The 138,025-nt window shown below is 40.6% G+C and overlaps 4 protein-coding genes and 1 long non-coding RNA gene across 9 annotated transcripts; 1 reads left to right on the forward strand and 4 right to left on the reverse strand.

The window, feature by feature from the left end:
• Nucleotides 1-2,295: 2,295 nt before the first annotated feature.
• gatc (glutamyl-tRNA amidotransferase subunit C) lies at nt 2,296-8,034 on the reverse strand. Its single transcript, XM_012823603.3, has 6 exons — nt 7,770-8,034; nt 5,895-5,945; nt 4,684-4,853; nt 3,866-3,969; nt 3,000-3,062; nt 2,296-2,652 (listed from the first exon to the last, which is right to left on the reverse strand). Exons 1-5 carry the CDS (start codon nt 7,941-7,943, stop codon nt 3,004-3,006), a joined length of 558 nt encoding a protein of 185 aa, XP_012679057.2. The 5' UTR covers nt 7,944-8,034; the 3' UTR covers nt 2,296-2,652; nt 3,000-3,003.
• Nucleotides 8,035-9,251: 1,217 nt separating this feature from the next.
• On the reverse strand, nt 9,252-31,624 carry tctn2 (tectonic family member 2). Of its 2 annotated transcripts, none has more exons than XM_031570036.2 (15): nt 31,429-31,624; nt 26,778-26,878; nt 25,377-25,576; nt 25,149-25,269; nt 23,251-23,389; nt 23,035-23,130; nt 22,804-22,929; nt 17,951-18,025; nt 17,767-17,856; nt 16,603-16,720; nt 14,763-14,866; nt 13,431-13,563; nt 12,863-13,000; nt 11,639-11,727; nt 9,252-10,582 (listed from the first exon to the last, which is right to left on the reverse strand). In XM_031570036.2, the coding sequence occupies exons 1-15, from the start codon at nt 31,517-31,519 to the stop codon at nt 10,461-10,463; spliced, it is 1,743 nt and encodes a 580-aa protein (XP_031425896.1). In that variant the 5' UTR covers nt 31,520-31,624; the 3' UTR covers nt 9,252-10,460. The 2 variants fall into 2 exon arrangements, with proteins under 2 accessions (XP_031425896.1, XP_012679054.2); XM_012823600.3 differs by having other exon boundaries at nt 22,804-22,932.
• LOC116221047 lies at nt 19,206-22,462 on the reverse strand. The gene is made up of 2 exons (XR_004163982.2): nt 21,691-22,462; nt 19,206-20,378 (listed from the first exon to the last, which is right to left on the reverse strand). It is a non-coding gene; the product is annotated as an uncharacterized LOC116221047 (long non-coding RNA).
• Nucleotides 31,625-34,356: 2,732 nt separating the features above from the next.
• On the forward strand, nt 34,357-72,543 carry si:ch211-225b11.4 (thyroid adenoma-associated protein homolog). 3 transcript variants are annotated; one of them, XM_031570037.1, is made up of 31 exons: nt 34,357-34,575; nt 35,947-36,121; nt 38,005-38,091; nt 38,182-38,209; nt 38,318-38,466; nt 38,651-38,773; nt 38,859-38,979; nt 40,270-40,412; nt 41,610-41,691; nt 41,791-41,927; nt 42,110-42,307; nt 45,485-46,196; nt 46,298-46,450; nt 46,891-47,000; nt 47,280-47,437; nt 48,025-48,182; nt 48,769-48,927; nt 49,581-49,726; nt 51,639-51,779; nt 52,047-52,151; nt 53,357-53,557; nt 54,072-54,222; nt 55,442-55,691; nt 57,393-57,632; nt 58,028-58,232; nt 58,325-58,513; nt 62,597-62,820; nt 69,924-70,094; nt 70,396-70,668; nt 70,774-70,976; nt 71,652-72,543. In XM_031570037.1, exons 1-31 carry the CDS (start codon nt 34,472-34,474, stop codon nt 71,915-71,917), a joined length of 5,562 nt encoding a protein of 1,853 aa, XP_031425897.1. In that variant the 5' UTR covers nt 34,357-34,471; the 3' UTR covers nt 71,918-72,543. The 3 variants fall into 3 exon arrangements, with proteins under 3 accessions (XP_031425897.1, XP_031425898.1, XP_031425899.1); XM_031570038.1 differs by having other exon boundaries at nt 48,028-48,182; XM_031570039.2 differs by lacking the exons at nt 70,774-70,976; nt 71,652-72,543 and having other exon boundaries at nt 70,475-70,648.
• Nucleotides 72,544-77,054: 4,511 nt separating this feature from the next.
• On the reverse strand, nt 77,055-117,796 carry atp6v0a2b (ATPase H+ transporting V0 subunit a2b). 2 transcript variants are annotated; one of them, XM_031570042.2, is made up of 21 exons: nt 116,779-117,796; nt 116,461-116,539; nt 114,917-115,014; nt 110,041-110,178; nt 104,160-104,257; nt 103,853-103,979; nt 103,617-103,699; nt 103,428-103,521; nt 102,579-102,791; nt 102,166-102,316; nt 99,405-99,544; nt 98,916-99,073; nt 97,902-97,992; nt 97,617-97,735; nt 94,084-94,294; nt 92,894-93,013; nt 92,615-92,734; nt 81,533-81,650; nt 80,208-80,379; nt 78,121-78,230; nt 77,055-78,060 (listed from the first exon to the last, which is right to left on the reverse strand). In XM_031570042.2, exons 1-20 carry the CDS (start codon nt 116,890-116,892, stop codon nt 78,128-78,130), a joined length of 2,547 nt encoding a protein of 848 aa, XP_031425902.1. In that variant the 5' UTR covers nt 116,893-117,796; the 3' UTR covers nt 77,055-78,060; nt 78,121-78,127. The 2 variants fall into 2 exon arrangements, with proteins under 2 accessions (XP_031425902.1, XP_031425900.1); XM_031570040.2 differs by having other exon boundaries at nt 77,055-78,230.
• Nucleotides 117,797-138,025: the final 20,229 nt, after the last annotated feature.

Genomic DNA, 138,025 nt, shown 5'->3' on the forward strand with positions numbered 1-138,025 from the left:
AAGTACATTTTCACATACAAGGAATTTGTTCTGGGTTTGGTTGCTCTCAATGTACTTAAACTGAAAATATGCAGTATAACACAACCCATGGGCGTCGCCACAATATAACTGGGGGGGGTCACGTCCCCCTCACTTTTAAAAAAAAAGTCGTTTGGACCCCCCCACATTTGCCATCAAAATATTAGTGCATGACTGGTCTACTAGTCCAGCGTTCTTTCCATTGATTCACAATCAAATCCGTTCCACTTTATCAGTAGGGGGAATACCCATAGCAATAGAAATCCACTCCGCGTTTTCCTGGTTCCCTACACATCACGCACCAGATTCAACTCCTATACTCTTTGATTGAAGCGTTGCGCTAACTGTTCCAGAGACGAGATTAAAAGAGGTTTTTTTCGAGGAAGAGGAAAGTATGAGACATTCTCTGGCTATAATAGCACACACAAAGATCCTTCTGCAAACATTATGATTATAGCTAGATAAGCAAGCTATTTACCTACAACTAGCACTAGGCAATACCATACTTTATTTACCCATTACAAGTGGAACAGCATTTGTTGATTTCTTATTCTGGGACTGAAATATGTTGTGCTTTTGGCCGTGTTCAGACCTAGGCGTCTGTTTCAGGCAGAAAACGATGACCAGGATGTTTTTTTCAAGTAGCTACACAAAAAAAATGAAGGTGGTTTATTTTTTAACAACCGTGAGCTAATCTGGAGTTAACGTTAGCTAACATGCTAGTTTTCTAACGACTTTTTAAATCCTCCTTTTAAATATTTTGTTCTCATTAAATGGAGAATAAAGTGCCAAAGTTGTCAGTGTCAACATTATCCTGGCTATCACCAGACCAAGCTTAATCTTATTTAAGATTGCAGATCGGGCTGGGTTTACCCAGTCTACCAGAACATAATAGTAGACAGTAATTGCAGACCATGCCGACTCCAAGGAAAAACAATGAAAGAGAAAGATCAATTTTTATCTAAAAACATGGTAAATGCACCAGAATGCGGGGAATTGCATCTACATCTTTCAAAATGTTCAGGGGGAGAACCCCCAGACCCCCCGCCAAAATGTGTCCCCCCCACTCTCAAAATGCTGCTGACACAACCGTTTAGGATACAATAAATAAATATAATAATAAAATTTAATAATTTGTCAACTGTTCATTTGAGTGACGGCAAGGGGGAAAAAACTGTTCCTGTGTCTGGTGGTTTTGGTGTACAGAGATCTGTAGCGCCTGCCAGAGGGGAGGAGTTGGAACAGATTATGTCCAGGGTGTGAGGGGTCTGCAATGATTTTCCCTGCCCGTTTCCTGGCTCTGGAGGTGTACAGGTCCTGGATGGTGGGCAGGTCGGCACCAATAATCCTTTCTGCAGACCTGACTGTCCGTTGGAGTCTGTTCCTGTCCAGTTTAGTGGCCGATCCAATATGTGGCAGTGAAATGAAATCCTTATGAAAACTTTAAGGAAATATATAGATATTGACGCTTAAATCTCCTTTGTAGGCAACAAAGTTATCTGCTTTTGATTTTTTGTGACACAACACCCAGAGGATTAGTCTGCTACCCTCCACAGCCAATGAGGACAATGAGGGGCCTGAGCAACACACCTGCTTCCCTCAGATGCCACACAACGTCTGCACTAAGCATGATCACCATTGTGCCAGCAGTACATTGGCACAGGTTGGCAAAACAGTCAGATGAAAAATGGTCAGTGCATAATAATAATTGTGTTTTTTTTTTTTTTAATGGCACACACGACACACTGGAACACACACGTGAATGTATGTAGGCAACACAGGACATACACACACGCAGGCCTGAGGTCGCGGCAAATTTATTCTCTGCCTTTTCCCATCCTGGAACGTCCCTCCTCCAGGACCCCCCAGGAGCAGTGGGCAGCTTGAAGCGCCCGGGGACCAAGTGAAGTGAACTGTCCATCATTGGAAGGATGTATGCTGCTCTGTTCAGAGTACCGAGTTCACTTCATGGAGCTAGCAAACGTATCCAATGCTTGCAAGAACAAAACTGCACCGGGGGGGGGGGGGGACGGGACGGGACAAGGCCATGCAGAGAGACTCCCTACATGTCTCAGGGGCAGTCGTCCAATTCCAAGTGCTCGCTGAAGAGAATCTTTTCTGACACAGAGAAACCGTAACAAACTGACTGGGTTGGTAAACATGCCAGATACCCAAATCAATGTGTAGAAGCACAAAAAAAAAGGTGATATTTTCATATGTCCCCTTTAATGTCAGTTCTCTTACAAAAGGTCAAATGGCCTTCAAAGCCCACACAAATTCCCAAACATATTTTATTGGTTATTTCACACTATACAAAGAAACCGCCTACAGAGCCATCAACAACCTTTATGGAAATCTTAGGACCTAGGTGGCCATCTAAAACAAATTGCACAAATTTGCAATCATTACATATTACATCACACATTTGATTGTTAATGTTTATGCAGTTTCTATAGATTTGACCTGTGATTTAAGGCTTGAGATAAAGTATTCATAAATAATATCTTTGACTCTTATATTCTACATCATAGTAAATGCATTAGCATCTTGAGTGTGTATTTGAGTGTATATACACCAGCCGGGTCATGATGCAGTGCCACACTCCTCTCAGTTGATCTTCCCAGGACTGACACCCTAAGGGAAAGAAAATGGAGATTAATCCCACAGGCTATGAAAATAAGCTCTAATCACTACCACATTAACATAAACAGAAATGTCTTCAGTGATACACATTCATTGATAATACATTTAATTACAACGTGCCTTAACAGCTTCCAACACCACTGGGTCATAGTCTTACCAGTTTACCCCTTCACTTCTCCTGCTCCAGTGGGTCATAGTCTTAGCAGTTTACCCCTCACTTCTCCTGCTCCAGTGGGTCATAGTCTTAGCAGTTTACCCCTCACTTCTCCTGCTCCAGTGGGTCATAGTCTTAGCAGTTTACCCCTCACTTCTCCTCCTCCAGTGGGTCATAGTCTTACCCCTTCACTTCTCCTGCTCCAGTGGGGTTGCTCGCTCGTCATGTTTTGCAAGTGGGATGTTACCTGGATAGAATTAAATGAAATATGGCAACTTCACTTATTATACATAATGGATGTGTGTGATTGGATGTGTGTGTTCATTAAGCATGGGATGTGTGTGATTGGATGTGTGTGATTGGATGTGTGTGTTCATTAAGCATGGGATGTGTGTGATTGGATGTGTGTGATTGGATGTGTGTGATTGGATGTGTGTGATTGGATGTGTGTGTTCATTAACCATGGGAGGTGATTGGATGGGAGGTGATTGGATGTGTGTGATTGGATGTGTGTGATTGGATGTGTGTGATTGGATGTGTGTGTGTTCATTAACTATGGGAGGTGCGGGGTGTTGAGGCCAACCGTCCCAAGGAAGCAGAGCGATGGCTTATTTGACACTGGTTCTATTGTGTAGCTATGGTCTCTGTTCCCAGCATTGAGAAGTTATTGGCCAGCACATTAAGGTTGCTTCTGAGCAACTATTGTGTTGAGTTTAAACTGGAAAGCAAAACTATCTTCTAAATCCCTTCTGAAAAGACAATCCACCTTTCTGCCTTTGAACCAAATTAGCTAGTTTCCGATTGCACTTACAGTACCAGTCAAAAGTTTGGACACACCTTTAATTTTTTTGAGAAGTGTTCTCTTTACTTTTATTATTTTCTACATTGTAGATTTATACTGAAGACATTTAAACTACGAAAGAACACATATGGAATGATGTACTAAACAAAAAAAGTTTTATCTACCATGTAGAAAATAATAAAATCAAAGAAAAGTCCAAACTTTTGACTGGTACTGTATGACATAACAGATGTCACACTTTTGCCCACCTGTTGGAGCCACAAAGTACTCATCAATGACATGACTAGACAGATGGAGCAGCTCCTCAGCACACTCTCCCTCATGAATGGTGTCCTTCCGCAGGTATATAGATCTGTAAGGAAACCACACATACTTTAGATTAGGAAGCTAGCAAGCTGATTCTTTAGCTGATGCCTTTTTAACTAAATGATTCATTCTTATCTATTCAATTCTGTGCAGTTTTTTTCTCAGGTGTTTATGCCTTCATAACACAAAATCAACTAGTTGACCATTTATATTCTGAAAAGAGGTCCTAGAGATTGGACCTAAAATAACCTGAATGTTTCAAATCAAACGCAAGCCCTGAGGAAGAACAAGGGAAAACATGACACTAAATGACCCTTTCTATTTTCAAATCACGACTAAAGACATTCCTCTTTAGTGCCTCCAATAGTCATGAATAATTTGTAAAAAAAAACCTTGGTCTACACGTACCCATCCCCACCATACTGTAATACACTTATTCTACCCCATACTCTATGCTAACATTTCCGTGCAATGTAAATCATTGCCACCAACGACATGTTTTTCTGTTCCTACTCTACTTACCCTTGTAATAGTAACCCTATGAGCACACTGTATACCCACTAAGCCGTTTTGTATGCATCATGTATATACCATATGATGTTTGTATGTATTATGTGCATTTACCACTTGTATGATTTTTTCTGCTATGTTCCTAATTGCCCCCCCCCCCCCCTATCTCTACCCGGCTGGCCTCCAGCAGACACAAATATGAACCAATACAAGAGTATGGTGTGTGACATCCACACAGTTCTAAGCTCACCGGTCATATAAAACAGAGTCCATTGGCTCCACAGCCGCTGAATTGACATTGCGAAGTTGATCAGCAAATTGGATGGCTTTCTCCAAACACTCTATACCCTCTTGATTACGGAAGTCCACCAGGGCCAGTCTCTCCAGTTTGTCTACTACTTCACTAGGGACTTCCGTTGCCTGAAGGGAAAAAGAGTTCATTTTTGTTCAGTAATTAGTTCAGTGATATTAAAATTGGTGGTTAGATGGGGTGTTTTGTTTTTACATGGATACATAATCACCTCAAATGTATAATAATCCTGAAGGTCATAATAAAGAAGTTGCAAGGCAACACAATAGGCAAGGCAATAATATTTTCAAGACTTGAATTGGTATATAAACCTAGACACAATAAAACCAATTAAAATGTGTCAATGGGCAAGGATGTAAGTGAAACACAGCAAAGGTCAAGTGCTTCTATCAGTGAGGGGAAACTAATGGAAGAGAGGTTTTATTGTAAAATGATTCCTTCTATTGTAGAAAAACCTGTGAGGAGTTTAGGCAGGTGGTACAATTCTACATTGAGTGACCCGAGAACAGGTTTCAGAGCTTAGATAATTCATTGCTAAAGCAATCAGAACTATTGATAAGACCTTCTTGCCTGGTGAACTGAAATAGTTTGGACATACATATAAAGGACTACAATAACTCGTTTACCTCTTCTTGTTCGCTTGCACTCAACCTCTTTGTTGTGGGTGTGGAACATAAGCAACCCCCATCCCACCAAATGTGATTGGTTGTTTGCATGTCACTCGTGTGTAATGTGCCTTGTGGTTGTCCATGAAACTGAACTCCCCTACTTATGCTACAGAGGATATAATGCAGTCCAAATGAAAAGAATTTTCAGACAAATTAAGTTTAAGTTCATGAAGGACTTTCAGAAGCATTTTCCATACTGTCGTACTGTCAAATTTGATTTTTCACAAGACACATATGACCACTGTTCTGTCAGGCCCAGCCTGTGATTCCACTCGGCACACTGGTACCTCAGGTTGGACACCAGTGGAGTGACAACATGATCAACATGAGCAGTAGGTGGATGCTCAGACATGCATATCCAAAAAGGTCTCAGAACTATGGTAACATGTAACCAATGTTTTCCAAAGTGTTATTTTTCATTAAGTAATCCTTATTTGGGGCTTTTAGCATCTCATTTGATAAAAGTAATAGAAAATCAGTCACCGAGGAAGGTTCAGTCTTCATAGCTGGCTGCCATTTAGGCGCCCGTGGTACCTGAAAGAATAAAAGATGCATCTGTAGTTTAAGCTCTGCTGTTAATATTCATCAACTTCTCATGAATTATTAGCATGGAATTGAGTGACAGCTAACTGCTGTTGCTCTCTTTCAACACTTTAGCTTAGCTAGCAGCAAATGCATTCGAGCAAAACATTTGGAGGATAATTTTTGGGTAATAATAATAATAATAATCATTATAGAGCACATTTCAAGCACCTTGTACAAACAGACAACATTGTACCTCATTCTCGAACGCAGTTAAGAAAAAGTTAAGAAGAAATGTCTTCTTAACTCCACTTACGAAGTTCCCTGGACAATTCTGGCATTCATGAGATGCGTACAGCATGTGTAAAGGACATTGAAAACATATCATGTTAATTTTGTGTTTACCCATTAAATTAGGAAAAGTAATTAAATATTAAACAATAATATGAGGACATTGAATGGGGTCAAATTGACCCCAAAGATAATAGGAGGGTTAGGAAGACACTTAAGAAAATGTTCGAGAATGAGGTCCATTGTGAATAACATAATAATATGAATAACTAGCTTTGCATTTCCCAAAGGTAATACCACGAAAGCAAAACAATTCAAATTTTTAAATAAATACAAAGTAAAATATTAGAATATTTAATTCAATGCATGCAAAGACAGACAAACAATGGAGAAGGGAGGCATAAAGGAAGATTGGAGAGGGGCGTGTAAAGACTGATAGATAAAAAGATAGCGAGAACAGAGAACTGGCAAGGTGTTAAGGACATAAAGATAGATACTTACTGAAAAAAGAAAGATTGGAAGAGGGGTTGCAAGAGCTTCACATGGTAGTCAGTGTGGCTGACATGGTTATTATCAACCAAGACCTCTTACTCGACTCAAACATAAAACAGATCTCAGACATATTTTTTTCCATCTACACAATATTGCCAAAATCTGAAATGTATCTGATACGTAGCGAATAGAATATTGCAATGTTCTTCTGTCCAGAAGCGGCAACAACTCCACAAAGAGCCTCCAACTAATACAGAACGCTGATGCGTATCTTACTCCTGTTTGCCTCTCTGTACCGGCTCCCTGTCATAAAGTAGAATTGATTACAAAGTACTCCATCTATCATACAAAGTCCTAAACGTGTTAGCTCCAAATTGCCTCAAGGTATTAGTTGTCCCCTATTGCCCACCAAGATCACTTCGTTCGTTCCCAGAGTGCAGGTCTCCTTGTAATTCCAAGGATATCAAAAATAGGAGGCAGAGCTTTTAAAAACCTTCTTCACCCCTTCTTGCTGCCCATGTTGTTGTGTGTAGCAAGAGTGGGCTACAGACAGCACATGTTGTGCTGTGTAGGAGGGCCTTTACGGATCCCGGGTACAGCATATGTTACACTATTTCTACACGCTACGACACGCCCACTCAAATTAAAGCGAGCATTTCGATCCACCTGAAATGTAACAAACCGAAATAGCAGGCTAGTTAGCAAGATATCCAGCTAGTACGCTGTCCGGTCACTGTTTTTAATCTTAGAACTGTTCTGATATAGCTTTTCTTTTTAGCAAATTAAACGACCGAGCGACGCCACAATCCTGCAATTTGTGGATTACGCGACTAGTTTTCGACTAAAACTTCTTGAAATTTCAAGTGGGATATATCCGAGTTCTGAGTTGTTCTAAATGCACCACTACTTCTCGTTTTCCTGTGGATGTCAGTGATAAAAAGTTGGATTAAAAGAAACAAACACGTTGGTGTAGTAGACAGTCAGTGAGTAACGTTATCGCCATAGTAAAGAGCCAGTGGGAACAGTTATACTTGCTTCGAGAGAGGCTCTTACCTTTGAATTGTGAACATAATTCTCGTCACTGAAGTAAGGAGTTAAAACTGTTAAGAAGGAACACTGCGCCAATCGACCTGGTCCAGAAGTCACCAGTGCATTGTGCTGATGATTGGTTAACCTTAGATTAAATGCAGCATGTCGCAAATTTCGCCTAATTGTTTGCGAAAACATTGCACTGAAAACATTAGAAATGTTAGCGAAACTAGCCTAAGTAGTGCAGGTCGCTTCCGGTCTCGATTTCTGGATGGGAGACGGTAAAAATTCAAAGTAAAAGCCCAACAATACTGCAGTATAACAGCACGAACAAAACACATCGCGCCAATGTACCAATGTTCTTAGCCTAGGTTTTATTTCTATGCTTTAGTGTGGTATATCAAACTACACCGATTTTGCAATTGTTCAGAGAAAGGTCTCACCTTAAAATAAAAAAAACATAGCCTTTCATATAGCAATTGTCACGAACAATGAAGTAAAAATAAATACTCACTACATCGCCGGTATTTTCACTCCTAATAGCATAAAATAATAATAATTCAAACTATAGCGGTGAATGGACCATACGCCTGAAAGGCTGCATAATCTGTCTGAGACTGTCAAAGAAACATCAAGAATGCATTCCATGTCCAGATGCTTTGCCAGCAGTTCTGTGCAGCATGAGAGTAACCAGTAACAAAGGAACAGGTCTGAGGTCTGAGTCCTTTTGAAGTCATCACTGGAAGGCCCATATTGTTGGCGGGAACCACTGATTTTGAGAAAAGCCAATGTACATTTGATGCTTTGTGGTCTTATTGTATCCAACTGACTGAGGCCAGGAGCAGGTCAGAGGCCCTGAGCAGGTCAGAGAAGCATAGCAAGACCCCGCGGAGGGTGGGCTCTCGTTGGTGCCAGAGCAGCGGGTCATGATTCACAAACCCTAGAAGCAAAGGCGGAGGGTCCATATAAAATACTTCTAGTCACTGACTCTGTTGTTCAAAGTCCATAATTCATCGATTCATGCTAGTTCCTGCAAATTAGCCGAAGCTCCTGAAATTTAGGCCTAACATAACATCAGGTATGGGCAAAGCACTAATCCTATCTATTCATTCGGTTTATTCTTTTTTGCTACGGTGTAAGGCAAGGTTGAGGGAGGATATTCATGGATGACTTTAATTTTGCCTGTGTAGCTGTTGGTTGTTTTCACGGGGAAGAAGGCCAATGAATGGCCAGAACCAATATTTCATGTCTCTAATCGAATATGCCAAAAGGGAAAGGGAAGAGTGGAGAATAATAGTTATTTGCATGTATGCTGTGAAGACAAGCCACTTGCCATTTGTTTGAAGTCAGTCAGACATCAGTGCATGTTGCAAAACTGTTAAATTGTCATTGTGAAATGATTAACTATGTTGGGTTGAATTGATACAAGCCCAGCACAGTTAAAACCACCCCGTGTTATCATTGCTGTGGTTTTCACATTATTTAACATTATTTCAGTAGCCCGTGTTAGCAACAAAACATATTTAATGAACAGTGAAAACAAAATTAATCTTTTACAGAACAATCTCTTTTGTAGACAGAGAAACCGCTGCCCTTCTCACTTAAGGCCCATCTTAATTGCCACTATACTGGAGACATTATTTTAGAACTATAAACGGGAGAACGAAAGTGCTCTGAACAGAGAGTACTTTGCTGTAAAATAAATAAATAAATAAATAAAAAACCTTTCAATCTCACTTAAGGTCCTGATGAATGACAGGCTACTAGATTGGGGATTTTTTTTACTTACAGGGAGTTTTCCCCTGCCCCTGTTGCCATTGCGCTTGCTCTAAGGGGGTCCAGGCTCTGGGCTCTGTAAAGCGCCTTGAGACAATTTTACTGTTTTGGCGCTATATAAATAAAACTGAATTGAATTGAATTGAATAGATTACTTTATTTACTGTCTCTGTAGTTACATAGCCTATGTAGTCATTTGGTAACAGGCAGTTATCGAACAAGCAAGATCGAACATTGCAACTGACCAGCATTTCAGCTAGTTGCAAACCTGAAAGAAAAGTTTTCTTTAAAGTAAGAAAATCGAAAAATAGCTAAATTAGACTTAATGAATCAGAAGGGTTTAGGTTCATGACCAAAATGTATTTACCTGACCACACAGGGAAAGGAGGGTAGTATTTCATATTTCATATTTCCATAGACATAAACAGAGTAGTGGTTTCCTCTGGTCTGCATAAAGGGGGTGTTATTTTTAAGAAGTTGATAACACTTTTCTGATTCTAACTTTCCAAACAGATTGGTATTGACACCATTGTCCAATTACATTCCACATTCCACAAACTATCCGTTTTACCATCTGAGGGGTAATGAACCTTATTGCACAAGATAGCTGTTTCTATAGTCTCTTTAAAATGCATGCAGATTCTGGACATCCTACTGCTTTTATTCTTGCAGAACAGAAATTATAAACCAATTTTTACACAGAAATCCATTGTTCACCAACAAATGGAAAAGACCTTGAAACATATGTTCTATTACATTGTTGGATCCTGTACACATAATTATACATACATATACGTACATACAGTACAGTGAAAACCAAAATAACATTGTCTTTACCAAAAACAAACAGGACTAGTTTTATAGAAAATGTACGTACAAAAAACAATGTACCAGTGGCCCCTCTCTAAAATGTCCTATTGTGAATATCTATTTATTAGTTTAAAATGCTGTATTGCTCCATGCCTGCCTGATCTGCCTCCATGGAGATCCCAGCAGAGAAGCAATGATGAAGAGGAATACTAAAGTGATGCTCTTAACCAAGGCCTGTGAAAAAGGCTCACCTGAAAAAAAGAAGGAATTCAGATGAATGGGTTTTAGACGGCATATGACTTAAGATGACAGATGCCTTGTTGCCCTTTCAAATGAGAGCCCAGTGGAGGCAAAATAAGTTATTTGTCTGCAAACGTTAAAGATAAATACATTAAGACCTAATATGATACTTGCAAGTATTCACGCCCCTGTGCTTTTGAGTTCCAGATTCAGACAGATGGCAAATTAGTCACAGATGAGGAAAAGACGGCAAGAAAATGTTTAAATGTCCAGTTGAGCACTATTAGAGCTTTTTGGCCAATCTTCAAAGCACTACATGTGATGTTAATACACCATCCCTATAGTGAAATATGGGGCAGTGGTAACATGATGCTGTGGGGATATGTCTCATCTGCAGAAACAGGGAAACTAATTCTACACAATATCACAAGAAAACCTGTTGCAAATTGTTGAAAAACTAAGTCTTGGGAGAGGGTTTACCTACCAGTAGGGCAATTACCCAAGGCACAAGGCTAAAGCAACATTGGAGTGGCTCAAAGTAAAGTGAATATTCTACAGGGGCTCAGGTCAAAACCCTGATCAAAATCCTGATCAATATATGGCACTATAGTCCAGGAGCATCGTCCCTCCAACCTAGATGATCTATAGCAATTCTGCCTAGACGTGTAGAACACACTGAAGACCAATGTGCAAAGCTGGCACTTTGTCACTTCAAAAGACTTCAGGCTGCTATAGCAGCAGGGGTTCTCTAGCATGCAGTAATGTATAGGGGTTGAATACTTATGCAAGCAGAATATTTAAGTTATTTAGTTCTTTTCAATTTTAGGAGACAAATAACGTATTTAGCCTTTAGAAATATACCACATAAGTGTTCACAGTGAAAATACTGATTAGGAAAATATGTGTAAGTATCTTTTGTAAACCAGAAAACGGTGATGACTTTTGATGATGACGGATTGAATACGTTTGCAAGACACTGTATGTAAAAAACAAAAAAAGTCCCCTTACACAAATACAATGCAAATCTCTTTTTGTAAGCAAATCATAAGTGCTGAATCCTGTCTCACCTGTGTAGTATTTAGTGAAAGGAAATAGCAGTTCTGGCCAACAGACATCATTCCTGGCACAATCAAATTCTGTAAAGGTAATCTGAAACCTGTGGAATAAAACAGATTTAGATAGAACTGCTGCATGAGAGAACAGTATTGTTCTCATTGGGTAAGGAGAATGAGAATAGTACTGTGACAATAGTACTAACATTACATGTAGTTCACTACTCCCCAACAATGGACCTTATTCTGGAACATTTTCTTCTGACGAACTTCGTAAGACCAACCCTAAGAAAGATCCCCGCTGGATTCATGAACGTGTGGAAATGTGTTCTTAAACGCCAAAGTGTTCTCGACTGTTCTCTCCCCCGAATGAGGAATGCTGATTCCTAAATTGAACGCGCGTTCACGTACACCTGAATTTGCATAGATAAACGCCCCGCCAGCTCCTTATAAGGGCATGCAACCACAGGACAGTGTGCACACCGAATCCACAGGAAACGCGAAAGCAACTTGAGACTGATCAAAATCATGTCAGCACGGAAAGCGAACGGTGGTGCACCGGCCAGTAAACGCAGACCTAACTTCACTGGTACAGAGGTGGAGGTACTGTTGCAAGGAGTAGAACATAAGTGTGACATCTTATAACAGTAGTGTCAATACGGGGTACAAGGCCTCCCCAAAAAGAGAGGCATGGGACGAGATAACAGGTGAGGTCACCGTGGTGTCAGGAGAGGGGCGCACCGCGGCTGAAGTGAAAATAAAATGGGCTGATGTGAAGTTGAGCAAAACTGACCGTGGTGGGTTTTGTAATGCCCTTGTGATAATCTACATGAACTACAAGAACTTGCACCTAAAAACAGCTGCACATTACAGAATGTTGAAAAGAGAACGCAGTCAAACATGTTTAGATTATTTTTTCATAGTTGTACATGAGTAGGCTACTTGTGGATCTTGACAGGCCCTATCTATATTATGTAGGCCCAAACTCCCAGGGGTTAATGCTGCAAGAGGGAGTGAATCTAGCCCCAAACTCCCAGGGGTTAATGCAGCCAACCTCTATCAATGAGAACCCCAAAGACCTTCAACCTGTACTTGCTATTGTTGTGGTAACTGTTACTGTAAATACTATTATTATCTCCAAATTGAAAATCCAAACTTAGGCTGAGTAAGGGACTGAGTTGCGGTGAAAGGGTCACAGTGCTATCGAACACAAGCGTACTGATGACAGGCCCTAATCACCTTGTTTTGGGAGGAACACTGGGCACCCTTTCTTCACTGAAGGTGACAGAGGAGGTGAGAGGAAAAGACTGAGTTGTATTCAGACTCTGGCAGTGAGTTCCAACTTCACACTGTAACCTCCATGTTGTTGTTTTTTGACTGTAAAGAAAAGACACGTATGCATGTAAATCTGACACATAGACATATGGAGATACAATACAGAATTTAAATTATAATTTGTATTAGTCCAATTCATTCAATTCAGTCAATTAGTTCAGTCAGCATCACACCACATTAATGTTTTATAACTATGCTGGTCAAACCTGAACGTGAAGTTTTGGCTGGCATTTAACATAAAGTATCATTTGAAATTTGGTATTATAAAATTGACAACAACAATGGCAATATTGTTGTATATAGTAGCAATGACATTTGTAAATGGAAAGGAAGTTGAAATATGAGGGTTGAATTAGGAAGAACACTGAGTGGCACAGGCTCATAATGTCAACAGTTAATGAGGTGGTACATCACAAGCTACATGCAGAAAAATGGTTCCTAATTAGTTATTGTCATGTGTCATGAGACGTACTGGATTTCTACAGCTGTTATCTCTGTCTGTGGTCCAGCACTGCAGTGGATGATAATGTGGAGTTGCGAGGGCACACCCTCACACAGACCAGGGTAGCCAGGGTTTAAAGATGTGCTGTAATTCTGTACAACACCTAATGGAAAAGACAGGGGAGTGATTAGAATGACAGTAAAATACTTTTATTCAACAATGTTCCAGTAAATACATTTACATATACAGCCAAGATAAAACTAATGTTGCAGATGGCTATTAATGATAGAAACTACTGGAACCAGTTTATTTCCTCTAAGCTCATCTTTATATATTCATTTAAATACTAGTGGTCCTAAAAATCACCTTTACATTTGTTTGTAAATTGCTTATAAGCACATGTAAACCCTTTACCTAAAGTTCATTCAGGTGAGCTCTTTCGTTAAGTTGCAAGGTACTGGTATTAATTGAGTTCAATTATTTTTTTTATTCAAAAGAAAATGTTCTTTGCTCACGGATATCCAAACTTTTGCATTCAACTTCTGTATACTATACATCTGATCTGACGTTAATTTCTTAAAAAAAAAAAAAAAATGTCATTACAAACGAAAATAAACATTTAGAGGCACATATTAATAACACAAGCACCTTATGTCCCAATCGTACTACTTGTACCCCAGTAATGAGAAATACTCCTTTCTGATTGGCTGACAGGTGACTGCATAATGGGACACCTATGCAGTAGATCCAGTCAAAACATTTAATCCCCGTCCTATATCAATGCTCTGTTCAATACTTTAAACTTGGTAACTATAACAACCATTGATTGAAAAGTTGACTGAAAAGCCATCGAAAGAGGCTACTACAGTGAGTGTGTAGTCAGGCAAGCAAATGAATGAACAAAATAAATGTGTTCTCTCATTTTGCCGAGTAGTGTAAACACGATGAATTCCGAGGTTAAATAACATGTTATCTGTCACTAGCAAGCTGGCAAACTTGCAAGTATAGAATCAGAAACAACTAGCAAGCTAAATTATTCGGGTTTAGCAACAATGCAATGAATTGTAACCTAGCAAAGTATCCAGCGTTATCCATGTCTGTGACAAAAAAAAGTAGTACTACAAACTAAACACTTTTTGTACTGAACCAAAAATAGGCTATAAATGCATGCCTAAATACATGTGTGACAACCTGCGGGGTAACGGCCTTGGAGGTGTATGTAAATATTGGACTTGGCGGAGAGTTCTTTACCTCCACCTTGTCCAATATTTTCATATAATGGGACACCTTGAAGGCCGTTATCCATTACATACATTATACTTTACATCTGTTTTGACATCCACTGTATTTGACGTTACTCACTGGTAACATTCACCCAGTCAGCCAGGCTGTAGAAGTTAGGATTTCCATTCCTGGCAATGAGCGTAGATGTCACTAATGATGTTAAAATGGTTTGGACAGCATCTCTACGAAAAAAGTAAACACAAAAATAAATTAATATATTGACAAACGAACAAGAAAATCTGGTTCAACGGTCTTGGCGATGGCATATGGCCATCTTTCTGGGATTAAACAATTGATTGGTGCTTTGTGAAGAAAACCTTATCTCACACACAGTTTTAACTAAATGTTATGGTTATGGTTACAGTATTTAGCAGATACTTTTGTCCAAAGTGACTTACAAAACATTAAAAAGACATTAGAAAACATATCAAATAAAAAAAGGCAGGAATAGAAATAAGCCTAATGAAAAATTATTTAAGAATCAATATTAGGGTACCAATTATTACTATTATTATTGTTATTAATATTATTATTAATAATAATAACAATAACAACAATGCCAAATACCTAACTATGACTATAGAGTAGACCTCAAGCAAATTAACTAATTAGACAGATGACTAAATAGGTGAGTTTTGACTGTGATCTCTTGCTGCGGAGAGACGGCGAAGACACCAAACGGTCATCAGAGGAGCGAAGGGGTCTTCAGGGGAAATAGAGCTGAATCATAGCATTTCAACAGGCAGGTGCCAATCCAGCGGCTATCCTATAGGCCAGAGTGAGGGATTTAAATTCAGTTCTAACAGCTACAAGGAGCCAGTGAAGGGTAACCAGCAGAGGAGTTTGCATGTGTCCTCTTTGGTTGATCAAAGACCAATCATCTGCAACAAAATTGCATTGCAATAGTCTAGTTTAGACATACGTAACCAGGGCCTGCACAATAAGTGTTTAACAATTGTGTAGCATATTGTGTGAGATAGGGTCTGAGTGTGAACTGACAAGACCATGAGACAAGATAGTCATCAAATACAATTCCCATGTTTCATGCATATTTAGTTGGGGTCAATGAAGATGAACCAAGCTGGATGTTAATATTTTGTGGAAAAGCCGGGTTGACTGGGGATCGAGAACTCAGTTTTCAAAAGATGGTGAAGATCCATTGTCCAAGCTGAAATATCAATGATGCATGCAGAAATGTGAGCCGATATTGTGGAGTCATCCTGGGGGAAAGACAGGTTGAGTGTCGTCCACAGTGATAGGAGATCCCATGGGAATACATGTAAATAGAACAAAGGGAGGGGCCCAAGTACCAATCCCTGAAGTACACCAGTGGAGAGTTAGTGAAATTTTGATGGTTATCCCAGCCATGACGCACTGAATAAACGTCAACTGAGGTACGATTCAATCCAACTGAGTATTTTCCCTGAAATTCCCAGATTAGAGAGAACTGATGTCTGATGACTGGGCAAAAGCTACTCTCAATGCTTCAGTCACAAATAAAAGAGCAGTTTAAGTAGAATGACCACTCTTAAAACCAGACTGCTTAGGTTCTAGAAAATTATTCTGAGAGAGGAAATCAGACACTTGCTTGAAGACAATCTTTTCGAGAATCTTTGACAAAAAAGGAAGAAGGGAGACAGGTCTTTAATTCTTCATCCCAGAAGGGTTAAATGAAACTTTCTTAAGCAAAGGATTAACCCGAGCCTGTTAGAATGACGTAGGAAAGTTTACTATGTTTTCACTTGTTTCTTTTTCTGGTTAGAGTGAAACTTGCCCCTTTGATTATTGGATTTAGCCCAGAGGTACAGTGAACCAACCGAACTACCCATGTAACTACCCGTGTAACTACCCGTGTAACTACCCGTGTAACTACCCGTGTAAATGAATCTTGCATTGTTTGGTGTTAAGGCTAACCTACCTCAGCCTTCTACATTCAGTGAAGTTCTCCAGGCTAACAGGTAACATGCAGCCAGAGGTAGAGTTGAGCCCAAACATCACAGGCCTCAGGTCAGCAGACTCACAGAGCCCATCTTCACCTGAGGAGAGACCAAAAAAAGAAGCGGATTTTTGTGGGTTTGTCAAATCTGGGTCAGTTCACCTAATAATCTCCATCACAATGGACACTGCTCTGATACAAAAATCTTATTTTCCACATCAATAATAGAAACGTTGCAACATCTTCATGAGCTTATCTACAGTATATTCAGGAATTGGCAATATGAAGGGGATACAAACATCAATGGGATAAAAGTGCGGTCTCACATTGAATGCTGTAGATCTCCTTATGCTGTTTCTTGAATCGATGTCTACTAACAAAAAGGTTCTCTCTCCCTTACAGCATGATCCAATTGCTGATGGATGTGGAAACATTGCTCCTCACCACCACTATTCCTCATCTACGCATATGGCCAGCCAAACTCTACCCACTCACTCCGTCTCTCTTTCTCTCCAAGTCTAGACTATCTTCGCTATGGGATCGGCCCACATGCACACTTACTCTACCCCATGCCCCATGCTAGCATTTATATGCAATATATATTATTGCCACCACCGACATGTTTTTCTGTTCCTACTCTCCTTACCCCTGTAACAGTAACCCTATGAGCACACTGTATACCCACAAAGCTGTTTTTGTATGCATCATGTATATATCAAATGATGTTTGTATATATATTATGTACATCTACCAAATGCATGCTGTGTACAACACTTGTTGTTTCCTTTCCCCTCCTGCCACACAACCCTCCCCCATCCCCCCTTCCTATCTCTTCCCGGCCGACCTCAAGCAGATGGGTCCCCCCTTATGTGCCGTGGCTCTGCATAAGGTTCCTTCCTGATTAACAGGGAGTTTTTCCTTGCCCCTGTTGCCATTGTGCTTGCTCTAAGGGGGTCCAGGCTCTGGGCTCTGTAAAGCGCCTTGAGACAATTACATTGTTCTGGCGCTATATAAATAAAATTGAATTGAATTAAATTCTATTATACATATACCAATGTTTCTTTCAGTTTATTTATTTTGGTTTAATTGTATCTATAGTTATTTCCTGTACTTAAACCTCATATGAAATGGTCAAACCCAAACTACCTGAATGCCATGACTTCAAGGTGGCTCTCTGTATGACCATGGGTGGTGACATCACAACACCACCAATGACAGGTCTTCCCACTAGATAACCTAAAAAGTCAAAGACATTTAGAAGAACTTTGTGTTTGAATGTACTGGACTAATAGGTTACATTACATGTTAGAGCCACCACAAGACAACTAACCTGTCATTCCAGAGTGAGGTTGAGCTGCAATATCTCCATTCACAAATGTTGCAGAGATCTTGGTGATCAATGACACTAAATATAATAGAACATTAATAGAAAAACATATGTGTGGCAGTTAATGCAAAATCATGATGTTGAAGACAATAGACAAACAGTCACAATATAGACGACAATTTTTCAAGATATTCAACAATAGATGTAATGTTGTTGTGAATGAGCGAAGTTTCCTTCACTGTTTATGTAGAGGAAGAGTTCCAGACTCTCTCTTGTTTTGTGATATTTTGGACATTCTGCTCAGACCTGTTCTTGTACTGTGCCATGGAAATGTGCTGTTTCTATGGCATTTGACAAATCAATGTTAAACTGAAGTAAGATATAACCTGGTGTTCACATGTTCAGAATCACACAGAAATCATCATGTGAACAGCAAGTGAAACCATTGTTGCCATTGTGCTTGCACTAAGGGGGTTCAGGCTCTGGGCTCTGTAAAGCGCCTAGAGACAATTGTATTGTTATGGCGCTAATATACAATTTAATTGAATTGAATTAGACGGGGTACAACTTGCCAAACTCATAAATAAGCACTTTGCAAGCTGTTGCAAAAGTTAAACCCCCATAACCATGGAGCGCCGTCATCACTGTCAATTTGTACCTATAAATGATCAGTACTTTGCAGGGGGACTGCAAATGGAAACTAGCCTTTTGGCTATAATTGGGTGCATTTACATTTTAATGTTCATGAATGTACACTGTCCCTCTTGATCAAATAAACAAATTGATTGATTGAATGATTGATACTTGAAAATATCAGAACATAACAATGCCTGGAAGAGAAGATAGGAGTCATTCTACTAATCCATTTAAAGGACCCATCGTATGCCCATTTTACCACAAGTTGATATGGTTCCTTGGGGTCTTAATGAAATGTCTGTAACATAGTTTGGTCAAAATACCACAAGGATCATTATAAACTGTGCTCTTTTACCCTGCTTAATACAACCCTTCTCTCAAACAAGCTGTTTTGAGCTCCTATGCTAATGAGCCAGCTAACCCCTCCCCCCTCCCCCTCCCCCCTCCTCCGTGGTTTTGGGCTACTCTTTGAAATGTTTGAAACGAAAAATATGGCCACTGGAAACGAGATTGAGACGTAGATTGTTCAGACCCTGAACAAGAAGAGGCTCCCAAACAAGTTCAAGAATTTAGGGTACAACAGGACGTTTCTGAATGGTAAGTAAATTTTGTCAATTCTACATTTGTTTTTTTATTTTTTACTTTGGCTAAGGAAATATGGTCTGTTGTCGGTGTCGAGAGCATCGCAATGCTAGTAAATAGTGTGTGCATGTACGAGTATGTAACAAATACAGTGTGTTTATGGAAGTTACTGTTTGTGAAAAGTGTTTATATAAATGCAGGTAATGGGGACGCCATTATGCCTGCTACACGAGCAACAGCCAAACAAATACACCCTTCTCTTCAGTGTTCTGTCAGAATACAATTTTTCAATAATTCAACCAGATGGCTTGCAGGATCTACCATGTGGGACTTAGCTTGCTTTTGATGGCTGGACTGTTTGAATTTTTATGTATCCTGTTTAATAATTTTTCTCAAGTGGTGCATAGCAAAATACACAAGTTAAGCTCCAGCTGTAAAGTAAAGTATTATCTGAAAACATTAATGGACCAAGCAGGTGTAGAACATAACGTATTTACCTCATTCAAACCTTGTTTTCTCATTATATTGTTGTATTTGTCGACTTATGTCTGTAACTGTAACACAACATTCAAATACACTTTACCTGCAATGTTGTCACTTTTTAAAACTCTTCTATCTATACAGGTGTATTTGTGCCAAGTGTGAGCAAATGCCTACAGAGCCTGAGAATGTATGCTGCAGGAAGATCCCACAAGTAGAATTCTTTGTGAATGGCATTGTAATTATGCAGTCATCTTCTGTTTTATATTCCATGATACTTACACTTTCAATATTCAAGGTAACAAGAAGACTACTGCAGCTTCCAAACCAACTAACATGCATGCATGGTTAATCATCCGGGCCTTGTACCTGTTGACATGTTACATACCAAAACTGTGTCTATAGACTTTTTAAGCATAGTTATTAAATGTACTGGCTAGTACATGGGTAATAATTAAAAAAAAAACATTGGTTGTGCCATCAGTAGCCATACTGTTTACAAAGGAAGATTCAACAGATGTGTGTCACCATTTATTCTCTCAATACAATGTAAACTTTGCTCAGACGTTACAGGTCTTTGGCGTACAAAATCTTTGTTAGCTGGTTTTGGGGCTTTCTGGGACGAAAAATCCGAGTGGTCCTGCCCTTCTTCTGGTGCTCCAGATATGCATCTTTGGAGGATCTGTCTGACAGGCCACATGCTGTAGCCTAGGACAATGTCCAGATGTTCTTCCTAAAGAACAAAAGCAATGTTATGCATGTTTTTTTCCTGAATGTAGTAAAAGGAAAATACTCCATACTGTAAATAAAAGCTAAACAAATTAAAATGTCATCTCACTGACCATTATCCTTGCACTGCCATGCATACAACATGAACTAAAAGCAAATACATCACTAGCATTTGAAGAAATGTTGTATTCCATTACACCTAATATCAGTTTCACAACACAGAAGAGTAGGTACAATAACATTGGCATACTACCAACCCGGCATTTTTCTCATGAATCATTATGAAATAATCATACAGTGAAGAGTATTTTTAACTTGTGCTGTATTATACACAAAACCCTCAAATGCCCCACAGTGACAAACTGTTTTGGTAACTGCAGGTGAGTCTAAGCTGCTTATCAAGTCGTTTATGAATGACGCCCATCATTGTAAAAATCCTTAGGGATTGCTATACACAAGCTGGCTCAGAGGTCTCACACACTAGCTGCATACAAACACACCGCAAAAAAAAGTGTCTCTTAGCAAAATTACATTCAAACTAACTGCTGTTCATGTAAGCATGGAACAGCCGTGTTCACGCCTGACTTCTTTTTAATTAGAAAAAAGCGCTGTCTTCAGCGCTTTTTTAGTGCGAGAATTCTCTAACCTTATCAACGGAAATCATACATTTTAGCGATACATTATTATCCGTTGGTTATCAACTACTATTATTAGCTAGTTACTATGGTGAATAAAATGCATTTACTTGCTTTAGCTTAGGCGTTTGAGAAGGAGGAGGATGTTCGTGAACAGCCCAGGCGCCGTTAATGGCTGCATGAAATCCTCAATTCATGGATTATCTTAGCTATGATACTCTCTTGAGCAATCTACAGTGCTAATAGCTAGCAAGCTGTTTACGGCCACAACCCACAGAAAGTTCAAAATGCCCGGGATATGTTGTGCTGTTGGATATGACAACAGACGCCAAAGAAACCTAGATGTACAATTGATACAATCGTGAATAATCGCGGTGTCTTCTCTGCTAAACTCTCCTGAGCAAGCTAGTGTGCTAATAGCTAGCGAGCTGTATAGCTCCTTTATATGGGTTTTAGCTACAACTTGTTAGCCCATATTGGCACTCTTGCTTGCTCAGGAGATTAGTTTTGATAAGACACAGCACTTATTCACGATTGTATCAATTAACCACCACTAAAATAACACGGTTGATAAATCGCTGTTTGAATCAGTCCCCCTACAACATGCTAACGTCGCTAACCACCACACAACATGTCTAAAAGAAGCAAATACCAGAATTATTTAAAAACAAAAATACTTACATTTCCCTCGTCTTCAGTCCTGCGACGGATAGATGGCACCGACCCCCCTTTCAATATCAACCTTCCAGCGAGTCCAGCGTTATATTGGCCCAGGTTGACAAAACACAATTCAAAGTGGTTAGCGCACAGATATTTGCCAACTCTTGCAGGAAGATTGCTTTCATATATGAAATCAATCCATAATATATAAATCAATATAATATATTATATTATATTATTGATCCGTATAATAATAAATAATAATAAACTGCAAGAGCTATATACAGTTCCCCAAGTAGGCTACACATTTCCCCAAAACGCAACAATGCTATCTAACATCCCCCAAGCCCTCTAACATTGGCAACGTCTTTAACCGCCCACACTATTGTCTAAACGGTCAAAATATTTTTTTTGAAAGATACTTACAATTCCCTCGTCTGTACTGCGACAAATAGATGGTACCGATCCTGCTTGCAAGGTCAATCTTGTTGCCAGTCCAGCGTTATATTGGCCCAGATTGGTAAAACAGTCCAATTCAAAATGGCTTGCGCACACCAACAGACTTTTGCCAATTCTTTCCGGAACATTACCATTAAATATGAATTCAATCCATTTCACTCTTGTCTCTTCTGAGGCTCGGACATTATGTACAGATCTGTGCTGATTTGTGCAGCCGACCACAGGGCATCTTGAGGGCTTAATTTGCTCCATGCTGATAGCTAGCTTTCCCAAGTGTATCCAAAGTTTTCAAAAATGAAGTGAAATGCTTTGGCAAATATCCTAAGTGAGTGTAGGGGGGGCGGGGGGATGAGATGGGGGGGGCGGGCCAAGGCCATGTAAGAGAGACGCCCATATCATTGTGACGAGAGACTGTTAAGGAAGCTCATTGGCAGTCACTCAAGCATGACGTTTCTGACGTACAAGAACCATAACAAATCACGGGAGTTGTTTTTTTCCAGAGTTTTTGGGTCGGTAGACACGCCAGATACCCAAATTAACGTGTAGAAGCACTAAAAAAGTGGAATTTTCATAATATGTCCCCTTTAAGTACCCAGCTACCAGACTGTGTGCTCTACTTACATAGCTGTGTGGTACACAAGCCCAATGAGCAATGGTGTTACATGTAGGACTTACAGTGGGGGTCCAAATGGACATGGCCAATGGTGCGCTTCAGAGTGATGCCAGAAAGGCCTGCTCTTCTCCAATAAAAAGTGTAATTCAAGGCCAAGGTCACATTCTCACACAAAACCTGATGGGATTCTGCTGAGCAACACACAAATGACAACAAAATCACTCAGGAGAACAACTCATTAAATATACTGTACTTTAGATGTCCACAAAATGTCATAAAAATCCTTTACTGACCAGATCCAGTATTCACATTTTGGGGATTTGGGGCCCATGACACAAAGGGAGTCAGATCAGCTACCAACTTGTCAGTTATAATGATAGGTACTACCCCTAAGCAAAAGAAGCAGACATGAAATATTTTTTTCTTGGAATGAAATCAGGTCTGACTCAGCACTGGTTAGCCGTTATATGATCACCATCCATGACTGTTGTACTGAATTGAAAAATTACCTCCGTGGCCGTCTCTTATATCCACTGCCAGATCAGTTGGGAAGGGTGGGCAGGAGAGGGGGAAGCTGATGCATTCAGTCTGGACATTTTCCAGGAAAACCACAGGTGCATTTTCCATACAGTGGCCAAGCAAGGACCTCTACACATGGGAGAGACTGCAGGTCAGCAGATGGGAATAAACGTCTACGTCTATGACTACATATGCTAGAAATGCTACAAGTCAATATTGTGATGTGTGTGTGTGTGTGTGTGGCTCATTGCCAGGAACACTCATATTTTTAAGCTTCTAAAAGGCAATTTCACAAAATTACATAATTTGTTGCTTTCCAACAACTCTGCCAATCACTTACAACATGTTGGGCAATGACATTGAAGAGGAAAACATAAAAATGAGGAGACTGTAACTAAATAAATGTAATCTAGTTTGCAATTGTTGGTTGTGTGGGTTTGGATTCACCAAAGGAAACTGCACCAAAAGAGAGATCAGACTTGCATTTCACAGAGACATGGTTGAACTACTTTTACAGTCATTCAGTAGTTATTCAGAGATGGTCTGTGAGCATATGTGACGTTTGATTGAGAGTTTGATTCAGTAGTTATTCAGAGATGGTCTGTGAGCATTTGTGACGTTTGATGTGACGGAGTACAAATAATATAGTCATGTTACATGAAATTATTCTCCTGTTTTCCAGGTGTAGTTCATCTTCAACCAAATAACACCTCAGACTTCAATTAATATCTCTTTTGAGGTGGGCAATCTATATTTTGATATATATATCAAATAATTATATATTACTATTAGAATTATATACATTTTCATTATACATTTATATTTATACATTGTACATAATACATTGAATTTGAAAAGTGGAATCTTTGATACTGGTTTTGATAACCATCAACTGAGCTTAAAGTATTATCTATTGTTTGAAGAAAATGAAGATTTCTCTCTCTCTCTGTAAAATAACTTCTCTTCAAGTTAAAGTTCAAGCCACCTTTTTGGGCTTGATCAGTTCATGACCTAATTTGGGGCATCATTTTATTAACTTCTACTTTTGTTTCAATAAATGTTTATTTGTTTCAATGAAAGTGTATTTATTGTACAAGGAGTACAATACAAAATAATTTAAGTCTTGTTCTTTACATTTAAAATACAAAATAAAAAAAGTCTGAGGTGAGTGTTTAATACTAGAATAGGCTAATGAATTCAGCATGCTCTGATTTGACATTTAAATACATTTAAACATCGTACAGACACACAGCTTTGCTTATGCTTCCTTGCTAGCACAGAAACATATAGGCGTAATGTGCCAAGGGAAGTGTATTTGTCATATAGATAAATCACGCCCTGCCTGCCACGCCTCTATCCAAAATCCACAGCAGAATTTTTGTATTTATCCGTCCCAGAAGCCGGAATTAAATGTTTTTTGTTTCAAAAGGTACACCCACACAAATAGTCATCTTTACAGCTCAAAAAACATTTCATTTTTTTTTAAATGTTTCAATGTATTAATGAAGCATGATTTCAACCTGTTATTTATCATTTCCTTCAGTCCAGAATAAAACACATGCAAAAAAAGTATATGTAGAACCCTTACCAAAACTACACACACACACACACACACACACACACACACACACACACACACATGCACAAACACAGATTCTGGAGTATACAGCACACAACCCCTACCAAAACTACACACACACACACACACATGCACAAACACAGATTCTGGAGTATACAGCACACAACCCCTACCAAAACTACACACACACACACACATGCACACACACACAGATTCTGGAGTATACAGCACACAACCCCTACCAAAACTACACACACATGCACACACACACAGATTCTGGAGTATACAGCACACAATACCAATTCTAACCTGAGGAATGGTCAAATATTTGTCTGTGGCAGTGAAGATGGGGTGTCCTTGTCTATAACTGGCCACAGAAAGGGGAAGTGTCCACTTTGGACTTTGAAATGATGAAGAACCCTTGGGAGCTCTATTGGAACAAACCAAAAAGCATTTAAACACCCAACACTATTTAACATTTACAAGCAGAAATTATTCTGAAAATAGGGTGACACAGTACACCCACTGAATGCTTACTCTGTTTTCCCACTATAATAGAGTCCCAGCAGTGGATTGTTTTCTGCTGGCGAGGTGACACACAGAAAGTGAAACCAGCCTGGTGTGTTTTCAGAAGTTTGATCAGAGCACTGGTAGTCCGGGACAAGACTGACATGTCCACCCAAGGGACCCGGCAGACAATGGGACTCAAACAACTGGTTGGCAAGAGAGGAACAGTCCTGAGGGGACACGGAGAGAGTAGGCAGAGAAAAACATGTTATCTTCAGTCTCAAGAAATTCATATTGAAAGAGAATGAAGTAATAGTTAAAAATGCAGTGTCATAAGGTACTGACTAAAATACTGTTGCATGCTCTGTATTCACTGTATGACATTGCCTATGTTAATCGTGTGAGACACAATGTCTATTTTATGGTCTGTATTCACTGTATGACATTGCCTATGTTAATCGTGTGAGGCACAATGTCTATTTTATGGATACGGTTATGGATTTTATCCAAAACAACTTACAAAATATATTTGAAAAATTAGAATATTAACAACAACAACCAGAAAAAAAGCATAATTCATTACAATTTGATTTGACTAATCAAGTAAAACATTTTGATATGTTTGACAACAATGCTCATCTAAACAGTGTTACTGTTGTGAATGCTACTGTTACTGTTTACAGTGTCTGCACATGTGTCCTTGGCATTTACATATACTAAAATACATCTGATGTAACTTTAAGTGGTCAGATTTTGACATGGCATCAAAGTCTCTTAGCAGAGAGCAACAGTATGACCACTGGCAGTGCGTTCTGAGTGGTCTGGGCATCAAAATACAGTTGAAGTCAAGGCAGCTTCATGGTAATGAATAATGATGCAGATCATCCGCAGCAACAAATTCAAGGGTCAATATCAGAAATGTACCACCTTCTCTGTGTTACGTGTGTGTGCCAGAGTTTGGGTAGAATGGAGGTATTTAGGCATGTGTGTTTGGGAACTTCATTTTCATTACTTCATCAAAATAATATGGAAAGTGATGTAATAGCTCTTAACCTACTTTTGAATGAGATCTACACTTAGTCAGAGCCTACACTGTAAAATTACATTTCTTGTTTTAAGTAATGACATCACATGGATGTACTCTTCTGTTTGTGGGCATCAGACCAAAAAGAGCAATGCAGACAATACATTATTACTATTTTTTTTAAGGTTGTATAGCCTTTTTCACTCTGGCAGGGGGACTGCCAATGGAAACTAGCCTTTTGGCTATAATTGGGTGCATTTACATTTTAATGTTCATGAATGTACACTTTCCCTCTTGATCAAATAAACAAATTAATTGATTGATTGATTGATTAATGAATTAATTAATGAATGAATGAATGAATGAATGAATGAATGAATGAATGAATGAATTAAGTGTCACATTACCATATCACAGCAGCAACGCAGATCACAAATGTCTGCAATGAGATCACACGGACAGGAACCCAGAGGCTGGTAAACTGGATGAGGAATCAATGTTTTATTGTCTGTCAAAAAGGCAAGGATGACAAAAGAAATTAAGGGGGAAAACAGTTAATGTATGCATTTTAATAAAACATTTACATATAGATTTATGTGCAGAATAAATTCCTAGTTCCCCAAAAAAGGTTGGGTTGGAACACATTTAAGAGAACGTCTTCCTCCTGGTTATGTTAAGTTGCTTAACCTGCTATATTATCGGAGGTGACACTACCAGCTAAATACAATGTAACTTCCAAATAAACTCTTAGAACCTCTGCGGAAAATGTTCTAAGGATCAAATAAATCGGTTGGCGGAATTTCCACATCAGTCAGCTCTTGCAGTACAAGCGGAGTAAGCAGAGGAAATACAGCCCTATGGTCCTTAGTTGTTGCTGTTCCATCATATTTAGCCACCTGCATCCCATGTTGGTAAATTGTAATGACATTTACATTTACATTTAGTCATTTAGCAGACGCTTTTATCCAAAGCAACTTACAAGGATGTATACACATTTTACATTTACACTGCACATCAGGAGCAATTAAGGGTTCAGTGTCTTGCTCAAGGACGCTTCGACAGGGAATCGAACTAGCAACCCTTCTAATAGCAACCGACTTCTCTACCTCCTGTACCACTGTCGCCCCAGCGTGAGTGATACTCCCAATATGAAGCTAACTACAGCAAATCACTAGCAGTGTTGAAGTTCAGATAAAATATCTATATTGATATCTACAGCAAAGACTAGAGTTGAGTTTCTCTTCTGTTACCAACATTTAGACTATTCCTCTTCCCAAATAGTAGCTAGCTAGCTGTCTAGCTACATGTGACAGAATTGAGTGTGTTTCCCTGAATGTCCCAACTAGAGTTGCGCTTCCCTTTTTTAGTTTGTGCGATTCCTGTGTGTGCATTTTGACGTTGTCATGATTGAGTAGGAAGCAGGGGGTATGGCGTGGGTGAAGTAAGGGTCTGTTCCCGTGCAAAAAGGACTTCAATTGGGGATGTTATTCGTCCCTCTGTCTCTTTTGCTGAATGTGAAGTGTGGAAGAGCGAGTAGTCAAAGCAGCGAGACCCAGGCTAGTTGTGGTGTCACGTTATTTCAACACCACACAACAAGTGACAAGTGGCGCTCGACAAAAAAGTGCTGTAGGCTTTCATAGTCCTGTCAGCGTCAAAACGTCGGTAGTTTCTTGCATAACAACGTAGCTAATGTTTGCTTACATTTTCTAACATTACAGTACATCTCATCCCAAAACCGATAATATGTCAGCGGCGCAAAGTGCATATGAGAGATTTAGAGGAGGGGGAGGAAGTATTCGAGTTAATGCTATAAGCTGCACACTGTGACCATGGCAACACTCCAGAACGTAGAACCTTGAGTTGCTATCCAGGGTCCGCAACCTTTACATTTTTTTTTAAATCTGCAACACCCTAGCAGACACAAATTCTGTCTCTTTTACCTTTTTTTTGTTGAGCGACACTTGTCGCCTGGACTATGAATTGGGGTTAAGAGACCCTTGGTTTTTAGGGTCCTTGCTAGAACACCCGGGTCCCATGCCCAAGGTTGCGAGTTCAAGTCTGGTGCCGGACTGTGCTCGTCTAGACAACACAGTTTACACTTGTGCCGTAGACCCAGAATGGAAATGAGGCTTAGGAGGGTGAGTGTCACAGTGGCCAACCTGCTGGCCAACAAGGGTGAAAGTTAAGTTATATTAAACAGTGTCGCCAACATATGGTCGCTCAGGCTGCTGCATTTATGCTTCAGTGAACAGTCGCCTCCGCTCAACGGTCACGTGAGCCAAGTGACACAATGTAGTCTGCTTCAGCATATTGGTAGCAACATCTTTATTTTTATAAGACAAGACCAACAATTTGTTACAACAGACCGACTGATAATTATATTTGAACTCACCAAACGGTTTGCTTAGGTTTTCTACTGGCATTGTTTCGCTTACACATTATTATCACAGATTTCACGAAAACTCATTTTTCCATAGGGATTTTTATCACTTCGTAACAGCAATAACAATCCTTCCATGTCTCCTTCTCCGTTTTCTTCAGTTGTCTGTAGCAGCGTTACAGCGCCACCAACAGGCCTGGCAGATATACTACAGTGTTTTCAGCCGCTTCAGCGTTCCATGTGTACGCAGACATTTCTTGACACGGAGCCGTGTTTAAGAGATAAAAAAAAGTACCGTTTTGATTGGTTGGTTGAAACTTTCGATTTGTGTAAACAGGGCCTTAACCCGGGCCACTGAATTGCTAAACCAGTGTGTATCCTGCTGAGCAAATATAGGACCGAAGTGCAGATAGGTAAGGAAAATTCCTGAAGATCATAGTTCTCAAGCAGGAAATGTATCTAGGTGAGGCTGCGCACTGACATTGCATAGGTTAAACCAGCGTTTCTTAAAGATGTGACAGGTGGGGCGTGAATGGACGCGATGAAGGAGATTTTCCTGTTGCAATGCCTTCCTTTATAGACAATAGCGATCATACACTCCCATCGCACTAAACAACCACACTCAAACAAAGAAATCTTATATTAAGTATTGTATTGTTATGATTAGCCTGTTGTTAAACTTTCCTGGTGTTTGTAGTGGAAGATTACAGGGGATACTTATGTTTACCGTAATTTCCGGACTATAAGCCGCTACTTTTTTCCCACGCTTTGAACCTCGCGGCTTAAACAATGACGCGGCTAATTTATGGATTATGATACCTGTGACTGTGGACTGTGGCTTTCTGAGGCAAGAGTCAAAGGCAGACTGAAGACTAAACCTAGTCTCTTAAAGGGGCAGTACAAGTTCACGTACCCAGTGGCTTTAAATAACAAGATAAACAAGATAGAAAAGATAGGTATAAACAAATCAGAAAATGGTGAAATTTCATGAAATAAATGCAAACAAAATAATACATTTTTGACTCCGAAGGCAAATATGTTCATATTTCTGCAAAAGAATTGCTGAAGTTTGAAGCTGTAGTGTGTGTACAGAGTGTGTGTGTGTTTTGTATTTATTTATATTTATTTAAGTATACTGTAAACTGTTGTTAACAGTTAACATATTGTTCATAGTTTCTGTATTTATTTATATTTATAGTATACTTTAAACAGTTAATATATTGTTCAATTTGAAGAAAAAAATTCGCCTTGGCAATAAAAAAGCCTTTCTTTTATGTCGTCAATCATCGTTTTGTGCTAAAGTATCGGTTCAGGCACCGTTTAGGCACCGGTATTGTTTTAAAAATATCGTTTTAGCACCGGTATCGGAAAAAACCCAAAACGATACCCATCCCTAATCTCAAATGGAAAGTATAATGCCATTGCACAAATACACTATCAAAGGTTGTTTGTTTGTTTGTTTTTTCTTAGAATGGGTGCTTAAATTTGTTTGACTTTCAAATTTACTTTCAACATAAAGAAATTATTCTTTCATAGCTTAGAGGTGTGATTGTCACACTGGAGCTACTCTAGGGAGAAATCTAGGTTTGTTTTTGTATGGCCAAGGTGATTCTTCCTCAGGTTGAAATTCGGGATGTTTATCCATAATTACATTGTTGCTGTGTGAGCACTGAGCAACACCCGCTCTTTAGCACTACACAAAGGTCAAGTGTGTGGTGGTAGCTGCCTGACCAATGGATTTTAAAAAAAAACTCAATTTCCTTTTTTTTAACTACACATAAAATGGCAAAAAGTAATGTAACAGTTCAAATTGAATTGAATGCGAATATGAATGTACTTGAACTACCATCTTTCAGGTGTGCTAGTGTATTCTGAAATTGCTATGGCTTAGGCTATGCATTAAAGTAACACTTTGCAACATTTTTTAATAAGGTTTTGTAAGCAACTAGTTTTGGTACCATCCTCAAATTAATTTTGATAGCATATGGTCATGTGAAGGAGAGATAAACACCTGTGTCTTTCTCACTAGCCATCCAGGATATGCCCTATCTAGTTCTGTATACCAGGCTGGAATACCCTGCAAAAATGGAAGAAAAGCTGCCATTGCCAGCTATACTACAGTTAGTGTGTTGGCAAGCTTCTATCAGTGTCAACTGTGCTGTTTGTGGTGTTTGCAAGGTTTTTGCATGCCTTTTAGGTATCTTGCTAGTTTTGGAACAGAACTCCTTGTTGCTACTTTAATGCTTTCCCCTCAAGACGGGGCAAAATGTCGCCGTAGACTTTTACACGGGCTTTTTAACAAAGATTTCTCAAAACTGCGACAGCTTGTTCATTCTTTGTGAAAACATCTTTCAGGTGAGGTAGCTAGTATATTTTACAAATGCAATGGTGTCATGCATCCCATTCGAGATTGGGAATAAAATGTTAGCGTGTATGGGCTTTAGACTGGGTCGGAGTTGTATATGAAGATTTCTCGGACACCACTGTTGAGCCTTCTGGGGTGTCATGGGCTTGAGACACCGCCGTAGAAATTTGCCCAGTTGACTACCTCAGTGAAAAGAACACGAGGGCGTCTCTTTGTTGTTCTGAAGTATTGTTAAGTCATCAGTATTGTGGATACGGTGCACCCTGGCGTGTTATAGGCTAATACACACAAAACGTTAAGCTAAGTTACTTACCAGTGCTGCTGTTTGCTCCTTTGGAAAGAATAGCGAGAATAAATACATAAGCATATTGCAGCCAACCCCAGAAGTTCAATTGCATAGCCATAGTGGGGGGAAAAACCTTAACAGCTACCTAGTCCTCGATAGGTTTAAGGACGCCATATTTGTTTTGCTACCGAACCCATGGCAACCAGCGTCTATGTCTATGGTCGACGATAGCAGACATCGTCAAAATAAAAGACCATGTCGGTAGACGATGGAAGGGTAGACGATCAGTATACCCGAAAGCAATACTAATTAATGATTGGTTAGGACCAATCACCTGACTGGAACGGAGAAACGATCATGTGCTTCATCTCTGAGCCATCCTTTCCAAAGTAGCCTACCAACAATACTATGAAGCAGCGTGAAGCCAGCGACAACAAGGACAATTTGGTCGCCATTCGTAACGTTTTTAAAATAAAAGTCGAATGTTATTTATTAGTTGTAAATTACACAATGACGAAAAAATGAAGAATGGTAATTTATCAAACTGTATGTGCTACCAAAGGTACGATAAACTTCAAGGTGGGAAAATACAAACCAAATTTAAAAAAAAGCTTAACATTTTTCAAAATACAAATAGCTTACTAATGTTAAAACTTTTAAACAAGGCTGACTGCTGTCAGTTTTTTATTGCACAAACGACTCACTGCAACACACACGTGTTATATATGTAGGCGACACAGGACACACACACACACACACACGCAGGCCTGAGGTCGCCGTGAATTCAACTTCTGCCTTTAACCCATCCCGGATCGTCCCTCCTCCAGGATCCTCCAGAAGCAGTGGGCAGCTCCTCAGCGCCCGGGGACCAAGTGAACCGTCCGTCTCGGTCAAGGACGGACAGGAGCGTTCTGTTCTTTTTGCATGTTTTTCTGTTGGGGTTCTTAGTGGAGGAAACCCCTTGTGAATCAGAATCAGAATCAGAATCAGAATAGTATTTATTGCCAAGTAGGTTTACACCTACCTGGAATTTGTTCTGATGTATAGGTGCATACAGTAAACATAAAAACATACAAACACAGTAAGTACTACACATAACATAAAACATAAAAACACAGTAAGTACTACACAAACACAATAAGTACTACAATTCAATACAAAAAGCAGGGCAGGAGTGCAAAAGTGGATGTGCAATGTGCAGTGTGCAATGTAGTGTGTGTTAACATAACACAGGCTTGAGGTGTGGGGGCGGGAGGAGAGTCCACGTCAGGTGAGAACATGCAAACTCCACACAGAAAGGCCCGGGAGATAGCCCCCCTGAGCACTGAAGGCCCGGGAGATAGCCCACCTGAGCACTGAAGGCCCGGGAGATAGCCCACCTGAGCACTGAAGGCCCGGGAGATAGCCCACCTGAGCACTGAAGGTCTGTTGTTCAGCTGATTTATTTCTCCAAACAAATTCTGGGAAACGACAAATCCAAAAATGTATGTATGTATGAACATGAGAAGGTCTCATACACTAGGTCTATAGAAATGTATTTTTGTTAGAAAATATATAGACATTGAGGACTGAATTGAGCCTAACAAAGACGCTCAGCAGAGTATGAACTTCCTGAGGCTGCTGAAGATGTTCAACCTGCCAAAGGCCATGATGGTGCACTTTTACACGGCCATCATTGAGTCCATCTTTACCTGCTCCATAACAGTCCATCATCACATCCTCCATCTGCACTGCCATAACAGTCCATCATCACATTTAAGATGAACTTAGATGACTGTGCTGTGTGTGTGAACTGTGTCCATGCTCTAAAAATTGGTGGCCTTCAAGGCAGCTTTCCTGCATTACGGGTGAGTGTTTCAACTGTCCCATATTGTTCTTCCAACTGTAACTTTCTTGATATGGGTACAGTGGAACAAAAGCTAATTATGGAGAATATTAACTAGATATTATTTATCATCACTTTTTTAGTAGACAAGCAAAAGAAATATGAAAAGTCACGTTTTCAGTCACTTTCTGTGGGGTAATGCAAATGGGAAGAACCATGTACTTGGTCTACCCTACTAGCGAGATAGCCTATAGTTACATATGAATGTAAAAATGTTGCTTACCTCTTCAGTCCAACTGTCTGGTTGTCCCTCTGTGGTGGTGCTGAAATGGGTACACTCCCTGTCTCTGTACGCTTCGTACTTTTGGGTACAGGGACAGAAGGATCTGACTTTCTGAGGGTCTATGAAGCATTGCGATACTGCTCACGCACAACAGGCCGTGTAGTTGTCGGTTGGAGTGTTTGTCGTCAGACTGTTGTCAGTAGGCTGTCACAGACTGGTTTAGATCTGTTAATATTGAAAGAAATGACCAAATTTGCCCTTTTTGATTTTCCAATTGAAGGGACTGTCGAAATGTGCAAGTTGTCTTGGGTATAAGGGGAAACTGATTTGGAAGACCCTTTCCAAACGTATAAATTGAACTGGCCAAAGGGGCGGACATCAATACCTTGTCAGGTGCGGATACTATCAGTGAGTGGTAATGCCACTGTCCATGGGCCGGAGATGCAGCCTAGATCCAAAAGCAGACAATAAACAGGTTGAATTGAAAGGAGGAATGGTTTTAATGAGTCTTCTTTTCACTCATAGTCTTTGTGGTAAAACTGTGGCAAAAAAAAAATAGGAAACAACAATTCATTCACAAAAATGAAGGAAGAAAGTAGTTGGAGGCAGAGCAAGGTATGGCAGGGCTGGGTTTAAAGTCTATGCCTGATGACACAGGGCTGTAGAGCTCAGGCATGACGCAGGATGGAGTTGCTGGGAGCATGGAGCACGCAATTCAATTCAATTAGATATTTAAAAACTGTTGAGAAAGTTAATACTTTTATTTTGAAAACTTGACCCAAGGCGGTGCATTATAGACGCTGGAAGACAGGACTTGTATTTTGACGAGATATATGCCTCCCATACATGGGAAGTCTACTAGCATGCTTACTACAAGCATTCAGCTCATTTGACGAATTTGTTCAAACTTCTTAACCTCCCAGGGGCCTGACATATTTTTTATAAAGTCATCCCATATTGAAATGGATACACGTTTTGTTACCACTGTACTAAGAGATGATATCTCACCTCCTGATCTTACGGATGACCTGAAGCTCCTTTTCGGCAAACTGACAGAATGCAGGAGGTAAGTTAACATTAAAGTCTCATGAGCGAAGTCAGCCAAGTAGCACAGGTACATGAAGAGCATGCGTTCTAGCATGACGTATGATATGACCAGCGACGTGCGATGAGGTTAGCTGTCGGCATTCACACATTTAAACTAGATTCATTTTCACAAGAAATCGTACGTGCTACGTCCAGAAAAGCACAGGGTCGCTAACATGACAGCAAGTCAGCCATGAGAATGAAAGCAGTACACAAACATGACATAACTATATCTACAAGAGACATTTTCATTATCATTGCATTGGCATACTGATGCAGTCTCGTAACATCAGTCAGCATCCTCCTCTTTATGTATAGGGATGCCAATGTATCACATTCTCTGTAGCTCTAAAGCACGTTAGCCTTCGTAAGTCTGAGGGTACTCTGTTGTGGATGCTGTAAGACCATCAGTAATTATACAGAGCGATTTTGCTCAAATCATGCTCTCCTAAATGTGTATTTTTGTACTCGCGGACGTATAACGGCACTTCCATCGGTGCGTGTAATGTAGCTCTTAAGTCAATGGAACACCTGGAAAAGTTTCCACTACGCATCACTAATTGCCCACATCACTGCTAGCGACAGGATGATAAGATAAGCCATTGAATCAGCGTTAGACCATTAGACACCTGTTTTTGTAAGTACTAGTAAGTCGTTTGTAAGTACTAGTAGTTAGCTAGCAAAGGTACAATGTTTGTTTCTTCGAAGTATGTATGGAACTAGGTTAAAAAGCATAATGTAGCACTTTAAAACATATTCAGATTCTTACTACATAAATTTGGACGGCTGAATTTTCTGCCGGTGGTTGATTGGCTCAGCGCGCTCATAGCCTATTACGTTTATAGACTTATAAGATAACATATTATTATATAGACTAATATATCACTGTATAGTTGTAAATTGAATGAGATTTTGATGAATTTAAAATGTTTTATGAAGTTGTTATATAGGTCAGTTATCTGGATTAGCCGACATTATATATAAAAAAAAGCATTTGGATCCTCCTGATCTGAGTTGATAATTTGTATACTTGCTTTCTGTGATATAGATGCTTAGTTGAGTGTTTTATTTCTGTTGTCTATTTGATTTTATATTTTAATGTGAACTAATTGTGTAGCACTTTGGTCAACGTGAGTTGTTTTTAAATGTGCTTTATTAATACATTTGACTCTAACTACATTATCACAGGATAGGCCCCTGCCTTCCCTGACCGCACGGCATTTGACATATAAGGTGGAACATGTCATAATGTGCAAGAATGCTCTCACGGTTTTTGAAAATATTAAGAATTTAGAAGAAAATTGCACATTACTCATATTTAACTTTAACTTCACCTATTGGTTATGTTTAGGAGTTGCCTAAAGCGCTGCAAAGAGCGTTCCCTAGAGGAAGCTTTCAAGATTCTCAAAGAAAGAATTCAGCTGCAGTCTTTGGAGAGGTCACAGCTTCTCTCACTCGTCAAGCTGCTTGTTGCTATGCAGATGGATGCTATGGACGTTTCAGTTCTATGTCGAAAACTTGACCAGGTGTGTGTTTGTTTGTTTGTTTTTGGCCATGGTAAATTTGGTATGCTTATACTTGGCCTCAATTTTTGGATGCATGCCAATTTTTGTTACACTTTATCCATAGGGGGCTCTGCAACTGACACATTTAATTATCTCGGGAACTGCTTAAGCAAAAAATGTTGGCTTGCTCAACAAAATGGCTACTTATGGTCAATTTACATTACATTTAGTCATTTAGCAGACGCTTTTGTCCAAAGCGACGTACAAGGGAGAGAATATTCAAGCTACGAGCAATAGAACCTGGTGTAACAATAAATAAATACTACTTTACATAAGAAATATAACAAAATGAAATAAAAAAAGAAAGAAAGAAGTGCAGAAATGTAACTGCTGTAATTGCAAGTTACGCACTAGTCGAAGTGCCAGTTAGGACAGGAAGTGCTCTCTGAAGAGTTGGGTCTTCAAGAGCTTCTTAAAGGTAGAGAGGGACGCCCCTGCTCTGGTAGTGCTGGGTAGTTCATTCCACCAACGTGGAACTACAAATGAGAATAGTCTGGACTGCCGTACTTGCACAGACGGCACTGCCAAACGACGCTCACTAGAAGAGCGCAGCATCCTGGGTGTAACATTTGCCCTTACAAGAGCATTTAGGTAGGTGGGAGCAGAACCATCAAGCACTCTGTAGGCAAGCATAAGTGACTTGAACTTAATGCGAGCAGCTACAGGCAGCCAGTGGAGGTCAATAAGAAGCGGGGTGACGTGTGTCATAATCATAATTAAGCAACCAATTAAGCATCTAATACATGTTTGTGTGAAAGGCCAATCTTAATGGAATTTAGTAAACACATTAACAATGGCATACAGCATACAGTCATGGCCAAAGGTTTTTTTTTAATGTACAATTTGCAAACTTTGCCGCTTCAGTATTTTTAGATATTTTTTAGATATACTTGTTATTGTTTTATGTCAATGAAGCTCTTTGCAAATAATTAAAATGCATCCGATCACTCTGCACAATAATCTAGAAACAATATGAATCACCACCACGAAAACTGAAGCAGCAAAGTTTGTGAAACACAACATTTGTGTCACTAGTGAAACTTTTGGCCATGACTTATTACCCAATTTCAAACAAACCATCCATAAGATGTTGCTACAACAAGTACAACAACAACAGCCATGTTTTCCTCTGTTCCTCTGACATGGTTTGGCCTGTCTTCAAAATTCATTTTCACTTAAGGAACATTTCATTTTCACTTACGGAACATTTCATTTTCACTTACAGAACATTTCATTTTCACTTAAGGAACATTTCATTCTCACTTACAGAACATACAAAAGCATTCTAACTTTTGCTACTTGGGGCAGTTTAGATAGATAGATAGATGGATACTTTATTAATCCCGAGGGAAATTTAGGAAATTAGGAAATACACATTTTGCGTGGAGCCGATGATTATTGCTTGTGGCTATTTTTTATTTATGTATTTATGTATGCGATATATATAACTGACCTTCGTGTGCACAGGTGGTCAAATAGTGTATATTTTGTTGCTTCACACACTTTTAGTGTACAGCCGACACAATCCTAAAGTATAGTTCCTTTAAAGTAACACTATGGGGTTTCTGGAGCCGCCAGGTAGGGGGCTACTTTCTGCTGGACTATTCAGTAACTTATTTGCTGTCTTGCTTTGTCTTGTGTTGCACTCATTATTCTCACTTTATTCTCATAATATTATGTGTTTTCCCATGTAGAATTACAACCTATTTTTCTCTCAAAGTATTTTTTTCATCATGGCCCTGTTACTCTGTTTTGTGTGTGTGTGTGTGTGGGTGCATGAATAAATCTTGGCTGTTGTGGAATGCAAATTTCCCATGATTTCTCCCCTTTTTGGCTTGCTGTAGATGGTCCAGTTTGTTGGTGAAATGAATTCAGATATTGTTTTTGAAGAAGTTCAGCGACACACTAATACCATAATGCACAGCGACCAGGTAAGATGTCAGGATGATGTCAGAATGAATCAAATGCAGCAACAACAATCATAATCAAGACAGTAAAACATTTTATCTTCTTTTTTCCAGATTATGTCAATCAGGGATCTCCAGTTAGGTGTGTCAGATAAGCATAGTACATGGGCGTTATATAAATACAGCATTTTCCATTTAAGCAACATTTCAAATGTATTGAATTTAATGTTTTAATATGTCTGCCTTACAGTGTCCATGTTCCTGGAGAGCAGCACTCTTGGCCAGGGAATGTTTCGACAAGAGTGCCATTCTCTACTCGCCAAAATCGCTGAAGTGTTTGTGTCTTCCCAAGGAGGGGATGATTTTAGAGATGAAGCTTTATGTTACCAGGCTGTTAAGGTTTGAAATTTGAGAGTCTGATATTTCTTTTATTATATGTCCACCTACTGTTTTCCGTTTGGTCCTGGGGACATCTAAGAGAGCTTTAGACAAGCTTTTATTATGCTAGAAAAACCATATTCATAATTGCAACAAGAATATGCAATAAAAACAATTTCCATCCACATGTGATATTTTCTTTCAGGTTTGTCTACAGATTTTTCAGTTATTGCCCAAAGAAGTGTCCCCTATGGTGTTTGGGACAGAAGAAACCAACCCTGTTATGAGCCGCATTCTGGGGTTTCTCATGGACATCCTTCTAGGATGGGTAGGTGTTTTAGGCCAGCTGTCTGTCAACCATACAGATTCACATGATTATCAGTTTCACACAACTTCCCTCTCTTTATGAACAGAGCACCAACAAAGACACAAGACTTTTGGCAGGCACGGCAGTGGCCATGCTGGTTAACACGGCTCCGAATGAGAACGCTGCAAGGATGGCTGCATTGTCTCTCCTTCACCTCACTAGAACAGGTGACCCACATTTTGGTCATTATCACAAGTTTATTCAATTGTATTTATATAGCCCCAGAACCATAAATTGTCTCAAGGCGCTTTACAGAGCCCAGAGCTTGGACCCCCTTAGTGCAAGCACAATGGCAACAGTTTATCAGTTGACTAAGGTTAATACTTGATGAAGGATGATTCAAATAATTGGTAGGACTCAGCCTTTCTTATGGCTGTGTGTCTGTGCGATGAGTTGTGTGTTTAGTGAGTATGCTGTGTGTTTGTGCGATGAGTTGTGTGTTTACTGAGAGTGCTGTGTGTCTGTGCGATGAGTTGTGTGTTTACTGAGAGTGCTGTGTGTCTGTGCGATGATTTGTGTGTGTACTGAGTATGCTGTGTGTCTGTGCGATGAGTTGTGTGTTTACTCAGTATGCTGTGTGTCTGTGCGATGTGTTTGTGTTTAGTGAGTATGCTGTGTGTCTGTGCGATGAGTTGTGTGTCTGTGCGATGAGTTGTGTGTCTGTGCGATGGGTTGTGTGTTTACTGAGTATGCTGTGTGTCTGTGCGAGGAGTTGTGTGATTACTGTGATTTTGTGATAAAAAAAATTTCAGCATTTTCCCTGATACACACCTGACATCATACTCATTAAAAAATATGTATTTGCTTTTTCATAGCAATAATTCCAAAGGAATTTATCAGAAGTCAAATGACTTTCTCAGATGACCATCGCACAAGTGCTCTGTGCATACTGTGAATATGGCTAATGGCTTTTTGTCTTTGAAATCGTTGGAGATGTTAAAGCACAGGTTGGCTGAGAAAATATGAACAGTTTCCCAGACGAAATATTGTAATGAAAATCAGGATCACTGGGACCCGAGAAGCATGGTCTCTGCCATTTAGACTACTCAGTGTGGGCCTTTTCAAATCGATTTGAACTACTTTAGGGTTAAACCTTGCCCACTTCTAGTATCCATCCGAATGCAGATAGATCATTTTATATCAAATAGATGCAGATAATAACATCTGTAGTATCTCTCTGATAAATAAAGTTCATCAAGTTCTAAGTAGTTTTTCTGTACCTGCATTCCCCAGTTTGTGAATTTGGTACTATGCCCACTTATTTAGCTGCTTTCACTCTGCTGTTATAAACTATCCTACTCTTGACAATTGGTCAGCGATAGAACTGCCAGCCTGCTAACTGTTGTTGCATGGCCTGTAGTCACAAGTGCCATTTGTAGGATCTGCTGATGTAGGGCAGTTGAGATTGCCTTTGTGTTGTTTGTATGTGCATCATGAGGAGTCTCTTTGCCTGTTAGAACCGAGGCAGCTGACTCTGGGAGGACTTCAGGTGCAGTGTCATTGCAGAGCAGAGGACGGATTGCAGAGACTGGCTTTGAGCCGAGGTTTACTGACTGCCTGCAGGAAGGACATCCTTGCCTATGGCCTTGATCCCAGGGAGGTAGGTTTATCAGTGTATGAGGTGGGGGGTTTAATGTCAATTAATGTCATTTTTCACATGACCGCCTGATTTGAACAGGTCAGCGAATGTATATCATTTATCCAAATTACACTGTATGCCCAGTTTGCAAAGCATGGTTGTAAATATCAGATGTATGCATGTGGTTTGACACTCAATATTGACCTAATTTACATCACTGCACCCACCACACGTGCTGATGAAAATAAAGCAGTGAAGTGTACATCACACACCTTACATATATCCCCTCACATCAGCGAAGATAAAAAAACCTGATTATGACTATGAATAGAGCTCTAAATCATTTTAGGACATCCATTGCCTGCTGTAAGAACTCACTGTGACTAGATGTCAATCGTTTCAACTTCAGCATTAGCTACAATAAGCAAGTTAGCTAAATAGTGGATATCTCTAAGCAACCAAATTATTTAGCTTTTTTAGAGTTATGTTTTTGAATAATAAATTAAACACGGGATTGACAAACATGCACATTATATTACATGTATATGACAACTCAGGCTTTTTATTTGAATGGCAGGAATATATAACAAATCTCTGTAAATAAGCTATGTCTTCATACTGTTTAGTTAGCTATGCTAGTTACTTGGAGTTTGCTAATAGCTAACATTCCCTATACTAGGTAGTCTCCTTGATTTCAATCTTTACAACAACCCCAAAGTATAAGTAACCCCAACCCCTCTTTATTTAATTATGCTGAGGTCAATTATGTTTTCCATTCTATGTAACCTTTAAGTCGCATAAACTACAATATGGTCAAACTAATAAAGCACTAAGAAAGCTTAAAATTCACCTCAGTCAGGAATCAGTCAGAATGACGGTTACATGTTTTATGTTGTTGAGGTTGATAAGATGATTTCATAGAATTATACTATTATGTTGTTTTTTTGGGTTTGTATGTTGTTGGGGCGACAGTGGTACAGGAGGTAAATAAGTCGGTTAGTAATCAGAAGGTTGCTAGTTCGATTCCCTGTCGAAGTGTCCTTGAGCAAGACACTGAACCTCTAATTGCTCCTGATGTGCAGTGTGCCATCAGTGTAAAATGTAAAATGTGTATACATTGTAAGTCGCACATATGTAAGTCGCTTTGGATAAAAGCGTCTGCTAAATGTAAATGTAAATGTAAATGTATGTATGCATGACCATGTTTTTCTATCTTAGACTTGCCTTCTCCTGGATATATTCCCTGTTGTTGCTGCTCTGTGTGAAGATTCATTAGACGATCACTACTATGCATTCCAAGGTAGTTGTGTGCAAAAGTTAATTTGTCCAGTACAAACATTCTCCAGTAAGAACATTGCACATTGTGTTGACCCATGCGCTTCCTGTTTTGTTAATTTAGTGTTTACCCTTTGGCTAAAATGCCTGAAGGCGTGTCTGCCATCTATATGGAAGATGAGCAGTGTCCCACTGATGGGACAAGACTCAAGTCTTCAATGCCAAGTCATTGAGGTCATTTGGAACAACGCCGAGAGCCCAGTGAGTATGGCTTTATACCCAGTGAGTATGGCTTTAAATCCGGGGATTCCCAGTGAGTATGGCTTTAAATCCGGCGATTCCCAGGTGTTGAGAACCCCTGCTTTACTGTATTACTGAATACTCAACTTTTCAGTTAACCCTCTGAATGGTTAACATGAGATGTTTTTCTTCTGTATTTTCAGATTGAGGGGATCACGGAATCTGTTCGCAGTGCCCTGTGTCTATTTATGGAAATCTACGAATGTGACTGTCGGCACCATGACGATGCAGAGAGGGTACTCTACCGGGAACTGCTGCATCGCACTATTGAGTTGCCCTGGGAGACCAAAGCCAAGTACTTGTTCCTCTGTGCTCTTCTGCCATACTTGGGCTCTGGAAAGGTATGAACAAATCATATCTATTTCTATACATATTTATATACTGCTGTTCACTGCGACCACTGAAATCCTTGTTATATTAAAACCACATTAATTTGATCAGAAATATACCGTAGTGTAGATATCAAGTCTTTTAATGCTGGGAGAGAGCATTCAAGATGTAGCATTCATGTAGAACAGCTTAGTGGGTATACAGTGTGCTCGTAACGGAACTATTACAAGGTTAAGTATAGCAATTATGAAACAGAAAACAATTTCGATGGTGGCAATTATTTACATTGCAGGTAAATGCTAGAACAGAGTATGGGTTAGCATCAGTACCTGACAGTGTGGAGGGGGTGGGTAGGTGTAGGCTGAGGGTTTCTGCAAGTAGATTGGGTGGAGAGACTACAGCAGCATCTCACAGCGGAGATTGTCTCTTTCTTCCCCTCCTAGTGTAGAATAAGTGAGTGGGTAGAGTTTGGCTGCTTAATATGCGTATATGTACTTAATGGTTATGGTGATGAGGAACAATGTTCCCACAGCCATATGCATTTGTGAGCAACTGTCACACCATGAGAGAGATACAATTTGGTTAGTAAACATCAATTTGATAAACAGATAAATTAAGGTGAACAATGAACAGCAGGTAATTGGCCACTTTATCAGTATCAGCATTAGCATAATGTGATATAGAAGTTGAAGGAGAGGCTGCCTGGCAAGGTGTATGGGAATTTTGTTTATGTTTTGATGAGTTATGTTGGCTGACTTGGTGCTTGGGGATTTTTAGTTAAACAACGTTATACAAGCATAGTAAGGGTGGCAGGATACAACAACAGTGCACAACTGGTTGGCGACAGCCACAACACGTGCCGCCTGCTTTACCCAGGATCTGTAAGAGCACTCCTTCACTGTACAACATGCGCTGTCTGTAGCCCACTCGTGCTAAACACAACAACATGGCTGAAAAGAACTATGATATGTTTACCCATATATCACAAGGCCTCACCTTCAACACAACGCTCGTTTTCTTAGTGATTATTTTATAAGCTTTTTAAAATAATTCTTGAGTAATATCTATTGCATCAAACAAGGACTGAACAGAATCAAATGTCTGAGATGTATCCATCAAGACTTTCCATACGTTTTTTCAGGATTTTCTGTTTCTTCCTTTTCATGCGTTGGGCATTTTGCTGGTTTGAATCACTGGCATCATTTTGATCAGTTTCATCTTTTTCACTTCTTTATTGTGCCAAACATTTAGTTGACATCTGCTTGTTCTTTGGAAAGTTTGCTTGTGGTGATGAAATTTGTGCTACTTGGTGGATGTTGGAAATTGAAACGACAGATTGTCTTTTTGCACGTATTTGAATGCTTTCGACTATGCATTTCCTCCATGACTTGACAACAATCTGCCAGGATACATTTCCATATGTTTCACCACTGCAAGTCAAATTTTTCTCTGGTTCATTTCTCTTCCTCTTGCTATGAAAAAACAATTGCAATCTCCTGCAATACCTTTCATTTCACATGATACATCAGCATTTTGACATGAAACTGGTACAATATTTAGTCTTAGACATCTTCTCCTCTGCTGTACTGTTAAAGGGAAAATGTAGAATTGCTCTGACCCCCTATTGACCAAAACATCGCATTCATCACTAGTATTGTTTGGACAATGTGGAGTGTCTACTAGACATTCCTCAACGGGGATATGTTAGTGCAAATCACATACTGAATCATCCTTGATCTTAGTGCAAATCACATACTGAATCATCCTTGATCTTAGTGCAAATCACATACTGAATCATCCTTGATCTTAGTGCAAATCACATACTGAATCATCCTTGATCTTAGTGCAAATCACATTTTTCATTTCACATGTTTATTTCCTTGAACCAAAACATCCTCTAGATTCACTCCTGACTAAACAAGCACATTTGCAAATGATCCCTTAACAACAGCGGCTAAAGATATTGGACAACATTGTTTACCAGCACTGACTCTAGATCGTCTATTGCCTTGATGGAAAGGTCCATAAACAACAGACGTGCAGGCATTTCTGAGGTGTTGTGGAGAAAGTTCATTGAGAAAGTTCTTTGAGCAAGTTTTTTTGAGCTAATAGTATATTCAGCAGTTTGGCTTAGAGATATCGTTGAAAGATTTATTCAAAGATTCATTCAGAGAAGTGTCACAAACGTTCAAAGTTTCATCATGAACAGCTTCTTGAGAAGGCACTGCCTTCTCATGGGCATGAAAATGCCTTTTGGCTGCCGTGGATCTTCTATGCTTTAAGCGTGGTTTCTAAAGGGTCGGAAAAAACATGAAGAAACGTTTAGATGGGAAGGCCACCAGGGGGATATTCACAGTACATGATAGTGATAAACCAAGAGAAGTACATGATGTTGTGATAAACCAGGAGAAGTACATGATGTAGGACAAGGAGAAGTTAACTCTGAGTAAGTGGTAAACCTCCTGATAGAAGAACCCTATGGCTTCATTCTCCTAGCAAAACAAAGCCATAGGGATCGACTATTTAGAACTTAGAAGGACAGTAGATGTCTTGTGTCTCGACAATGTGTGTCATTTTCACGACACTTCACGACACTTCACACCTGCGATCCTTGACATTCTGTGGATGAACCCCAGGTTTTAAACAAATACACCACTAGTTTCCTACAATGCACTTTTATCAAGATGCATAATATATTTGACTTTTTACATTTTAATATTCCTGCATTTTCACAGTGTCCGAAAAACGTACTTTCGTCAACGTATCGATGTATAGTTAATACTCTGTCCATCATCATCACGCTCAAACTCGATAGCTCAGTAGTAAGTCATTCATCTGTCAATCCGAATGGTCAAGGTTCAAACTCTGCTTCTGTTGAGGTGCGTCTCGTCTCAAATCAACTCAAAGTTCTGATGCTGGGACAAACTCTCTCCACTACGGCTAACAGTCCCAAATACCACAATTTATGAATTATGCAACCATGATTCCTAATGTTCACATGCTGCTTGTACCCTGTTATTGCTGCCTGCGGCTATATTTAGGGGTCCAGAGGTGCTGTGTCTCCGGTGTTCACAGGGCCCTAATGTTTCCATATGGATTGTTATTAGGGCTTGAGTATCGGAGGTCCTACAGTGTATGTGACGGCTTCCTTAAGTACACCAGTCAAGATTGCTTTTTTATTTCAACAGGTTTTAGAGAATTATGCTGAGTTTCCTGCTCATCTCTTGAAATGCCTCTCCATCAATCATCTTTCTCCATGGGCCTGTGAGTTTTATAAATCATTCATTCAAGAGCAGCGACGAGAGTTGTGCAAAATGCAGCCATCACCACCTTCAGAATTCGAACTAGCCTCTAAGTGGAGTCAATATTGGCAAGCAACTCTCCTGGAGGCACTAACCTCCGATGTGAAACTCTTGCAGACCAATGCAGTCAGCCACCTTCTGCCTTGGACTCTGCGTACTTTTCCATCTGCTTCTATGATGCTGATGGATCCCCTGGACCCCACCTCACAGGGCCATCTCAGAGCGTGGACCTGCATCATGAGCTGTCACAGAGCCACCTGTGGAGGATCCTCTTGGATATCTGAGGGTAGCCATGCGTTTCAAACTCTGCAGAATGCCTTGACTTCTCTTGATGACGGTGTCCGTTTGGCTGCACTCAACGTGCTGTGCTGCAGCCCAAAATCCACGGAAATGCCAAGTGCCTTGGAATTCTCAGCCTTGAGGAACTTCATCCCTCTCAACCTCAACAGCGAGGCACCAGCATTCCGGCAGCAGCTTTACTCCGCTGTGAAGAAGTTTCTCTGCAGAGTGAGAGACACTTGTTTGGCCAAAGTGCTGAAAAGCAAGAGCAAGATGGGCCTTGCTCTAGAGGATAAGAACATACTCTGTAAAGGGGTTGGTGAGTCACGGTGTTTGTAGTTTATATTTTGGTAAAATATTTCCTTTGAGGCTTGTATTGATCTATCGGTCTATGATTTGAATTGTTCTTTTACCTTTCAGAGTTTGTGGACTGGGTGGCAGAGCTAGCTTTCCTCTACCTAAATCCTGTAAGCAATTACCAGAGAAAGAGGACTGTTCTGTTACTGCTGTCTGCTGTGTTAGAGACATGCACCGACACCTGGAGCCCTGAGAAGAAAAAAGGGCAGCCACCAGGTTTGGAAAATGAGGAACATATCACTGTCTGTTTCTGGAAGATGGTCACTGGGAGTTGTATACTTAAAGGCATTAAGTATACTGTATAATATTGGTCTAGTAATTCAATCTGATGGTTCACAATATTGGGAGTTAAAGGTAGAGTCTGCAATTACTACTCCCCTCTCTTCCGTGCTCCTGAAGCAACGTGTTGATTAGCTGGAATTGTTTATGACTTGGTCCGGTCTCCTATTTGCAGAGTCAGGATTGTGTACCACTGTTGTTGTCTTTTTTTTAGCTCACACTGAATAGGAATGCTAGATGACCATGAAGAACACAAAAATTGTGTTTGATTAGAATCGCTGTCTGTACCTTTTAACTCTTCAAATGAATCAGATTTTTGCTTTAGGCCATTCTGTTTTGCATAGTCCTTGTAAACATTTTATTGAATTTTTTCCCAGCTAATATATCCACATTAATTACCTGGGCCAGATCGAAGGGAAGATGGGACTTCTTTTCCAAGTCAAAACAACTGGTTCTCATAAACTGCTTGGAAGATATGACAAATGAGTTAAGTTCTTGTCTTGAATTAAGTTCTTGAGATTCTCTCTAGCGATGTACTATAAACCTAAACATATGTTTACATCATTGCTTTGAAATGTGAATAAAAATCATGAAGCTGGGACCTCACTGCTTTCGGCTGCCCTGTCTTGAGGACACGTATGCTAAATGAGTCAAGTATGACCGCTGTTAACGTCATGGGAATGTTGTAAAAAACTGCTAGCGTTGCACTGTGATTCCTGTTGTTGAAGCGGAGATTGTAATTTGAAGTCTTATTTCCATCTAACAGATATGTGAACTGTCTGCTGAGGTGCTTGTCCTGTATTTTCCCAAATTTCCGGATGATGTCATTCCCTTGGTATTCCGCCGTGCTGAGCATTTGCTCCACAGTCCCCGCCCTCAGGATTCTCAAACAGGCGCCCTCATGATGAAGGTCCTTCTACAGATGTAAGGGCTTTACATACACTACAATTCAAACATGTTGGTCCGCTTTGAACATGCTCACGTTTGCCATGAATACCTATCTTTTTATCCATGAAGTCAGTTGTAAAATGAAAAAGTCAAGAATAATATTTTCCACAATTTTGTGCTTGAGTTATTGCTTTAGTGATAGATTTATAATGTAATATAGAAATATCACCTGAAGCAACTTTTACAAGTTTAACTAACTTGATTGGGGCTTGTGTCATACCAGGTCCATTGATGGGCACTTGCTTTTACTACTCTACTGGTCTATTGGTAGTATTAATTCACATGCCACTAAGTAGAGTGTGAGTGCATCAGCCATAACCACAAGCTCTCACAAGCCAGGCTTCTTGGCCAATGTTAGACCTTGCGTATGGGTGTTAAGTGCCGTCTAGTTGGTTGAGAATGGGGCTTAGTGTTTAGTTTCTGTAAAGAATAGGAGGTAAAAAGTTGATATATTATGCACCACTGAGACAAATGCTAAAGTTATTATGGTTCTTTCTAAATTTGTTTTGCTCTTCAGTCAGTCAGGTTATCTTTCCCTTGCCTTTGCTCTTGCTTTGGGTGAGCAGGTCTGAGAATCTGTCTCCAGCATGGCGAAAGAGCAGAGTTCATGGAGATGGAAACATCACCTCACTTTGCCAGTACCTCCTTCAGTTGATACAGCAGCAGTACTTGACGGCCAAAACAGACATGCTGACGGCTTCACAGACAGCACCCCTTCATGGTAAGCCAAGACCACTGTACGACTGACAAGGTTCACAGACAGCACCCCTTCATGGTAAGCCAAGACCACTGTACGACTGACAAGGTTCACCGACAGCACCCCTTCATGGTAAGCCAAGACCACTGTACGACTGACAAGGTTCACCGACAGCACCCCTTCATGGTAAGCCAAGACCACTGTACGACTGACAATGGGTCACCATGGGTCAAATTTGCTATGAATGTTATGGCTCGTTTAAATATCAAACATATTCTTTGCTAGTGATGCAGCGATCAGATCCATGGATCGTGTTGGCGCCGATAATGACATTATTAAATAGATCAGATATTAGATTTTACCAATTCATGTCATTATAAAATTGTGATTATGTCACTCTTCACCTCCAACTTAATTTGAACAAACTTAAATGAATGTTGATGTCTGAATGTTTCTAGTTTGCTGCAGGAGGCTCGTCAACCGTGTAACCCAGTGAGTAACACTGAGGTATCAGAATCAGGTTGCAACTGAAAGAAGTGGATCGCCCCTCCCTACTCTTTGCTCCTTATAAACAAAACTTGAATTCTTTTCTTTTTTGAATGTTCTGTAGGTGCTGTGACGGCTTTACAGAGGTGTTTGCTGGAGGTGCCTGGTGTCTTGTGTAAAGAAATGGATGATGACATGATCAGAAAGACTCTCAGCGTGATGGAGAACATGACCGTTCTCTTGCTTGGTGTGCTGTATGGGGACCAGGACACAGAAAGTAAAGGTAGTGGACTATTGAAGATATTTGAATCTCTTAATCCAGGGGTTTTCAACTGGTTTTGTCCCAGGGACCACCATTCTGACTAGAAAGTAATTTGCGGCCCACTGGTGTGCCTGCGTGCGCATGCGGCGTGTTTTTAACCACCACCACGCCCCCTCCCCCCGCACACATATTCTGCCTATAACACTTAAATATGTGAAATTATCAGGGTAGATCACTAGCCGCCACGCCCTTCACCCTGTGCACATATTCCGCCTGTGGCACTTGTCAGTGTAATTTCTTCGCTGAATATGGGTCTACATCAGTATATTTCAGGCAATGCGACTTGGCTATTCAGACTATTTAGATTGACATATTTTTCTTATTTTAGATATTTTTCACGATATTCAAGAGTAATCTGGAAATGTGTTGAAATATCAAAACGAATTTATAAAAATTAAAAAAGTCAATGGTGAACTAATCAACATAGGCTCATCTCGCTGACCCCCTGCAATACCGCCGCGGACCACCAGAGGGCCGCGGACCCCCTGTTGAAAACCCCTGTCTTAATCTATTGGAATACTATTACTTCTTTACTAATCACAGCAACCAGAAATCCGGGCTTCCCCGTAAAAAAATAAATAAATACTTGCTGACATTAGCCATTTATTTTATAGAGGTCCCCCCATCCTTTTTTGAAATGGGAAATGCAATCAGCTGTGTGATCGGTCAGCAGTTGGGTTCTGATGATCCTGGGGAGGAGTATGTCCTGCTTTCAGAGGAACACAGCCTGGTGCTCAGTTGTTGCTGGATCTCACTAAAGGTGAGTGAGTAACATCAGTCACAATGATCATCATTTTCTTGTAAAGATTGTGAGTTAGTTGAACAAAAAACATTGGTTTTGTGTCCTTTTCCACATTAATACCCCTGAGACTGATGCTGAGACAGTTGCAGTTCTGCCTATAAATACCTTTACCATCATTGGCTATTATCTTCCAATGAGAACTCTGGCATCCATCACCTCACTGTGAAAGGAAAATACCATAATACTTCTGATAAACGCCTGACTGTTTTATTGCTTGAATCACTTGATTCTTTACATTTATTGCAAGGTTTATAAATAAATAGACCAGTGTTTTTTTTCACATGAACCCCCAATGATTCTGAGAATTATAAGTCACTTAGATGTCCAGCAACGGAATTCAAATACCTGTGCATTAGCTAGTTAGCTGCCTAGCTGTCCGTCTGCCTGCTAGGGCCTGGTAGCTCATCCATGTTAGCAAACTACAGTGGAGGAATGTTAATAATTTAACGCTGATAAAAGTATGTCATAATGTCAGTATAACATGACTGACGAAAATAAACCGACAATGGACCTCATTCGAACATTGTTTAGCACTACTTCAATTACTTTTCATATGCATTTATTTGTACTGCTCGGCTAATAAGAAACATCACGAAGTATCTCAAAACAACCGCAGTGATATTTAATTGCTATATTACAAGTTGAGAAGGCACGTAGCAATTCCCCACCTCTAGTTAGCAGTAGCACTTAGCTATATTTACCTCAGAGTGCCAAGAGTAGAGTGCAGCTAACTGATAGAATAAAAAATTAAGTTCCAGACGTCTAAAGCGAGCTTTAAATAAACAGAATAGGTGATATTAAGTTATTTGATCATGTTTATCGTATGTATCGCCGTAATTCCAGAGTAAAGTTCGGTGTGCCATGAAGATTCTATATCATTCACGTGAGAAAGCAAAACAGCTGTGAATGTGCAAAATAGATAATAATATAGCCTGGGTGCCAGCCGAACTTAGCCTCGCCCACAACATTTGAGGTTGGAAAGTTCGGTCTGGCATTGCTCCGTTGGGGCGAAACTATGCCCGAACAGAAGCTGTTCGGACCAATCAAATTGTCAGGGCGGGCTTTACACGATGATGGACAGATGATCAACAGTAACGTAATCAACCACGTCACCAAAGGGCGCTTGGGTTGAATTCATGGCTGCCGCTGGAGAGCTGAGATGTGTTTATTCTGCCATCGAGTCTGTTTTAGGAGACATCGACAGCATAGCATAGTTGTGGTAGATGTACACAGCATAAATTGTACATAGTACATACCAACATAATATAGTATATATACAGTACATGATGCATACAAAACTGGTAGTGGAAAAGGTGGGGTTGGCTGAGGGTTTCTACAAGTTGATAGGGTGATGGGACAATCTTTCCACAGCCGTTAGCATATGTGAGCAAAGGTCACGCTATAAGAGAGAGAACATTTGGTTAGTAAACATCAATTTTATAAAGAGATACAATTATTGTATTTACACTTTTTATCACTTTATTGTATGGTCATTTTATCAGTATTAGCATAATATGATATAGAGGGAGAGTCTGAATGGCAAGGCATATGGGAATTTAGTTTATATTTAGTTTTGATGAGTTATGTTGAGTTATGATTGGTTGACATGGTGCATGCAAATTTTAGTTCTACAAGGATAGCAAGGGTGGCAGGATACACAACAGTGTAAAACTGGCTGGCGACAGCCACAACACACGTTGCATGCTGTTCCTGGGGTCCGTAACTAAGAGCACTCCTTCACTACAACATGTGCTCTCTGATTTGTGTACATGATGAAGGTTCTGTTGCCAACCCCCCCACCCCCTGTTTGAATTATGAGTTTTCATTAAATGTATTTTCAAAAATGTTGAATTGTTTTTTTTTTTAATAGGAAATAGGAATATTTCTGGGCTCCCTTGTTGAGAGGATGGTTGCCGGGGGGCCAAATAAGCTGGATCACTCAGTGACTGCACATGATATGAAGAGGATGGCCAAACTGTATAAAGACATTATCTTGAAGTGTCGACACTGGGTAAGCAGCACTCTTGGGCGACAGTGGTACAGGAGGTAAATAAGTCGTTTAGTAAGCAGAAGGTTGCTAGTTCGATTCCCTGTCGAAGCGTCCTTGAGCAAGACACTGAACCCCTAATTGCTCCTGATGTGCAGTTTTTTTTTTAAACTGTAGTATATGAATGATTTTCTGAATGCATCCAAATCTTCCATATAGCACTGCTGTTTATAATGAATGAGTAGTAAGCATGCCAAATGTATTTTTTTCCCATTCTTGTTTCATCGCTAGGGGGCAGTAGAAGGGTGCTGCCGTGGATTCATCAAGTTTTGCAGCACTCTGCTGTTCAGTGCAGACCCAGAGGTTCGAGATATCCCTGCACAGTTGCTGAAAGAAGTAAGCACAATTGGGCTTGATCATTTGACTTAACTGCTAACATTGATTATGAAAAGATCTGAAATTGTAGCCTCACAACACATAAATGTTGATGGAGAGTGAGAAGGAGAGATGATCAGGAGGAAACGTCCATAGTGTAGTGTAAGTCTTTTTTGTGTTGGCCTGGCATCTTTTGATCTTCCAAAGGTGATGATGTTCCTTCAAACTCCCGGCATCACTCCCTTCTCTCACCATACATTTTGGTTGCAGTTGGTGTCTCCACAAGGCAACAACAAAATCCACAAAATAGGATACATGTGAAGTTCAGATATAAGAAGATAGAACCCAACCTTGTGGGGTGTCTCTAGGGGGGCTGGTTCTAAGGAAGGGGAACAGTATGGTGTCTGTCTAGGTGTGAAATATGTGAAGACAGGAAGGGCTGGCTACCATTTGATAGCATGGCACCAGCGTACTAAATGTAAATGTGAAACATTCTTGTGGGGATTCACTTGAGTTGTAACTATTTGAAAAGTATATGAGAAACACCAATATTTTTCAAGGTGGACAGATGTTGTTTAGCTTGCCCAATGGGCTTTGATGTTTCAATATTTGCTACTATCATTACGTCAGTATTTTCCTGACTATTAACCGCACCGTATCTAAACTACATTACAGTATCTTATGGAATTTTACAAAACAAACCTGTGTGTTGACGGCACCCGTGTATTAACCTTGCAGTTTATTCAACGTTCATCATGCCATGAAGTTGGGGTGCAAGCCTACTCGACAAAGGTTACTTTATCATTGTGGAAGACTGAATGTGTCTTGAGTGGGACTGAAAAGTGTTACCTATCCAATGTTATTTTTATGTGACACATTAATGGGATTTGTATGTAAAAAAGAGAGTGAGAGAAAGTCCCATTCATGCTTTACATGGCAGAGTTATCATGTGCATTACTAACTACCAGGTGAAGGGAAAACGCATTCCCGTGGATAGGACCTAGCCTAGACCCTAACGGATATAATAACACACACACACACACACACCTAGAGGAGGACCTAGAGGAGGACCTAGAGGAGGACCTAGAGGAGGACCTAGAGGAGGACCTAGAGGACCTACCCGAGTAGTTACCACAGAGCTGCAGACATTTAGCAAAAGGTATTTGGTCACATCTGATTGACTGACATAACAGATTTTTGTTGTTTTTAAAAAAAATTATTTCCAGGGTCTCCAACTTCTCCAGTCTCCCCGTGGCACCTCAGTGACTCGTCGAGCCGCAGGTCTCCCAATGCTCTTCCTCTGCGTGGTTTCAGCCGCTGAGTCCAGTCAGAGCAGGTCTCTGCTCCCCCTCAGCATAAACACCCTTCTGGAGGTGGCAAATGGCCCTCTACCGGACAACTGGGACCAGACTCTTGATCTACCACAGGTTTGATTGTTTTTTTAATCTGGGATATTCCTTATTATGCATGAGTACCATCCTTAGCAGAGTACATTACTTGAGTGTCAAAGTATGATATAATTTGACATATCAGCAAATCATAAAGCACTTTGAGCTGCATTCTTTTGCATGAAAGGTGCTATATAAATAAAGTTTCATTATTATTATTATTATCAGCCCCTCTAATAAACATGGGAAGATGGGTCATATTGATTTGGCCTTCATCAAAGACGCTTAGGTCTTAAAATCACTAAATTTCTCACACATCTAGCTTTTTGACTGCAAGAATGGACTGTTCTCTGTCTAATATATCCCAGACCTTGACTACCTGTTATAACAAGCTTTATCTTGTTGTTAAAGGTTTTTTAAATGATTTGCTTCATCTGTGAGTTATCTTAATGTTTTGGCTCAATGGAGTATGTGAAGACAAACAGCAGAATGTTAATATAGCCAATTTACTGTACTTACTTACTGTAGCTTGCCATCATGTATCTCTTTGTAGGTGTGTGCTGTTCATACTCTAAATGCTTTAGTTCGTGGATCTAGTCTGGGTGTGGCCATTCAGAAATATTGTTCAGAAATGACCACCCTTGCCCTGACTCTTCTCAACTCCTGCTGCTGGGCCGTGAGGAATGCAGCATTGCAGCTTTATAGTAAGTGATGAATTCACATATTTCTTTTAGAAGCCAAAGTTAATTATTAATTCCAGCCCTGTACATCCTTCTTCTCTCTGAAAATATGTTTGGGATTTAAGTTTTTTTTTTCATGCAATGTTGCTAACACAGTGAGGGTGACAGGCCTCAAGGCGCTTTACAAAGGCCTGAGCCCAGAGCCTTTCCTCAGTTCGTTATGTCATTGAGAAATGGCAGTTAACAGGAACGATGGAGGTCAAGTTGAGATCTAGACGACGATTGCTTGAAAGGCAAAACAAGCCTATTTTGGGGTGGAAAAGTCCTGTGGGCTGATGGCAAGGGTATGTTTAGAGAGAGAAGGGTGTGAAGAATTCCATGAAAAGAACAGCTCCATCTGGTAAGATCGAGGTGGATCAATCATGCTTTGGGTTGGTGTTGCAGTCTGTGGCACGGGGGACATTCACTGCTAGAGGGAAGGATGGATTCAATTAAATACGACAAAATTCTGGAAGCAAACATCACACCATCTGTTAAAAAGCTGAAGATGGAAAGAGGATGGCTTCTCAAACAGGATCCTAAACACACCTCAAGAGGTGCAAACTGAAGGATTTGCCCTCCCAGTCCCCCAACCTAAAAGCCATAGAAACTCTGAGGATAGACCTCAAAACATCAGTACATGCAAGACGGCCCAATCATCTCACAGAACTAGAAACCTTTTGCAAATAAGTGAAAATCTTCAAAAGAACAATTGAAATACTCTTACTACATAAAGCATTTACTGTGATACTTGCCAAAGGGGGTTTTACTAAGTACTGACCTTGCAGGATACCCAAACCTTTGCTTTGGCACGATGTCCTTTTTTATTTTGAAACTGTCAAAGATACTAAAATACTTAAAATATTAAAATATTAATTAATGCTTTTCGGAAATCTTTTACCTGCATGGTTTTATCAGTTTAGAAACCAGCGCCAAAGCGGATGAACTCAAATGGAACCAAAAGTGGTTGGGGATGAAGCAGTTGGGGGTCATAGAGCAGAAGCACATTTTCTAGTAAATGCACAGTACATTTGATACTGTAAACTCCATTTTCCCAATATTTTAAGATTTCAAGCTGATATTCAGTCAAATCTAGGTGATTATGATTTAAAAGTACACTATGAGCATTTTCTTATGTACTTTTCCAGAGACTGTGTATATCAGGTTCTATGTGTCAGAAATGGACACCTGTTTTCCTTGGCAGGTTCCCTGTGCACACGAATGCTTGGCCAGAGCCCCGGAAGTGTGCACGCCTCCACCCAGTGTGGCATGTGCCCGCTGACCTTCTTCACCCACTACCCTTCGCTGTTGCCCTTCCTCCTCGCTCAGCTCAGAGATGCCGCCCTAGATCTTCAGGATTCGTCTCAACTCAGACGACTGTGTGTCCATCCCTCCCTTTACCCTGTGCTGACCCTCCTGGCCAAACTCCAGCCTGGACTTCAAACTGAAACCAGGTACAGTGACAATGATTGGATGATGATGACATTTTGTTATACGGCTCTTTAGAATGCTGCAGAATGTTCCATTGATGTGAATGGGCAACTCCAACATTTTGAGGTTCAATATTCGCTGCAAAAAATGAATGACTGCTGCCATTGGGGTGGCAGTGGTACAGGAGGTAAAGAAGTCGTTTAGTAATCAGAAGGTTGCTAGTTCGATTCCCTGTCGAAGTGTCCTTGAGCAAGGCACTGAACCCCTAATTGCTCCTGATGTGCAGTGTGCCATCAGTGTAAATGTAAAATGTGTATACATTGTAAGTCGCACATATGTAAGTCGCTTTGGATAAAAGCGTCTGCTAAATGACTAAATGTAAATGTAATATGTAATGGGTTTTGTCCTTCTGATTCACATTTTTCATATAATTCTGCTAGAATTGCGTTCACTTATTGTAATGGAAATTCAGTTCAACCATATTTTAAATATTAACCAAAGTCAATATGTAACATAACCATTAAATAACTCTGAGTGCATCAGCAGATGATGAAATGTGAACAGATTGAATGTGCAGCAGGCTTCAGAGATAAACTTAACCGCAGTAGTTATTTATCTCTGCAGTTGGTATCAACACAATTTCACAAGTTGTGATTGCCTGGTGCATGAAACAATAGGCGAAGTTGCACAAAACACACTACCCAAACGTCAGCCTTCTTCATCATATCATTTACCAGCTCCCAAATTGTGCAATGCAAGTAGGCCTATGCTTGTTCTTTAACAAGGTGGAAGCTTAACACACTATCGTGTGCCATCAAGTTAGTAAGACCATCCAGTCCAGCTCAGACCTAGGTCAGCCCTAGACCTTCTGTCCAGTTTGCAATAGAAAAGCCTCAGCTATCAACTGACCACATTCATCACACCATTGCAATCATTTATATCTCAGCACCGTTTAAACACCAAGCATCGGTTTCACTGCGGAGCTTCTCAAGAGAAAATCACCTCAGATGCAGTCCAAACAATTGCTTAATCCTAACCATTAATATTGCAGTTTGCGAAAAAGAAAATGCCGCCATTTGCGTACTCAGTATCACAATTGTGCGATTACATTATCTCTGGTAATTACAATGACTTTGTTTATAATTGTTTTGCTATCTTTATTTTTGTAAGTTGTTTGTACATATTTTGGTTCACTTTGCAATATATTGTTTTATGTTATATTAATTAGCATATCCCCTTTGTTACAAAACAACCAGAGAGCATTCAGATGCCTGTGCTGCTATTTCTTTGCTTGGCCTGTCTACACTGCACTAGACCACACACACAGTGGCAATATACTCTTAATTTCAACACTCATATTATAAAATGGCATACAGTATGTGTAAAAAAAAAAAAATCAGTTACCCAGAGAAATAATTTTTAGTCGAGTACTTGTGTACTTAATACTTTAGCTTTTTAGGGAAGCATGTGCACTTTTAATTGAGAGTGGAGTTTGCCCCCCCTCAGGAAACAATAAAGAACATTTGTATTTGTTCTGTGAGGGAGGCTTTTGTTTTTGTTCTGTGAGGAAGGCTTTTGTATTTGTTCTGTGGTGAAGGCTTTTGTTTTTGTTCTGTGGTGAAGGCTTTTGTTTTTGTTCTGTGAGGGAGGCTTTTGTTTTTGTTCTGCTTTTGTTGGACGTTCTCATGTTATTCCTGTGGTGTATTTTATTTTATTTTCTGTAGAGAACTTTCAGACGCTGTGACACTGTTGCTCCAATTAGCCTCCAGTCCTGTGTACAGCATCAGAGTGATGGCGTCCAAAGCACTCGTGGCCATGATGCCTTGCGCTAAATATACTGTTTACCTCATCAAGCTGGTTGAAGAGTTACCAAAATCCGGAGAGGAGCCCTGCTTTCACAACTATTTGCACGGCCAACTCCTTCAGATCAGAGCTATACTAACTCAAGTTCTGCATACTGACAAGTAAGTATGGAAGTATGGTTCCCATAACTTTGGGAAAATGTTCTGTTCTGTTGGGGAAAATAATTGTGAGCTACTGCCTTGGAAGCCATACATTCAAGTCATTTTGATGCATTTATGAAGTTTGGGAATTCATTCATCCATCATCCATCCATTCATCATCACTTTCAGGTCTTCAATACCTTCAAGTAGATTCTTTACACCAAAATGATAGTATATATTGTATTGTGGTAGTAGTAGACTGTGTTATCGCAGTCAAGACAAGAAGAAGGGAACAGAAACAAATCTTTATTTAGATAGCACACTGGCTTTGACAAACAACTATTTTCAATCAAATGTATTTGCATGGTAATTTGATGTTCAAACTTTGTATGTGGACTGTTTCATGCTTATTGCAGAACTGCCTTAAATTCACTCCGTCTATTTGTGGAAGTGTTGGAGTCCAAGATTTGGCTTGTGACAAGTGGCCAGAAGTGCCTTCTGATCCGAGTGTTCTATCTGGATGTGGTCTGCCTGGTGAGGAGCTGCTGCTCCAAGGGCTTCCTGCACCAGTTGTGTGCACTGCTTCTGTCAGAGCTTCACACCTCACCACACCACACACAGGTGCGTTCCATCCACATGCTTATTTACCTGCCATTTTCATCAATCCCAACACTATTTGTGTACTAACTACCAAAAGTCTTGTTCACCGACAGGTTGGCTCAGACTCCTTTCACGAAGCAGTGGTTTACTTCCTGTGTGAAGATCCAAGTTGGGTGTGTCTGGTGTGGCAGCGTTTCTCCAGTTGGAGTGCTGCTCTTAAGCTGCCATTGCTCAGATGGGCGTCAGAGGGAGGCGGCTCAAGTATGACCGATATACAGCCTCTGCTAGAAAAGACTTTGCAGGTATGATGGATGGATGAATGGGTGGGTGTTGACTCTGTCCTACTGCTGCTGTGACTGAGGTATGGAGAGGATGGCTAAAGATTGTGCTAATTAATGTTAGTTGTCTCATCTCCTCTGTCTTTTCCTACTGGGCAGTAGCATGGCAGGTTTTGTTTCCTGTTCTTGTTTCTGATACACTTTGTGCTCTAGCTCACAATCCTCTAACTCTCTGTTCAGTGAATGTACTCTAAAAAAAACCTCTGATGTTTGTACACAGTCTGGTTCTGTACCTGTGAAACTAACATAGTGACTTGTACCAAGCCAGGGAAAGGACGGTAACATGGTTGCCATATCAACAACCTTTACTGGAGACTTTAACTTCAAGCATGTGTGTAAAATGAACAACAATCTGCACTAGTGGTGAGCCTAACCAGCCAGAATGGGTAACAGAACTGTTGTCCGTTCCTCATCCCTACTCATGATGGCTCATTTGCCCACTTGCCACAGTGTGTTTACTGATCCTACCCTCCTGCCTTACCACTTCTGCAGAACTGATGAACTGGTGTTGGCACTGTACTGAATCATCTGAAACAGAGCTGGCAGTGTACTGAATCATCTGAAACAGTGCTGGCACTGTACTGAATCATCTGAAACAGAGCTGGCACTGTACTGAATCATCTATAACAGTGCTGGCAGTGTAAGCCGTCAATCAATCAATCAATCAATCAATCAATCAATTTGTTTATTTGATAAAGAGGGACAGTGTACATTCATGAACATTAAAATGTAAATGCACCCAATTATAGCCAAAAGGCTAGTTTCCATTGGCAGTCCCCCTGCCAGAGTGAAAAAGGCTATACAACCTAAAAAAGGCATTAACGTATATCAAACATAACATTGACAATAAATCAAAAAAATAAAATAAAATAAGATACAATCCTAATATACAAGTTCTACTGCTATACAAGTTCTACTGTTACCCACTAGTGATCACATTTTTGGTTATTTATCAACCATGTTTTGAGATTACTTTTAAAACAGTTGAATGAGGTTGATTCTCTAATGTTCTGAGGGAGATGGTTCCATTCCCGGGCTGACCTAACTGAGAAAACAGACTGTCCAAATACACTTTTTTTTAAAGGAATATCACAGTCTCCTCTTGCTGCCCCTCGAGTAGCACTGGTTGCTGATGTTCTAAACGTGACTAGGCTGCATAGTGGTGGGGGGGCCAGGTTAAACCGGATTTTGAACATTAAACAGCAGTTCTTAAATGTGATCAGGTTGTCCCAACTTAAAAGTCTGTACTTATGGAGGACTGAACAGTGATGGTGTGATTTTAGGTTTTTTGTCAAGTATTTTGAGAGCCTGTTTGTAAAGAGACATGACTGGTTTAAGGGTAGTGGAGTTGGCAGTAGACCAGGTGGGTAAGCAGTAGTTAATGTGAGATAAAACCAGCGAGAACATGTACATTTTAGCAGCCTCGGTGGACATGTGATTTCTAAGATGCCTAAAGTTGGCCAAGGTGAATTTAAAATTTTTGCATATTTTTTTTTACATGTTTTTTAAAAGTAAGTTGATTTATCAGCCACAGAATCCACAAAATACTCATTTAGCATTTCAGCCACCGTGGGCGGATCATGTGAAAGACCGTCACTATGGTGTGTTCTCTTTATTTGTCAGGCAGGAATTCTGTAATGGAAAGGTTTCACCAATAAGGTTTTCTTAATTGAGCCCTTCTCTTTAAATCCTACCCTTGCATATGATCAGCAAAACATTAGACAGATGGTCTACATTAACAGCTGCTTTAACGTGCAAGGAAAACGTGTCCTTAGTATAGGATTTATGCAGCATATTTAAATGCTGTTTAGTGAACTACTCCATGTACTTAAGGTGGTGAAGAGGGCCCTTAAGTTGTGGTGATGATGAGGGCCCTAAAGTTGGTTGCTGGTGGTGAGAGATTAGAGGGTCTGAAGCCTACCATCAAAGTTTAAGGATGACATGACAGCATAGAACATATATACAGGAACAGTTTGCGATTCTGGTAAAAAGTTATTTATAGCTCACCTCAACAGCCAATTAATTTACATCCTTCCCTTCTTTGCTTCTCAAGCAATGTGCTGATTGGCTAGAATAGTGTGTGGTTTGGTCCGAAAGGCATTGAGCACACAATACAGAACGGGGAACTGTGAGGAGCATTTAGCTGGATTTGAAAAAACATGTATTGGATAAGAATGGTAGACTCCTCATCTCAGTTGGGCAAGGTTTAAGATGAAACCCTGGAAACATAGAAGTCTGTCCATTATTAAGGTAGAAATGGTGAAGGAAAACCTTCACGTGTTTCACAGGAACCAGTGAAAAGCTTCTGCAAGTGGTATAAATCTGCATTGTGTGACACAGGACAGGTTGCTGAGCATAGAAAAAGATATTAAGACCAGAGAATTGAAGAGCTTACAATGGATGTAAGCAGGCTTCTTCGGTGGACGGAGCTTCCTACTTTGTAATGGACCTAGATAACACAATGGATTCTTATTAGTCCACAAATTCATCTTATAACTGTAAAGTTTTAATACTTACGGTTAACCATGTCTAACGGTGTCATTGATGCCTTCATTGATTTATTTGCTTGCTATTCTTAGTTTGACATGAAACAGCATCATTGGAAACAGCAACCACAAAGGGCTTGTGGACTGTAGCACCCTCTAGTGTTCACAGTAGCCTACTCAATTTGATGTTTTATAGAATTTTCAGTAGAAACTTCTTCCCTTCTCTGTTAGTCTTTAAAAAATTCAGAGCTGAAAGAAAAACTCATACACTGCAAGCTAAGGTTTGTCAACTGGCTCCCGTTTAGCAGTCCACTTTATTGTCACCAACTGTCAACTTGACAAAAATTAAAAGGATCTGGCCACGGCGCACCTGTGGGCGTTTGCACTTGTGATTTAGTTGTCTGTAACAAGATGATGACCACATTTTATGTTTCAAAGAAGGAAAAAATAGGATTATTGTTTGGGGTAAATATACTATATATATTTTATTTTGGTGAAGCACTGCTTCACCTGTAGTCCTAGAGACTTTGTCTCCGACTCTTGCACACAAAAAAATGAATTTATAGCTATTTTGTCTGTCAAAAGTACTCAACTTAAATCCATTCTGTTATCCATATATCTTTAAAGGACTGATCATGCATCCTGTCTGCATACTTGGTTTTTACAATGGTTTATTCAGCTTTTTATTCTCCAGTGCTAATGCTGGGTGCTGGGATGCTCTCTCTTTATAGTATATTGAGTAAATTCGTTTGACTGTTACTCCTTGTTCCCCCTGAATTTCAGAAGAGATATTATTCATGTGTAGAAAACAAAACTATTTATTTGCAACGCACCTCAGGGGGAGTACTTATACCACTGCACTTGGTTGTACTCGTAACCTTTTTTTAGCTATTGTATTGTTGTTGTATTGTTGTTGTGTTCCTCATCGCACCAACAGGAGCAGCGCTCCAAATTTCCATGTATGCAAATACCATCACCATAAAGGCTTTTCTATTTTTTCTATTTTCATTACTCTGTAATATCTAAATCTCATTTCTGCTCATCTCACATTTCTGGTGCTCTTTCACACACTATTCATTAGATTGTACATCAAGTGGACTAACATTTGCCTTCTAGATTACACCGTGCATTAACAATAATAAAATGTACTGGTTGTAAACAAGCTTTAGGACATTTAAGTTTACAAGCATAATCTTTCACACTCCACAGTAATCTGCCAGCTTTTTTTCTTTTGCTTTGTCCCACAGTAACTTATATCTATCATTTAGGAGAATTTACAGTGCATGGAACTCCCACAATCCATCTCTACATTTGCTCATTTCAATAACAACAGAGAAGTTTAATTTAACTAAGCTTTTATCACTATATATTTATAAATATGGGAAAAGATGTAGTGTCCAGATGTACAGGTAGATCCTTGGGCAAATGGTGATGTCATTCAGTTATGGAATAAGTTATTAAACTTCTGATGAATTTAGGCATTGTAATTGTATCACACCCTCACCCCAAAAATGGCCAATAAATATGAAGCCTCTAACAATCATCTTATTGTCTTTCTTAGGTTAACCTGAAGGACGTGTTACTGAATGAAGATACTGAAATCAGGGGAGTGTATCTCAAGGCCCTAGTATCAGTCATGGCTGGAGGAGTCGGTGGCTTGGTACTGGAGGAAACGGCTATCCAAGAATGTGCAGAGATCCTGGTTAGGAGCTTGGAGGTCTCTGATGGGGGGTCCGAGTACCGCTCACGGGCCCTGTGTGCCATCAGCCTGCTACTCTCTGAAAGGTGCGCTCATGAAAGGCCCTATACTGTCTGTTTAATACTGTGCTTTCTAAAGTCACATTCCTATCCTATGCTCTTGGATTTGTCACCATTTTTGTATTACCAATACACATGTAGAGAGTAGTATTGGTCATAACTAGATAACCTTCAGAATATACTAAACAATCAGAACTTTAATGTATTTTAATGTATAAGCACAAATTGCCAGTTTCTTTTTTTAATTTTTTTTTATTTATATTTTATTAGTGTTTAGAATCTCACATACACATATTTCAATTTTTCAGATTCTATGTAGAGAAGTAAAAGAAAAACAAACAAACACATATGCAAATAAAGAAACAAAAACAATACCATAAAAACATACAAAACTAAAAATAAAGCAGGGAGAAATCATTTTCCATAGAGTAAAGAAATACAGCCAGGCCATTTATCTGTGACATAGTTGCACCACTTTTGCCAGTGCTTAAGAAATGTTTCCATTCTTTGGTTAACATGAGCTGTAATCTGCTCCATTCTGTAGATTTCTGTTACAATGTCTCTCCATGATGTAATTGTAGGACACTCTGGTAATAACCATTTTCTGGTAATAGTCTTTTTACTGGCCAACAGCATTGCATTTATCAAGTGTCTGTCCCCTTTCAGCCAACTTTAAGATTCTGTACCTTGGAAATATACCTCAAAGTCCAAAGGAATGTCCTCGCGAAAGATGTCCTGTAAAGCATTGTGTACCGCCTTCCAAAAGTTTTTAATAATGGGACAGTCCCAGAAGATGTGGTAATGGTTTGCACTTTGGTGTCCACACTTTCTCCAGCAAACAGGAATGTTATCACTATAATGAGATGTCTGAGCTGGTGTAATGAAATATCTTATACAATTTTTCCAGTTAAACTCTCGCCAGCTCATTGAACTAGTACATTTCCATTGATACCCCCATATTAATGTCCATTCTTCCTCAGAAATATCTATCCCAGATTCCTTTTCCCATTTTGCTTTAATGTATGCTGTTGAATGAGTTTTAAGATCTAGAAAGCGTTTATATATGGCTGATATCACCCCTTTACTGCAATTTGACTTATATGCTCTTTTAAACAGTTCTATGAGACTGGAGTTTGCCTCTGTTACCTTTTTAACATTTTCGTTGACAAAATGCCGCAACTGTAAGTATCTAAAGAAGTCCTGTTTCTCTAACAGATACTTTTCTTGAATAATTTCAAAACTAAACAATATGTTTCCATTCATAATATTGCATGAAGCTGTTATTCCATTATCTCTCCATTTTTTGAATCTGGTGTCCATTTTATTTGGTGTGAAGTCTGAGTCATATCCACACCATTTAAGGGACAGTAGATCTCCTTCTAGTTTATATTCTCTAATGATATTTTTCCACACCTTAAGGGTCAATTTGACCCATGGATTATCAGAACTGTTTATGTAGTGTTGCAGTTTAGAGTCAGCTATGATTGCTTGTATTGGAATGGGAAATATTTTTTCTTCAATGTCTTTCCACTGTGCATTATATGAAGGATTGCACCAGCATATTATAGCTCTTGTCTGGGCGGCATAGTAGTATTCCTTGAGGGATGGCAGACCCCATCCTCCCTTCTCCTTTACTAACTGCAGTGTTTTGAGACGAACCCTTGGTCTCTTGCCTTGCCACAAGTATCTAGACAACATTTTGTCCCATTCATTAAGCTGGCCCTGAGTAACTTCTATTGGTAGGGTTTGAAATAGATATAACAATCTGGGTAATATGTTCATTTTAATAGATTGTATTCTTGAGCTGAAACTAAAGAAAGGTACGAGGTTCCATCTTGTGATATCTTCTTTGATTTTTTTATGTATAGGTGAGTAGTCATATTCTGATAGTTTTGACAGATCTTTTGGAATAGTTATGCCTAGGTACTTAAATGATTTTGCTTGCCATGACCATGGGTATTTGCTCTCCATTTCTGATGTTGGATTATAGTTATACGCTAGCACTTGGGTTTTACCCACATTAACCTTATATCCTGATAATTGCCCATATTTCTCAAGTGCCAGCATCAGCTGGGGCAAAGAGTGTGTTGGCTGGCTAAGATAAACTAGTACATCATCTGCGTAGCATGCTAGCTTATGCTCTCTTTCCGCAAGTTGAATGCCTCTTATTTCTCTGTTTTGTCTTATATATTGGGCTAGTGGTTCAAGGAAAAGTGCAAATAATATTGGTGACCATGCACAGCCCTGTCTTGTACCTTTTTCCAGGGTAAACCTATTTGATAAATAACCATTGACCTTGACCCTAGGGTTATTGTATAATGATTGTATGGTTTTAATAATCCTGGCATGGAAACCAAATCTATGAAGAGTTCTGTAAAGAAAATCCCAATTGACGGAATCAAAAGCCTTCTCAGCATCTATACTAATTACTATTGCTTCCATTTTGTTCTTTGCTATATGATTCATAATATGTAACGTCCTTCGTATATTGTCTTGTGTTTGACGTTGGTGTATGAAACCTGTCTGATCGTTGTGGATCAATTTAGTCATAAACTTTTCAAGTCTTCTGGCCATAATAGAAGTGAACATCTTATAATCTATATTTAAAACAGATATTGGTCTGTATGACACACACTCCGTCTTATCCTTGCCTTCCTTTGGAATGGCAGAGATAATGGCCTCCTTCCAACTAGGAGGTGTTTGTGCCTTTTCCAGGACCCAGTTTAGTGTAGGAAGTATGATAGGAATCAAGTCATTTTTAAACTCCTTGTACCACTCAGCTGTATAACCATCGGAACCTGGAGCCGTACCTGCTTTAAGTCTGCTAATTGCCGCTTGCAGTTCATTTTCTGTTATCACAGCGATTAGCTCTTGGTTTTGCTCTTCATTAAGAGTGGGTAATTTCAGAGTGTTCAAGAAAGTATCAATCTGGGCTATGCCTCCTCCTGGGACTCTTGTATACAATTTTTTGTAAAATGCCTCAAATGCTCCATGAATCTCACTTAGTTTGTTTTTGATCTCCTTTGTTCTAGGGTGTCGTATTTTATGAACTGTATTTTCAGCTAGTTTTTTCTTCAGTTTCCATGCCAGTATTTTCATTGATTTTGGGCCACTTTCATAATGTCTCTGTTTCAGATACATGAGGTTTCTTTTAATGTCTTGTGTGGTTAAACTTCTAATTTCATTTCTGATTTTCTCAATTTCCTGAAATGTATTTCCATCTGAACTGGTCTTATGTTTTGATTCTAAATTCTTCAATTTTTGTTGTAGCTCCTCTAGAGCCTTTTTTCTTTGTCTTTTCTTATGTGAGGCTATTGCTATAATTGTTCCTCTTAAAACAGCTTTCATAGTATCCCACAGTATAAGAGGTGAGACCTCATCATTATCATTAAATTCTAGGAAGACACTCATTTCTTTTCTAATATCTTGTTTGAAACATGGATCATTGAGTAGGCCAGAGTTTAGTTTCCATAAAGTATTTTGGGGTGGTAGGTCAAGGTCAACAGTTAGATAAATAGGTGCATGGTCACTCAAATCAATCGTCCCAATATCACATGTATGTATTTTATCTCTATCCCTCCCAAATGTTAATAATCTATTCTTGTGTAAATGGAATGAGGAGCGGAGTAGTGGGTGTAATCTCTTCTTTGTGGGAATAGTTCTCTCCATATATCAATAAGTCCCACATCCTTGAAAAGTGTGTTGACTTTTCTATATAGAGATTTAGTTTCATATGTTTTCCCACTTGAAGAATCAAGTTGTGGTTGTAGATGGATATTAAGATCCCCCCCACATATTAGTAGGCCTTCTGTTTTTGTTATTATGATATCAATTATCTTTTGAAAAAATCCCATATCACTTCCCGGAGGTGCATAGATATTGAGTAAGGTTATTATATTTCCATCTATATTTCCCTTAACTAAAACATACCTACCCTCCTTATCTTTGATTTCAGATATTTTTTCAAAATTGACCTGTTTAGAAATAAGAATGGCTACGCCTCTCCTATGTCCTAGCTTATATGATGAGAAAAATAAGTTAGTAAAGCCCATTCTCTTCAGTTTTTCGTGCTCCTTATCATTTAAGTGGGTTTCTTGTAAATATACCACATGTGCCCTCTCTTTCTTCATTTTAGTTAGAATTTTAGAGCGTTTGATTGGATTTAACAGCCCGTTAACATTGTAAGAAATTATTTTAACCTTGTCACTAGCCATAGATTAAGTCTATGCATCTTTATGCTTAAACACCTTTCAAATGATTTACTCCCTAAAAAAACAACAATCAAGAACATTTTCACACAATAAAACAAAAAACACAATAACATAGATTCCAAGGCTGAGGTCCTGAAGTGACCCTTAACTAAGCTAGAAGGAACGTCTAGCTTGGGAGGAAAGCCTCTCCTTTTCATAGGTTGAGGGCCTCCGCTGAAATTTCCCAAAAGGGAGAAAAAAAAATCTTTGTCCATCAGTGCAAAGGCTAACTTAAGGTCTGATCCCTCCATTATACTTTATATTTTTACATTTGTCAAGGAAGGGAATATACTTGTGTTTAGATAGTGATTTTTTTTTTTTGAATTGGTACAGTTACCACCGTTTCACAACATCTTCCGTCCATTCACGGGTCCTCCGGCTCTTGTTATGTGTCCACCCGTCACCGTCCTCGGGCTTCCACTCTCTCCCATGCAGTGCGAGACAGCTGCGCAGCTAAATCCTCCTTCGGTTCAGCCCTGAACACGTTGATGGGAAGTCCTCTGTTCTTCATATCTGTCGTCGCTTCCTCTGCTGATTGGTAGAGCTGTGTCCCATTCTGGTAGTGCACTCGCAGTTTGGCTGGGAATGGAGTCTGGAAGCGAATACCGTTGTGTTTCAAAACTCGTTTTGCCTCGGAGTATTCCTTGCGCTTCTGTAGAACTGCTGGGGGATAATCCTGGTCAAAAAAGATCTGCCTCTTATTGTTCATAAGCACTTTTTTCTTCCCCCATGCTTTCCGTAGGATTTCTTCTTTAGTCTTGTATCTCAGGAATCGAATCACTATTGACCGTGGCTTATCTTCCCCAGTAGGTTTAGGAACAAGTGCCCTGTGTGCTCTCTCGATATCAATTGCCGTTGCTTCGGGTATTTCCAGTTTATCACGCAGGAGCTTTTCCACAAACTCCACCATTGATGTCCCCTCTGCGTCTTCTGGTACAATGAACATTCTGATATTTTTCCGTCTGGATCTACCTTCTAGGTCTAGCAGTTTATTCTCGAGCTGGGTCACTTCTTTTATCAGTTTTGTTACAACTTGTTCCATATTCTGGGTGCGGTCTTCTACATCACCAACGCGATTCTCCACTTCCTCAACTTTTTGGTCCACTTTAGTGAGTTCAGATTTGATGTCGCTCATTTGTTTATTCATATCTTGACGAAAATCCCGAATCTCCTCTAATACTTTAGCCAGGCTAGCTGCTGTGCCTTGATTTGAGCTAGCATCTCCATGAGGTGAGCTAGAATTTACTCGGCCAACTAACTCGGTTTGCTGTTCAGTACTTTTTTTTCCTGTTGTTTCCCTTGTTCTTGATTTCGGCCCCGACATTTTGACCGTGTATAAGTAGAAAATAATATTATTTGAGTATTTTTGGGGCGAAATATATTGATTTTTGGAGGAGCTGTGTTCTTAAGCAGCCATTCGCTGTGCTGACGTCACCGGAACTCCACAAATTGCCAGTTTCAAGCAGATGTGTAGTCTTAGTTTATTATTGGATCATATCAAATCTGTCAGTAAAAAAACTCACAATGGGTAAGGATACTTCTGACTCCTGATATTACATAATTGTATATATTATACATAAGTGTAAATCATGTTTTTAGATATTTATTTGTTGGTTGCAAATAACAGCTGGGAATTGATAGATCAAAGTGATACAGCAGTTGTCTTCACTATCGATCATTCTAACCATCGCCTCCTTCAACCATGTCCTTTGTCTTTGCCACTTACTCTCTCTAAACTTGAAGAAGTTGGAAAGCATCAGAGGACCACCGGCTGAGAGTTTGAGGGAGTTTGAGGGAGTTCACTATTTGCTCCCGTGGTGACTGCACCTGTCAGCAGTCTGTGGGAGTCCCAAGCAGAGTAGAAATAGATGTCAAAATGCATTTTTGAAGAAAAAAAACTTATTACTATAACTTAAACTATTTCTTGCAAGAAGGGGGAAGAAAACCCCATTTCTTAAGCCTGAAAACAGAGATAATGGAAGGTGACTACTTGTGTGGCTGGTTTCTGCTTCCCGGAAACCTTTGATTAGAAGCCTGATGTGGCATCTGTCATATATGAATTAACAACGATTACTGCTACTTTGGCAGCATATTCAAAGCCCTCCAAACTGACAAGATAGCTGAGGCCAAAATAAATTGAACTGGGACTTCCAAACTGTAAACTGATGTACAGTGGACCTACAAGATGAAGATCATCACATGCCTTGGTGCAACGCTTCTGACACTGGTTGGGACTGACCCGAGCGAAGGGTTACCAGTTCCTTATCCCAAAGGCTATAAACAAAGACTACGCTTCAGCTCCAACTCAGAGTAATAAAATCCTAAATAAACTGGCGGAGCATCCTTTGTCCTAGCATCATTAGATAGTCTGAATATTCTGTGTGCGCACATGTGCAAGTTTGTATGTGTGTATAAACTTGCACATGTGAACATACAAGTCCATGAGGTGTATATATTTGCATGCGTTCATTATTATGGTCCAGGATTGTATGTGCAAAGCACCCTTCACGTGTGACCATTCATTTCCCTTTTTGCATCTTCTGCAGCGGCCAAAAGATGTCTGTGTTTACAGAAGTCATGTGCCTGTCTGGTCCATAACAAACCAATAGCAACTACTGATTTAGCATAGCGTCATCATATCAATGGGTCTTATTGGTAATGGGTGTGTCGACCTGAACTGCTTTGTGGCTGAAAGAGGCTGAAATGTACATGTTGATTATACCCCCTCATATTGCTCATCAAGATGCAGTCATGTATTGTCAGTCTAGTAGCTTTGGAGCGTAGGAGCCCCAAACAAACCACCCTATTCTGTTGTGTCTTCAGTGCTGTTTAGAACTCATCATTTGACATGTTCTCCCTCTTTCTTTCCTCCTCTGCTAGCCTGGACTGGACCTTGTGTCCGCGCTGGTGCAGCCTACTAGAGCGTCACATGGTGCCACACGCCTCGGAGGCCCTCAGACTGGCCTGTGCTGAGTCCCTCTGCTTGGCAGGAGGTCCTCTGATGCGGAAAGACCAGAAAGACAACGTACACAAACCGGATTTGAGCCTCAGGTAAGATATCTCACTTTAATTCACCCTCCATCCTGGGGTAAACCCATTTCACAAATGAGTGAGTTTGAATGACTTTTTTGTGCCAAGTCAGCCTGGTACTGCCATGCAGTTCATTTGATCGGAGTCTCTTGCACCAACATGTGTGTACAAATGATCATTTTCTGTGTGTTGGATTTTGCTGGGTTTGTGCAGACAAAATGTATGTTATCTATCATTGATGAATAATGAGTCATTTTAAATGAGCATAATACGCATCCAGGCTGTATTTCTCCTCTCCCGTCATTACCTCGTCTTCTTTCAGGTTGATCAACACAGGCTTGTGGTTACTTCAGGATCAGAGTGAACATGTGAGGGTGAAGGCTGCTGTCTTTGTGTCAAAGGTTCGCAATCCCACCCCAAGAGGAAGAGGACGACAGCAGAGTTCTTTTTTGATCCATGTCAACCAATCCATGCTCATGCTCCTGGACCTGCTCTTGGAGGAATTCTGGGATCACTCCGGCATTTTAGAGGTTTTACTTTCCCATTTACCAGAGTCAGACTTCAGCAGTGTTCTAAAAGACACCAAGGAATCAAAGTGAGTCGAACACGGAGACACGGTGATATTCGTGTTTCTGAGCTTCATGCAAGACATTGTACTTTCTTTGTTATGTTTGAGTACACATGAATGTTTCTATCTCAGATTCAGCAGTCTGTACGAACGAGACGATGCCAATGTGTATGTGGAGCCCTTGGCCGTCAGCGAGTCTCTTCTGCCCTATCTGCTCCAACTGGCTGGGAGGTACTCTGAATCGTCAACGCTGGCACAGAGGCTGGATCACTGGGTGAAGGATCATTTGGCTCAAGTGCTCGAGAACCTTACAGTCTGTAAAAAGATTGTATCAGGTAAGAAGAAAATGGCAGGTTTTAAAAGCCATTCAGCATAATGTGTTGCATAATGTGGTTAAGACATCAATGCGAATCCTGGTGCTGTTGATCTTTATACAGCTGCATCCCTAAGTTGGCGCAAGTCCAAGTTGGTTGTTAATATTATGTTGAATAGCCGGATTGGCTGGTAATATCAAAAGCTCAGTCTTTGAAAGATTGAGCTGAAGGTGACCATTATCCTCATCCAAACTGAGATATTGGATTATCTCACATAACTGAGTGGTGGTGAGTGGTGTCGAGCCCTAACATACCAAAATAATATTTGTTATTAAATGTGTCTAATGAAATATCGATGTTTAGTTATTCTACCACAGGGTTTAGTTTAAATTCTGAAGATCCTTTAAAGCATTGTCCTGGGGTTTTCAAACGCGAATGCAAAAAAGTTGAATTGGCTGACTACAGGTTTTTCAATACTTGAGTACTTCCAGTACTTGAGCATGAGATTATCTTGAAAGTAGAGTGTCTCATGTTCAGAAGGATATCTTATTTGCAATTAAATGAACTTCAAACTGTCTACTCAGTAATACTAAGCATATTTTTGATTATAACAGATGTTACCTGTACATTACTTTTTTATAGGAAGGTGTGTGCTACTATAAAATGAAGTCATCTTACTTTTCCTTTTCTACACAGGCCTGCAGAGTCTGGAATCTTCTTGGCTGAGCTTTCTTTCAGATCCTCTTTTCCACACCAATCTGTGTGGACTTTTCGCAAGAGCAATCTTTCTAAATCAACTTCTGATCTCTGGCGAATTGCACCCCCTCTGTGATAGCACTACTCTGTCTAGAGATTTGCTGGATGTCCACAGACAGCTTTGTATGAATGGAGTTTTCTTGCCTCAAATCTTTCCTGATGCTGTAATGAGGTTGTTGGAGAAGTCAAATATCCAGGTGGTCTAGGATGGCTTAGGTTACCAGTTGATAAAAGCAAGATGTCTTGAATTCAGCAGTGCATGGATCATGTGACCCGGCTGACAGAAACTCCACCCAGTCTGAGATGAGTTGAGATGAACAGTGACTGCTGTATACTTGATTGTATGTTCGAGCATCATTTTAGTGTAAATGTGAAGTTAGAGGAACATAATGTTCTGTCTCATACTGTTGATGCAGATGAAGACAGGGGTGAACTTCTCTTGTGCCTTGGTAAACGTTTTGTTTTAGTGCAAATGTACTTTTACCAAATAAAAAGAATCAGATGATCAAGACAATCAGTGCTTTTGAGAATCATATACCCGCAAATCAAGTACCGCATATGTTCTGAATGTCTTCTGATGTAGTTATTTGCCAGAGTAGATTTGGCTAGATTTTGTGTAATTAGCCAAACATAATACTGTGAGAAATGGTAGGAAATATACAATGTGTCATTCGAATACTGCACTGCTATTGCCAAAGGTGGACCAGTATTAATGTCTAGACTACCATGACTTGTTCCAGTGGTGTATGACTGCTAAAAGTGAAAGGAGATTGAATGTGTTCATATGTATGTTGAAATCAGTTAACATGCCTCAGTAAAAACACTGCAAGCACAGACCTGTGGGCTAATCTTTGACTGTGTGCATGGTGTATGTGGAGGTGAGTGTTTAGTTTGGTTGAGTTTTCGTGCAGATGACACACACCTTTATCTCCCCCTGAAACCGCTGAAACGACCGCTGAAATCTAAACAGTCTCTTGGACTGCCTTGAGGACATCAAGTGTTGGATGGCACAAAATGTCCTACAATTAAATGAAAATAAGACTGAAGTTCTTTTATTCGGCCCCCTTGACTCCATCAACCTGCCACCAGCAGCCTAGGTAATCTGTCTACTCTGGTCAAACCGCATGTCAAACACCTTGGTGTAATATTCGATTCGGCCTTTCAATTTGACAAACAGGTCAATGCAGTAGTTTAAGCCAGCTTTTTCCAACTTCGCACCATTGCCAAAATCAAGTCTTTCCTGTCACCCAAAGATCTTGAGAAGGTCATCCACGCCTTCATATCCTCCCGGCTAGACTACTGCAATACTGGAATTAGCCATTCGTCCCTGTCCCGCCTACAACTAGTTCAGAACGCCGCTGCCAAGCTCCTGACCGGTACCTGGAAAAGGGACCGTATGAGCCCTATCCTGGCCTCTCTCCACTGGCTTCCAGTGCGGCTCAGGATTGTTTTTAAAGCCCTTAACGGGCAGGCCCCTTCTCATATCGCAGACCTCTTAACCCCTTATCCCACTGCCAGGCCCCTCAGGTCGTCTAACTTAGGGCTCCTGGCAGTCCCCAAACCATAGCTTAAATCCAGGGGTGACCACGCTTTTGCTGTTGCAGCCCCTAGACTGTGGAACAGCATCCCCCTCTCTATCAGATCAGCCCCCTCTATTGACTCCTTCAAGTCCAGGCTCAAAACCCACTTTTATTCTCTAGCATTTGGATCCTCCTAATCTGAGTTGATAATTTGTATACTTGCTTACGATATATAGATGCTTAGTTGAGTGTTTTGTTACTGTTTTCTATTTGATTTATTATTTTATTGTTATTGAATTGTACATCACTTTGGTCAACGTGAGTTGTTTTTAAATGTGTTTTATAAATAAATTTGACTTTGACTTCATATAGATAATAGAAATAGAAATATGAGACATGCTTTAATACATTGTAGCATCGTTCAACTTTCCCAAGGATGGAGTCAATGGAGGCCAGAGGTAGATGTTTCTTTCTCAAGGATGGAGGGCAGAGGTAGATGTTTCTGAGGTTCATTGCATATTCAATTCCAGCCCAGGCAATGGGCAATAGTCTGTACTTAAACAACAAACCCTTGAATAAACTAAATAAACAAGTAAGTTAAATAAATACACGTTCCAAGTTCAACACATCTCACTCTGAATTTACTCTTCTCAGCTCTGACAAGAATTAAACTAACGCCTTGGAACTAACTCCTGTGACCCCACCCCTTATCAATTACTGACCTATCTAATTCCCTGATCATTCCCTCCCGGACTCTGAGTAATAGTGTGTGTGCACGCAGTCACACAAACAGTCTAAACAAGTCAGAGTAGACGGGCCTCTGCGCTACAATATACTGGGTGACAAAGAGTGCACCTTGCTGTGTACTGGGCTGTGTCGCCACAAACTGGTCCACATGCCCATTTGAACCTGTCTACCATCAAAAGCACCTGCAGGGGGCAGGAGGGCTTCGCACCGGAACCTTTGAAAAAGGATGTCATGTAGATCATAGACATAGACATAGAATGTGTGCCATATTCATAGGACTTTTGCACTGACGAGGGAGTGACTGAAGGGAGTGTGGGCAGTGTTCCTCTGGAAGACCCTAAGATCACACATTGAATAATCATTTGAAACAGACCACCTACCTAAATTAAGATCACACATTGAATAATCATTTGAAACAGACCACCTACCTAAATTAAGATCACACATTGAATATTCATTTGAAACAGACCACTTACCTAAATTCAGATCACACACTGAATATTCATTTGAAACAGACCACCTACCTAAATTCAGATCACACACTGAATATTCATTTGAAACAGACCACCTACCTACATTTCCTGATGGCAGCGGCCTTTTCAGCAGGATCATGCAACCTGCCACACTGTACATAACATTCACAGCCACATTTACAGCAGCAGTGAACCACTTGGATGGGCATAGTACTTTTCTGAGTGCTTGTCAGATTTCATGTGGGAATTCAATGCTTTCCAACCCATTGGCCCAAGTCTGAATGGTCACATCATGCCTCATACAAATCGCTGGATGGTTTCAGCCAGTCATGATATTTGTCATCCTCCAACCACTTCTCATTGAAGGCTGAGCCTGCATTGCTTGCTCGTAAGCATTTCGCTTTTTCATCGTATTCTTGATATGTAAGATACTTCAAAATTCGGACCCTTGGGAGAAGCAGGTTTCACTTGGGAGAACGTGGGAAGTAAGAGTGGGGGTTAAAGCAGGTGCTTTGGGTGCTGGGGCCTTGGGCATTGGGCCTGCCAATTGACAGTAGCCTCTTATCACCTATTTGGTGATGAGTTTAAATATACAACGCTAACCTATTTGGTTATGAGTTTATAGCCTACTTTGTACTTACACAATATGGTCAGGGCCTACCGTTTAGCCAGTATGTTGGAAGGGATAGCTAGCCTTATTAATGCAACAAATAGTGAAAAATAATGAGTGGATCTGCCCTGTGATTTGGCCCCACACCATCTGCGTAATTGACTGTACTTGCATGGAAATACAGGCACCAAGAGAAGATGATCAGTTTGATAATCAAAAAAGCTGCCATTAAATGACTACCCAAGTGATTTGATACTCCACCATAACATTTACCAAACCGTCTGGATGATTCATTCATTAAAGCAGTGTATAGTGCAAATGGAGCAAAATGGAGAAGTGTGTGATTTCAGAATCCTTTCTCAATATATTCATCTATCCTTCACTTTATTTAGTCCTAATTTAACTTAGGAAAAACATACGTGACCCGCATTGCAGTTGATGTGCAGCAAGCGATTTTCAAGTTCATTCATTATTCATTCATTCCCCTTCTGTGGAGAGGGTTACCTGGAAGATGTACATGTTAGTTAGTACAGTACAGCATGTACTATTGTGTCTCAACCATCTAAGGATCATTTGGGGAAGTGGACATGTGCACTGATTTGACTCAAGTTCAGATTCATGAAGAGAATTGGCATATGTTGTGGTTGATAATACTGACCAAGCTAAAACTCTACACAAATAGTGGGATTCTGTGTACACATGGTCCTATGACAAGTTGTATGCTAAGATTGATGCATTTGGCCCAGACTGTTGTAAACTGTTCTTTATTGCATAGCAACAAAACAAGTAACCTTTGACCTAAAGAGGACATTGTCTAAATGTTTTTACATTTTAGTGCTTCTACACATTAATTTGTGTATCTGGCATGTCTACGCTGAAAAAAAAAAAAACCCGGGCCTTGTTCATGGCCCTTGCCTTGGTGGACTTGCAGGTCTTTACCCAAAAATGTCTTCACACGAAAAGGGCTGAACACGAGGACTGATGCTTCAGCATATGGAAATAGCATGCTCACTGATTGACCGCGGCTGTTCTGGCGTTTGTGCTGATTGCACCCGGCTGAAGCCACGCCCCGATCCGGTTTAGACCAAGAGGTCCTGATTGTTGTGGGAGTGGCTTGGAGTCAAACCCTCTACTGATGGCTCAGTGATTAGAGCCCTTGACCGAAACCAGCTTGGCACAACGGCTGTGCCAGGAGAGTGCAGATTCAGAGTAAACCAGCTTGGCACAACGGCTGTGCCAGGAGAATGCAGTTTCAGAGTAACTTAAAAACATAAGGTTAACTAACCATTCAGAAACATCCTGTTGAACCCTACACTCTCAAACTTGGAGGGTCTGACTCTGGTTGAAAACAGTAAGGGCACTGTGTGCGCCACCAGTAGCCATATTTCTTCAGAGGTACACGCTCAACCATAGACATATAAAGTTATAGATGTCTATGCGCTCAACAGTTTGGATTCCTTAGGTGAGCGCCCCCCACGGAGGAGCTGGCTCATTAGCATTTAAAGGAACAGGCACTTAAAACAGGTCACTCTGAGCAGGGCTGTTTTAGACAGGGTAAAGGTACAGGGTGCTGTTTTAATTGATCCTTGTGGTATTTTGACCAAAGTATGTTAGACATTTCATTAAAACCCCAAGGAACCATATCGACTTGTGGTAAAATGGGCATATGATGACTCCTTTAAGATCTAAACTCTCTCTTACTCATGCACACTATTGACGGTCAGGATTTGTGAGAGGACCTCCACCCTCTGATGTGAGTGTGTTTGAGACAGGAAGAGAGGAAGAGAGGGTGGAACACCCACTACTAACCTAATAGATAGCCTCGTCTATTGCACACAATTTGGTGCGAGGCGGTCTCTCTCTCTAGGTTAGGTTTTAAACTTGGTTGGAACGTTGCTTCGCAGCTTTTTTGATCCGACCCACCCGAACCCGCAATATTTTCTGGTAAAGTTACCCAAACTCGATCGACATTAATCGGGTCATGAGTCTGAAATTGTTTAGCAATCTGTATTTACTGTGTTGATACCGCAACCTGCAAGCACTGAGTAGGAAGTGCATTCATATTAATGGTCAACAGAGACGTATGACGAATACACACAGAGGGTACATTAAATAGTGCTGGAAGAGGTGAAAGAATATAGGAAGTAGAGTGAAAAACAGCATCATGATCCAATCACACACAGGTTCATCAGGACAGCTCTAACAAGTTGGAATCTCACATTTCACTTGTATAAAGAGTATAAAGACTAGAATCCACAATCAAGTAATTGGCACCAGTATTTAAGCTTTAAGACTTCTTTAACAACTCTGTTCTTGCCATGGGTGTGTAAGTTGCATTGTATGTACACAAGGCAAAAAGTACAGAAAGAGGAATCTTCATTAAATAATAACAAGGTTGATTTTTAAAATCATAACACGCAGAACAGAACAATTCAAAAACAAGGTCAAAAACAGTTCAGGTTTAAACCTTGTGGGAATTATTCATGGAATGTGCAGAGAGCTAAGAGCTACATTTCTATTCTGATTACAGACAGACATATGCTATGTCAATATTCAGCACAGAGAGACAGACATATGCTATGCTATTCATATGCTATGTCAATATTCAGCACAGAGAGACAGACATATGCTATGCTATTCATATGCTATGTCAATATTCAGCACAGAGAGACAGACATATGCTATGTCAATATTCAGCACAGAGAGAGAATGCTTGATAATTACTTTGTACCAGAGCCTACCAGCAAATCATAAAAGTAAAAGTACTTAAAAAAAATGAGTGCTCATATACACACACACTTGATAATGTTTATTAAAATGCAACCTTTTGTGACCAAGCTGATTTTCAATACTCTGGTGTCCAAACACTATAAATGAAACACTAATTTAGTTGAATTTATACAGGGAGACCAGTGAAATATACATCTCATGGTTTCTACATTCTGGTCAGCAGTGGTAGTACAGGAAGAAAAGAGCTTGGAGGGTTGGTCTCCTCCTGGGTCCCACTCAGAGCAAGCCCTCACTGTCCATACTGGTGTGGAGGGTTGGTCTCCTACTGGGTCCCACTCAGAGCAAGCCCTCGCTGTCCATACTGGTGTGGAAGGCAGAGAAGGTGAAGGGGCTGAACTTGGTACCAGTCCCACTGTAGAACTTATTTTGAAATTCCACCCTTAAGAAACAAAGAGAAATTGAAGGTGACACACACACCACAGTTTCTACACATTAGAAAGACCAATCATAACCACTTTGTAATGTAGGACATAGCTAGCTTTCATGGAAAACTTTGCTTTAAATGAGAACACCATTATTATGAATAGTGTAGCTCAGACCTAAACAAACTAAATGACGAGCTGCAGGACCGTTTCATACGCAAACACTCGGAGCTAGGCAAAGATGGTGTGACTCGTATGTACGTAGCAAAACATAAATACAAAATAAACATAACATAATCAAACATAAACCAAAAATAGTTATCAACACCATGAAATGAAATGAAAAGTTGCACTGCTGAATGCGCATATATTTTGCTGCTAAGGGGCGTGAAGGGGCTTTTGCATTATTATAGCAGTTAGGATACAATTTATATATTCAAGCAGCAATAAGGAGTTCTGTTCCAAAACTAGCAACTAGCCAAACTAGCTGTCCTTCACATGACCTTATGCTATCAAAATTAATTTGAGGATGGTACCAAAACTAGTTTCTAGGGGTGTGAATCTCTCATGAAAAAGACGATCCGATTCGTATCTCGATACATGGGCACGATACGATACAAGAAAAGATGCATGTTGATAAAAAACGATTTAGTACGATTCGATTCAATGCGATTTGATGCAGTTCAATAATTGAAAACACTGAGTTGTGAGGAAACAATGGACCTCATTCTCGATGCACCTGAACTTCTCATGCAGAAACGCCCCGCCAGCTCCTTATAAGGGCATGCTATTGCAACGTGTGCACACTCCACAGGCAACACGAAAGCAACTTCAGAGACTGATCAAAATCATGTCAAAGCAGCACCGGTAAACCAAGACCTAATTTCACCGGCAGAGGTGGAGGTACTGTTGCAGAATGTAGATGTGTCCATTCTATTCCACTATGGCTATATCCACGTGATTGAGTTTAGTGCTTATTTATTTATTCACTGCCATTTGCAGTGTTCATAAAGTGCTTTTATTTATGTTAGGACATCACGGTGGCTCGGTCTCGGAATCATGACTATAAATGTTAAACATAATTGTAAATGATACAAATATTCTCCTATTTATTATTATTATAATGATTTAAATCCGAGGATGTCTGTAGAATCACGCAATCAACAACGATTTATCTTCCTTGGCTGAAGTAGCTAGCATAGCATTGGCCATTGAAATGAATAGCGTAGCTAGCATAGCATTGGCCATTGAAATGAATGGGAGTTGTAATCTGTCATTCTCTCCCGGTCTTGGCGTTATTTGTGAGAATACAGCCTGATTGATTTATGCTATGCGGGCTTTGGCCAATGACAGTCAGAACAATAACAGCCTGAGATCAAATGCAACAGGTCAGCGAGTGTTTTGTGTTTTGCGTAGCAAAAAACGTGGAGACAAACGCTTGTGAAATTTTCATGAAATTTTAATACAGATACGGGACTTCACGCATCGATGTAGTAGTATCTTACACACTAAAAACAGATATCGATATGAATCGGTTATTTTTTACACCCCTACTAGTTTCCTATATAACCATACCTCAAAAAGTGTCAAATTGTTGCATAGTGTTACTTTAAATATATTACAGTAGGTCATTAAAAATTCCCAATAATTATCGATATATCGACTGATATATCGACTGTGAAAATCAGTGTTTGATTTAGAACACTGAAAAAGGTGTTCTATTTCTTTTGCACAGCAATTTCATTCAGTTTCAACAGTATTTAACCACTCTAACTGCAAAGAGTTCTTAACCTAACGACAGTAGTTCAGTTTCAACAGTATTTAACCACTCTAACCGCAAAGAGTTCTTAACCTAACGACACTAGTTAGTCTCCAATGTGCAGATGCTTTGGTGTATTTGTTTAGGTCTGAACTAGTGACATTTATTTTTGAAAAAAGAATATTAGTTGGTTCTCTTTAAATTAATATTTAAGAACATAAGCAAAAAAACTAACCAGTGTAGCCTCAGAGCATGCAAGAAGGCCGACAATCCCTCCATTACCAGCAGAATGGACACGGTGAGCACGGCAAACAAACCGAATACTGGCACCAGAAACACGACACCCACTCTGGTGTCGACCCGTAGCCCAACGCGCATCACCATCGACCACAGCACCTCCGACAGCTCTAGAAGAGACAAGTGCACAGAGAAATAAACAAAGTGTCTTACACAAACAATCTTACAATCAAACAATCAGCTTAGTGTGAAGACTTAGTGCGAAGACTTCAGTGTGCACAAACTCCTCATAGCCCAGGTAGACATCAGATAGATATTTACATTTGGATGTTGTATACATCAGAGAGAAAAGACTACACAGCTACTGAATGTAAACAGTTACAATCCAAATGATTCAACCCTTTTAAAACTCAAGGCATTCTAGTGTTCTGAGTACAGTTTATTAATACACATTTGAGTTGACAAGCATGAAAAATGTGCAAAATAGTTCAACCACTAATCAGTGCAACATTATAAACACATATAAATCACCTACTACTCAGCGAGACAACAAATTGTGATGGAAATTGTATAACTGTATTTCAGTAAGTCGGAAAGAACTTTATTGTAGTGAGAACAGGCCTATAGTGATATAAAACTGAATTACTCCAGGACATGTGAAACACAATAACAAGCCAAATACATGACAACATAAATAAGATAATTCCCAGTGTATCAGGACACAGTAGAGATCACAGACGAAGGCACACAGATTACCAGCTTGGTTAGAAGCAGCGTTAGTGATAAAAGGGTGCTGTGGAATCACACCAGCAAAGCCCTCAACATCATGACTTAATTGTGAGTCATGCCAGGTACCTGATGGGTATGATGGGGACACATCAATTGCCACTAACTGCATTAGCTTTGTATTCCAGCTTTTGAACTGTCAAACTCAAAACAGTGTCTCAGTGCTTCAGTGCCTCCAAAGCAATCCAAAACTTCATAGATTACTTCCTGGGTGCTCTTCCGAAAGTGGACACAACTGTAATTGGTGACGACTTCAACACCTACGATTGTTCTTCATGTGCATCTGCTGCATCCGGCCTAACTACTAGAGACATTTATTAAAAGTTATAAAGATTTTGGTCCAAATACTAACTTATGCTGGCTTGAATGATTTTGCACATTCATCTGTAGAGGGAACCAAGTTCACTCAAACGTGTCAAGTAGGCTTTCATTTTAGTAAGGCCTTAGATGATGCAGTTTCATTAAAGTGTACTCACAACACCAGAAGTCTTGGAGATTAAGGGGGTTGAATAATGAACAATGTGTTAGGTTTCTTACGTGCATGTGCCAAACTAAGAGCCCATAGCCTTAGGTAGGATGCGGTGTTGGAGATACAGCCGAGGCAGTACTCTATGGTATGAATAGCTTGGTGCAAGAACTCATCAGCAAAGTCAATCTGTGGAAGACAAAAAAACAAAAAGCAGAGTAAAATACTTATCCACACTCGTATGGATATATACACATACATCAGGTTTTCCACTCGGATTTTTTCTCTTCGACCCAGTGGCCAGAAATAATTAGTTTTACTGGCCAAATTCCAGCCACATATTTCAATAACAAACAATGTTGCAAATTCAAATATAATGTATACATAGGTTGTAGAGGATGGATACCCGACCCGAGTGTGAAGTTTTATGATTGATGCAATCCTCTTTCTCCACAACAACATGGATTAAACCTCGATGGTTGGACTATGTAGATAGTTTTATAACAAATGTCGGCGTGCACTTCAATTTTTCAAGAAAAAAAAAGATCTTCAACGGTAAGACTTGTCTGTTGTGCCTCCTTTGGTGTAGTATATAACGTGAGTTGTATTAAGGCATAGCGTGTGTAATGTGTAGGCTATTTCATTCCGATTGTTAACCTTTCCTGCTGTCTGTCTCTGACCGTAGTTGGAGATTGCAGGGGAGACTTAGTATTACATGTTTTTAACTTCGCGGTTAATTCCCTTTCCTTTCCGTCTGCTGCTGGTTAGTAAATAAATGCCCACTGTATTCTTTCTGAGGATTTATTCTTCACACACTTCTACAGCACATACGTTTTTGGCTCCTGTCGCTACATCCAAACTATTCTTAAGCATCACCGTTCTCTCTCTCTAGCTCTACCACACCCACCCTGTACGTGCTGCTCTTAAAGGAGCCGCACCATTTTACAACACGTTCTTGCAATGTGAATCTTTTAATTTTAATACACTTATTGGCCTTCATGTACGCTTGTGCGTTTAACAGCACTTGTTTGTGTGAGCGAGCATTTATCTGTTGATGCCCGAGTTTAATAAAGCCAGGCTATTCATAAAAAACGTACGTAAATGTGGCATTAGTATGAACAGTTGAGAAATTGATTCCGTCGGGCTCGGTTCGGGTTCGAAAAAAAATAAAAAATGTATTGGCTGTCGGACTCGGGCCGGGCTCGGTTACTACTCTGTCGGACGCGGGTCGGGCTCGGACAGAAAAATTCGGCCCGATCCATGCTCTAATAGGTTGCCAAAAGAATAACAATGTCCTCAAATCAGTTTGAGCTTTTCATCCTGGGGTGGGCATCTGGATATGCAGGGAGGGCAACTAAATTGAAGATGAATAGATAAAGTCCAAATTCCATCCCGTCTTCTAGGGCTGGGCGGTATGACGGTATATACCGTGCAACGGTAGAAATGTGTCTACCGGGAGAGATTTGGCCATACCGTTTCAACCGCGGTATACTCTTATTTTGAAATCCAATCGATTTATTTTTAGATAATGACCTCCGAACTATACTTCATCCCTCTTATTATACAGTAACTTGCCAAAACAATAGACATTCCTCCAAAAATACCTCTTTAACGATTTTGTAGCCATTTTGTGATTTCTGCTGAGAAATAAAATAGAACTCTAAAGTTTCAGGTGTTGCGTAGCAACCCCATTACTTCCCGTTACGTTAAATGACCGAACTACTTGCGGAATGATATGAAAGATGGTCAGCGGTCATTACATTTTCGCAGCAGTGAAAATAAAGAAATTACAGACCTGCGAACGTTGGGGTGGCCCATTCAAATCAACAGAACTTTTTTGAACATTCTGAAGAGCCCTATAATACGATACCCAGTACAATTTTTAAGCACATAACCTGCAAGGACTGTCATGCCTACTTGTTGAGTAATAAAATGAATGAGCTGTGAGAGCACATGAACAGTGAGCGTCTAGCAGCGATTATCATATACATGTATGTATGTCAACGGCGATTACGGCCAAACCAACGAGTAATATGGAGACAAAACTTTTTTGGGTGAGTTGAGTGATGAGACTGAAGCGAACGGTCGCATAAACAAAACCTCCCGGTCGGTCGGAGTTTACTCCCCAATTTAAATACGTTTGACTTAAAATTTGTGCTCAATAATGATTGAAGGGGAAAAACACAAGAAGAGCAAGGGAAAGCCGCAAGGGAAAGTGGACAAAACTGATAAAACAGCGACTGAAGGGGCCATCATGGACGAACGTCGAGAATGTCCTGGTGGTCGCAGTCAAAATACCGCTACGGTGGACATGGAAGGTAACATCGCCGCCATACGTGAAGACATAAGAAATATGGCCAGGGAGATGAAGTCCGAATTGGGCAACTTTCAAAACAGAATCAGAGAAGATTTGAGAAAGGAGCTAACTGTCATACGAGAGGAAATTAAACAGAAGCTGGGCGAAGTGGTAACCGACCTCAAAGCTACAACTGACAGGGTGGATGAAGCAGAGACGCGCATAGCCGACTTAGAAGAGTGGAACGCTGACTTCAAGGAGATGCTGAGTAGCTCCCTACAAACTCAGGAACGCTTACAGATGAAGCTTACAGACATGGAAGCACGCTCGAGGCGAAATAATCTTCGCATTTATGGAATCCCAGAGGGGACTGAGGGAAACAATATTAATCAGTTTATTGATCATTTCATTAAAAAAGAGCTGGAGCCCCTCGCCGAAGCTGAACTTGGCATACAGCGATGCCATAGAGCGCTCGGCCCCCGGCCACCCAATGATGCGCAGCCCAGGTCAGTGATTGCATACTTCCAGGAGTTTAAAACTAAAGAACTGGTGTTACACTCTGCATGGAAGAAGAAGGAGATCTACCACAGCGACAGGAGGATCTACTTCGACCACGACTACCCCGCTGAAACCTTGGCAAAGAGGAAGGAGTATGCTCAAATAAGGAGAATTCTTCGGGAAAAAGGAATACGATTCCAAACACCACCGCCAGCCAAGCTACGAGTCTTCTTCGACGCTGGGCCGATAACCTATGGGAGCGCAGCAGAAGCGGCACGGGACTTAAAGACCAGGGGAATCTCTGTCGAGTTGGTGAAGTCGGCTGATGCGCTACCGGAGAGGATGGGGAGGACCTGGCAGCGAGCGGGAGCTGCACCCAGCCGACAGACCCGCCAAGAGTGGATTAAGGAGAAGCTGCGAGGTTTTCACCGGCAAAGATAGAGAGTCAGGGGGAACTGGAGGTAACAGACTGACACATAATTGCTCATATTAAACGGCAAGGAATCGGGTAAGCAAGATTACTGCCCAGTCAAGGACATTTATTAACGTCATTTGCTTTAAGGGATGAAACTGTATAACCTTGTTATGTTAGCGTTAAAACTATCTGTTGCTTCGATCTCAACTTCGTCCACCCTACTAAGAGGAATTATTAATATTATTATAAATATATATATTTTTTTCTTTTCTTTTCATAGACTGAATATAAGATCATTTTATTATTTTCCTTTTAATTACATTAGCTTGCCCTTAGCTTATAGAGTGAATATAGCTGACCGAATCTGGGTGAGGGTTCTGTTAAGACACAAAGTGCACAAAATACACTCACTAAGTAGGGGTATTATAGGTGGCACTGTAGGGGGGCCCTGGGGACTAACTAGACTACTCCCCCCCAAAAAAGAAGTGGTTTTCTACTTCAAAATGGAGCTCTACCTGAGTTCTTTGATATGTTTGTTTGTTTTGTCTCGTATTCACTTGTTGAGTTCATGTTATGGTTCACGTATAGTTCAAGGTTGGTCACCAAAGGTTCATAACTCTTTTTTTAACTGTGGGTTTAAATGCAATGTCAGGAATATAGGGTGATTACCCTAAATGTAAACGGTTTACACAATCCAATTAAAAGGGGTAAGGTCATTGCAAAGATGAAAAAGGAAAAGTTGCATGTAATGTTTTGGCAGGAGACCCATCTCAACGACATGGAACATGAAAAGCTAAAAAAACTAGGTTTTAAAAATACTTTTTATTCGTCTTATAAGAAAGGGAAAAGGAGAGGAGTAGCGATACTAATTTCTAACAGAGTGAATTTCCAACTGGTCTCTACATTTTGTGACAGTGAGGGTCGATATGTCCTTGTTAAAGGATATCTTGACCAGAAAGAAGTAACATTAGTCAATGTGTATAATCCACCAGGGCAGGACCATTCTTGTATCAGGGAAATTTTTGATTTGATAGCTTCTGAGGCCTCTGGTGTTTTAATATGTGGAGGAGATTGGAACATTCAGTTACAACCTAAACATGACTCCTCCAATACATTTAAGAGGATAACTCCTAACGCCAGGATAACAAAAAAAATGTTGATGGAGCTAGGACTGATCGATGTATGGAGGGATTTCCACCCAAAAGAAAAACAATTCACATTCTATTCAGCAAGTAAAGGTGTATACTCAAGAATTGACTACTTTTTTACTTACAACTCAGACAGACACAGAATTAAAGATTGTAGGATAGGAGTCAGAGACATATCTGACCACTCAGCTGTTTATTTAACTTTGCACCTGGATAATAAAAAGAAAAATATGCTCTGGCGACTTAATACAAGCATCTTGAATGACAGGACATGCAAGGAACATGTGCAGAAGGAATTTAAAGATTATATGGACAATAACAATAATGGAGAAGTATCGCCAAGTGTTCTGTGGGACGCTGCAAAAGCAGTGATCAGAGGAAAATGTATAGCATTGACCTCACACAGAAAGAAGGAAAGATATAAAAAGCTGTCTGATTTAGAAGAAAATCTTAAAGTTTTAGAGAGGGAACACATCGAAAGTAAGGAACCTTGTATTCTAAACCAAATAAGAAATGTCAGAAAAGAAATAAACAAACTATGTGAGGAAGAATTAGAGAAAAAAGCCAAATTTGCAAAGCAGAGATATTATGAGAATGGACCAAGGGCCCTGAAGCTTCTGGGATGGAGGTTAAGGAAACAACAAGCAGACAGCTCCATATATGAAATTAGGGACCCTGGAACAAAAACATTATGCCATAAATTAGAGGATATTGAACATATTTTTGAAAATTACTATAGAGACTTATATAAGGAACCAAATACAACTAGCCCTCAGCAAATAAATTCATTTCTGGAGTCATTAGATCTACCCTCTATAGGTGAAGAACAGAATAAAGCCCTGATGGCAGAGATTACAATGGAGGAAATAGGGAAAGCAATTTCTAGATTAAAGGCCAACAAAGCTCCGGGGACGGACGGCTTCCCGGGGGAGTGGTACAAGGCCTTTAAGGATGAAATAGTGCCTATGCTTTTTGACTGCTTTAACTATACACTTAAAAAAGGTGAACCACCAAGTACATGGAGGGAGGCAATCATTTCGGTTATTCCTAAAGAGGGGAAGGACAGAAAAGAATGTAGCTCATATAGGCCCATTTCTGTACTCAATATAGACTACAAATTGTATGCGTCAATATTAGTAAAAAGGTTAGAGCATATAATAGTAGAACTAGTGGATCCAGACCAAACTGGCTTTGTGCGTGAAAGACAGACACAAGATAATATTAGGCGGGTGCTACACGTTATCGATCATGTGAATAAGGGGAATATTGGAGCCACAGTGATTAGTTTAGATGCGGAAAAGGCGTTCGATTCGGTTCGCTGGAAGTATCTGTACTTGGCGTTGAGAAGATTTGGCTTTAAGGATGATTTTATTAACTGCATAAGAACTCTATACTCCTCACCAAACGCCAGAATAAAGATTAATGGACACCTCTCTCAGGTTGTCAACTTGGAGAGAGGCTGTCGCCAAGGCTGTCCCCTCAGCCCCGCCCTCTTTGCTTTATTTATAGAGCCCCTGGCACAGTTAATCAGGGATGATGAAGTGATAAAAGGAGTCATGGTTAGAGGTTTAGAACAGAAGATTTGTCTATATGCAGATGATGTCTTGCTCTTTATTACGACACCAGAGGTCAGCATTCCTAGACTGATGTCCTCGCTAAAAGATTTTGGAGCCTACTCTGGGTATAAATTAAACGTGCAAAAAACACAAACTCTAAGTTATAACTACTCCCCTCAGAAAGACATGCTAAATAGATTTAATTTCAAATGGACCTCATCAGACATTAAGTATCTGGGAATTAAAATACCAAAAGACATTTCCAAAATATATGATAGCAATTATGGCCCCATAAGTAAAAACATCAAGGCAGACATGGACAGGTGGTCCCAATTGCCTTTAGATATGCATAACAGAATAGAAACGATAAAAATGAATGTACTCCCCCGACTTTTGTATTTTTTTCAATCCCTACCAGTTATAGTACCACTGCAACAATTTAATGAATGGGATAAGTGGATATCAAGATTCATATGGGGGGGTAAAAGACCAAGAATTCAATTCAAAACACTGCAACTTTCTAAAGAAAAAGGGGGTAGATCTTTACCATGTTTAACAGACTACTACAAGGCGGCACAATTAAGACCACTAGCATGCTGCTGTAATCCAGTGTATATAGCAAAATGGAAAGATTTGGAAACCTCACAGCTAGATATACCGCTGCAATCCATATTGGGTAGCAAAACCTTGTATGGGCAGCATGTTAAAAGTTTAAATCAATGGACTAAAGTTCCTCTTAGAATCTGGTTTAAGGAATGTAAATCACCACTACTTGAAAGACGATCTAGACTGTTGAGATGGGTCGCTTTTGACCCGGACTTTAGGCCGGCGAGGATTGATGGGAGGTTTAAATACTGGCATAGAATTGGCATCACTTCTTACTGTTCAATTTTATCAAAGGGAGAACTGGATAGTTTTCAGAAAATTTCAGAGAAGTATGGTTTAGAAAAACTCGATTTCTTTAGGTATTTACAAACCAGGACCTACTTTAATAAGGAGATTAAATCCAAGGAGACAGGTGATGCCAGTTTAATTGACATATTTATTGACATATATAAAAATATGGACAACAGGAAACTTGTTTCAAGATTATACTCAAGTATTCAATCCAGTAGAAAACACTCAACAGATAAGGTTAGATTAAAATGGGAGAAAGAATCTGGACTTGTCATTTCAGAGGAGGACTGGTCAAATATGTGCTCTGTGCAGTCCACTTCCACCAGCTCGGGCCTTTGGAGGGAGTTCTGTTGGCGGAATCTGTTTAGATACTTCATAACCCCCAAACTAAAATGTGCACAAACAGGAGAGGCAGAAATGGGTCTATGTTGGAGGAAATGTGGAGAACAGCTGGCAGATCATTTCCATATATTTTGGAGCTGCCCAGCCATTCAGCCATACTGGCAGGTGGTAATACAAACAATACAGACTGTTTTTGGAGATGGACTTGACTGCTCCTTTCCTACAGTTTATTTGGGCAATATCGCAGCTCACCTTTTGGTGCAAGCCAAATATTTGTTAAAGATATTACTAGCAGCCAGCAAGAAAGCTGTTACACGAAAATGGCTACAGGCCGAACCTCCAACAGAGACTGACTGGATAGATACTGTAACTGATGTTCAAAATATGGAGAGAATGACTTTCTCGCTGAATCTACGGTCTGATAAATTTTTGCAGTATTGGGAAAAATGGATTATGTTTGTGACCTCACAGAATCATCACTGATCTGTTATTGTGTGAATTGACATTTACTTCCATCATTGTACCATCAGTATAAATGTATAGGTGACCAACTTTTTGTTAATGAATGTATGTATGTATGTATGTCTCATTGTATCTTTGTTTCATTAAAAATAAAGTATAAAAAAAAAAAAAAAACTTTTTTTGGTACTCCACGTAGATCATAAACCCTTGAATATAAAAACGACTCAGTGAAATCGGTTGAGAAATATAAACGCTATCTATAGTGCTTTTTATCCAGAAAAACTGCAACTCCATCATTTACTTGCGTCTGTTTACAGACCAGTCATCACGTTAGCACGTCGCAGCAACGGGCTGAGCCGGTCAATGGAGCGTCTATGTATATGTCTGTGTAATGGCCAACTTCTTCATTTTTTTATTTTAATATGTGGCCATATAAAGAAAATATCTCATCATTATTGCGTTAACATATGGACACACATTGAAAAGAAAGTTTTAACACTTGAGTTATCTTCTGAAAGTACATTAAAGAACCACTGAAACATAAGCACTGGACTAAATGCCACAGAAAGATTTTTCCTTTTTTTACATACACTTTGCTTTTATTTTACTATTTAAAGATTCAATGGATACTGGCCACTATTGCTTAGGCCAATAGTCTATTGAGGCAGTATTGTTTCTGCACCTTAGTGTTCTTAAGGGTCAATAAATAAATGTCTGTGGACACATTTCGCCACCGCTGAAGTGTCCTCTTTTTCAAAAACCCAAATCTGGTCACCCTACGTATAATAAACCGTGATATATACCGTAAGCGTGATATAAAATTACAAATACCGTGATAGAAGATTTTGGTCATATCGCCCACCCCTACCGTCTACCATAGTGTAGACTGCAATTACAACTTCACAACATAATCATGTTTGACCCTAAATTATTCTCATCTGATGCGACCAAAAACATTTAAAATTACAGAATTAAACTAATGAGCTGAAGGCGTAAAACTAAAAAGATAGAAACTGAAGTTGAGCTGGGGAAAAGAACTGACCGATATAGCTTTTAAACGCTTTTATACTTTTTAAGCATTCAGAGACAAGAAGAACCACAGGAAAGCATCGTTTACTGTTGCTAACTACGTAGTTTTGAGCAGTACGGCAATGACTTGCTGTTCAACGTGCCATTCAAACCGGTCATTATTAGGGATGGGGGGGAAAGATCTACTTTTAATGATTTTATTCAAGGCAGAAAAAAACGTTGCCGCTTATAATCCTACAGATGGCGCACAATCTTTTCGTTCATGATTACCTTCCGGCTAGAAGCGCAGCTTCACATGTAGTAGCTAGGTAGGAATACAAAGGCTAACATGTTGGACAGCAAACATGTCAGACATTAGTCCCGAGATTCATGCTGCACCTCAACAGTTTAAATCGCACGTCTGGAAGAACTTTGGCTTTCATAATTTACGAGGAAAAAATGTGTTAGACATGAGCAATGCTGTCTGCAAGCTATGCCACGGAAATATAAAGTATTGTGGTAATATGACCAACATACGTGCCCATATCACTCGACACCATCCTGAGTTATCTGACAACACGGCGGATGAAGCCAAACCTGCTAGCAGCAAACAATGAAAACTGGACACATGTTTCAGTAAGCTCCCCAGCAGTTCAGAAAAGGCTAATCGCATCACAGAGTCAATCTCTCATTTTATATGCAAAGACCTTCGTTCCTTATACTGTGGTCGAAAATACAGGTTTTCATATGATTTACACTTTAGAGCCGAGGTACACAATACCATCAAGACGTTTCTTTTCTGACACAGCCCTGCCCAAGATCTACAACGAGGTCAAGACAGAAGTTAAGGAATCGTTGAGTAAAGCGCAATTTATGGTCGTCCGTTTACGGACACACGGAGAGCCCTTTCCGACATTGCAAACCCTCTCCAAGCACCTCTCCGTGGCCTGACGTGCACCTCCCAAATTTTATAACTATCCGACTCCATCAATATCAATGCTTTACAACACCCACAACCGTCAGAGTCCGTCAACTAGATAACCATAGCAACCAGGAAACACAACACTAGCTGCAAAGTTTAATTTCTCAAAATCAGCTCACCAATAAAAGGAAATCTTGGGTTAAAAAAGATCACAACCACTTGCGGGTGATGTTGAATCACATAGACAACTTTGAGAAAACTACCGGGACATCAACGGAGCAAGGGCTTACTCTGATATCACACAGAGGTCTCTGCCTGTCTTTCAGTACTCATACCCAACAACCTAGCCTATGTGTTATAACATATCAGAGTGCACTACAACCACGATACCCATACTTAACAACAACAAAGAGACGCCTCCATGAGCATTTCCCTTGGGTTGTCAAGTGGACAAGAATATAAAATGCCTAAGCAGATTATCAGTTATTTATCCAAGGTATTAATTCACTATTAAATATGCAGGTGTTAAGGCAAGCAGTGAACCAAAAATGATTTGCATTGCCTTCCATGCATGACTCTATTCAAGTCAAGTTATATGAATATCTGAATGCCCTTTCAATCCAGATTCATTCATAACCTCTAATAAAAGCACAAGTAAAACATCGTACGAAACATGTAGCTTCACCTTAATGGAGGTTTCCAACGACAAGCCTTTGTATAGCCTTTGTTATCCAATGCTCCAATGTGCAATCACCAGCCACATGTTAAGGTTTTTGTTTCCAAACATTATAGAGCCATGAAAGAAACTTCACAGCCAGGAGAGGACGACAAAGGCCTTCTTCTGTGCAACTAGAAAGCTAAGTTTAACTTTTACCTCTTAGAGGCTGTTCGCTGAGGTAACACAAATGCCAAAATGACACATATTGAAGTTCAACTTCACCTGACATTCGTTACAGGCCTGTACATTTCAAAGAAAAGCCCAAAACTTTCAGTTTTGTGGGCATAGACAGTTTTGTGGAAATTCACTGATTGAATTTGGCATAGTGTCAGAGCTTTTCATATTAACGATTGCTGATATATTAACATCAGCAGCTAAATATTAAACAATAAAGCAAACTTATTTGGGCCCTGAAGTCCTTTTTATTTATTGAGAAATGTTTGTGTTCCCTCGCAATACTTTTGCATTTACTCACAAAGCTTTCGTCTTCTTGAGGTGATGCAAAAGTATCAGCAGTAAAAGCAGCTCAGAAAAAAAAAAAAAAAAAAAATCACCACCATGACCATGACACAAACTGTTCCTATTCACTTCATAATAAATGTTCTGTACTATAACACCTGATCAATCATTATACATTCTTAAATCTTTCTCTATTGAACAGTAGTAACACTGTATGGAAAAGGGATTTTGGCGTTGGCAATGATTGCCTGGCCTTGACTGTCAGAGCTGCTCCCACTAGCCACCCAAAGCTATTCACTATGAAGTTTTGTGCCACAGGTATGAAACCCTATGCGATGAAATGATAGCTTTACAGCACAACGTCACCAAATAAAACAACAAATAAATCAGTTAGCAAACCAGGTAGCTTTTTGCACCATACCCAAAACTCACCTCTTCTGACTGGCTTTCTGAACTGGACATCAGACTCTCATGGCTGTTGCCCTCTTCCACATCATTAGTCCTCACAAGGCACAGCTCTTCTTCACTGCAGCGTCTTACCCGCTCATAGCCCTGTAGGCAAGACAAGACTGTGTATCAGGCCAACACTGTGCATACTCTGCTCACTCACCAACTCTGTGAACATTAGCAGTACAAAAATACAAAAAACAATCTCATATGTTACTATATCTGAATAATTGCACTTGCACAAACATTCAGATGAACACAAACCTGATACATATGGAGATGGTTTCTGCCTTTATGGAGCCAGTAAAGATACAATGGTTTTCCCAAAAGGAGGACGGGCACAGACAGAAAGGCAATGACCAGTAAGAACACTTGCACACCAGCCTAAAACACAAGAACGGGAATTAATGATGTCAAATGTGTCCCACATATATCCCACAACAAACATCAGAGAGATTAGAGGTATTGGATTAATGCACGACTACAAAATAAAAAGAGTTTACTGCAAAGTAAAAAAAAAAAAAAAGATGCTGACAAGACTGCCACTGACTAACACAGAATAGTTTTGACAAGAATTCCTAAAATAGCTAAAATATAGTTTTGAAAACAAAGGTTCATACCTTCCCTTTTCAATAATTCGAATCGTTCATTCAGATATTACAAACTCCCCAATGAGAAAGAGGACCCAACACTGAGGCGACTGGAGCAAAAGGACAAACTCCCCAATGAGAAAGGGCACCGAAGCAGGTGAGCAACACCTCTGAAAGTGCCCTGTGGTATTTGGCACCAAGATGTTGCCAGTGTGTGAATGTGCGGAGGGGGCTGTCAACACGTTTGTTATGGGGGAAATGGTTCCCCTTAGCACCCAAAAAAAGAGTTCAACTTTCAACACTTTCAATTAACAAGGTGCCTCAAAATAACATTAGCCTACACAACATACGCATATCTCTTCCTCTTTAATTCTACATAGTTGGTGAGGCAATTCCACTGATTGATGACATGACATTGATGATGACATGCAAAAGTGTGTGAACCCTTGGTCTATGTGTATACTGCAATTAGCGTGGAGATTTCTGTACAGAGAGGCAAAGGATTGGGAGGGGGGGCCACAAAAGAAAATGACCCCTCAGTTACCTTCTGCCACCACAACAGGGGGATACAAAATGAACTGCCATTTATATGTCCATATGAAAGGAATAGCTAGAAGTTTTTATGCTTATGCTAAAATATCAGGGAAAGTCAGAATCTGAAAGCCTGAATCTACCTCCTGACTCCAGAGGATTAAATATGTCATACAACTGTTGAACAAACATTGGCTGTACAGAAGCCAAAATACAAATAATAATAATAATAATAATAATAATATTAAATAGTTTCTAGGGCTAAATTAGTCCTTGACCCAGAGTCTCAGTGAAGATCTGTTTGACATGTCTTATGTCTTTGGGACTTCTCACCTGTCCTGAATAAAGAGGCTGGACCGTGTCCCCTTGCATTAGGAACATGTTGATAAAGTGGATGAGGATGCTGGGTGCAGTCCTAGAGTCCTTAGCAGAGAACGCCAGCCATTTGTAAATGATCATGAAGACTAGGTACCCAAATACACATAATAGGAAGAGGAGCTCAGGGATGAACATCAAATACACATTGAAGGGTTTTCTGAAATGCCTGGGAAAACAACCAACAGAGAACAAAACCAGATTTAGACAATGTATTAATTGTGTTTACATCAGATACAGTTCGACTCAAAATGATTCAACCCCTTTTACCCTCAAGACATTATTGTGATTTGTGGAGGATTAAATGAACATATTTCTTAAGGCCCTAGTGAACAGTCCAAAAACATTTGAGTCTCATATTTAAGTGATTTTGAGAACATTAAGTTGTGTTACTAATAGGGCTGTGAAATGATTACAATTTTGTATCAAATTAAATCACAGGTTTCTGTGGATTAATCACATATTACCAATTTTCTCAGTATATTTTTGTGAGAACAAAAAGATTTGACAAAAGACGGATATATACATTTAACATGTTTTCTTTTTTTATTCATAAATTAAAAACAATGGTGCTGCATCTCAGCAGTTCTTTAGCAGTCATCTTTGCTATTCCATATGGAACATTAATATAATCTTCATTCTAAACAGAATTCGGGCTTCTTGGCCATTGTATGGTTGAATACATTTTTTTTCTTTTCTTTTTAAATCAAACAGAAATTATTTGGGCTTCTTAGCCATTGTTTTTATAGGATGGTTGAAAATGTTTCTCTTTTTTGTCAAACAACCATTAACCACACCATGACACAATCTAATGCCTCTAAAGGCCCTAGTGGTCGTTTTGTCTTCAATTGCCCAATTGCTTGCAACTGTTTGGAACTATTCTGCACATGCCTCTGCAAAGTGGCGCTCTTCTGTTTTCATGAACGACTTTAACTTCCATTCGTTGGTGATTAGATGTGCAGTTACACCCAGGTAGTTATCTTTACTCACAGAGGTCCAGTGATCCCCTGTCAGCGTCACATGTTTCGTAGCAGCCAAGTCATTTTCCTTTTTTTTCTTTTCAGCTTCATACAGCTCGTGGATTTTTGTCATTATTGTGCGTCTTTGCGGTGCTTTGATGCTCGCAAAACTTCGATGAACCCCTCGTCCTCAACAATATTAAATCGGTCTACAGCTTTTTGCAATCCATTTGGCAACAGTGCTAATCAACTTGTGACAGGCAGATTTACTCAGGGGCCTACGTTGTTAAGTGAGGGTGGTTTGACGCATTCCACTTGAACTCCCCTCGCCGACCAACGCATTTGCTACGGTGAAACGATAACGTCTTCCCGTAGAGTGTACATATCACTTTGGTTTTATTGAATGTTCCATCTTTGTTTTTTTTAAACACGAACTTCCCATCCAGAAAGCCCTCAGGTTCATCAGAATTATCCATGCTGTTTGTTTGTTTGGATAGCAGCTGCCGTCTGACTGCATTAGAAACGGCGACGAGTGCAGATTGAGCGGAATTGTGGGTATATTGGAAGCTCATTCTGCGCATGAGTTAAATGCGTGAAAAAAAAAATAACGCATTAATCCTGTAATTTAATCATAACGCGTTAACGCGTTATTTTTCACAGCTATAGTTACTAATAAAATAAATCAAAATATTTCCAGATTACTAGGTAGCGTATCTCCCTTGTACTCCGTGCCTTGTTGTGAATTGCATGTGAAAATAATTTATGCTATTTGCTAGTCTGTGCACATAATCTGGCTGTGAAATTACATGAAATTTCCGCCAACATAAACTTCTGCATCTATCTCCACACACTCATTACTCTGGTCTGAATTAAAGTCCTTTCAAAGTCCTTATTGTGTAGACAGGGAACAGGCATCACATGACCGTAGAGCGTATGTTTCGCAATTGACAGTAACTTGCTTGTGGAACAAAGCAGCTACGAGCAATCATGTTTTGAAAACACATCAGATTCAAGTTTCAATCATTGGTCATTTCTTCATCCATTTTCACACCTCTGTGTCGTAGCTGAATAAGTCGCAGGTGTATATAGCAAAAAGAACAGCAGGGACTCACCCTTTCAGATGATGCTAGTTGTGAATCTGTACAACTAAGTATGGTAGAGTAATCTGGTTTTGAAACCGTAGCAAAGGTCAGTGTCGTTGAATAATACTATTTTACATACAGACACATATGTTTTCAAACTGCCAAGTCACAGTGTCCTATCATCATGATTGTGATCTCACCAGATTAGAGACAATCTTGCCTATACGTATCGGAAAAGATATCCTCCCTGACTCAAGTCACACTTTTCCACTTAATATTTCCGTGAGCGAACTGTGGATAACTGAAACCACAGAGACGGGGCCTGCTGTATTATCAGTGATTTGATTGGGTCATACTGTATCAATCTACTGTATTCTCCTCATTGATTGGTTGATTGGGTCATACTGTATCAATCTACTGTATTCTCCTCATTGATTGGTTGATTGGGTCCTACTGTATCAATCTACTGTATTATCAGTGATTTGATTGGTTGATTGGGTCTTACTGTATCAATCTACTGTATTATCAGTGATTTGATTGGCTCCTACTGAATCAATCTACTGTATTATCAGTGATTTGATTGGTTGATTGGGTCCTTCTGTATCAATCCACTGTATTATCAGTGATTTGATTGGTTGATTGGGTCATACTGTATCAATCTACTGTATTATCAGTGATTTGATTGGGTCCTGCTGTATCAATCTACTGAATTCTCAGTGATTTGATTGGTTGATTGGGTCTTACTGTATCAATCTACTGTATTCTCCTCATTGCTTGGTTGATTGGGTCTTACTGTATCAATCTACTGTATTATCAGTGATTTGATTGGGTCCTAATGTATCAATCTACTGTATTCTCCTCAGTGATTTGATTGGTCCTAATGTATCAATCTACTGTATTCTCCTCATTGATTGGTTGATTGGGTCCTACTGTATCAATCTACTGTATTATCCTCGTTGATTGGGTCATACTGTATCAATCTACTGTATTATCAGTGATTTGATTAGTTGATTGGGTCTTACTGTATCAATCTACTGTATTATCAGTGATTTGATTGGGTCCCACTGTATCAATCTACTGTATTATCAATGCTGTTGTTTTAAATGATTCTGATTTAATTTTTTTACTTTGTTATTTTTATTTTATACTTAATTTCTGAGTTGTTTAATGTGTGTTTTATTTCATTTATTTTGTCTGTTTTGTTTTGTTATGGTTTGTTTATTTATTGTTCTTCTGTACTATGTACCCTCAATCAGGGCATTGCTGCAAAAGAGCCCTGTGCTCAGTCAATTCTCCCTGAATAAACAATGATGATGAATTATCATTGAATTGTTTGCAAATCACCAGAATGTCTTGAGAGCTAAGCGGGTTCAACCATTTTGAGTTTAGCTCTGTGTGTAAATGAAGCACTGAAATGCTCCAAATCCCCTATAGGTACACAGTTACTTACAGATGGTTGAAGACCCCAAGGACGACCCCGAAGCTCATGTGAATGATTCCCAGAATCACAGACATTTTCATCTTATAAGAGTTCAAGAAAGTGAGACGATTTGATGCTATGTTCCATATCTGAAAAGCAAGATGAGACACAAACACTTCTTAGTTGAACAGTTACTAAATGGAGCATCTGCTCCCACTGGTAATGTTAATATCAATATATATATATATAATAAAATAAATAAAAATAAAATTGAATTGAATATATAACAAATACTGAGGAAATTCCGGCACTCACTGGATCAATGCCAAAAGGATAAGGCCCACTGAAGACACCCATGACATTGGGATCAAGAGTGTGCACGCCAGCTTTGCGTATTGCTTCGTGCCTGAAGTGTGGGAGATAATGTGAGAAGTTAGAGAAAAAGAGAAAATCTTCTTCAACTTAGGCTACCTTTCAACCTGAGTAGTGCAACTATTTGTTTTCTGGAGTTTTGAGAATAACACGGTTGTGTAAAATATTGTAGAGAATGTGAAATATTAACTGAGCTGGGTTAAAGATGCAAGATTCTCAAAGATGTTTTTGCATTCTGAGAATGTATAAAAAGAAAAAGACTATTATTTTACAGGTCATTGGTTTTCTGAATTCTGATAAAAATGATTGCCATCTTGGTATCAATTCCTATCAAACCCAGGAAAATCTCAAGGCATTTCCAAATGTTTGAACCCATTGTGTACGTAGTGTGTATGAGTAAATGTTAAAGTCTTTATTAGAAACATCAGAACAAAAGACTTTTGGCCACATTGGCTGAGTGGGTCATTACTAAAATATGATAGCCACATCTTTTTTTTTTTTAGCAAAGCATTTTAGACAGACAGTTTTAATAACCCTGACATAGGAATGTTAAAATACTCTTCTGGAGAACTGAACAGTCTCCACATGTCAATCAGGACTCTATACAGCTTTTCCATGAGTCACTCTTAATCTCTTAGCATACTCTAGCATCCTGCCAGTCAGCTGTGTCCACATCCATTGCCAAGTTTTGGGTTGCTCCGTTTCCTATTTAGTTCAAGATTTAAGCTTTTGATTCCCTGAATCGACCGGCCCTTACTAACCTTCGGCCAATAGTTTTGTGTATGAACCTTTGTAATGGTACCAGCACCAACTAGGATTCCTACTCTGATTTCTTTTGTTTGTAACTGAACCATTTCAGTCTATTGCCTTTGCCAAGACCTGCCATATGCAGCGTTATTTTTGAACACCTTTTTCAGTAGTACCGCACCACCTATTAGTCTGTAAATTGGAACTCACGTCCAGTTACCGTGGGTGAACATGGCCTTCACACTCCAGCTAGAGCCAAAGATGTTGAGGGACTTGGAGAAGCAATCATTGTAGATAAGTCCCGTGTACACCGAAAACAGTCCCATCAGTAGAATGAGGTAGCGGCCCTCAAAGAACGTGTTCCAGATCTATGGGAATATGTGATTTGTTATTGTTGTTGTTATTGTTATTGTTGTTGTTATTGTTATTGTTGTCCTAACTCTCAATGTTAAATCACTGGCGATAAAGATTCAATTAGGATACAATGTCACACACACATTTGAGACATGAAGTGGTGCAACATTATACATTATCTTATTTCAATACATTCTTCAAACATTCATTTTGGACAGTGCACAAATCTCTTGCTGTCAAAGGTGGACCTAATCTAACTTATTTCAAAGTCAGAATATAGTGACTTTTCAAAGCTACATTAACCCCATGGAAAGGAAATTCCAACAATCAACATACAACAAGTACCTCATTTCTGGTGTGCTTCAATTTACGGTCATTTTCGTACAGCACCATCCACAGAGCAAAGCAGGCCATTATGGTGCCATGGCCCAGATCTCCAAACATCACAGCAAACAGAAAGGGAAATGTGATGATGGTGTACGGAGCTGCAGCAAAGAAATGGCAGAAGTAAGTAATGTTATTACTTTTTTTACCCCCCTAGAACTTACAATGTTAGACAATTGTGGAAGGAGTTGCATAAAACGGTTTTGAGAAATATAGAGAGAGACAGAAACAGGATGGGACTGGCTATTCTCGGGAACCTGGAAAGTGGTCCCGACGAGTGTGCGTCATTTTTGGTATTGTGTTGCTGATGTGTGCAACTTGTCTTATTCCCCTGCTTAGAAGAATGGTAAGCCAAGTAACAGGGCTACCTACAAATGGTTCAATATACAACGGTCTATAAACAAGATTAATCTGAAGAGCAATGGGAGTATGTATGGTATTAGGAAATATGTTATGTGGAAACTGAGACGTATCTGAATGTTGAAATGTTGCAATGTACCCAAGGGTTAAAGGCAAAATTCTTGACTCCACATGGTCTGTGGTGCTATTGCCAGAAACGAGAAGAAGTGTGGTATTTTCTAGGGGATTTGTGAGAAAGAAGCCTGCTAACACTGTAACACTGTAAACCAGTGGAAATTGGATCTGAAAATGTTTTAAGCGTTTTGTATGAACAAGAGGGTGGAAGTGTAATGGAAAATGTATGTTTTATGTACACACAAAACCCCTCTGTGTGTTTGTTTTGGTTAAAACGTGGCGTGTTTTCTGTACTGAAATATTCCGGAGGAGAGATGAGGAGTTTAGGACTCTGGGTTTCCTGCACTAAACAATGGAATATATGTATCCTTAGTTTCTTTTTATTTTACATTTACATTTAGTCATTTAGCAGACGCTTTTGTCCAAAGCGACGTACAAGGGAGAGAACAGTCAAGCTAAGAGCAATAAAAACATGGTGTAACAATAAATACTACTTTACATGAGAATTAGAAAACAACGACCTAGAAAAAAGGAAAAAGAAGTGCAGGAATGTAACTGCTGAAGTGCAAGTTAGGCGCTAGTCAGGTGCCAGTTAGGAAGGGAGGTGCTCTCTGAAGAGTTCGGTCTTCAAAAGCTTCTTGAAGGTAGAGAGGGACGCCCCTGCTCTGGTAGTACTAGGCAGTTCGTTCCACCAACGTGGAACTACAAATGAGAATAGTCTGGATTGCCGTGCTTGCACAGACAGCAGTGCCAAACGACGCTCTCTGTCTCTTGAAGATCTAGTGTAAGCAATATGCATCTCATATTAGCACCTTTTCCACAAATGTGCGTCCTGTTTTGCATAGGACAAGACAATAAGGCACCCCGAGTGATCCTCATGTCCATGTTTTATAGAGCCAAGTCAAGGAGGCAGTAACACCTTCCTCCACACATACACGTGCTAACAGATGTTGAACCTAATTACCGTAATTTCCGGACTATTGAACAAATTATTCAGCCTCACCCACTGAATTTTTTTTTAATAATTATTTTTAACATGAATAAGCCGCACATGTCTATAAGCCGCAGGTGCCTACCGGTACATTGAAACAAATTTTACACAGGCTAAAATGAATATCAAAAGTAATACAATAGTGATGCATATTATTAGTTTTGCCAGTTACGATAAGTGCACTGTTGCTTTAAGAGAGCACAGTTGCAAGAGTCAATCAGAAGCTAGAACGTTAGATTGAAGACAGCGAGATAGAAGAAAGACGCTAGTTTGAAACCAGTGAGCTAAAGAACTTGAAAAGACTGGATTTGTATTGTTGTAAACTTTTTTTTAAATTGTTTTGAGTTGTGTTCTGTCTACGCCGGTAGACTGTGGTTATTTTTACATTAGTTAAGTTATTGAGAGATTCTGAGAAATCGCGTGGAGCTAAGCATCCATGCGGCTGCATCCATGCTAGCATCCTAGCTCCACAAAGCCACCGTAAACACAAAGCCACCGTATACAGTCACAGGTATCATAATCCATAAATTAGCCGCGTCATTGTTTAAGCCGCGAGGTTCAAAGCGTGGGGAAAAAGTAGCGGCTTATAGTCCGGAAATTACGGTAGGACTTTTCTGGTGAAACAACAGGTGTTGAGGCTATAAAAAGTCTGTGTGAGCTTCGGGATCTAGTCTCGCACTCCACACAAGGGAGCAGCACCTCCTTGTAAGCTAAATGAATCCTTTTGCTGTCGTGCTCTCATGTCTTTTGTTAAGAAAGGTTTTAGACTTCCATACATTTCCACTACATAATCGTAATAAAGCTTACTTACTTACTTAATTAATTAATTCATTCATTCATTCATTAAACCCACATAAACCTTGGAACTTGAATTGATGGGTAACAGAGGAGGTGTTTTTAAGAATTGTTTGCCTACTTTCCTGCGAAGTACGCAGTTATTACCAACCTAAAACGGTCACCACTACACAGTTCTTAGTTGAGTTGATGGGTAATAGTGGAGGTTTTTCTTAGTATTCAACTGTCGTTTATCTGTATTTACCTAGGGTAACCCAATAATATACTATAACTTACAATATTAGTAATTAGGGGAATGTAAAAGAAAGGGTTACTGATGAAACTATTTCGTCAGCTAATTAAGAATTACTGGAACCTTGAAGAGGGTAAAAGTCTCATCATACCCTTTCATACACCAGTATGAACCACAAGCCTTCTTCCCCAACAGGCAAAACAGGAAAAGCCCATTAAGGGCAAACTGACCTGGGTTGATTTCCCTGTAGTTGCCCACACCGTAGGCATCCACGATGTTCTGGAAGCCTGAAGTGATCTTGTTGGTCCTGATGAGAGTAGGTGGAGTGTCATTGCTGGGGATGCGGTTCACAAAGGATGGCACCGTGGCTCCACTCCTCCGCTGTGTTTAAAGGTGGACATTAGTTAGAAGAGAAAGAAATAAATGCTGAAATCCCATCTATGACCTTAAACCAGAAAACTGCAGTAGTCTTTGCATTCCACGTTAGCCAGAACAGGACAAACACCTTTATGCCATAAACTCGCATGGAACCCACTGGTGGGAACAATTAGCAGCAAACTAAAATGTACTGCAAGAAGCAATTAGACAAATAAATAAACAATAAACAAACAAACAAATAAATAAATAAATAAACAACACTCACCGAGCCTTCCTCCAGTGCCCTCCGCAGGGCTGGTAGGTCATTGACGGGGCACCAGATCTCTGCAATGAGGCACTTGTTGGTGACATCAAAGCTGCAGAGGTTTAGAATATGATAGATGGCCTTCATTTTCTTTACCTGGATCACCCAGGTATATACGGACTCAGACGCCTTGTTCAACACTTGGCGCAGGTAGTCCTCGGTCCGATGAAGAACCTGATTAAAGGGTTATTACAGACATTGGTCACTTCCAAAAAAAATATACTTTGTCAGAGTTCTGACCTTGCGCAGCAGTTTATTCAGAGCTTTCAGGTACATAAGACATTCTCTAGGACTAACATTCTCCAGCAACAATAGCGGTCAATCAAAGGTCAAGGAGGTCAGTGTGGTGTGATCAAGTTGAAAATGGCCAATCACAAACCGTCTACTGTCTGCCCCCGAATTGTCAGATGTCAGGTTGCTTCGCGCCAGCAGAATTCAACTTAGACAGCAACTTTGCAAATTGCCAAGCAGAAACTCTTACATTTCAATTACATTTAATTCAAATTGTGTCTAGGTGCTTAAGAGAGCTCAGAGCCTAAACCCCCCTGGAGCAAGCACTAAGGCTCAAGACAGAGAGGGAGGGGGGCAGAAGGGAAAAGAGGAGAGACGGAGAGGAGAGAATCAGGAGCAAGCAGGTGGATTCAGGAGGAGAAACCATATTAGCACACATGTGGCATATGAACGTGATGCATACATAACTCCAACCTGTACATTGTGTGGAGTGGAAGAGTTCCGACCAAGACTAGGGACACAACGAGACGCGTTGAGGTACAGTAGAAAGAACACAGTGAGAGAACTGGGAGTACTTACTGTGTGCAAATCCTGGATACGTGTTTTCAGCCCATCAATCACATCAGCTCTCTCTTCATTGCTATTGGGGTACGGGTATAGGTGACAATGATAGCTAAAAAAAATAAAATGAAATAAAAATTACACATAAGATCTGTTCACAGTTTGGTTTATTTGACTTAACAGACAATTATTTTTAAAACTGGTTACCAGTCACATATCTTCTTCACTTTCTGCCCTATCTGATCACCCCAGTAGGATATCAGAAAAACCACGCTCCTTGTCTCTTCACCCTAGAAATCAAGAGTCAAGTGTCAAGACAGAAACTATTTTGCATACTTTAGTGGACCCATTTCCCACAATTTATCATGGTGACACTTTAGAGGCAGAAGTAAAAATGATCCCAAGCTTTGATAATAGTCTCTGTGGTTATTTAGCAGTGGTACCGAATTAGGGTCCTGAAGGTATTCATCAATCTCTGAGTAACTGAGGATAGTGTAGCCTTTGCAGACCCTCCACAACATCCGTTCGAAGGCCTCAATTTTAACCCGCTGGATTAAGCCCGAGATGAAGCTGGAAATAAAAGGACGCGTAGTTTGATGTATATGTATTAAGAGTCCACGTCTTCACAATACACAATGACGCCCATTGGCACACAATCCATTTTGCACTGCTAAAAGCATTATCTGTGACTAACACCATCAGAAATCTCCATTCATGTTGTTAATATATTCATTAGAGTTAAAGACTCACCCGAGTTTGGCCCCAAGCCTCTGCATGCTGGTGTAATCCATGACGGATTCTTTCTCCAAGAAAGGGAACTCTTCATACTGGGTCTGAATAGACTCATACTAAACAAACAACAAGAATGCAAACACACACATCACAGAGTAAATACTCAAGAATAACAAGCCTATGTATACATCTCACCACAATAACAAGAATTCATTCAGAGCGTCAAATTCAAGAAGAGAGACCAGCATTAATCTAACTGAACATCCTGCCGGGATATCATTAGGGTTAGGATGGCGATTATTGAAGACTCTACTATTATTAGATTGTCATATTTGCATTTTCCATTTTAAGCACTTCATTTATAAAGCTAAAATGCCCTTCCTTGACACGTTTTACCTGAGCAAGCAGACAAAGGGTGTGGTCTGGTCTTTTAATACAAAGAGACTAAATCGGTAGAAATAAACATTGAGAAAATGTGAAACTGTTCTCAAAACATAACTCTAATTGTCGGTAACCAACATAAAAGGCAGAATTGCCTTATAAATGAAATCCTGTATTTATTTACGTATCTGTTAAGTTCATAAAAATAGACATTCCTGGAAAAATGGAAACTGCAGAATCTAAAAAGCTCTCTAGTAGTATTTATTTGTGCCATCTGTGTATGTGCACTAGCATTTTGGCATTGCAGGTTTTGGATGAGAAGATAACAGACATCGAGTGTAAAACTGTAAAACCAAAGCTTTTTCCATCCATCTCTGCAGCCACCATCCATTGTGGGCCTTCAAGTTTTACCGGGATTACGTCTTCCTCTCCTTTGTGAAACAAGTGTTTGTGTGTGTGTGAAACGGAGAGATGTTGTGATGTAAATACAGGGTTTCTTTGCTTTGAAATGCAAATATCCATCTTTGCCCAACTATGATTTTCTGCTTAAAAGAAAATTATGGTTTACTGAACATGGCTCAATGAACTTGTTTCCATTTGATTTTAAAAATGTTTGGTGATCGGATCACAAGAGGACAGTGCTAAATGCTACAAAGTGTGACCTACCACCAAGACACATTGTGATCCAAATCACTCAAACCACTTGGTGAAGTGGTGTGAGATTAATTTAACCACATATCTCTTGTAGTTTAAATGCTCATGCAGCCTGATGCGTAGGCAGTAATGAAATCTGGACACAAGTGGTCAATTAGACACCTTGAACACGCAGGATAGACACAGGTGTAAACGACGATGTGTCTTGGCTGTCCACTTGAGATCCATGACATTTTATTACAGGGCTCATATTGTACTCAGGGATGGTGTTTGAGAAAACAAACATTTTGTTCCACTTTCATACATGGATATGTGGATATTAGAAAAAAAAGTTGACTGTCTGCACACAAAAAGAGTATTGTCAAGTGCTGTCATCACACACATATATTATTGTTCTATTAATATCTGCTTAGTCATTTCTGGTGGGTTTGTTAACAGAATTAACCTGCCCATTGATATTGTGCTTTTGGCAACACAAAACTGACTTTCTTTTACTAAACTTGAGAGTATAAAAGTATGTTAAAAGATGTCTCCGACTCACTTGGAACATTTGTGATTATTTGTCTTACAACCCCAAATCAGACGGTATGTTATATTAAAATTAAAACTGAAAACAGTGATTTGTAAATTATCTTTGACCTGTATTACATTGAAAACAATACAACAGCACATTATTTGATGTTTTACCTCATGAATTTGATTTGAATAATTTTTCAAAATAAACACTTAATTAAATTTCACTTCTTGCAACATATTTCAAAAAAAGTTGAGACAGTAAAGCATCTACCACTTTGTAATGTTGCCATTCTTTTAACAAGACCTAAAAGACGTTTAGGGACTGAAAACACCGGGTGATGAAGCGTTTCAGGTGTAACTTTGTCCCATTCTTCCTGCAAACAAGTCTTAAGGTGTGCAACGGTACGGGGTCTTCATTGTCGCATTTTGCGTTTCAAAATGTGCCACACATTCTCTATTGGGGACAAGTCAGGATTGCAGGCAGGCCAGTCCAGCAACCGCACCCTTTTCTTCCCCTCCATGCCTTTGTAATGTCTGCAGAATGTGGTTTTGCATTGTCTTGTTGAAATATGCCTGGGTGTAGGGTTGGGCGATATGACGGTATATGCACCGGTAGAAATGTGTCTACCGATAGAGATTTGGCAATACCGTTTCAACCACGGTATACTCTTATTTTGAAATCCAATCGATTTATTTTTAGATAATGACCGCCGAACTATACATCATCCCGCTTATTATACGGTTACTTGCCAAAACGATAGAAGACATTCCTCCAAAATACCTCTAACGATTTTGTTGCCATTTTGTGATTTCCGCTTCAAAAAAATTGTTCTTCAGGCAAATGGAACTTTAAAGTTTTCGGTGTTGCGTAGCAACCTAATACTTGCTGACTTCAAGTTACAATGACTTTCCGTTACGTTTAATGACCGGACTACTTGCGGAATGATATGAAATATGTGAATTAGAAGCACAAAACCCGTTGCCAATGACAGCGGTCATAACCTTTTTGCAGCGGTGAATATAAAGAAATTACAGGCCTGCAAACGTTGGGGTGGTCCATTCGTCAACTGAACTTTTTTGAACATTCTGAAGAGCCGTATAATAGGGTGACCAGACGTTCTCTTTTGAATCCTTCCCAACAGTCGAGGATCACTCAACAAGTAGGCATGAAAGTCCTTGCAAGTCATGTGCACTTGCAAGTCACAAATTGTACTGGTATTGTACCAAAGGCTCATGTCCTCGTTTTGAGACCTAAAAATGGATCCTGCAGGGATTCCAAAATCCCGGGATTTTTTGAGGCAATTTTTACACAAGGACTTTCATGCCTACATGTTGAGTGATCCTTGATTGTTGGGAAAGATTCAATCTACTGAAAAATATGGACTGAAACGTGTCTAGTGCAATGGCCAACTTCTTAATTTTCTTATTTTAATGTGTGGCCATATAAAGATAATGTTTCTCATCATTATTGCTTTAACATATGGACAAACATTGAAAAGAAAGTGACACTTGAGTTATCTTCTGAAAGTACATTAAAAGAACCACTGAAAGCCACAGAAGCACTGGACTAAATGCCACAGAAATTTTTTTTTTTTTTTTACATGCACTTTGTTTTAATCTTACTATTTAAAGATTGAATGGAAAAGTTCAGTACAAAGTAGGCCTATACTGGCCACTATTGCTAAGGCCAATAGCCTATTGAGGCAGTATTGCTTCTGCACCTTAGTGTTCTTCAGGGTCAATAAATAAATGGTCATACTGTATAGCCTATGACATTTCGCCATCAGTAATCCTGAGCCCATGTGGTTATATCGCTTATAGATGAATGATGGTTCTTGATGCAGTGCCGTCTGAGGGATCAGAGATCACGGATATTCAGCTTAGGCTTCCTCCAGATTCCTCGAATCTTTAAATTATGTTACGCACCGTAGAGGGTGAAGTATCCAAATCCCTTCCTAACTTTCTTTGAGAAACATTGTTTGTAAACATTTCAATACATTTCTCACGCATTTGTTGGCAAACTGGGGATCCTCTGCCCATCTTTGCTCCTAAAGGACTAGGCCTTTCCTGGATGCTGCTTTTGTAACAAATCATGATTACAATGACCTGTTGACATCACCTGTTTCAAATCACATCATTATTTAATTATTCTACCTCATTACTACCCCTAAATTGCCCCCATTTCAACTTCTTTTGGAATGTGTTGGAGTGGATGTATGTTTACAAATTAAATGAAGTTGACCAGACATGGCATGAAATATCTTGTGTTCATACATTTATAATTCAATGCTTTTTTTTCTTTTTTGTGCGTTTTCCATACTGTCCAAACTTTTCCCGAGTTGGGTTTGTATTTGTGATGTAGTTTGCTTATGATCAGATGGGGGACTGAAGAATATTGGTGTTTTTTTATATACTTTGCAAGTAGTTGCAACTCATGTGAATCCTTCCCCTACAAGAATCCATCACAGTTGCGCCATGTTCATTCATTTTCAAATGGTCAGCCAGACTTTTCCTGTGTTCAGATTTTTAGCTCAAGAGCTCTTGAGATGTTGACATCTCAGTTACAGCCCCTCCTAAAGACAGAATTTCAAGAAATGTGCTGTGACGCCTCTTTTGATTGGCTATATATTATAAAGATATAATAGTGCAACATAGAGTAGTCTCACTCAATAAACTTAACTTTTCTCATTATATTAATATGATGCCGTATTACATTATATTATAAAAAAAGGGTTACACTCCACTATTCAGGCTGTGTCATTCTGTTTCAACTATAAAATAGTATAGAAAACTACATTTATTTCACAATTTGTCACCTGGCATTAATAACAAAAAGAAAACAGTTGGAGTGGCAATGGCTACAAATGCGATGGGGTCAGAGAGCTGCACAAAATAATCCTCGCTCAGTCTGGGAGTTGGCCAGGCCGTTTAGCAGCCAGATCTTTAACCAGATAACCACAGTGTCTTGATGGACAGCTGAGCAATATTAAAAATAACTGCATATATTATATTTAATGCATATATTATATTTAAAGCAGCACTAAGGAGTTTTTGGCTTGGAGCTCCCCCTAGCGCCGAAACCTGTTGAAATTTGCTTTCCTCGTTTATGACAAACTAGCGAGTCAACAACTTTGCTAACGCAGTCAAACATCAAGCCGCATCGCACTCTAAAGCCAGCCCCAATTCAGCACAGACTTAAGAGAGGATAGCTCTTGGAAATCTGAAACGGTTGACAAGCCAGTAATCACGAAACAAAAAAATGAGCACTGTCTAAAAACACGCTCCCTTTTATTTCCGCAATTGGCAATATCCTCTAATAAGGCTTAAGCTGCCATTGTTATAACTTCAGTCCAGGATGTTATGTTTTTGGTTCTGTTTGTCAGCACAGAGGGTTTTCCACTTCCATTAACACTGCAAGATAGGGCATTTATCCTGGCGGTGGTCTCAGCACCCCGAATGGCCTTCCAGTTAGACCCTGTATTGCATTCATGCCTACATGTCTATTTATTTACCTGCTTTTTGTAAGCAAAGTTGTGCTGGAACTTTGAAGCGTAGCCATATTTATAAAGGGTTAACTAACAGCTGCAGCAAGTTGATTGACATGAACAAGCAGCTAATTACTGTAACATGAATGCATTGGCACAGTAATGTCCAACCAAAAGAACATAATAAAATCGACCATAAACGCATTGTCTTTATGCACCTGCATTGTCATGGTCATGAGAAGCCATTCCTTCAACACCCTTACTTCTGGCAATTTGGGAGGACTGTTCAGGAAGAGTAGGGCTGAACGATTAGTTGCATTTGCGATTTAATCGCAATATGATAGAAAGCGATTTTCTAACCGCAACGTTCGCGATTAAAACCGTGATCTAAAAAAAATAAAATAAAATAATAATATTTTTTTTTCTTAAGATGGTAAATTTTGCACACAGTGTTTAAAAAGTGCATGTCTGACTTTGTTTAAATGACTTAAATACACAGTGGCAAAGCCACCGATTTGTTGTTCTTGATTCTGTAATGAGTAGTTAAATAAAAATGTAAATAGTGGGAAATAATATTTTACACTAAATGTATCTAATATTGTGTTGGTCATATTGAAATCATTCATTACGATTTGTTGGGAAAGAAATTAGGATAAAATAAAAAAAATCGCATATTAAATCGCAATCGCAATATTGGGGGAAAAATCGCAATTCGATTATTTCCCCAAATCGTTCAGCCCTAAGGAAGAGCCATAATGGCAGTAGATGTTGAGTTGAAGAGTTTGCTGGGGCTATCAGTAACACAGAGGAGCAACGGCTACAAACCACGCGACGTATAAATGGATAAACCATTGGGAACAAACCTCTGTGTTCCGCTGTGCAAAATTCATTGTGATGTGCAGCATGTGGGTGTACTCTGTAAGTTCCAGAAGATTCTTCTGTAGTTTTTCTTTATTCCTGGCCACTTCACTCAACTCAGACTCGAGTCTCTGCAGTTGCTCCTAAAAACACAGGCAAAAAGAGAAGTTAATCAGCTTACAGAACGCAACATTAACATCAAAGTGTTCTTATATGAGGTAAAGATATCCTGAAATAATTACATACATCTGGATATTACATACATTATTTATCACTTTTGTTACTTCACTCCGCAATATGGACCATTCATATACTGATTCAGATTTTTGATTTGTATTGAAACAAAACAAAGCTGTACAAGCTGTTCCTTGTACATGATACCCTTAGATGCCCTCATAACCCTATGAGCACAGTGTTTACCCACTAAACTGGTCTTGTTTGTATCATGTATTTACCACCGGATGTCTGTATATATATATTATGTACATCTACCAAATGCATGCTGTGCACAACACTTGTTGTTTCCCTTCCCCCTCTGCCACACAACCCTCCCCCCATCCCCCCCTTCCTATCTTCACCCGGCCGACCTCAAGCAGATGCGTCCCCCCTTATGTGCCGTGGTTCTGCTTAAGGTTCCTTCCTGACTAATAGGGAGTTTTTTCTTGCCCGTGTTGCAATTATGCTTGCTTTAAGGGGGTTCAGGCTCTGGGCTCTGTAAAGCACCTTGAGACAATTGTATTGTTATGGCGCTATATAAATAAAATTGAATAAGGAAACATGGCATTAAAGCAGCACTAAGGAGTTTTTGGCTTGGAGCTCCCCCTAGCGGCGAAACCTGTTGAAATTTGCTTGCCTCGTTTATGACAAACTAGCGAGTCAACAACTTTGCTAACACAGTCAAACATCAAGCAAGTGCAAGACAAGACAAAGCAGGACAGCAAATAAACTACTTACTAATCCAGCAGAAAGATGGCTAGCTCTGAATCGAAATCGCTACCCGATCCTAGTCGGGCATGTTCAGACACAAAGGATCGGGTGGCTCCAGAAATCCTACAGACCGCGGTAATTTCCCTACAGACCCCCGATGGCAATGGCGGTCATTCTCCATATTAAAAGTAATTGTAGCGGCACAATTTTTTTCAAGCTGTTATTTTAAGGTAGAATTGTTACATAGTGTTACTTTAACGTTCATTGCTATGCTGATGACACTCAACTTTACCTTTCCATGAAACATGATAAAAATGGACATCTACCCAAGACAGAAGCCTGCCTACAAGATCTAACAACTTCCTGCTCCTTAACTCAGATAAAACTGATGTTATGCTTGTAGGCCCTAAACAATTGAGAATCACACTACCGAGCCATCTACCCACACTTGATGGCATCTCATTAACATCCAACATTAGTATCAAAAACCTTTGTGTAATTATCAACCAAGACCTTCTTCTTGACTCGCACATAAAAGAGATCTCAGACATAATTTTTTTATCTATGCAATATTGCTAAAATTTGAAAAGTCCTATCCCTCCAAGATGCAGAAAAACGAATCCACGCTTTCATTACGTAGCGACTAGATTACTGCAATGCACTCTTGTCTGGATGTAGGAACAACCCAATAAAGAGCCTCCAGCTTATACAGAACGCTGCTGCTCGCACAATCACTAGAACTAAAAAGTATGAACATATCTCACCTGTACTTGCCTCTGCATTGGCTCCTTGTCAAAAGTAGAATTTATTTCAAAGTACCCCTTCTATCATACAAAGCCCTAAACGGCTTGGCTCCAAATAACCTCAAGGAATTAGTTGTCCCCTATTGCCCACCAAGATCACTTCGTTCCCAGAGTACAGGTCTCCTTGCAATTCCAAGAATATCAAAACATAGGAGGCAGTGCCTTCAGCTATCAAGCCCCTCTCCTCTGGAATAATCTTCCTGCCTCCGTCCGAGATGCAGACACCCTTTCCATATTCAAATCGAGACATTCCTCTTTAGTGCATCCCATAGTCATGAATAATTGTGTCAAAAACCTGTCACCTGTCGCAACCTTCCTCATTTCTTCTTGCTGGCCATGTCGTAGTGTTTAGCAGGAGTGGGCTACAGACAGTGCACGTTGTACTGTGAAGGAGGGCCTTTACGGATCCCTAGAACAGCCTATTGTGCGCCACTATTGCCCCCCTTGCTATCCTAACTCAAATCTGCATGCACCATGACAGCCAACCATAACTAAACATAACTCCTCAAAACTAAACAAATAAGATTCCCTCTCGCTCTCCCTCTATATCCTATTGCTAATGCTTATATTGATACTGATAAAGTTGCCATATTACCTAAATGTAACTCCTTATCAAGATGTTCTCAGTCTTATAGCTTGACCTTTCCTCGCAAATGCTGATGGATGTGGAAACATTGTTCCTAATCACCATATCCATCAAGTACATCTACACATATTGGCAGCCGAGCTGTAGTCTGTCCACTCAATCTACTTGTAGAAAACCTCTGCCCACACGTACCAATCCCCACCATACTGTAATACACTTATTCTACCCCATACTCTATGCTAACATTTCCGTGCACTGTAAATCATTGCCACCAACGACATGTTTTTCTGTTCCTACTCTACGTACCCTTGTAATAGTAACCCTATGAGCACACTAAATACCCACTGTTCTGTATGCATCATACATATGATGTTTATATGTATTATGTATACATTCGCCACATGTATGCTGTGTACATTTGCCACTTGTACTAGCACAGCTTAAGGTTTCTACCTGATTAACTAGCATGCTCATCATGCTACATGTTTGATTTCTTTGGCTATGTTGCTGATTATTTTCCCTGCCCTTCAGTCCCTCCCCTTCTGCCACACGACCCCCCCCCCCCCTCTTTTTTTCTATCTCTACCGGGCCAGCCTCAAGCAGATGGGCCTCCCCTTATGTGCCACGGTTCTGCTTAAGGTTTCTTCCTGATAAACACAGAGTTTTGTTTCTGCCCGTCACCATTGTGCTGGCTTTGCAGGGGTCCAGGCGCTGGGCTCTGTAAAACGCCTTTAGATCATTTTATTGTCGTTGCGCTATATAAATAAAATGTAATTGAATTCAATTATGAAAGCTAAGACAAACAAACAGCGGTCAGTGTCAGTGTAGGGCCAATGATTTTCCGCGATAACGGAAAACGGACGGAATTCGCGGAATGTACCCTTTGAAACGGAATTGCAATTTTCAAACGGAAACACCATTTTGTGCATCAAAATCGCCCAAATTCCCCTGTATTTTGTCCTGCAAGACTGTATTTATTTCAAATAAGCACAACAACGATTGCAGGGATGAACAAACATTGAACAAAATGAAAACAAAAAAAAAACATTGAGAAAATGTCACGTCTGTGTTGAACTCCGCTCCGGCCACGCCCCCCTATTGAACGGTTGACGCTACAGTCACATTAATTCGCGCATCTTCCCAATCGCCTGCAAATAATGTTTTTTTAGTCTTCGGTTCTGTTGATGGCTGGCAAACAACAATCTTAGAAGGTTTGGGTCACTTGTGGCACATATTATTTACTCATTTTAAGCTATCAATCTATCTCAAGGTGAACAAAATGAGCCGAAACAAAATTCACCAAATGTGAAACGGAAAACTCATTTTTTTTAAACGGAAAATAATTGGCCCTATCAGTGGTCAATAGCAATCTCACTCACTGCTTTCTTTGTAACACTGTATTTTTTCCCCACTGGGCAGTTGGCTTGGGTTTGTGGTTCTATATATTGATTATAAGCAGAGGATAATGAATAAACATTGTACAATGTGATTATCTCTAAATAATGTTGTAGCAGAAAGACGTATCGTTACATCCATGTGATAAGAATACGAATTTATGTTCCAAAGAACCTCTAGGGCTCCCTTATGATGAACCTTTTTTCATACTCATATTTCTAGAAATTTAAGATATAAAACACCTTTGTTGTGTCACCTTACATTGATTACAAACTCTGACAACGAATAGACCTTCAAACTTCACCACGCCCCTCTGGCACAAAACATCCAAAGAATTCTTTGGGTAGAGAATATTGAATATCATGGGTGTATGTAGCCTGGATACCAGACAGAACTTAGCCCCGCCCACAAATGTTTTGGTTGGGAAGTTCGGTCTGGCATTACTCCATTGAAGAGAAATTATCTGCGGCTCGATATCTGCCGTACCAATCAAATTGTTAAGGCGGGCTTTATACGATGATGGACAGATGATCAACAGTAACGTAACCAACCACGTCACCAACACACGAGTTGAATTCGTTTTCAACAAACATGGCTGCCGCTGGAGAGCTGAAATGTATAGATTCGAGTCCATTTAGACATTGACAGTGCATTCATTTTGAAAGAGGAACAGAGAAACGCGATTAAGGCATTTGTCAATCGAAAAGATGTTTTTGCCTTCCTTCCTACGGGATCCGGTAAAAGTTTAATTTATCAGCTGGCCCTGTCACATACTACGTTGTTCTGATTGGTTGTAGGTAACCAATCGAGCGAAGAGGCATTTTTTCTCCTGGTTCGGTTGAAACACGCCCCATAATCACAGCCCAATGGAGCGATATCAGACTCATATTCTGACTAGAATTATGAGTATGACATCGTCAGGCTAGGGTGTATGCTCTCTCAAGACAATTCTAACCATTTGGCATCACAACAAAAAAAAACCTAGGGAGACCACTTCCACCTTGAGACAGACTAACAGTCAAATTAAGATGGTTAGCAATATACAGACCACCACTAACCTTTCTATGCAATTTAAAAGACAATTTTAATACACCATAAGTTGGCAAACACTAAACACATAATTTAAGATAAGGTTAAATATATAAGTGAGAATGAATGGTCTGAACTCACCATTATAGTCAAAGCCTGTTTAGGTAGGGGAGCAATTGGATTCACCTGCCCTTCAGGTAGCGGGATATCTGACTTCTTGATCTCCCTTAGTAGATATCCTGCAATGAAGGTAGAACAATAGTGAGACAGTCTGAATGTGAAGAATTTGTTTCCATTTCACCTTTTGATCAAAGATTTTTTGAAAAGGTTGTATTTTAGCAAGCTGCTGATTTCCTGTCTCAAGAGTAACTTGATGGATTGTATCTGCCTCTTTTGTCTGTGACTGAAGTACTGAAAGTTGCAAGAGATGCGGTCATCAGTTCTGATATTACTACACAAGTCACACTGGGAATTATGAAATCCTCTTCTCTACAATGTCCAATCTGAGCATCACTGGACATACATTCAATTCATCTTGACAGGGACAAGTGTCTAAATCTAACCCACCCCTCCAATGGTGTTTTTAAACCACTTAATTAGGTGAGATCATCCACATGCATGGGTTCTTCAAACACCGCTGACACAATTTTGGCTTGAATCTCAGCATACCTCGTTGACATCTCATTTTAGATGAGAGACTGTCACCTTAAGCTCAGTCTTGGCTCATCAAAATCTACCCCAAATAAAGCTCAAAGAAACTTGGGTGTCATTGATCTATGACCAACTTCATTTCTCTGAGCGTATGGCTTCCATCTCGAGGTCTTGACGATTCAGCCACTTTAATATTCGGAAGATCTGACCACCCTCTCACACAATATGCTACACAACTCCTTGTGTAGTCCCAGGTCATTTCTAGAATAGACTTATGCAACACTATTCTTGCAAGCATGCTTATTTGTGTGGTGAAACCGTTGCAGATGATTCAGAATGCAGCAGCACTTTTGTCTTTGGTCAGCCAAAGAGGACACATGTATCTCCTCTGGTTATTGACCTTTACTGGCTCCCTGTAGCTGCTAAAATGACATGTATATCTCTGCCTTGATACTGATCGAGAGTTCATACTGGCTCCCTGTAGCTGCTAAAATTACATGTATATCTCTGCCTTGTTACTGATCGAGAGTTCATACTGGCTCCCTGTAGCTGCTAAAATTACATGTATATCTCTGCCTTGTTACTGATCGAGAGTTCAATCCTCCAATCCACCAAACAACTCAAAACAAGTCAATACCAACAGGAGAATACACTGTTTAGCATTGGTAGAGAATTTTGGCAAATCTTACTTTGGCGCTACCCACATAATCAGCTGTGCTGCTCATCCCACATATGCATGAAGTTGGACATCATTGTAAAGGTAAATAAACAGGCTTTCCGACTAATTAGCATTGTAACAACAGAGCAATAATCGACCAAACATAAATCCCCCCCCCCCCCCCCCCCCCCCCGAGTTTATTATAGTACCTAAACTTGTGCAAAATTCAAACAAATAAATGTGACTTTGGAATAACTGTTTACATTTGGGGGACTCCTGGGGGTTAAGCAAAAAGGTTTCCACTTTAAACAGGAAGTAATGTGGCTTTCTTCTTGTCACTATCAATTTTAGATCAGATTACCGTTCTCTCTCTTACCTAAAATCCGTTCCATCTCTTCACACCTTTTAATCTCGGTTACAAATTTACGATGAAAGGAGTTCACACTTGGATTAAGCTGGAAAGAGAGTAAACTTTTATTTAGACAGATTCAAACATGAACTACAAATGGATTAAATTGTATCTGTGTGTGCTTATATGTATACTCAATGAAATATATACAAACGTTTAGGTAACCTTCACCAATTTACTCCATTTTAAGCAACCAAGTTAACTTAACAGAAAGATCACTTCTATTAATCTAAATAATTATTTTACGATATTTTTCTAAATATGGGTACGTCTGTTTGCACTTACATCTCTGAATTCTGCAAGTCCCAATTCACCTAGTTCACTGATGCAGTCATATGCAGATCCCGATTGCAAAAACAACTGGGCCAAGCACATCTCCTCGCTCCGAAACAAGCCCATGTTGAGTTCTTACTTGTTAGATGTCAACTAAGCTGTGAACGTTATCACGATTTGAAGTGCTCATTAGCCGAGCTTTATTCACCAGCTACTGTTATCTAAACATTGACGTTAACTGTACTTTAGGGATGAGTGAAAATAACAGCGTGCCAACTTGTCAGATTCCGGATGTTTCTCAAAATCACTGGCCACGCGTATCGCGTGACGCGTACTATGACTCTACCTGGTTCACTGGCTATACTTCCCGGTGAAAACTTTCCTTGTTTTTTACCTCGCTAGCTATGGCTAATGTTACTTTTCAATGGTGTCGGGACTACCCTTAGCGACTGGTTGTCAACCAATATAAGGGAACCTATTCAGAAATGACAAAAAACATTGTTTTAAAAAAATGGTGGTACGGTAACTTTTATCACCCGTTTTGGTACCCACATTCCTAGTTGACGTTGTCTGCTCAGCTAGCAATCACTGTTAACTTGGGAGTTTAGCATGAGTTTTGTGCTGACGTGTAAAAGACCCTGAATTAATGAAAGTTACAAGTTTTTTTCTTTTTGACCAAACAAGCGATTAATGACAAGCGTTTAATGTCGATAGCTACTAGTCTATAACGTAACGTTGTATAGCTTGTTAGCGTTACGTTAACTTTACAAACAGCAACGAAATAAGTTACAGCAACGTTAGCTAACCGGTCAAAATGCACTCCTTTAGTATAAATCTGTTCCGTGGTGAAAAGCCAACACGCGTTAGCATATTTCCATAAATTGGCTGTTCTAAACCCCAAACATTACGCCAAAGAACTGAACCAGAAATGTTTCCTGTAGCTGCGTGCAACCAGCGTTAAACTACTGAAGCGGTGAGAAATTAGCCCAAACGCAGAAGGTCGCTTCCGGTATGCGCAGTGGTTACCATAGACATATATAGATCTATATACCAGCAGCGTTCAGTGAGCAACGATAGTCAAATGAGCTCGAGCGACTTCCGGTTATGATTTTTCAGAATAAAAGTCCCTTATTAGCCCCGTGTTTCTTAAACTGTCAGAAATATTAATTTCATAGTAACATCAAAATGGGTTAAAAACGATTCACTGATGTTACAAAAGTATGGTTTTCTTGTTTAAATATAATGAACACTGACTAAACAGGCAATATTGAAAATTTTGTTTTAAGAAAAAGTAAAACACACCACAATCTGAAGTTGGTTGAACATGTTCAGAACACTGTAAAGAAAAGATAAAATATGTTTAGCAGTCATTATTCTAGTCATTGACTGTGAAAAAACACTTGACACACAGATAACACAGATGAAAAAGGAATATCTCCAATGCCATGTGACACGTATCACACTTTGCTGATGAAACTAAAGATTGTGTCTCAATAAAAGTGGGGTGGAATATGTTCAGGACACTCCAAACATTAAATAAAATGTGTGAAGTAGTTGTGATTTACGTCCCCGAGTGCTCCACAATACTTTAAACATAGGCCTACACACAGGCGAAAATGCATTAACTTCAATGGCAGGGCCATGTGACACGTATCACACTTTGCTGATGAAACTAAAGATTGTGTCTCAATAAAAGTAGGGTGGAATATGTTCCAAACTCCAAACATTAAATAAAATGTGTTAAGTAGTTAAGTAGTCCCTGAATGCTCCACAATACTTTAAACATGTTAACTGTCAATTTTCAGCTACAGCTTAGTCATTATCAAAGTATCCTGTACGCTTAAAAGTAACTCACTATATCTTACCTTGTTTTAAAGCAAGTTAATATAATGCACAGATAACAAAATACTATTATAAAGTCTGATCTAGCGAGTAGACAGATTAGGACTTTATAATGACAAATAGGCTACTATTACTTTCAAACACGCTTTCAACTGTTTTCCCGATCATTAAGACAAATGCAACAATAAAACTCGTTCCGGGGGGCACTAGTGAACACCAGATGGAGTAGACGTGTTTTTCTTGAGCTCCTCTCCATGCTATAAAATAATATGGTATTTCATTTAAAATTCACCAGCTCACCCGACCTGTTGTTGATTCACTCAACTACTAAAACCTGGATGATGCGAAAAGCGAAGAATGAACGTGGAAAACCGCAGGATAAAAGCCCAATCAAGACTAAAACTCAGCCCTCGCTGGAGCTAGGGCTAGCACTAGCACCAGTCATGACAGACTATGAGGCTAGCAAGGAAACTGATGCAGAGTCGAGCGGCATTCTTCTGGCAATAGAGAGCATGAACAAAACGATGACTGATCGATTTGACACATTAGAGGCAACCCTGGCATCCACTCAAGCGTCTTTGGTGAGTCTTGGAACACGTATGACTGAAATGGGGGAAGCTAATTCCAGCTACGACCTCTGCCTCTCACAAGTTGAACAAGCCTGTATGAAAATACAGACGGAAAACCATGCACTCCGCTCAAAAGTGATTGACCTGGAAGCTCGCTCTAGGCGTCAGCAGTGGTGTCAAAAGTAAACACATTCGTTACTCAAGCAGAAGTATTGATACTGGAGTTTAAAAATACTCTGGTAAAAGTTGAAGTATCGACTTAACCTCTTTACTCAAGTAAAAGTAAAAAAGTACAGGCTCTAAAATGTACTTAAAGTATAAAAGTAAAAAGTAACCTTAATAAAAAAAAATTAAAAAAAACATTTAAAGCTAAACTAGTTGGACTTAATATAATTGACACGACTGTAAGAAATAGAAGATTAATTTAATAGCTGATGAGTGCTACATGGAGCCCAAGACATGGTAAAAAATGTCATACAAAAATATAATAATGCTGTCAAAGACAACAAACTCGAAGAGCATGTTTTTCTCAAAATGTATTGGAATTCAAGTAGACCCCCATGGACGGATTAAGAAACCACGGGCCCCTGGGCCTGGACATGTTTAAGCCCCCCCCCCCTTCGCAAAAAAATAAATGTGTGCACCCGCAAAACCAAAAGATTTAACGGTCGAACCAGATACTTTGGCTATTGTATTGGGAAAGTAAACAGGTCAAAGTTTACTCCGTAACATTCACCTTCGGTGCACTGCCCTGCTATTGTTTCTGACATTACATGTGACAGGGCAACAGCCGAGTGATTCTTTTCCAAATTGAAACGGATTAAGACCTACCTGAGCAGCATGGGGCAGGAGAGGCTGAATGGGCTGGCTATCCTGTCTATTGAAAGAGCAAATCATGCATCACCACTTTTATGTTCTTTTAAGCTCAGTCAGCGTGCTGGGCCCATAACCCAGAGGTCGATGGATCGAAACCATCCTCTGCTAGTACCTCTTTAAGTGCCACTCCAGGATAGTTCCACGCAAGTTGGCTTTCCTAATCCGCAGTCTGACACCAGGATGAAAAGTACGCCAGGAGGCTTTCAGTGGGGAACACGTAGCCAATTTCATACTCACCCCCTTTAGCAGTTCTCGATATTCTCAGATGCAGAGCCCTGGAGCCAACAGCAAGACTGCAGGAAGGAAGAGCAGAGTGGCGCAGCGGAAGCATGCTGGGCCCATAACCCAGAGGTCGATGGATAGAAACCATCCTCTGCTAGGACCTCTTTAAGTGCCACTCCAGGAGAGTTCCACGCAAGTTGGCTTTCCTAATCCGCAGTCTGACACCAGGATGAGAAGTACGCCAGGAGGCTTTCAGTGGGGAACACGTAGCCAATTTCATACTCACCCCCTTTAGCAGGTCTCCATATTCTCAGATGCAGAGCCCTGGAGCCAACAGCAAGACTGCAGGAAGGAAGAGCAGAGTGGCGCAGCGGAAGCGTGCTGGGCCCATAACCCAGAGGTCGATGGATCGAAACCATCCTCTGCTAGGACCTCTTTAAGTGCCACTCCAGGATAGTTCCACGCAAGTTGGCTTTCCTAATCCGCAGTCTGACACCAGGATGAGAAGTACGCCAGGAGGCTTTCAGTGGGGAACACGTAGCCAATTTCATACCCAACAACTCACCCCCTTTAGCAGATCTCGATATTATCAGCTGCATTTTCTCAAATCTAGCTTGCAATCCAATAGACACCAAACAGCAGAAAGCTTGGCAAACCACGAAAGCTGCAAATTCAATGAACTGCTTTTGTCAACATTGAAAGTATTTCCCTATTTCACTATAGTATTTGACACAAGTGGAGCGGAGGCTAATGGCTATTTTTCCAGGATGTATTTCTGCAATGAGAGCCCTGGAGCCAACAGCAACACTGCAGGGAGGAAGCGCAGAGTGGCGCAGCGGAAGCGTGCTGATCCCATAACCCAGAGATCGATGGATCGAAACCATCCTCTACTAGGCAAACCCCGAAAGCTGCAAATGCAATGAACTGCTTTTGTCAACATTGAAAGTATTTCCCTATTTCACTATAGTATTTGACACAAGTGGAGCGGAGGCTAATGGCTATTTTTCCAGGATGTATTTCTGCAATGAGAGCCCTGGAGCCAACAGCAACACTGCAGGGAGGAAGCGCAGAGTGGCGCAGCGGAAGCGTGCTGATCCCATAACCCAGAGGTCGATGGATCGAAACCATCCTCTACTAGGCCAGCCCAGACAGCTGAATATTCAATGAACTGCTTTTGTCAAACTTGAAACTATTTCTCTATTTCACTATAGTATTTGACACTAGTGGAGTTGAGGCTGATGGCTAGCAGCAGACTGTCCACAGTAATGGATAAGGCACTGGCCTCCTAAGCCAGGGATTGTGGGTTCGAGTCCCATCTGGGGTGAGAAAAAGCAGAGTGGCGCAGCGGAAGCGTGCTGAGCCCATAACCCAGAGGTCGATGGATCGAAACCATCCTCTGCTAGTACCTCTTTAAGTGCCACTCCAGTATAGTTCCACGCAAGTTGGCTTTCCTAATCCGCAGTCTGACACCAGGATGAGAAGTACGCCAGGAGGCTTTCAGTGGGGAACACGTAGCCAATTTCATACTCACCCCCTTTAGCAGGTCTCCATATTCTCAGATGCAGAGCCCTGGAGCCAACAGCAAGACTGCAGGAAGGCAGAGCAGAGTGGCCCAGCGGAAGCGTGCTGGGCCCAGAACCCAGAGGTCAATGGATCGAAACCATCCTCTGCTAGGACCTCTTTAAGCAGCCTGGTAGTTGTCTTACCCACAAAGCCTCTGCAGCCGACTTCCACTGGGCAAACTTTGGCCTTCCAGCCACGTTGCTCAGCATCAGCTGCCAGCTCAGCGTACTTAAGGCTCTTTCGTTCGTAGGCCTCCTCTACAGCGTCCTCCCAGGGCACAGTCAGCTCTACGCTGTACACCTTCTTAGTTGAGGAGGACCAGAGCACGAGATTTGGTCTGAGGTTCGTAGTGGCGATCTCTGGTGGAAAGTAGAGCCTTGGACTCAGATCCACTACGAGCCTCCAGTCTCGCGCTCCTCCCAGCTGACCGGGGTCTGATGTTGTACTGGCCTGGGTCTTGGTTGGCTTTGCACCTTCACAGACGAAACCTCTTGCAGATCTAGGACGGGATGATGGAGGTAGGGCATTGATGGTCGTTCGTCTGGTCTCCAGCATAGCTGCAAGGCACTTCAGCACTTGGTTGTGCCGCCAGGTGTAACGGCCTTGAGTCAGGCCTGTCTTGCAGCTAACCAGGATGTGTTTAAGGTTTGCTGGAGACGGGCAGAGTGGGCACGTTGGGTCTTCTCCGTACCATTGTTGAAGGTTACTGGGAGATGGCAAGACATCATACGTTGCTCGTAAGATGAAGCTGGTGTGAAATGCTTCCATACTCCACAGTTCCTTCCAAGAGAACTTCCTTCTCTCAACTCCCTCCCACCTCATCCACTGTCCCTGTTTCGATTGGAGACAGCCTTTGCGCACCTTGTTGCCTGCTCTTGCCGGCGCACCTCCTCAACGACCAGACCTCTGCGCTGAGATGGAGCTGCCTTGTGCCAAGATGGTCTGCTCTCTCCGAGGCCGAAGCCTCCTCTCCCCTGTTGCACAAGGCCAACGATGTCACGATGCCTTAGGTCTGCCTTTGCCTGCTGTGTAGCTGCGCTTGCAGTCCATTTCCTTCCGGTCGCCAGAGTAGGAGCTGTTTGGGCTACACATAGGTCACGGGATTCTGTTAGTGTCATTTCCAGCCTTACTTTGGAGCACTTGAATTCCTCTGTAAGACTGGACACAGGCAGCTCCAGAATGCCTCTTCCATACAGCCCTATGTTGCTGAAGCACCTGGGAAGACCCAGCCACTTTCTGGCAAACGAGCTGATCAACCTCTCCAGTTTTTCAACCTTTAGGGACCTCATAGATGGTAAGAGGCCACATCAGCCGGGGTAGAAGACCGAATTGAAGGCACCAGAGCTTTAACCTGCCAGGAAGCAGGGACTTGTCGATACTCTCAAGGCCGCAGATTGTGTCCTGCCTAAGCTGGTGCACTTGATCTTTGTCCTTGAGGTTGGCATCGTACCAGCGCCCTAAGCTCTTCACTGGCTTCTCTGACACAGTTGGTATGGGTTCCTCGCCGATGAAGAAGCGTTGCTCTGACAGCTTGCCCTTGACGACTGATATGCTCCTGGATTTGCTTGGCTTTATCTTCATCCGGGCCCACTCGAGGTTCTCCTGGAGCTTTTTCAGCAGTCGTCTTGTACATGGCATGGTTGTTGTGAGTGTGGCCATGTCATCCATGTACGCTCTGATGGGAGGGAGACGAAGACCAGCTTTGAGCTGCTGGCCTCCTACCACCCATCGAGAGGCTCGGATGATGACCTCCATTGCCATGGTGAAGGCCAGAGGGGAGATGGTGCATCCTGCCATGATCCCTATATCCAAACGCTGCCATGCTGTGGTGTACTCCTCAGTTGTGAGGCATAGCTGGACATCCTGGAAATAGGATTTGACAAGAGTGGTGATAGCCTGTGGGATGCTGAACAGGTCAAACGCAGTCCACAAGAGACTATGAGGAACAGAACCAAAAGCGTTGGCGAGGTCCAAGAACACGACATGGAGATCTCTTCCCTCCTTTTTGGCAGCTTGGATTTGATGCCATATCATGCTTGTATGCTCCCAAGCAACCAGAAAAGCCTGGAATCCCTGCTTTCTGCACTGTTGTGTCGATGTATTTGTTTCTGTCTAGGTACACAGCCAGCCTGTGAGCTACTACGCTGAAGAAGATCTTGCCTTCAACGTTTAAGAGGCTGATGTGGCGAAACTGGCTGATGTCAGCAGCATCCTTCTCCTTAGGGATTAGGACGCCACCGGCCCTTTGCCAAGCTGTTGGTATCGTTTGTTTCTGCCACACCACCTTCATTAGCTTCCAGAGAAAGCGTAACACATCTGGTGCATTTTTATAAAGCCGGTAAGGGACTCCGTTGGGCCCAGGAGAGGATGCAGCTCTTGCTCGACGAACAGTTCTTTCCACTTCACTCCACTTGGGAGGACATACGTCTAGCTGGTCTTCTGGAGGATGTATTGGTGGCATATCCGGTGGAAGGGTGATCTGTTCGCACCGGTGGCTGTCAGTGTGGATTCTTTTCAGATGAGCTTCAAGATCTTTCCTTGTTGTTATGAGTTTGCCACTTTTCTCTTTCGTGAAAAGACTCTTTACAAACTTGAATTTGCAGCTTTCGTGGTTTGCCAAATTTTCTGCTGTTTGGTGTTTATTGGATTGCAAGCTAGATTTGAGAAAATGCAGCTGATAATATCGAGATCTGCTAAAGGGGGTGAGTTGTTGGGTATGAAATTGGCTACGTGTTCCCCACTGAAAGCCTCCTGGCGTACTTCTCATCCCTGTGTCAGACTGCGGATTAGGAAAGCCAACTTGCGTGGAACTATCCTGGAGTGGCACTTAAAGAGGTCCTAGCAGAGGATGGTTTCGATCCATCGACCTCTGGGTTATGGGCCCAGCACGCTTCCGCTGCGCCACTCTGCTCTTCCTTCCTGCAGTCTTGCTGTTGGCTCCAGGGCTCTGCATCTGAGAATATGGAGACCTGCTAAAGGGGGTGAGTATGAAATTGGCTACGTGTTCCCCACTGAAAGCCTCCTGGCGTACTTCTCATCCTGGTGTCAGACTGCGGATTAGGAAAGCCAACTTGCGTGGAACTATACTGGAGTGGCACTTAAAGAGGATGGTTTCAATCCATCGACCTCTGGGTTATGGGCCCAGCACGCTTCCGCTGCGCCAAAGCTGGGGAACACTCGCACACCATGAGGGGGGAAGAAAGGAAAAAGGGGGGAAGAAGGGGGAAGAAGAAAAGAGAGGAAAAAAGGGAAAAGGAGGGGAAAAAAGAAGGAAGGGATTTTGTATGGCCTAATCCTCCATGAGTAAAGTTTTTTAATGTTGATGTACATCATAAATTATTTTTAAAACATTTAACTTCTGATTTTGTATGCATTACTATGAGAGCAGAGGTTTCAGGTTCGAGTCCCACCGTTGGCAGAAATTGAGGTTTGCATTATTTCATGCAAAGCTCATTTTCATTATTGGAAATCACAATTTGTTTGCATATTACCTTTTATTAACCTTATATTAGTGAGATATGGATAATTCTACATTGAATATTTCAATACATATATGCATTTATGAGAGAAGAGTTGACCCCAAAGTTCCCGGTTCGAGTCTCACCGTTAGCAGAAATTTAGCTGTGCATTATTTACTGCAAAGTAAAATTTTTACTGGAAATCACAATTTGTTTGCTTATTACTTTTAATTTACCTTATATTAGTGAGATATTTATAAATCTACATTGAATATTTCAATGCAAGTTCATGTACAGTTATGTGTGAGGTACTTTAATTGTTTCACAAAATATTTGTGTTCCAATTAATACGTCCTTCTATTCACAAAAGAACAATGTATAAATCTTTGTTGTAAACAAACTTTTATTTGCAATAACAAATTCAACAACAACAACTATAGCATAATATATATATACAATATAATAATATATATCAGAAAACATATACAGAACTATATACAGAAAGTGTGAAACTGGGAGGGAAAGGGGTTGAGGGGCACTAAGCCAGTGTCCATGCCTCTGGGGGGGAGACAATTTATTCATTTATTTTTCATGCATTTTTTTTTTATCCTCCAACCACTGCTCCTTGGGAACAGCCTCTACAGAGGGGCAGTATATAATGTCCTTGTACTGGCTGTGTCCAGTCTCCGCTGTCCTGAACTGCCCGCATTTCTTGCACGTGTTGCGCAGAACACCGCAGGTCCGTTTTCGGACTGGAGCAGGAGCGGCAGAGGAGAGGCTGGCACCCAGAGCCTGTGGAGCAGCACCCAGCACAGGCCCCTGTGAGGTCACTGGACCCAGTATGAACAGCTGAGGGCCCGAGGGTGGAGCAGGGAAGAGTTCTCGCTGGGGGCACGAGTTCACAGCCGCCGGTGCGACGGCGGACGATACCTTCCTCTTCACCTGTGCCTGGCCCACGGTGCTGCCTGCCTGGGGGTACTGGTGAACTGGGCCTGGTTGGGGGGGGTGCAGATGGTGGGCACACATTAGTAGGGAGGAGAGGGTCAGTCGCCACAGACAAGTGGCTGGGCAGGTCCAGTCCTTGCACCACCACGTTGCCCTGCCTCTACACCCTCTTGTTGTGCCACTGTACCAGGGTGGGTGGTGTGGCTCACGTCTACAGCAGCCCGTGAGAAAAGACAAAAACATGAGTGTGAATATGTATGACAGGGCACAGAGGGAAAGTAGTAAGACAATAAATATTCCTGACCTGGTGCCTCAGCTCCACCAGATACTCTGCCATGCTGTCAACTCGGTCCATGCCTGGCACCCCAGAGTCATCCAGAGCCTGATAAAGAAAGAAAAAAAACATAAAAACTGATGAGTGACACATTTTGTAAACAGATGTGGGACAAAATGCAGATACAGTGATTTTACTTCTTTACACACAATTATGAATGTAACATAACCCAGACTCATCAGGAGAGGCTTGGACACCTGGCTGCAGCATGGTGGAAGCAGTCAGGGAGGAGCTTGGAGGCAAGCAGCAGTCAGGTTCCCCACCCACCAGTTCCTACAGCAGCCCCTCAATAAGGCTGATGGCAGCCTCCACGCCGCATGTCCTCCTGCAGCAGTACTGGCTCAACTCCCTCCTACTTATTCTCCTGTCCACCAGAAGATCAGTAAGGGCTAGCACCCCTTCCTGCCTGAGCTGCTCCCTCGTCATCTGCCGCAACAGAGCGAGGTCCCCTGCATCCCACTCAAAGGTGCATGCAGACAGGCAGCCCATGAAGGTGTGGTAGAGCATCGGTGGTGGTGCCGCCGACAGCCCGCCTCCTCATGAAGTGCCAGGTGTACCTGGTCTGCAGCTTACTCGCCAGCTTACTCGCCCCCTCACTCACGCAGCGGCCACAGTCCACGTATAGCAGGACTGGGGGTGGAACAGCTGCTTGGTGGTACCGCTTCATCACTCCATCCTTTCCAGTCCCAGCCCCTCCTGCACTGTCACGACACTGGTCAGGATCTAACCAACCTCGTTGCCAATGGAGGTCATCCAAAGAGCTGTCCCCCTGCCACGGCCAGTCAGCTTCTTTGTGATCTGAAATTAGATAACAGTGATGTTTAATATTACGCACTTTTTTTCCCTACAGCAGTAAGTGTATGTAGAATAAATACACAGCACACATTTATAATAACTGCTTATAATTTAAATCAATGTTATTAGCTAACTAACTAGAACCATACAACAGGTACAATAAGCAAATAGGTACAGTAGTCAACAAGTAAACACTGAATGTGAGCATGCTTTGAACAATACACTGAGACACTGCAGCACATAAACATACACTATTGTACCGTTATCGTTATCAATAGCAATCATATTATGCATGATCAGTTACAGTAGTTGTATGATATACGAGAAACGACGCTTAACACCGCTGGTGTACAGTACAGGTACAGTACAGGTACAGTAGTCAACAAGTAAACACTGAATGTGAGCATGCTTTGAACAATACACTGAGACACTGCAGCACATAAACATACACTCCTGTACCGTTATCGTTATCAATAGCAATCATATTATGCATGATCAGTTACAGTAGTTGTATGATATACGAGAAACGACGCTTAACACCGCTGGTCAGGCGTCATACACAGATAGCAAGCTAACTATATGGTTAGCTTACTGATACAAGCTTTCAACAACTACTTTAATCACTGCCAATACTCGGCCGTTTGGCTGTTTCAGCTCAGAGTAACATTATAGTAGGTACACATGGCTGTTTCCATTCATAAAAATGTTGTAGTTATAAGACGTAGCATAATCTAGTTCATAATGTAACCGTTACATCGGTGCACGTAAATTTAGTCAAAGCGTTAACGTTAGTTAGGCTTGTCAATCAATACAATATGGACATGAAACGTGTGTCCGTCTAAGAGAAAAATAAAAACATGTCATGGTTACTTACTTACTTAGACTTTGACGAGTTGTCGTAGCTTCAGCCATCTTGAGGAGCTTGCGTCTGCGTAACTTGGCAACGTAACGTCACACAAGTTCAAGCCAAGTTCTCGAGTATGAAGAGAAGCGCCGCTATTGGCCCAGGTCCATTCTCGTTCCGCGGCTGGATTGGATACTGAGAAAGGCGAGGATTGGCCGACGAGACCCGAGCGGTCCTGCTCCAAGTAGGCCACCTCGTCACATAGAGGATGTGCTATAGAGCCAGATGGAAATACAGCCACTCATCCAGAAAGGGAAGGTATGGAGCTGGACACTGGTGATGTGGTCCCTAAAATGGCCTCCCCTACTATGCTCGTTTTGAGAAAGACAACGCAAGCCCTTGAGGGCCCTTCACGACGAGGATGGGATTCGAACCCACGCGTGCAGAGCACAATGGATTAGCAGTCCATCGCCTTAACCTCTCGGCCAAGAATGGGGGAAAAGGGACTGCTAGAGGGGGGGGAAGAAAAGGAAAAAAGGGGGAAAGGGGGAAAGGGGGAAAAGAGAGAAGGAAAGGAGGAAAAAATGCAAATCCACTTACTACAACTTACAATTAAATCATTTTGAAATAAATACTGATTCGACCAACAAGTCACACACTCTTGCCAGGACTTGCACCTGGAATCTTCCACCCAACGGATGGATGGATGTGTTACTATTACACCACAAGAGTTGTGTTTTTTTTGTTGTTTTTTTTTTTTTTTTAAATGAGAACACAAACACACAGAATATAAAACACAATGTAGCTATATACAAAAGTCTCAGACTTTAACACCACACTGGTCACAACGCTCTTGGACATGGTAGCCTGACAAGTGCTGAGTGTAATCCTTACTGCTCACCTCCTTGCTACATAGAGAACATGTCATTGATTCCAACTCACTGTCTACACAGAGTCGGTGCTTTCTGTGGTGTCCTGGTCTGTGTAGCTGGTGCTTTCTGTGGTGACCTGGTCTGTGTAGCTGATGCTTTGTGTGCCTCTGAATTGGTCTGTGCAGCTGATGCTGTAGCTGAACTGGCCTGTGCAGCTGATGCTGTAGCTGAACTGGCCTGTGCAGCTGATGCTGTAGCTGAACTGGCCTGTGCAGCTGATGCTGTAGCTGAACTGGCCTGTGCAGCTGATGCTGTAGCTGAACTGGCCTGTGCAGCTGATGCTGTAGCTGAACTGGTCTGTGCAGCTGATACTGTAGCTGAACTGGCCTGTGCAGCTGATGCTGTAGCTGAACTGGTCTGTGCAGCTGATACTGTAGCTGAACTGGCCTGTGCAGCTGATGCTGTAGCTGAACTGGACTGTGCAGCTGATGCTGTAGCTGAACTGGCCTGTGCAGCTGATGCTGTAGCTGAACTGGTCTGTGCAGCTGATGCTGGCAGCTGGCTTCTAGCACTGGAAGTGCTTGGCTGACTCTCATCTGATTCTGACCCTGCCTTCTCAGCTGACTGTGAAACACATTTTACATTAACATATTCCCTAAGCCTGACAATACATCCAATTAACTTTGTAATCCCCCTGTTATACATTGAGGAACACTTCAAGTACAACTGATGATAAAACAATGCATTTTCCAGGATAGCGTATTCAAATTGGTCATTAGAAAGCTAAAGCAGATTGACTTTTAGTAACCACCACCTACACATGTTTAATCAAACTATTCAAATTCATCACTTACCTTGTGATATCGACATTTACATTCAATCCTTTTCCCGAAAAAGTAAAAATGTCGGACGGGGCAAAGTAGTGTCAAAGGACAGGCGTCAATGCACTGTATGGCAGCCTTTCACCTTCTGGACTTCGGCCTCTTGCCTGTTGAGAACTTGAACTTCCCCTGGGCATACTTGTGCAGGACATCTGCCCAGTATGAGTCTGGTTGACCTGTCTTTGTCATTTCTGCAGATATCAGGGTTGAATGTCACATAACATATAAAACAAAACTTTGAAAGGAGAGCTTTATTATTAGGCGACAGATGGGATTACTTCATCAACGACTGCACTTCATTTTTAAAAGCCTACTTCAGTTTTGTATCTATCAAATGAACAGTATCCTGTCTAAGGACAAGCTACTGATAATAAACAGCCACGTAAAGCAGTGACCAGTGTGCTGATGTCACATTTGACTCAAGTATGTGCCTATGACCTAAAAATTAACCTCAGACAGATCAAAGCCAGAGCAACAACACCGTTTTTCACATCAGGTCACCGAAATAAAACCGTTTGAGTTGACCTAGAGATAAGTTATTTATCTTAGAGAAATCTCAGATGTCAGAAACGTTGTGATATTAACGTTAGAGCTTCTTTACCGGGCTGTAACGTTAACATTACCTCAGCAGTTCACGTAACTGTATCCCTAGCTCAAACTATACAATTTTAACAGCGTTTTCCCAGGCTAATGTAACAGACAAAAACAACATACTACATCTAAACATTCATCCATCGCTTACGATGACACATCGTTATCATTTTGAATAACTTTAGCCTGGGAAAATGGTAAAGTTTGACGATAAAGTTACGTGAACGTTAATGTTAACTCGGCAGTTCCCGTAACTTTACCATTTTCCCAGGCTAATCTGAAAGACAAAAAACAACATACCAACTTTCTATGATACATCGTATTCTTTTAAAATAACTTGAATAACTTTGAATAGCTGTTACAGATATAATTACTATTAGTTACATGCTAACACAACCGATATGTTCGTCTGAACTAGCATTAGGATATGAACGGACTAAACATGAATTACGACCTAAACAAATAAGTTAACACTTGTTTAATGAATTCATTTGTTGATTGATTACTTACTTTAAATATATTGAACGACGGTAGCTGCAATCTGTGAAATTAGATGATCGATACCTCAGAATGATAAACCTCTAGGTGCGTCGTCTTGAAACTCTCGTGAACTATCCAGCTGCGAGATTGTCATAGCAACGGCCACTCACCAATAAGAAAACCTTGCGTCGGTCACCTGTGAAACTTCGTTTCTTAACATCTGATTGGCTCTTTTGCCCCCTTTTGCCCCATCGTTCGGATGTATGTTAGGACTTGTTCGGATGTATGTTAGGACTTGTTCGGATTTGGGTAGGATTTGTTAGGACTTGTTAGGACTTGGGTAGGATTTGTTAGGACTTGTTAGGATATTGTTAACAATAGTTCGGATCGCGTTAGGAACTGTTTTACCGTCCATTCGCTGCAAGGTACGGCCAAGAATGGGGGAAAAGGGACTGCTAGAGGGGGGGGAAGAAAAGGAAAAAAGGGGGAAAGGGGGAAAGGGGGAAAAGAGAGAAGGAAAGGAGGAAAAAATGCAAATCCACTTACTACAACTTACAATTAAATCATTTTGAAATAAATACTGATTCGACCAACAAGTCACACACTCTTGCCAGGACTTGCACCTGGAATCTTCCACCCAACGGATGGATGGATGTGTTACTATTACACCACAAGAGTTGTGTTTTTTTTGTTGTTTTTTTTTTTTTTTAAATGAGAACACAAACACACAGAATATAAAACACAATGTAGCTATATACAAAAGTCTCAGACTTTAACACCACACTGGTCACAACGCTCTTGGACATGGTAGCCTGACAAGTGCTGAGTGTAATCCTTACTGCTCACCTCCTTGCTACATAGAGAACATGTCATTGATTCCAACTCACTGTCTACACAGAGTCGGTGCTTTCTGTGGTGTCCTGGTCTGTGTAGCTGGTGCTTTCTGTGGTGACCTGGTCTGTGTAGCTGATGCTTTGTGTGCCTCTGAATTGGTCTGTGCAGCTGATGCTGTAGCTGAACTGGCCTGTGCAGCTGATGCTGTAGCTGAACTGGCCTGTGCAGCTGATGCTGTAGCTGAACTGGCCTGTGCAGCTGATGCTGTAGCTGAACTGGCCTGTGCAGCTGATGCTGTAGCTGAACTGGCCTGTGCAGCTGATGCTGTAGCTGAACTGGTCTGTGCAGCTGATACTGTAGCTGAACTGGCCTGTGCAGCTGATGCTGTAGCTGAACTGGTCTGTGCAGCTGATACTGTAGCTGAACTGGCCTGTGCAGCTGATGCTGTAGCTGAACTGGACTGTGCAGCTGATGCTGTAGCTGAACTGGCCTGTGCAGCTGATGCTGTAGCTGAACTGGTCTGTGCAGCTGATGCTGGCAGCTGGCTTCTAGCACTGGAAGTGCTTGGCTGACTCTCATCTGATTCTGACCCTGCCTTCTCAGCTGACTGTGAAACACATTTTACATTAACATATTCCCTAAGCCTGACAATACATCCAATTAACTTTGTAATCCCCCTGTTATACATTGAGGAACACTTCAAGTACAACTGATGATAAAACAATGCATTTTCCAGGATAGCGTATTCAAATTGGTCATTAGAAAGCTAAAGCAGATTGACTTTTAGTAACCACCACCTACACATGTTTAATCAAACTATTCAAATTCATCACTTACCTTGTGATATCGACATTTACATTCAATCCTTTTCCCGAAAAAGTAAAAATGTCGGACGGGGCAAAGTAGTGTCAAAGGACAGGCGTCAATGCACTGTATGGCAGCCTTTCACCTTCTGGACTTCGGCCTCTTGCCTGTTGAGAACTTGAACTTCCCCTGGGCATACTTGTGCAGGACATCTGCCCAGTATGAGTCTGGTTGACCTGTCTTTGTCATTTCTGCAGATATCAGGGTTGAATGTCACATAACATATAAAACAAAACTTTGAAAGGAGAGCTTTATTATTAGGCGACAGATGGGATTACTTCATCAACGACTGCACTTCATTTTTAAAAGCCTACTTCAGTTTTGTATCTATCAAATGAACAGTATCCTGTCTAAGGACAAGCTACTGATAATAAACAGCCACGTAAAGCAGTGACCAGTGTGCTGATGTCACATTTGACTCAAGTATGTGCCTATGACCTAAAAATTAACCTCAGACAGATCAAAGCCAGAGCAACAACACCGTTTTTCACATCAGGTCACCGAAATAAAACCGTTTGAGTTGACCTAGAGATAAGTTATTTATCTTAGAGAAATCTCAGATGTCAGAAACGTTGTGATATTAACGTTAGAGCTTCTTTACCGGGCTGTAACGTTAACATTACCTCAGCAGTTCACGTAACTGTATCCCTAGCTCAAACTATACAATTTTAACAGCGTTTTCCCAGGCTAATGTAACAGACAAAAACAACATACTACATCTAAACATTCATCCATCGCTTACGATGACACATCGTTATCATTTTGAATAACTTTAGCCTGGGAAAATGGTAAAGTTTGACGATAAAGTTACGTGAACGTTAATGTTAACTCGGCAGTTCCCGTAACTTTACCATTTTCCCAGGCTAATCTGAAAGACAAAAAACAACATACCAACTTTCTATGATACATCGTATTCTTTTAAAATAACTTGAATAACTTTGAATAGCTGTTACAGATATAATTACTATTAGTTACATGCTAACACAACCGATATGTTCGTCTGAACTAGCATTAGGATATGAACGGACTAAACATGAATTACGACCTAAACAAATAAGTTAACACTTGTTTAATGAATTCATTTGTTGATTGATTACTTACTTTAAATATATTGAACGACGGTAGCTGCAATCTGTGAAATTAGATGATCGATACCTCAGAATGATAAACCTCTAGGTGCGTCGTCTTGAAACTCTCGTGAACTATCCAGCTGCGAGATTGTCATAGCAACGGCCACTCACCAATAAGAAAACCTTGCGTCGGTCACCTGTGAAACTTCGTTTCTTAACATCTGATTGGCTCTTTTGCCCCCTTTTGCCCCATCGTTCGGATGTATGTTAGGACTTGTTCGGATGTATGTTAGGACTTGTTCGGATTTGGGTAGGATTTGTTAGGACTTGTTAGGACTTGGGTAGGATTTGTTAGGACTTGTTAGGATATTGTTAACAATAGTTCGGATCGCGTTAGGAACTGTTTTACCGTCCATTCGCTGCAAGGTACGGCCACCTCGTCACATAGAGGATGCGCTATAGAGCCAGATGGAAATTCAGCCACTCATCCAGAAAGGGAAGGTATGGAGCTGGACACTGGTGATGTGGTCCCTAAAATGGCCTCCACTACTATGCTCGTTTTGAGAAAGACAACGCAAGCCCTTGAGGGCCCTTCACGACGAGGATTGGATTCGAACCCACGCGTGCAGAGCACAATGGATTAGCAGTCCTACTTGGAGCAGGACCGCTCGGGTCTCGTCGGCCAATCCTCGCCTTTCAAATCCATTTTCAGTATCCAATCAAGCCGCGGAACGAGAATGGACCTGGGCCAATAGCGGCGCTTCTCTTCATACTCGAGAACTTGGCTTGAACTTGTGTGACGTTACGTTGCCAAGTTACGCAGACGCAAGCTCCTCAAGATGGCTGAAGCTACGACAACTCGTCAAAGTCAAAGTAAGTAAGTAAGTAACCATGACATGTTTTTATTTTTCTCTTAGACGGACACACGTTTCATTTCCATATTGTATTGATTGACAAGCCTAACTAACGTTAACGCTTTCACTAAAGATACGTGCACCGATGTAACGGTTACATTATGAACTAGATTATGCTACGTCTTATAACTACAACATTGTTATGAATGGAAACAGCCATGTGTAACTACTATAATGTTACTCTGAGCTGAAACAGCCAAACGGCCGAGTATTGGCAGTGATTAAAGTAGTTGTTGAAAGCTTGAATCAGTAAGCTAACCATCTAGTTAGCTTGCTATCTGTGTATGACGCCTGACCAGCGGTGTTAAGCGTCGTTTCTCGTATATCATACAACTACTGTAACTGATCATGCATAATATGATTGCTATTGATAACGGTACAATAGTGTATGTTTATGTGCTGCAGTGTCACTGTATTGTTCAAAGCATGCTCACATTCAGTGTTTACTTGTTGACTACTGTACCTATTTGCTTATTGTACCTGTTGTATGGTTCTAGTTAGTTAGCTAATAACATTGATTTAAATTATAAGCAGTTATTATAAATGTGTGCTGTGTATTTATTCTACATACACTTACTGCTGTAGGGAAAAAAAGTGCGTAATATTAAACATCACTGTTATCAAATTTCAGATCACAAAGAAGCTGACTGGCCGTGGCAGGGGGACAGCTCTTTGGATGACCTCCATTGGCAACGAGGTTGGCTAGATCCTAACCAGTGTCGTGACAGTGCAGGAGGGGCTGGGACTGGACAGGATGGAGTGATGGAGCGGTACCACCAAGCAGCTGTTCCACCCCCAGTCCTGCTATACGTGGACTGTGGCCGCTGCGTGAGTGAGGGGGCGAGTAAGCTGCAGACCAGGTACACCTGGCACTTCATGAGGAGGCGGGCTGTCGGCGGCACCACCACCGATGCTCTACCACACCTTCATGGGCTGCCTGTCTGCATGCACCTTTGAGTGGGATGCAGGGGACCTCGCTCTGTTGCGGCAGATGACGAGGGAGCAGCTCAGGCAGGAAGGGGTGCTAGCCCTTACTGATCTTCTGGTGGACAGGAGAATAAGTAGGAGGGAGTTGAGCCAGTACTGCTGCAGGAGGACATGCGGCGTGGAGGCCGCCATCAGCCTTATTGAGGGGCTGCTGCAGGAACTGGTGGGTGGGGAACCTGACTGCTGCTGCCTCCAAGCTCCTCCCTGACTGCTTCCACCATGCTGCAGCCAGGTGTCCAAGCCTCTCCTGATGAGTCTGGGTTATGTACATTCATAATTGTGTGTAAAGAAGTAAAATCACTGTATCTGCATTTTGTCCCACATCTGTTTACAAAATGTGTCACTCATCAGTTTTTATGTTTTTTTTCTTTCTTTATCAGGCTGTGGATGACTCTGGGGTGCCAGGCATGGACCGAGTTGACAGCATGGCAGAGTATCTGGTGGAGCTGAGGCACCAGCTCTCTCTGGCCCGCACCAACCAGCAGGTCAGGAATATTTATTGTCTTACTACTTTCCCTCTGTGCCCTGTCATACATATTCACACTCATGTTTTTGTCTTTTCTCACGGGCTGCTGTAGACGTGAGCCACACCACCCACCCTGGTACAGTGGCACAACAAGAGGGTGTAGAGGCAGGGCAACGTGGTGGTGCAAGGACTGGACCTGCCCAGCCACTTGTCTGTGGCGACTGACCCTCTCCTCCCTGCTAATGTGTGCCCACCATCTGCACCCCCCCCAACCAGGCCCAGTTCACCAGTACCCCCAGGCTGGCAGCACCATGGGCCAGGCACAGGTGAAGAGAAAGGTATCGTCCACCGTCGCACCGGCGGCTGTGAACTCGTGCCCCCAGCGAGAACTCTTCCCTGCTCCACCCTCGGGCCCTCAGCTGTTCATGCTGGGTCCAGTGACCTCACAGGAGCCTGTGCTGGGTGCTGCTCCACAGGCTCTGGGTGCCAGCCTCTCCTCTGCCGCTCCTGCTCCAGTCCGAAAACGGACCTGCGGTGTTCTGCGCAACACGTGCAAGAAATGCGGGCAGTTCAGGACAGCGGAGACTGGACACAGCCAGTACAAGGACATTATATACTGCCCCTCTGTAGAGGCTGTTCCCAAGGAGCAGTGGTTGGAGGATAAAAAAAAAATGCATGAAAAATAAATGAATAAATTGAATAAATTGTCCCCCCCCCCCCAGAGGCTTAGTGCCCCTCAACCCCTTTCCCTCCCAGTTTCACACTTTCTGTATATAGTTCTGTATATGTTTTCTGATATATATTATTATATTGTATATATATATTATGCTATAGTTGTTGTTGTTGAATTTGTTATTGCAAATAAAAGTTTGTTTACAACAAAGATTTATACATTGTTCTTTTGTGAATAGAAGGACGTATTAATTGGAACACAAATATTTTGTGAAACAATTAAAGTACCTCACACATAACTGTACATTAACTTGCATTGAAATATTCAATGTAGATTTATAAATATCTCACTAATATAAGGTAAATTAAAAGTAATATGCAAACAAATTGTGATTTCCAGTAAAAATTGAACTTTGCAGTAAATAATGCACAGCTAAATTTATGCTAACGGTGGGACTCGAACCGGGAACTTTGGGGTCTTCTCTCATAAATGCATATATGTATTGAAATATTCAATGTAGAATTATCCATATCTCACTAATATAAGGTTAATAAAAGGTAATATGAAAACAAATTGTGATTTCCAATAATGAAAATGAGCTTTGCATGAAATAATGCAAACCTCAATTTCTGCCAACGGTGGAACTCGAACCTGAAACCTCTGCTCTCATAGTAATGCATGCAAAATCAGAAGTTAAATGTTTTAAAAATAATTTATGATGTACATCAACATTAAAAAACTTTACTCATGGAGGATTAGGCCATACAAAATCCCTGCCTTCTTTTTTCCCCTCCTTTTCCCTTTTTTCTCTCTTTTTTCCTCTCTTTTCTTCTTCCCCCCTTTTTCCTTTTTTCCCCCCTCATGGTGTGCGAGTGTGCCCCAGCTTCAGTCCTACTACTTGGAGCAGGAACGCTCGGGTCTCGTCGGCCAATCCTTGTCTTTCAAATCCATTCTCAGTAATCCAATCCAGCCGCGGAACGAGAATGGACCTGCGCCAATCGCGGCACTTCACTCCATAGTCGAGAACTTGGCTTGAACGTGTGTGACGTTACGTTGCCAAGTTACGCAGACGCAAGCTCCTCAAGATGGCTGAAGCTACGACAACTCGTCAAAGTAAGTAAGTAACCACGACTTGTTTTTATTTTTCTCTTAAACGGACACACGTTTCATTTCCATATT

This window comes from Clupea harengus, chromosome 7, assembly GCF_900700415.2.
Source record: "Clupea harengus chromosome 7, Ch_v2.0.2, whole genome shotgun sequence".
Classification (NCBI taxonomy): Eukaryota; Metazoa; Chordata; class Actinopteri; order Clupeiformes; family Clupeidae; genus Clupea; species Clupea harengus.

Coding starts and splice junctions, on each gene's coding strand:
- gatc (XM_012823603.3), bottom strand. CDS start 7,943: ATGTTTTCGCAAACAATTAGGCGAAATTTGCGACATGCTGCATTTAAT. Junction 3,970..4,683: donor GACTCTGTTTTATATGACCG/GTGAGCTTAGAA, acceptor GTTTCCTTACAG/ATCTATATACCTGCGGAAGG. Junction 3,063..3,865: donor GTACTTTGTGGCTCCAACAG/GTGGGCAAAAGT, acceptor AATTCTATCCAG/GTAACATCCCACTTGCAAAA.
- tctn2 (XM_012823600.3), bottom strand. CDS start 31,519: ATGGCTATGCAATTGAACTTCTGGGGTTGGCTGCAATATGCTTATGTA. Junction 23,131..23,250: donor TATAAGAGACGGCCACGGAG/GTAATTTTTCAA, acceptor TCTTTTGCTTAG/GGGTAGTACCTATCATTATA. Junction 22,933..23,034: donor AAATGTGAATACTGGATCTG/GTCAGTAAAGGA, acceptor TGTGTTGCTCAG/CAGAATCCCATCAGGTTTTG.
- si:ch211-225b11.4 (XM_031570037.1), top strand. CDS start 34,472: ATGGATACACGTTTTGTTACCACTGTACTAAGAGATGATATCTCACCT. Junction 34,576..35,946: donor AAACTGACAGAATGCAGGAG/GTAAGTTAACAT, acceptor GGTTATGTTTAG/GAGTTGCCTAAAGCGCTGCA. Junction 40,413..41,609: donor ATGGCCTTGATCCCAGGGAG/GTAGGTTTATCA, acceptor TTTCTATCTTAG/ACTTGCCTTCTCCTGGATAT.
- atp6v0a2b (XM_031570042.2), bottom strand. CDS start 116,892: ATGGGCTTGTTTCGGAGCGAGGAGATGTGCTTGGCCCAGTTGTTTTTG. Junction 110,179..114,916: donor AACAGGCTTTGACTATAATG/GTGAGTTCAGAC, acceptor CTGTGTTTTTAG/GAGCAACTGCAGAGACTCGA. Junction 102,792..103,427: donor GTATCCAGGATTTGCACACA/GTAAGTACTCCC, acceptor CCCTTTAATCAG/GTTCTTCATCGGACCGAGGA.